Source organism: Dipodomys spectabilis, unplaced genomic scaffold (genome assembly GCF_019054845.1).
Source record: "Dipodomys spectabilis isolate Male_0828 unplaced genomic scaffold, ASM1905484v1 ptg000018l, whole genome shotgun sequence".
Classification (NCBI taxonomy): domain Eukaryota; kingdom Metazoa; phylum Chordata; class Mammalia; order Rodentia; family Heteromyidae; genus Dipodomys; species Dipodomys spectabilis.
In genome coordinates this window covers 5,199,042-5,320,351 of record NW_024870695.1, presented here as the reverse complement: position 1 = coordinate 5,320,351, position 121,310 = coordinate 5,199,042, and the positions used below count along the sequence as shown (strand labels likewise).

General features: G+C 43.0%; 3 protein-coding genes across 3 annotated transcripts; 2 read left to right on the top strand and 1 right to left on the bottom strand.

The window, feature by feature from the left end:
• Positions 1-8,481: 8,481 nt before the first annotated feature.
• On the bottom strand, positions 8,482-9,009 carry Rprml (reprimo like). The gene has a single exon (XM_042674127.1). It carries the CDS (start codon positions 8,864-8,866, stop codon positions 8,504-8,506), a length of 363 nt encoding a protein of 120 aa, XP_042530061.1. The 5' UTR covers positions 8,867-9,009; the 3' UTR covers positions 8,482-8,503.
• A 17,023-nt stretch (positions 9,010-26,032) lies between these two features.
• Positions 26,033-29,556, top strand: Lyzl6 (lysozyme like 6). The gene is made up of 4 exons (XM_042674192.1): positions 26,033-26,168; positions 26,741-26,899; positions 27,918-27,996; positions 29,381-29,556. The coding sequence occupies exons 1-4, from the start codon at positions 26,033-26,035 to the stop codon at positions 29,448-29,450; spliced, it is 444 nt and encodes a 147-aa protein (XP_042530126.1). The 3' UTR covers positions 29,451-29,556.
• Positions 29,557-44,916: 15,360 nt separating this feature from the next.
• On the top strand, positions 44,917-89,138 carry LOC122103566 (leucine-rich repeat-containing protein 37B-like). The gene is made up of 16 exons (XM_042674172.1): positions 44,917-46,800; positions 47,698-48,080; positions 52,930-53,001; positions 55,657-55,728; positions 61,309-61,380; positions 62,728-62,808; positions 69,048-69,119; positions 70,853-70,927; positions 76,272-76,390; positions 79,836-80,113; positions 80,375-81,628; positions 82,389-82,493; positions 86,662-86,708; positions 88,623-88,671; positions 88,757-88,899; positions 89,007-89,138. The coding sequence occupies exons 1-16, from the start codon at positions 44,917-44,919 to the stop codon at positions 89,077-89,079; spliced, it is 4,779 nt and encodes a 1,592-aa protein (XP_042530106.1). The 3' UTR covers positions 89,080-89,138.
• The last annotated feature ends 32,172 nt before the right edge of the window (positions 89,139-121,310 follow it).

Below are 121,310 nucleotides of genomic sequence, written 5' to 3'. Positions count from 1 at the left end.
GCAGAACTACCCACTCATGTCCACCCCACCTACAGCATCATGAGAGATAATAAAAATGATTATTCTGAACCACAAAGCCTGAGGAGAGGTGGTTATATACCTGTAAGTAATCAAACAATCACTTTGAAGATGTGCTTGGTTTTTGCCTGTTAGTCATTTTTCTAAGTAATACTATTTAGTCCGACCATACTTAAAAGTATGTGTAACTAACTCCCATTTTACAAATCCAGGCTAATCTTGGAAAGAATGTCACATTGCTGTAAGGAATAAAAGCAGGGCTTGAGTAAAAGTCTTCTTTATTTTGTGGCACTAACTTTTGAATTTAGGGATTTGGGCTTGATAGGCAGGTGCTTTTCTCTAGGAGCTATGCCTCTAGCCCTTTTTGCTTTTGTTATTTTTTCAAATAGGGTATTGCATTTGTGCCCAGCTGATGTGGCCTGCAATCTTCCTAATTCTCATTTTCATTTAGCTAGGGGCTGGGATGATAGGCATACACTATAATGTCCAGTTGTTTATTGAATAAAAACTGTTTTTTGCCCAGACTGGCCTTGAACCATAATCTTCTTGATCTCCACCTCACAAGTAGGTAAGATTACAGACATGAGCCATCATGCCTAGCAAGTCAAGAGTTTTGATTTTGAACTCTACTCCATGCTTCCAGCTATTGCATTAACTGGCCAAGTTAGGGCTTTGACGGGCAAAATACACACATGTCAAAGCAAATCACCATGTCTGTGTCCCTTCTACTTTGAGCTTCCTTTAAATTTTACCCCTCTTCTTTTTTCATCCTGAGGGGGGAAGTGGATTCTGGAAGAGATGATCAGATAAGTAGGTGGATGACACAGTTGGGAATCTGATTATAATTTTATCACATTTCACAAGTTCTAATCATCCTTGGTGTTAATTTCTCATTTGAGAACATGTAAGTGATGCATCTGCTCCTCCCTCTCCTTTCTTCTAGAAAGCATGAACACATGTTCCTAACAAGAAAGTGTGCCTTGTTAACCACCAGTATTCGCCACAAAAGAAGCTAAGCTTCAGGAGGGGTGAGGAAAGGGCTGAGTTTTTATGGGCTGTCCTATCCTTAGCCAGCTTCCGGGTCCATCAAGCATCAAATGATTATCCAGTCCCTGTTTCACAAGTGAAGAACCAAAGGTCCACAGTGGAGGAATGGCTTCACCAAAAGCTTGACATGTCTTCCAATTCCTCCTCTAGAGTTTGGAACTTCAGGTTCCTCTGGAGTTTTTCTCTCCAGCTTCAAATAGGTTACTGGGCTTCTTGCAGTGCTGGGAATTGAATCCATGGCTTTACATACTCTAGGCAAGCACAGGACTACTGAGTACTGTACTTGAGCACAGTACATCCCCAGGAACCCCCAAGGTTCCTGGGATTTGCATGGGGGATGTTCTGAGTCAAGCAGGCTCTGAGAATGCCAAGATCTGTTGAGAACAGAACATGACCCAGGAGCACTACATTCAGGCATTCAGCACCATGGACAATTCACTGTCCTCCTGCGAGGGAACCAGAGATGGGAAGGAATAATCATAGAGAACACCTAGTTCAGTTTCCTTTGTTTGCATGAGACAAATCCCTGGAAATCACATATCTAGGGTCACAGATGCCTGGCCTCTGGCTTGAGTAGAAGTCTCCAAAATCAAAACCTCATGCTGTCCTCATGATGAGGAAAAGACAAGGCAAAGGAGAAACTGAAAGACAGCTAGGTGCTGGTGGCTCACACCTGTAAATCCTAGCTACTCAGGAGATTGAGATCTGAGGATCACAGTTCAAAGCTAGCCTGGACAGAAAGAAATCTAAGAGCCTCTTATTCCCAATTAACCAGCAAAATATTGGAAGTGGAGGTGTGGCTTAAGGGGTAGTGCACCAGCTATGAGTGCAAAAGCTAAGGGGCAGCTTCTAGGCCCTGCGTTGAAGCCCCAGTACAGTTAAACAAAACAAAACAATACCCAAGAAATGGAAAGAGCATCCAACCCTGATGGAAAGGTCTGTGGTTTGGCCTCTTACTACAAACACTTGACTAGAGCTTCCTACTTTCCCAAGGTGACTTGGCCTTTCAGAGATACTTACATTGCCATAGTAACCTCATCCTCATTTTTATCTCCATGGCAATTCATTAGAGTTTTTCACCCTCTGGTACATACATATGAGTGCTCATATACACATCCCAGAAAAAAAAAAAAAACTCATGTGAAATCACATTTTTGAAGTAGCATGTCTCATCCAAGACTACAGCCAGACTAAGATAGACAGGATCCAGGGCCTAAAGAAAGAATGCAAGTGGTCTTTGGGGCAGCTTTGCCTTTTTGTTAGAAAACTTCTAGTCTTTGCAGCTTAATACACTTTAAATTCACCATGGGCACAAATAACTCCACCTTTCCTGTGACAACTCATTCCCCTAGGAACTTACCCGTAACAAAGGCTCAGTGTTGCTTATGCTAGGGAGACGTACTGGACAATGAGAGAGATTAGTCCTTCTGAATGGAAGCTCCCCGTTACCTTAAGGGTGCTGGGGTAGGGTAGAGGGTGGAGGGAGGCAGAAGGAGAGAGCTGGTGTTAGAGAAGGATGTCCAGGAGGGTTGGGAAAGGTTGTTACCTAACACCACTGGTCCATGGTGTCCAAACTACTGAGAAAGCAGATCAGGATTGTGAATTTGAAGCCAGCTGAGACAAAGTTAGTGAGACTCTGTCTCAAATATAAAATAGAAGGGGTGCCAGTGGCTCATGCCTACAATCCTAGCTACTCAGAAGGCTGAGATCTGAGGATCACAGTTTGAAGCCAGCCTGGGCAGGAAAGTCTATGAGACTCTTATCTCCAATTATCACAAAAAAGTCAGAAATAGTGCTGTGGCTCAAGTGGTAGAGTGCTAATCTTGAGCAAAAGGAGCTTAGCACTCAGGCCTAAAGTTCAAGCCCCAGAATTGGCTGAATACATAAATAAATAAAATAAGAAGAGACACAAAGACTAGAGAATGTGGCTTGTGTGGTAGAATACATGCCTAGCATGTATGAGGCCTTAGGATCAATCCCCAGTACTGCAATATAAACAATATATTCACTGCATTGCCAGACATTTTCTCTTTTAACTTCCCAACTGCCCAGAGTTTAGTGACTGTACTTCATTTTATAGGTGAGGAAACTGAGGCTTAGAGAGGGTGGGTGACTTTCCCTGACAGCTAGGAAGTGTAGGAGTGAGGTCCTGAGCCAGGAGGCATGCACGCGTCCACCCGTCCTTTGCCTGCTCATCCAGCCTTTGTTGAGCTCACTTACTCTAAGGCTGGGCACACCCCAGGGTGCCTTCTCTCCTCCACTGAGGGTGAAGCTTTAGGAAGCAGCAGGGTGAGAGGGTCAGGACCCAGGGCTTTGAAGAATTGCTCTTATGGTGAGGTGGCCTGGGATTGGTAGGGTAGGAAGAAGACACAGACCCTGTGAGGAAGGGGCAGGACTATCCCTGGGCAGGCTTATTAACCTCAGTGTGGCTGCTTCCTGTTGAGACACAACAATGGCTGTGATTGGACCTGGCTGTGTGTTGACAGAACCCAGGGCCTAATGCAGAACCACAGGCTCCTCTGGGCCTTCTGCTTTGCTTCGCCATCATCTTCTTCCTCCTCTTTTGCCTTCTCTTCTATCTTCTCTCTTCCTCCACATTCTTCCTGTCTCCTTTCCTCCCCCTAAAAATGTAAATGTAAAGATATTCTTGCACACAGAGTCTGGCTCTTGGGCCAAGACCAGAGATGCTAGGAGAGGAGAGGACTCCAATAAGAGGGTGAGGGTTGCAGGATCCCTGGAGTCCTTGTTGAGCTTTATCTTTGGAGCAAAAGATGGAGTTCATGGCTGCCAACCCCACTCAGCAGAGCACCAGAAGTCTGTGTAGTTTGGAACATGTGACAGATGTTGGCCTCTACCCATCTGGCTGTGTTGTGTCACTGTCATCCTTTAGCATCCATGTCCTAGGGTTTCTGCCACGCATCTCCCTGCAAAGCAAGCCCCAGGGGAGAGCCAGGATTTCAGCTGGCCTGCAGCCTCCTATCAAATTCCACCCCCCACTGGCTGGCGCTGGTTATAGACCACTCCTCAAATTGTGGAGGTACAAAAGGTGACCTGGCTAGGTCTCTATGTGCAGTCATCTTTACAATAGAGACAAAGCTACCTCCATCTTACTAACCACCTGGGCACCAGTTCCAGGAGTGAGCCATAGACATGCCTAGAAATTACTGCCACTGGCTGGAGAATTAGTAAAACTCAGGATTATATGTCAACCTCTGCCACCTGTTAGCTCTGAGCATGATTTGCGTGACAATCTTAGGAGAGCTGAGTGACTGAATATGTTCCCCATGGATTGGAAGTGCACCTATCACAATGTCAAGTTCAGGCAGCATAGCTATTCCTGTAAGGAGAAGCAGGTGCTGCTCCCATAGGAGCAGCCTCCCCTGCCTGAGCTCGCATTTGACCAAGTACAGTATAATGGACTTGGTGTGATCTTGATTGACAAGAAATTGCCAGCTAGCATCAAGGCAGGCTACTCAGAAATCCCACCCTCCAGTCCTTTGTGTGTGCATGTGTGTTATTCACAAATGTGCACATGTATGCCTTTTCTCTCAAATCAGAATTCTGGCTGCACAGCGTTTCTATTGGAACTCAGCACTTCTCACACTTAATTCATTCCCTTTGAATCCATCACTAGTACTCAAAACTGCTCCTGAGCCATTGCTGATTTGAGGTCTGGAGACATGGCTCCCAGCAGCCACAACCATGCACTCCTCCGTGTGAACTTGGATTGGACAAGCAAATGTAAGAGCAAGAGCAAGTGGATGTTGTGATCTAGACCCTTTTCCTGTTCCACAAGTTCAACCCTGACCCAGAAGGACAGGACAGGACTAAGCTTGAATTAGTTCCAGCTACCCCACCCCAGGGCCTAGTGCCCAAGGCTTCAGAGGCTTCAGGCTGGGACCAGACTCCTGCTCTCTCTTGGCACAGTACAAAGGCAAAGAAGAATTTAGGCCAATCCGTTAAAGGAAGCTTTTCCTATAATCAGGAAACTTCTGAAACTGTCTACTTATCTGACTCACCAAGGTCCGAGCTGCATGATCTCAGGCTATCTCTCTGGGCCTCAGTTTCTGCATCCATCATACAAGAGTAGTAATGAAAGCTTTCTCACTAGGGTAAGAAGTCAGTGTGAAAAATTGAGCACTTGATACATCTCTCCATCCTGTTTATAAAAAATGCTTTAAAATAGAACTACTAGAATGAGTGAAGAAAAATTATTTTTCTGTGTAGGGGTCCTATTTCAGTGAAACATATTTTTACTGGGAAAAGGTCCATACAACAAACAGAGCTAACAATAATCTTAGTGATTATCTTTGGATGTCTATTAAATGCCAGACTCTGCGCTGGCTACTTTGCATGCATTGTGTTATATGTCATGGGAGCTATAGGCCCTACATATCCCATTTTGTGGATGAGGAAAGTGAGGCACAGAGGGGTTGAGCTACTTCTCCAAAGCCACAGAGCTAGGAAGCATAGCAGCTAGGATTTCAGAGGTCAATATCTTGGCCTCTCTCTTCTGAATCCAGAATTGTCTGAGATTTGGTCTCTGTATTGTGGACAGGTCTTGTAGGAAGAGTTTATGTTGTGCAGAGGTGAGAGATGGGGGTCAGAGGCAGGCTTTTTTTTTTTTTTTGCCAGTAGTGGGGTTTAAACTCAGGGCCTGGCCACTGTCTCCTAGATTTTTTTTTTTCGCTAAGGCTAGCACTCTACCATTTGAGCCAAAGCTCTATTTCTAGTCTTTTGGTGATTAATTGGAAATGGGAATCTCATGGACTTTCCTTGCCCAGGCTGGCTGTGACTCTCAAACCTCACATCTCAGCCTTCTGAGTAGCTAGGACGATATACATAAACCACCAGTGCTCAGCCAATGGAGGGATTTTGACAATCAAGCTCCACTTTCTCTCTTGCCTAAGGCTCAGGATTCTATTAGTTGTCCCTTCTTTGGAGCACCCTGCCTCACTGGCTATGACATAATGCAGTGTTCCCAAACCTGTTGGAGGTTCACATAAGGTAGCTCAGTAGACTGCAAGTCTCCAGACGACTGGGAGAACTAAAAAGGGATACAAGTATGATTTCTCTACTTCCTCCTCACCCCAGGACACTGTTCCTGCCATTTCCTTTTCTAGGCCTTTCCATATGCCTGCCTGTGTAAGCATACTGACAGACACATCAGTGGATGTGTGCTTATGAATGCATGCTGTACATCACGGGACAGAGTATCAAACACAATGGTACTACAGGCAGTGTGTGTGTGTGTGTATTGGCACTGGGTCTTGAACTCAGGGCTTCCTACTCTCACTTGGCTCTCTCCCTCAAGACTGGTGGTCTACTACTTACTCCACACCTCCATTTCTGACTTTCTGATGGTTAACTGGAGGTAAGAGTCTCAAATTTGTCTGTCTGCACTAGCTTTAAACTGTGATCCTCAGATCTCATATATATATGTGCATATGTGTATATATATATATATATATGTATATGTGTGTGTGTATATATATCAGTGAAAAATCCTGCAAAACTTCCCCACTAAGGCTTTCCTCTGGCAGCAAATTCAGGAAACTCAACTTTCAACCACCTCCCTCTAGCCCCAGCCACATTTAGTAGCAGATGATTTTATTACAGGAAGTTCTCAGAATGTTCACTGTAACCTGGCCAGGCAGAAAGGTGAAATCCTCATTTGTAGTCATTTGGGCTTTGATACGATTGCCTTATCAGCGTCCTGGCCACTGACTGGGTTGCTCAGACTCCAGGCACCTGTGCTACTTGGAGCCAGAGGCCTAGGGTGCTCACATTGTCAAGGCTGCTCCCCTCTGCCCCCCATCAGGTGGGCTACTACAACAATCACAGGAACAGTCTCCACAGTGTGTGTGTGTGGGGGGGGGAGGGCGGGGAGGGGAGGAGGTATTTAACAAGGAGTTTCAGGCCCCTGGCCTCATTTTACTGAATGGCAGGATGAAGCAGAGGAGGGCATACCCCAACATTATGCAGGATTCCTCAGTGCAAGGAAGATTCCAAATCCTTCAGATTCAGTGGCATCTATATTGTTGAGTAAGTATTTCTATTACCACCTCCTCCCTTATTAAACTGGTGACAAAGGCAGGAGAAGGTTCCTTTTGTCCTAAAGTCAGTGTAGGCTTCAGCCATCTTCCTTCTTATTCTCCTCCATTTCTATCCATGGTGAAAGAAGAGCAGGGGAAAGCCATTAGAGCATGCCCACTCCACTCCCCAAAAAAATCTTTAAGATACCAGGGGCTGGCACTGTGCGCATAGGTCACAAAGCGCAGATTTCTCTCAGGTCATCCCAGAGTCCAGATCTCCTGGAAAGCAGCCCTGTACAAACGACCCTCTTGCCACCTTGGCCAGGGAGGCAAGCAAGGTACTTCTGGCTCCAGGGGAAGAGGGTCCCGCAGGAGGTGCTGGCTTTCAGAGCAGCTGGGAACAATTTCCTAAGGAGAGGTCAAGTCCCTGAAATACAACTGCAGCTGGGGGGACTGTTTCTCCATTTTAAATATCCTGGGTCTCTCCCCACACCACCATCACCACTCCCCTAACACAGCTAGGTGTTTTCTATAGAGTTCACCTCCTACTTCTCTTAATGGGGAGGGCAAAGTAAGACCTTGGGTTGGCTTTAGGCCTCATCAAAAATTTTAATATAGCTTTTTCTCCACCCCAATTGAATTTTATTTGTTCACTAGCCTGACACATTAATTTTAGTTTTTCCTTCCTGGACTCAATTCACCCATATATCTACATAGATAGATAGATAGAGACAGACAGACAGACAGACAGACAGACAGTGTTTCATCTCACACAAGAGGCTCAAATTCCCGATGATTTAATTGATCATGCCAATAGTCTGGCTGCCTGGAAGAATCTACATCCTCCATTGTCCAAGTAGAAATAGAAACCTTTCCCTTGTCCTCCTCCAGGAGTCCTACCCTCTACAAGGGTCTTAAAGCAAGCAAGCAAGCGCAAGCGTGCACACACACACACACACACGCACACACACACAAAGGCACAGATGGGAAGTTGCTGGAAGCCCAACGGCTTTTTTTTTTTATTCAAAAATTCGTTTCAGATGCAAAATCAGGTGGGCAAGTCTTCCGCCACCACTGCTGCTTCTTCAACCGTCCTCCCACTACCCGCCCCCGCCAACACACACAAAATTCCTCTGCGAGCCAGCTCAGCCCCGGAGTCCCCAACTCAGTAAAACAAGACCTGTTAAGAACCCTCCTGCTCTCCACTCCACCGTGAAGCGCACCCTGGACCCAGCTGGTCTTGGCAGTCCCATCTCGCCACTGCCGCGAGTCCCAGGATGTCCCGGTCCGGGCTGCTCGGAGGCACGTCGGCGGTGGGGTGGGGGTCTCGCGCGCAGTGCCCCGAGTGGCCGGCGGCCACCCGCCCCTGTGGCAGGGCCGGCGAGGGCGGCGGGGCGCGGCGCTCAGTACAGCCCCAGGATGGCGGCGCCCACGTCCTTGGAGGGCCGGCGTTCCTGCACCAGAAAGTTGATCATGCTTTCGGACTTGATGAGCAGATTGCAGCCCAAGAAGAAAACGCCGAAGACCACGGTAAGCGACAGCACACAGAGCACGGCGATCTGCGCCACGCGCGACACCCACAAGCTGCGCTCGTCGGGCGCCAGCCCCGCGGGGACCCCGTCGCTGGCGGCCAGCGGCGCGCCCCCGGGACAGCAGTCCAGCCACGTGCCCAGGCCGTGGCTGCGGTTCCCCAGCGCGCCCCCCGCGCCGCTGCCCGCGCCGCCCACCTCTTCCAAGCCGCTGTGGTTGAGGAAGGTCGCGTTCATCGCCGCTCGGCGCCCGGGGTCTCGGCGCGCGGTCCGGGGGGCGCACGCGGGGAGGCTCACGGCGTTCGCGCGCTCGCGGGAACGCTTCGGGCCCTCGGATCGCTCGTGCGCGGGGAGGAGAGGGAGGCGGGAGGCTGCCCACGCGCGGGCACTCTCTTGGATCGTCTAGCTCTGGGCACCTGGACGAGAAGCGCTGGCCTTGGAGGAGCGAGCAACAGGCGGCGGCGCGAGAGCGGGAGCGCCAGGCGAGAGCGGGGCGCGCCTAGCCGTCGCCCACGGAGCTCCGAGCTTGCCGGACTGCCCCGCCCCTTGGCAACGGCCCCGCCCCGCCCCGCCGAGCCCGGTGGCGACGGGGAGGAGTGTGGGGGAGAAGGAGGGAGGGCGGGAATCCCGCCGGGATTGCAGCCTTTGCCGAGAACCCACGGGTGGAAAGGGGCTGGAAGGGGTCGGGAAATCCCGACAGCTCCTCCTCCCTCTAGCCCAGCGACTGTCTGTTTTGGGCATGAAAATCTTCCCAAGGTGTCCATTCCAGTATTTGGTGCTCTTAGAGGTTAAGTTCTTCGGGAAATCTGATCTAAACCTCTTCTCTCTTTACTTAAGGTTGGGTGAGCTTTAGGTTGCTGCTGTGTCCTGTGATGTTGCCCCTGCGCTGAGCCCCGAGGGGGGCGCATGGGGAGCTGGCCGCGTTTCTGCTCAATGACAAGTGTTCTCTGCCCCATCACCACATCCCATCCCTGCCCCTCCATCCCACCCTTATTTAATTTTTAAAAATGTTTTGTTATTATAAAGGTGATGTACAGAGGGGTTAACATTTAATTGGGGGGAGGAAGGGGGTTGGTCGTGGGGCTTGAACTTTGGGCCTGGGCGCTGTCCCTCAGCTCTTCAGCTCAAGACTAATGCTCCTCCACTTGAGCCACAGTGCCACTTCCAGTTTTCTGGTGGTTAATTGGAGGTAAGAGTTTCATGGACTTTCCTGCCTGGGCTGGCTTTGAACTGCAGTCCTCAGATCTCCCCATGAGTAGCTAGGATTACAGACATGAGCCACCGGCGCCCAGCTCTTATTTAATTTTTTTGGGGAGGGGGGGCCTGAACTCTGGGCCTGGGCGCTGTCCCTTAGCTCTTCAGCTCAAGGCTAGCGCTCTACCACTTGAGCCACAGCACCACTTCCGGCTTTTTTCTTTTTGCTTATATGGTGCTGAGGAATCGAACCCAGGGCCTCATGCATGCAAGGCAAGCACTCTACCACTGAGCCATCTTCCCAGCCCCTCTTATTTAATTTTTAATGAAACAAACTTACAGAAAAATTTGGTAAACTAGTTTAAAAGCATGGGGTTGCAAATTTTTTTTTAAAAAAACTAAAATTTCATAATTCTACCATCTAGCAAGGATCAATGTTATCACCTAGGTACACATTCTTCCCAGTCTTTTCTGTTTATGCGGGCCCATGTTCATGCCTATGGTAATTGTGCATGCTAGTTTTTAAAAAAATTATCTTTAAGTAGCTGTATAAAAGAGTTGCCATTTAACAAAGCAGTTTGATCTTGATAGTTGGTCTTCTGCTTTTGACTAATTTGATTTCTTTAGCAAAGTGTTCAGTTCTAGATTTTCCCCATTTTCTGACTTCGATGGACCCTGGACTTGGAGCCCATGCCCTTGACTGAATTAAGCTGAAAATGGATGTATGTGCAAAGAAAGGAGGTAGTTGTTGGGCACTGGTGGCTCATGCCTATAATCCTAGCTACTCAGAAGGCTGAGATAATGAGAATCACAGTTCAAAGCCAACCTGGGCAGGAAAGCCTGTGAAACTCTTACCTGCAGTTAACCAGCAAAAAGCCAGAAGTGGAGGTTTGGCTCTAGTGGTAAAGTACCAACCTTGTGGGGAAAAGGCCAAAAAGATGGCACCCAGGTCCTGAGTTCAAGCCCTAGTACTAGGGGATGCATGCACGCACGCGTGCGCACGCACACACACACACACACATGCACACAGTTGACATGTTTACTTCTTCCAGTTTTGTTTTACTTTGTAATTAGGGACAAAATAAAAGAAGCTAACTGATCAAGTCCTGGCTATTTCGGGCTGGTGGCTTTAGGAGCAGCTATTTGGCTTCCTGGGCTATTGTAGCAGGTTTTTGGTCAGAGCTCTATTTGTACACATACTGTGGCCACTTCTGTGTATAGATATCCTGTAAGTCAGGAGTAGGGATCCTGCGTGGCCTGAACACAGCCAGCTGTTCCTGCCCAGTGCTCCCTCTTTCTTTTTCTCCCTTCTGTCCTTTCCAGGGCCACTGGTCCCAGTCTATTTCGTTGCTATGGGTGTGCATTAACTCTTCAGTATTGTGTTAACCATGGAAGGCAAAGGTCCTTGATTGCTGGTTTACAAATCCCACACATTGAGCAAATTCCTTCTCTTATTCTTTCTCACAGTTTCTAAGAGCCAGGAATCTGGAAGCAACTTAGTTGGTTGTTGGTTCTGGTTCTGAATTCCTCATGAAGCTGTGGTCAAGATGTTAGCCAGGCCACAGCCTTCCTCAAAGCTGGACTGAGGGTAGCAGGTGGACCCCCAATACCACCCTTTCAGTAAGAGGATGTCAGTAAGAGGCCTCCACATTTTGCTAGTTCTTGGCTGGGAGATCTTAGTCTCCTGCCATTGGCTACTGGTTTCTCTGTGGGGCTGCTTCAGGGACTTCATGTCACAGCAGCTGCCTTGTCTCAGAATCATTCTTTCTTTTGTCATTAGTCCTGGGGCTTGAATTCAGGCCTGGATGCTGTGTCTTGGCTTTCTCACTCAAGGCTGGTGCTCTATCACTTGAGCCACAGCTCTATTCTGGCATTATTATTTTATTTTTTGGTGGTGGTGGTTAAAGATAACAGTCTTATGGACTTTTCTGCACTGGCTAGCTTCAAACTGCAATCTTCAGATCTGTTTCCTGAGTAGCTAGGATTATAGGTGTGAGCCACTGAGACCCAGCTCTCAGAGCCCTTTTGAAGAATATGCCAGAAGGTGAACCACTGGAAGGGGAACAGAATGAGGTATTCACTCTCATTGTTGTTTATCCAGTAAGCTTTGTGGAAGGTCACTAACTCCTATTGACAGATGAGAAAATGAAGACTCAGAAAGGAGAAAAATCTTGCTTGAGGCCACATAGCTGGAAATGGGTACTGCTAGGGTTTAAACCCTTTTAGTTATCTTACAAATGAGCCCAAACATGTGCCAACATTTGCTAGGCATGAGCGGGGATGTGTGAGAAATATTTGGCTGTCAGGGAAACACTGGAAGTCTAAGGCCTAAGGAGGAGTTGGGTGCCAATCAGATTGTCTCCCCTTCTCTGGAAAAGCAAGGGCCTTTGGGCCTAGCTGCCACCCACATAGGACTATTTTTGCCCTCTCCCTCAGTGACAGCCTCATCTCCCAGCTCTGGAAGGGCCATGTGGGCAGTCTGGCTTCCCAGGAGAGGATCTAATGTCCTGTTGTCCCTGCAGCTGGTTCTGAATGAACTGGACCCTAGGGCATGGCTGGCTGGTGAGGGTCAGTATGAAGTACCCTTCCCCACACCCAGAGATTGAGAAGACCTCCCTAATTAATGCTATTGACTGGTTAGGTCTGTGGGAACTGAAATGTCTGCTTTGGAGGCTATTGTTAAACATTCATATCTTAAACAAGGTTAATAAAGTACTCCCCACCATGCCCAAGCCATTGTAAGGAAGAAGTATAAATGATTTAATTTGCATATTTAACTATACCCCCCTTCTGCTTAGAAAAATGCAAATAGATATCTGACAAGACAATGTACTTCCAGAAAGCCTGCCTTGAGAGCCCTTGAACAGAATTAATTTGGGGAAGTCATTTTCAAACAGCATCCCCTTGGATCTGTTTATGCTATTCTTTTTTTCCTCTCTCTCTATTTCTTTCTCTCTCTCTTTCTTTCTTTCTTTCTCTCTCCCTCCCTCCCTTCCTCCTTTCCTCCCTCCCTTCTTCCTCTCTTCCTTTCTTCCTTCCTCCCCCCTCTCTTTCTTCCTTCCTCCCTCCCTCTCTCTTTCTTTCTTTTCCTTCCTTCCTTCCTTCCTTCCTTCCTTCCTTCCTTCCTTCCTTCCTTCCTTCCTTCCTTTCTTTCTTTCTTTCTTTCTTTCTTTTGGCAAACTCTTCCTGGAGCAGGCAAAGGTTGCTTTCTACCTAGTTCCTTTCCAAACAGACTCACATTTCACTTTGGCAGAGGGATGCTACTGACATTTTACTACATCTGGTACAAAATTCAAATAAAGCCAGGCATAGGTGGCTAACGCCTGTAATATTAGCTACTCAGGAGGCTGAGATCTGAAGATCGAGGTTGAAAGCCAGTCCTAGCATGAAACTCCATGAGAATCTTCTCTCCAATAAACCACTCAGGAAACCAGAAGTGGCGCTGTGGCTCAAATGATGGAGCACTCACCTTGAGCTGAGGAGCTGAGGAACAGTGCCCAGGCCCAGAGTTCAAGCCCCAAGACCGACAAAAAAATAAAAATAAAATAAAATTCAAATAAACATAGCTTGTCCTGTGAGTGAGCCCCTGCCTTGCTTAACAGAAGTGAGTGGGTGAAAGCAGAGAGAGGGAGACCCACTGGTGTTCAGGTCACAGTGGTTTTACGCAAAGCAGTGAGCAGTGGCTTTGAGGTCTCTGCAGCTGTGGAAAGGGGCAGTGCAGGTATCAGTGCCACCCAATGGGGAGAAGAGGCTTCATGGCCCCCTACCTCCTGCCATTTTCTGCCTTTGGTCCTATCTGTCTATCTGTCTGTCTATATATCATCTGTCTGTCAGCCTGCCTGCCTGCTCACCTGTCCATCTGTCTGTCTGGCAGTGGAGTTTGTACTCAGGGCCTGCTGTTGGTGCCCTAACACCTGAGCCATGCCTTTAGCTTCTTTTCCTTTTAGTTATTTTCAGGTCAAGTTTTGAGACAGCCTCATCATACCTCAGTCTCCCTAGCTGTGCCTCCCTCCTTGCTAGAAGGACAGACCATATACAAGGCTGTTGTTAATTCTTTTTTGGGGTGGGGTAGGGGGATGGGGTGGGGAGGTAGAGGAGGTAGGGTGTGGGGGTGGTGGCATGGGCTGACCTCAAACCTCTACCCTCCAGATCTCTGCCTCCTGAGTACTTAGGATTACTTAGTCCTTATCTGTCTGGCTATCTATTTAGACAGAGTATCACTATGTATCCAGACTTACCTTAAACTTTCAATCTTCCTGCCTCAGTCTCTCCAGTGCTGGGATTATAAGCATACACTGCCATATCCAGCTATTTATTTATTCTTTTGTCAGGGTCTTGCTATATAACCCAGGCTGCCAGGAGTTTTAACTCCCAGTCCTCCTACCTCAGCCTCCTAATTGCTGGGATTACATACCTGCCTGATTTATGGCAAATATGTGGATTTTAGAGATCTAGGATCTATTTTCTGTAATCTTGGACAACCATCTTCTCTAGGCTTTGACTGGCTCATCCACTAATCAAGGAAGTTTGCTCAGACAATCTTCAATAAAACTTTATGTCTGCATTATAAACTGCTTTGTTAAGTGGCAACTCCTTTGTACAACTACCTAATAAGAAAAAGAAAAATATAAGAGAACTAGATTCATGGGCCAGATGGACCACTGTCTACCTTCCTCTGTGCTGTACATGGTGTCCTAGGTCTGTGCCTGGTCAGCTCCTGAAATTATGCCTGGGCCTCATTACTGTATAGGTAAGTTGAGTGGAGCTGGCTGTTATCTACATTCTCCACACCAAGCTCTGAGCTATAGTTCTGTGAAGCTTACAACAGAAGAGATACTGACTTAAATAGGTTTGTTACAAGATTTCTCAGGGTCTTTAGTTCATGGGTGTGGCCCATGAATTCTCTATGGGGAAGGATTCAGAATGCAGTTTCTGACAATGGAATTGTGTGGGTTTTTTTTTTTTAAACCAACCCAGATGTATATCATGTCCCACTGTGTACCATTCAGCATAGTCCTGGAAATCCACCTGAGCCACCATAGCCTCGCTCAGCCTCAGTTTCTTGACACTGATGGGAAGGTTAAATAAGGTCATGCCTAGAAACAAGTTTGGCACAGTGCCTAGCACAGAGTAAGTGTTCAATAAATGCTGGTAGCTATTATTTATAACAAAGTCCTTCCTTTTCAAGCTCTGACATTCTGTGCTTCCAACTGTAGCGTGTAATTAAGCTGCAGAGCATCTGGCTTCCTGAGCAGAAAGAACAAGCCTGGAGGAAGGAACAAGAGTGAAGGAGCCTTCTGGGTTGCCCATTTGTGTACCAGCCTCACTGCCTGCCATTACAACAGGGACAACAGGGGAATGTAGCAAGATGTCAGCCCCTAATGATAGGGCTCAACAAGCCTGTGTCTCCCTCCGAGCTGCTCAGAGACTTGGGGAGAATTTGATCCACAGAGAGGTTTGGGTAAAGTCAGGATTGCTTTATGGTTGCTGTGGTTTGGAAGAGGTTGGAATGTTCTCCAAGGGACCATGTGTTACAGGCTTGAAGTAGTGGAAGCTGGTAGAACCTTTTAAGAAGTGTGTGTTCCCAGTGGGGATCCTTGGGTGACTGGGGCCATAGGTCTACTTGGTGGTCCTGTGTGTGTGTTTGTGTGTGTGAGTCCTGGGGCTTGAATTTAGGGCCTGGGCACTGCCCCTAACTTTTTGTGCTCAAGGCTAACATGCTACCAATTGAGCCAGAGCTTCACTTCTGGCTTTTCTGGTAGTTAACTGAACATAAGGGTCTTATGGACTTTCCTGAGTTGGCTGGCTTCAAACCACAAACTGCAGAGCTCAACTCCTGAGTAGCTAGCTGGATTGCAGGTGTGAACCACTGGTACCCAGTTGTGGTGGTTCTTTTGACAGGGTGCTTATCTAAGGAAGCAAGCCCGGCCCTCCCCCCTACTTCCTGGTTGGAGATATATCTGCTTGCTCCTCTACATATTCACAGCATGGTGAGATACCACCTATCACTCTTGCCAGAGGCCAAACAATGGGACTACTCCACTTTGAAACCTGAATCTCCAAAACTGAGCTAAAAAAAAAAATCTCCTTACTTGTAAGTTAGCCTGTCTCAGGTTATTTCCTTATAGTGGCAAAGGCTAATATGATGGTCAGGCAGGAGAATGAGTTCTAGACACAAGGATCCTGGTCTGTGTGATGTGCTGGGGATTAGGGGAGACAGTTCCAGGGAGTGCTGAACTAAAGAAACTAAGGTGGCCAGATAGATAGGAAAGGCTAGCCCAAGTTCTTGGCTGCAGCAATTTCACTTCCAGAGCAGTGATTATCATGAGGATTCATTTTTATGATCAACTTGTACGGATTAAGAAATGCTTAGGAGATTAGTAAAGCATACCCTTGGGCAAGCCGGTGAGAGTGTTTCCAGAGATGATTAGCATAGGAGAGTTCTCCAATCTAAAGAATGAAGTAATTCCCTAGATGTATTCATAATATGATGGCATTAGTGGGCTGTGACAAAAGATAGTAAGTGAGGCCTTAGATGGAGGCTGTCGGTCATGGGGGTGTGTCTTTGGGGCTACCTCTGGCCTTGGCCCTTTCCTGTTAGGGTTCTTTTCTGTTTCCTGTCAGCCATGATGCAAACTTCTCTCTGTTTCCTGTTCTACCTCACCCCGGGTCCCAAAACAGAGTCAAGTAATGATGAACTGAACCCTCTGAAACTGGGCCAAAATAAACAATTCTTCCCTTTGTTATTTATGTTGGGTATTTTATCACAGTGATGCAAAAATCTAACAAATACTGCTGTCAAATTATGTTCTTTGTGGGACGCTGGAGTTCCTGTAGGAAGTATTTGTTGGGTTTTGAAAAATTATTTGAATGTTACCAGTGTTTGAGCAGATGGAAAAACAATAACAACAAACAAACACAGTCATTACCTATATCCTCTAACTGACATTCTAATCATTATCATTTGCCAGTGTAAAATAAAGGGATGAGGATGTGGCTCAAGTGGTAAGGCACCTGCCTGGCAAGTATAAGGCCCAGAATTCAAACCACAGTACTTCAAAAAAAATAGTCATAGTAGAGCACCTGACTAAATTTATAAAATATTTATGCTAACAGAATGATTCTCTTTTTGTTTATATGAGTTTTATAACATTTCATTTGAAAAAGGACTCTATTTGTAAAAATATAGAGTATAAAACTGTTGTCACAAGAAAATGATTATTTCCTACCAGAAAGTTTAACTTCACTGAAACTCACTACACATTGTTTGTAACAGGGGTTAGAAAATTGTGACTGAGAAGCCATTACCTGTTTTTGTAAATAAAACTGTGTAGATACACAGTATCATTCATTTATGCATTGCTTGTGGTTCCTTTTGTACCACAATGCCATGATTAAATAATTGTGATAGAGACCTTAGGACCTGCAGAGGATAAACTAGATGCTAGCTAGTCCTTTACAGAAAAAGTTTGCTATCTCTTGGTTTATAATAACATAAAAATTTGAATCATGGGCTGAGAAGGTAGCTCAGTGGTAGAGTGTCCTGGGTTCGATTCCTCAACACCACATAAGCAGAAAAAGCTGGAAGTGGCACTATGGCTCAAGTGGTAGAGTGCTAGCCTTGAGCTGAAGAGCTGAGGGATAGTTCCCAGGCCCAGAGATCAGGCTCCGCAACCGACATAATAAAAATAAAAAAATTGAAAAAAAAATCGAACCAGCCTAAATATGAAAGAAGAGGATATTAACCAAATTATGCCAAATTATTAAATTGACTCTGGAGTTTTTTGGGTTTTTGGGTTTTTTTTTTTGGGTCAGTCATGGGGCCTGAACTCTGGGCCTGGGTGCTATCCCTCAGTTCTTCAGCTCAAGGCTAGCACTCTACCACTTGAGCCACAGTACCACTTCCAGCTTTTTTTTTTTTCTGCTTATGTGGTGCTGAAGAATTGAACCCAGGGTCTTAAGCATGCAAGGCAAGTGCTCTACTACTGAGCCACCTTCCCAGCCCCTAACTCTGGAGTTTTAAAAGTTATCCTGGGTATTTTTATGCAGAGCCACTGTTGTATATGAATGTCCAGTGAGAAAGAAAGATGGCTGCTGTATTTCACTTGTGCTGGTTAATCTTTTTTTTTTTTTTTTTGGTCAGTTGTGGGGTCTGAACTCGACCTGGGTGCTGTCCCTGAGCTTCAGCTCAAGGTTAGCACTCTATCACTTGAGCCACAGAACCACTTCCAGCTTTTTCTGCTTATGTGGTGCTTAGGAATTGAACCCAGGGCCTCATGCATGCAAGGCAAGCGCTCTACCACTGAGCCACCTTCCCAGCCCTATGCTGGTTAATCTTCATGGTCAACTTGATTGAATTGAGAGATGCCTGGGAGATTATATTTGAACACTGACTATGTGATATTCTTCATTGGCTGAGTTCCCTCTCTTGCCCAGATTTTCATCTTTCCATCTGTGTAATGACTTTTGCAAGGGCCTGCTTGACTATGACCTTTTACCTTATCCGGCAGCCTGGTAGCCTTTACTCAATGCCCTTAACAAAACACCATGTGTCCACAGAGTTTCAAGTGAGGAGAAGAGGATATGGTGGGTACCAGTGCACAGCCATGGTGATCTTATAATTACACTCTTCCATCTTGGCTTCTGCAGGACCCAGAACAGGAGAGGACATCTCTATGGGACATCCCACCAGGAGAGTCAAACTGCTCACTTCAGGCAGGCCAGGACAAAGTCAAGGAAAGGAGAGAAATTCCTAGTAGACTTTACCTCTGACTCTGAGACTAAGTCATCTACTCATCAGAATTTTTCACTTTGCTCTGATCCCTGAGGCCTTCCGGGGAATGCCTTGAGTCCGGTCTGGTCACCTGATCAGGGCTCCAACTTGAGCTGTCTTTTGTTATTGTTGGTGGTGGTCATAGGGCTTGTACTCTGGGCCTGGGTACTGACCTTGAGCTCTTCAGCTTAAGGTGAACACTCCACCACTTGAGCCACAGTACCACTTCTGGTTTTTGGTGGTTAATTGGAGATAAGAGTCTCACAGTCTTTCCTGCCCAGGCTGGCTTTGAACTGAGATCCTCAGATCTCAGCCTCCTGAGTAGCTAAGATTTCAGGTGTGAGGGCCTGGCTTGAGCTGCTTTTGATAGACTCCTATGAGCAAATAATGTCACCATCCCTATGGGTCACCTGGCCCTCAATTCTTTGTCACTAGCTTCAGCCCACCTGCCCTTAAAATATTACCACTGTTATTTCAACCTTTGCACTGAACCTGGTACCTTGTACAAAAGGGTAAGGAGTTGAGAAGAGGAACCTTGTTCCTGGACCCTCACAAGGGCTTACCTTTCTCTTCAAATGTTTACAAGCCTTAGCTCCAGAAAGCTGAACTAAAATACACACCATCTGCCACCAACTCCAATCAATTTAACACATGAACTGAAGAATGGTGAAAGACAATTCTGTTTGAGTACTGTAGAACCAGAGATGTGGTGTTGACTCTGGATTCAAATCCTTGTTTTTGCCTCTACCAGATGTGTGACTTTGGGTGATTGTTTAACCTCTCTGCAGCCTTGAAGCTGAAGCTATCCTAGCATTTGGTACTGGGCAGCAGACCCACACTGACAGGACACCCTCAGTTCCTGAAGATGTTGGAGTCCTGCAATTCCTATTTCCTGTACACGAGCCACTTCTGCTCTCTAATGGCTGCTGTGAGAATTGCACAAGAATATTGGAAGAAATGAGACCCCCTTTCTACCACCTCTAAATAACCCTGATAAGAGAGCTCTCAACTATGTCCTGTCCTAACACCTTTCCCCAAAATTTATTTTGTATAATGATAGTAATTTTTAAAATATTTAAGTCCCCCTTTTGAGGTGCTGACATATAATAAACTGCATGTATACGCGTGAAATGATCACAATCAAGGTAGTAAATCTCACCGTTACCTCCAAGTTTTCCTTGATGATACTTCTCCTAGATTTTCTACTTTTCAATTCCCAGGAAACCACTGATATATTTATTCTCTGTCATGATAGATCAGATCAATTTGAATTTTCTAGTTTTCTATGAATGGAATAAAATAGAATTGAGTTAGCCTTACATTACTATAACTAATCCCCAAGATCATTAATTATAAAGAGAAAAGGGAGTTGAGTTCCTCTTTCTTTTTCTTCTTTCTTTTCTTTCTACTTCCTTTTTCTCTTTCTTTTCTTCCTTCCTTCCTTCCATTTTCTTCTGTCCTTTCTCTTTCCTTCCTTTCTCTCTTTATTTCTCTCTCTCTTTCTTCCTTTCATTCTTTGTCTTGACAAGGTCTTATTATTTAGCCAAGGCTATCCTTGAACTCACAATCCTCCTACTTCATTTTGCTGAGAGGTTCAGTCCATGTTCAGTTGGCATTATTGCTTTTGAGCCTGTGGTGAGGTAGCACATTGCTGCAAGAGGACATGGTAGAGCAAAAATGCTTACCTCTTAGAGAGCAGGAGAGAAAAAAGAGACCAGGGTCCTGCAAGCCCCTTTATGGAGAGGCTCCCAATAACCTAAAGACCTCCCACTAGACTCCACTTTTTTTTGGAGGGGGGATCCGGTTGTGAGGCCTGAACTCTGGGCCTGGGCGCTGTCCCTCAGCTCTTCAGTTCAAGGCTAGCACTCTACCACTTGAGCCACAGCACCACTTCCGGCTTTTTTTTTTTTTTTTGCTTATGTGGTGCTGAGGAATCGAACCCAGGGCTCATGCATACAAGGCAAGTGCTCTACCACTGAACCACCTTCCCAGCGCTAGACTCCACCTTTTAAAGTTTCTACCAGCTCCCAATATTACCAAACTGGGAACCAAGCCTTTAAGACATGGGCCCTCAGGAAACTGATAAGATCCAGACCTTAGCAAGGGGCTTCTGCATATCTTGTCCTGTCTCTGGTAAGAAACAAACAAAAAACACAACCTCACAGAAAGGTTTAACAGAGGCCTTGGTAGTCACTGTTTTGGAGCGCAAAGAGGCTATGAGCAGAAAAAAAACTTAGATAAAAGACAAATTAACAGGTTAGACTTTACTTCTCAGCATGAATGCCATAGATTCGAGCACTGTGAAATACTCTTTTCTAATAGTGCTTAAGCATACAATTTTTTCCCTGTTTTTGTATACCTGTTCATGTCCTGAAGCTACCCTCAATTTAGGATGGTGTTTCCCTCAGTCTTTGTAAATGGAAGGCTGAGGGAAAGGTTGCAACACTAAGGAAATCATATTACACATATATCCAGCCCTCACATGTGCCATGATGAGATTCTTTACATTTGCTACTTGGCCACTGAGTGCTAGAATTATGAAGTTTTATTTTAAAGTTAAAGCTAACAAAATTTATTGTTTCCAAAAATGGAATAAGATGTTTGGATTTATTGAAATCATTTTGATGAAAAATTTGGTATCTATTAATTTTTATTTGTATCTTGCTTTTTATGTTATAGATATGTATGTGTGACTGAGAATTGAACTCAGGGATTTTTGTTTGCTAGGCAAGTGAGCTACCATTAGAACCATAACTCCAATCCTCATACATACTGTGTGTGTGTGTGTGTGTGTGTGTGTGTGTGTGTGTGTGTGTGTGCTGGTACTGGGACTTAAACTTAGGGCTTCACACTTTTTTAAAAATTTGGCCTCAGACTCTTGCAGTTTTTTTCTGCTTATGAATGGCATTCTACAACATGAGCCACATCTCCACTTCTGCATTTTGCTGGCTAATTAAATATGAATCTTGGAAGTGGCGCTGGGCTCAAATGGTAGAGTGCTAGCCTTGAGCTGAAGAGCTGAGGGACAGTGCCCAGGCCCAGAGTTCAAGTCCCACGACTGGCCAAAAACAAATATGAGTCTTGGGGCTGGGAAGGTGGTTCAGTGGTATGGTGTTTGCCTTGCATGCATGAGGCCCTGGGTTCGATTCCTCAGCACCACATAAGCAGAAAAAGCCAGAAGTGGTACTGTGGCTCAAGTGGTAGAGCGCTAGCCTTGAGCTGAAGAGCTGAGGCACAGCACCCAGGCCCAGAGTTCAGGCCCATGACTAATCCTCCTGCCCCACCTCCCTCTGCTCCAAACATATATGAGTCTGTCAGATTTGTCTGCCCAGATAAAGCTGCTTTTTCTTCTCTTCTCTTCCTCCCTCCCTTCCTCTCTTCTTCCCTTCTTCTTTTTTAACATTTCACTAATACTGAAGTTTATGAGGGAGTATAAGGCTTAAATCAAAGAAGATAGTGCTTATGTGCTTCTAATCAAAACACTAATTATACTTTGTGTCTCTCTGAATTCCTGACTGTTGTTTCCTGTACTCATTTTTCCTGACCTACCCCGTCTCAACCTCACCTTCCAAAACCATCAGCCATTTCTGCCTGAAACTTGACTAATTTGTGTAGTTTGAACCAGCACATTTCCCGGGCAGCAATGACATCACAGAATCTGTGTTCTGGAAGGTTGCAGTGGCTGGGCAGTCCTGCCTTCTTCAGGAGAGTCATTAGCCAGGTGGGACCGGATTGTGGCTGGTGAGGAAGAGGATTCTGGGTTGCCTGTCCTTGAAGAAGACCCTGGGCCAGCTGGAGTTTAAGGTAAGAGAAAGATGGGACAGAGGAAAGCTTGAGAAGGGGCGTGGCACCATGTGCTGGAGGGACACACTGTCTATCCCAAGGTGACCCTTGAGGAGCTTAGTGGGCAGAAGCAAAGTGGTCTGCTTCCTGGGTTCTGAGACACCTGTCTCCCAGGAGCCTCCTAAGGCAGAATCAGAATGTGAGGTTGCCAGAGATATCCAGCCACTACACAGCTTTTTGCTATTTTATTTGCCAAATCTCCCAGTTCTAGGGTAGGGGGCCATGAATGTAGCAAAAGCATGTCCCCAGCTCAGGCTAATGTGGTGTGAGAAGATAGACCGAGAGAACAGGAGGCAAGTGAGCCCACCAGAGGCCACCTTGTCCCCCTAAAGCTGCCTGCCTTCTGAATGGCAGCTGGAGGAACTTAGGCCTTTGTCCATAGCAAAGCACCATATACCTAGCTTAAAGGGGAAAGAAACACTGACGTGTGTGTGTGTGTGTGTGTGTGTGTGTATACAAGTGCTGGGACTTGAACAGGCCCCCACACATGCAAGGTATTGTTTCTTTCTAAGGCAAGTCACCCCTTCTAGTGGCATTCAATGGAAACCATTGAAATGGCCCATTTAGCCATCTCAACTTAGCTTTATGATTCTATAGAACCTTGGCTTTCAAGTAGCAATTAGATGCAGAGAACATTTGCAGGAGGTACCTGTTGCTTTTTCAATGAAAGGGTTATTTGCATATTTAATTTTCACAGCAAATGTTATCCCCAAAGAGGAATGAGACAACCTGGCATGTACAGAAAGTAATGTCTCGGATTCTATTTTCCCAATTTGTACCCCAGAGCCTAGATTACAGCTCACCATTGAGTCTGTCTCAATATCTTCAACATAGCAACAGGGGTGTTGCTCATTAACATCACTTTAGAATTTAGAACTGAACAACTCACTACAGTATCCATCAGGAAGTCAATTATTTTCCCACTGTTAGTTGTGCTTGGGGCTCCTGGTGTTGATTTTCATGGATTCCACAAGTATGGATCCAAACCCAAGGTTTTGTCTGTGGCCTTAGAGGTCATCAGACCATTTGAAGGTGTTTTTGTTTGTCTCATTGATTAGTTTGTCTTGTCTAATTTTTCTTTTTGTTGTTGTTGTTTTAAGATTTCTATTCTTTGGGGCTGCACCAAGGACATAAATTGTTTGTTTTTTGTTTTTTTCTGTAGGTCATGGGGCTTGAACTTGGGGTCTAAGTGCTGTCCCTGATATCTTTTTGCTCAAGGTTAATTAATATTCTACCACTTTGAGCCACAGCACTGCTTCTGGTTTTCTGGTGGTTTATTGGAGAGAAGAGTCTCACAGACTTCCCTGTCTGGACTGGCTTTGAATCATGATCCTCAGATCTAAGCCTTGTGAATAACTAGGGTGACAGGCATGAGCTACCTGTGCCCAGCTCATAAACTGGTTTTTCTTTGTGTTTTTCTCTAGCATTATCAACTTTATAAAAAGTGTCAACAATTTGTGAGGGACATTTATACCAAATGCTCCCCTCTATCTGTTAAGATTTTCTAATGCTGTCAGTGCATTCCCATACATAATAGTCATAATAATCATAGTATCTCAGGTTCTCCAGGCCAAAGTCTGTGCATTTCCTGTAGGCCTGACAAATCCATCTTAAAATTTAGAAATTTCCACTTTTGCCGTGTATTTTGACACTTGAATTTTTTGGGGGGTGGGGGTGGGTGGGTGTCTGTCAATGGGGCTTAAACTCAGGGCCTGGGCATTGTCCTGAACTCTTTTGCTCAAGGCTAGTGCTCTACCACTTTGAACTACAGCACCACTTCCCATTTTTGAGTGGCTAACTAGAGGTAAGAATCTCAAGGGGACTTTTCTACCCAGGCTGGCTTCAAACTATGATCCTTAGATCTTAGCCCCATGAGTAGCTCAGATTATAGGCATGAGCCACCAGAGCCCGCTAACACTTGAATCTTAACTAGGCTTCTCTCTTTGGGTACAATGCTGCAGAGTCTTTCCATCATTCTTATGCTGATAATGAATAATTTTGACATTGCATGCAACTGTATTAGGGTTTCAAACTTGTTTCACCCTTGGTGTGGCATCATCAGGGAAGGGGACCTCATTAGAACCCTCATCATAGAGGTTGTGCTTTGTCTTTTCTTTTTCTTTCTTTTTTTTTTTTTCTGTCGGTCGTGGGGCTTGAACTCTGGGTCTGGCCGCTGTCCCTCAGCATTTCAGCTCAAGGCTAGTGCTCTACCACTTGAGATACAGCCCCACTTCCGGCTTTTTTTGCTTATATGGTGCTGAGGAATCAAACCCAGAGCCTCATGCATGCAAGGCAAGCACTCTACCAGCCCCTGTCTTTGTCTCATCTATTACACATGGGTGCTCATCTGCCATATTCAACATATTAGACAAAGCTTGTATATCTTGCCAAAGTACAGGACTGGCTAGAAAAAAAGTGGTGGCAAACAATTCATTCATTTTTGAATATAATCTTTTTAGATAGAGTTTGAGATTTCTTTTTTATTTTTGGTACTGGTATTCGGGGTTTTTGTTTGTCAGTCATGGGCTTGAATTCTGGGCTTGAGCGCTGTCCCTGTGCTCTTCAGCTCAAGGCCAGAGCTCTACCGCTTGAGCTACAGCGCCGCTTCTGGTTTTCTAGTGGTTTATTGGAGATGAATCTCATGGACTTTCCTGCCCAGGCTGGCTTTGAACTGCGATCCTCAGATCTCAGCCTCCTGAGTAGCTAGGATTGCAAGCATGAACCACTGGCGCCCAGCTATGGTATTAGGGTTTGAACTCAAGGCCTTGTGCTTTTGCTTGGCTTTTTCCCTCAAGGCTGGCAATCTACCATTTGGGTCACACCTCCACTCCTGGCTCTTTTCTGGTTAATTGAAGAGTTTCACTCATCTCCAGTCTTTTCTTCCCACGCTGGCTTTAAATCTTGATCTTCAAATCTCAGCCTCCTGAGTAGGATTACAGGTGTGAGCCACTGACGCCTATGTGAATTTTAAACACTGCCATTTGTTTGTTCATTGCCAGTACTGGAACTTGAACTCAGAGCTTCACACTCAGCTTTTTCACTTACCTGGCGCTCTATCACTTGAGCCACCCCTCTACTTCCAGAGTTTTACTGGTTAATTGGAGATGTGAATCTTGTGTTTTTTTCTGAATAAGAAATGAATACAAATAACTATCAGGAAGCTGAGAGGTGTTTTTGCCAGAGGTCTAGGGGAGGCAAGAGGCAGATAAATGGAGAGAAGAAGGATGAGTGGATACAGTCAAAATAGGTAACAAATATATGTGAAAATGGACCAGGAGATGTGTGGGAGATGGGACAGAAGGGGAAGAATGACGAAAAAGGTGACGTTGGTTAAGAAATCTATCTATCTATCTATCTATCTATCTATCAATCAATTGACATGTTGACTTGAAACCTCTTAGTACTACTACTTAGAGGTAATTAAATATATATAATAATGATAAATGCAAGGAAAGAGACTAGATACAGTGTGGAGACAAGGACATTTCATTTGGCTGCTCTCTCCAGACTCCTCTGACTGTGAGAGAAAACTATCAGGAAGCTTGTGAGACAGGACCCCATATGTTCTGCCTGGCTCCTCCTCCCTTCCCAGGATGAAGACAGCACTGCTCATCTCGTTGGCCAGCTGCCTCCTTGTCCTGAATGGACAGGTCATCGGTCGCTGTGAATTAGCCAAGATATTGCACAAGGAACATTTGGATGGGTTTGAAGGCTACACCTTGAATGAATGTGAGTGCCACTGCCTTGGCCCCTGCAGGCCATTTCTTATCTTCTTTTAGTCATGTCCATCACCCAAATCCTCTCCCATTTATCTTTTCCAAGTCAAGTTCAAATTGTTGCTGCCTTCCATAAACCTTGAGCACTTAACAAAAAACAAATTTAGCATCTGAGGCTGTAAAGTTTATTTCCTTATAATGCTCACATTGAAGTAAATGGGTGTATGGATGGATGGATAGAGAGATGGATAGAAGGGTGGGTGGAGGGGTGAGTTGGTGGATGGATGGATGTATAGACAACTGTATGTATGTATGAATGTATGGACAGATGAATGGATGGATAAAAGGTTAATTAGTGGGTGGACAAATGGATGGACAATTGTATGTATGTATGCGTGGATGGATGGATAGGATGGATGGACAGAAGAACATGACAAATCGTGGATACTTCTGGCCTTCCAACTCTATCTTGCCTTTTTAGCCTCGTTTCTCCTTTCTGAGTCTTTGCCTCCCTTTCCCTGCCATCTCTCTTTCTCACTCAGCTTGGTCCTTCCTGAACCCTGGCCCTCTTTTCTCCACTCTAAGGGCTCTGCCTGGCTTTTGTGGAAAGCAACTTCAATATATCAAAGGTACAGGAGAATGCAGATGGCAGCTATGACTATGGCATCTTCCAGATCAACAGCCATTACTGGTGCAACGACTACAAGAGCCACTCAGAAAACTTCTGCCATATGGACTGTAAAGGTGTGGCTAGGGTCCTAGGCTGGGGAAAGCGAGATGGGAGACCAGCTTTTACTCACAGGAGATTGCTTCCCACCCAGCCTGGGCATATCCTCTGAGGGATGGATCAAAGAGTCAAGGAATGCCTTGACTGAGCAGAGGCTTTGCCTAGTGTCCCTATTGTAGGTCCAGTTAGGAGATTCTGTAGATCTATTCAGAAGGATCCAGTAAGGCTCTGAACAGCTCGGGATAGTACAGCAGGCCCAGCAACCAACATTGGTTAACAACATATTATATACTAAGTACTTTATGCACATTGCTCATTTTGCCCAGCTGCCCATGCAGTAGAAACTGTTATTGATCCTGCTTTAAAGATGCACAGACTGAGGCTCAGAGAGATGTGATCCTGACATTTTGTCTAGTGCTTGTAGTACCATGTACTTGGGAGGCTGAGAAGAGGGATAGCTTGAGCTCAGTAGTTCAAGACCAAAGAGAAAGAAAGAATTAGCACCATAAGTAACTTGTAGCCTCAAAGGCTCAGATAAAACTCACATCTGTGTAATACAAAATTTGCTGATCAAAGTTCAAACTCCTTACCTTGGAGCTGATCTAGGAGACTAGTCAGGGCCTGTAACTCTGTTCCTCACTTCCACATTTCTCCTTCCTGCCCTGGCTATTGTCTCCTACCCTTTAACTTAAGAGTTTCCCTCACTTGGTAGAAATTTACTTTGGTCTGTTTTGGCCTTTCTTCTCATAGAAACACTACAAAGTTTAGATGAACCCCTATCTACCCTGGCTAGGAAAAATAGTAGTGAAGGGGTCCAAATCTCAGGCCTCCTACCTCCCTCCCCCAACCTTTCCTACTCATGATATCTAGCAGCCATTATGTGGTATCTAATTGGACCCCGGGAGGGAAGCACTGCCTAATCTGGAAGTGCTCATTAATTGGGTGGCAGGCATGGGTAGGAAGGCCAGTGTTCTAAGCTGTATTTGGGGTCCTTCTCTGTGAATATCTTACAGGGGAACTCTTCCTCCATTTCAGATATTCTGGAACCCAACCTTATCTCAGCCATGCAATGTGCAAAAAAGATTGTGTCTGGATCAAGTGGGATGAAGAACTGGTGAGGAGGACACAGTGGGACAAAGTTAGTGGGGAGATCCCCAAGAAGGAGGACATGACAGAAAGAAACCACAGGCAGGACTTCTTAGACACTCCAGTTGTAGCTGTCTAGAGAAATGTGGAAGAGTGGATGGGCTTGGAACTCTTGAGTTAGAAGATCTGGTTTTTATTCTTTCTCTGATGTTGGATTAAACAGAAGTGTTTGTATGCAGTAACAGGAAACAACTTGAGCCAGCTGAGGATAATTTAATTTTCAGTCTTGGAGGCATTTCAGTCAACCCTGGAAACCAGGCTGTTCAAATGCTTGCCATGGCAGGTTTCTGGTTCTGTTGGTGCATTCATGTCACTATTCTCTCTGCAAGCCAGCTTCCTCTACTCCCCAGTCCACAGAGAACAGGTGTCCAGTTTTGTTTTGTTTTAATCAAAAAATGCTTAAACAACAGTAGAGTCTGGCTAAGCTCAGTCCTGCCCAAGATCCTGAGATAGAGATTCTGATTGGACAAGCTTGGTGCATGTGTTCCCACTTGGCCCAATGATCTGTAAGCATGGGAGAGGTTAAGTATGACAACATGGGTGCCCCAGGAGACTTTCTCACAGAAATGTGGTACTCCAAGCTGTCAGTTCTTCAACAAAGGATGCTCTTATGGCCACTTGCTGTTTTTGTAAATTCAAACTATATGTGTAAATAACATAAATGGCTGCATCTACAAGCAGCTATGAGAAGGGAAGGAGTTATGTCCCTTGCAGACTCAAAATGCCATATAGAAATACTCATTGGTGATTATTAGGACAGATATTTTCCAAAGGGAGAGTCAATGGTTGTACCTGGGATTTTTTTTTTTCTCGAATATCTCTCAGTCCTGTAGAACAGTACTGCCCACTTTCAGAAGGAAAAGAGGGTTTGAAAATATGGATACATGCTAAGGGGAAGAGAGAAGCACCCAAGAATAAGGGGGATTTAAAGGAAGAATGAGAGGGTCCCAATAGATGACAGGCCAGACAGCTAGTGCTGAAGGGAAATCTTGGCATTGCTCTGCAGGGAAAATTCTCCAGGAACTGGGTCAAGTATATGGCCAGGAAGCTATTAGGCTGGGTGCTGGTGGCTCATGCCTGTAGTCCTATCTACTCAGGAGGTTGAGATTTGAGGATCATGGTTCAAAGCTAGTGTAGGCAGACAAATCTTTTGAGACTTAATCCACAAAAGCCAGAAGTGGAGGTGTGGCTCAAGTGATATGATAGCATGTCAGTTTTGAGTGAAAAAAACAAGCAAGAGTACAAGGCTCTGAGTTAAACCCTGGTAATGATACACACACACACACACAAATAAGTTAATTTTTTTAAAAAGCTAATGATAGAAAATAAGAACCATGTTCTTTCCCCTACAGGGTACAATGGATATTGCACTGTTCAGGACGGCCACTCTCCCACTGGATGACAGGATGCAAAGTGCAATGAAATAGGTGCTGCGGCCACTACTGTTGCCCCAGGGAGTCATACTAGAACTCCTGAAGTCTTGGAGAATCTTCACTACTTCCTATTGGCTCCACTTCGTGATTCTTTCTTCTTCCTTCCCATTCATAAGTAAAACTGACTAGAGTGCAAGAATAAATATTTTAAAGACTTCCTCAGTATGTCAGTCCAATCCCAATTCCCTTGTTCCTATCATCTTCAAGCCAAGAGAACCACAATACACAAGTCTCTGGATTTTTTTTTTGATTTATTAAAATACTACTTGTGCAGAACATATATTAATTTAGTCATTATTAACTCCATGTAAATTTGAATATCCACCTGAGTAGGAATGTGTTAGGTACTCAACATACTATTGCCTTGCAGGCATTCATAATCAAAGTGGAGAACAGAGACATCCATAAGCATTAGAATGGTTAATGAGTATATGGTGAAACTTATCATTATTGGTTAGAAAGACTATCAAGAGCTAGTGATTAGCCCAAAGACAACTATTTTGGCAGTAAAAGAGAAAGTTCAGAAACAGGTAAAGAGGATGGAGACTGTGGCTCAATTATTAGAGTCCTCGCCTGGCAAGCATGAGGCCTTAAATTCAACTGCCAAACATATACCACCACCATCAATTAAAAAAAAAAAACAACCCAAGAAGTTGGTAAAAGATCTGGGGTAGTGGTAGAGTGCTTGCCTAGCATGCCCATGATCTGGGCTGGATATCCAACAATGACACCCCACTCCCCCAAAAAGGTAGGTAGTCTGGGTGTCTAAGATTGAGGTGGAGAGAGAAATGCTGGGCTGGAGAAATGGTGCTTTATTTCAATCTTTTTTATTATTGTTTTAGGAAGATGAAATAGAATCTAGATAATAAAAATGTTCCATACAGCCATTAGAAAGAATAATAATGTGATTTGAAGGGAAATGGGTTGAACTAGAACAAATCATGTTAAATGAGGTAAGCCAAGATCAGAGAGAGAAACAGGACATGTTCTCTCTGATATGTGGAAGTTACATCTAAAACTGGGATATGACAAATTACACTGGATTTTAGATACTCACATACAGGGAGACCAAAAGAAGACAGTCTTAGGAGAGAATCACAAGATGCCTAAGTGCTTCTTTATATAAGTTAATATACATACCGAAACAAACGTTAAGATATGGAAATAAGACTTTCTAAAATTGATTTTTTCTTTTTCTGATGATTGTGCATTCTTTATATACAGTGTATTGATATGTATATCTGCAGGTGGATGATGGGAGGGCACAGAACTTGAGGGCATTGGTAGCTCAGACCTGTAATGCTAGCTACTCAGGAGGCTGAGATCTGAGGATCATGGAAGTCAGCCCTGGCAGGAAAGTCCAGGAGACTCTTCTAATCAGCCACCAGAAAACCGGAAGTGGCGCTGTAGCTCAAGTGGTAGAGCGCTCGCCTTGAGCTGAAGAGCTGAGGGACAACGCCCAGGCCCAGAGTTCAAGCCCCACGACCAACCAAAAAAAAAAAAAAAAGAACAGGACAAGGTAGAAAAAGATGAAGGAATGTCTGACACATGGCTACCATGAAGACTGAGCAATTGGGGTTGTTACCTTCGTCTGCCTCTGAGCTTAACTATATTAGCTACAAAACAAATAGACTTGGATAGTCAGTCATTTCCGGATTTTTGTATTTCATAGAACACTAAAATATCAAAAATATCAGGAACATAAAACAAGATTTCCAATATTAATCCTCAACAGAGTATTAAAACAACTATCCTTTATTTCAGCATCTTCTCATAAAATATTTTTAGCATAAAAAATGTAAGGAAGTCATACATAAGACTGGAACAGAATATTTTACATTGAGAAATTTACAGTGTTATATTGTCCCTTGCTCATTTTGCTGATCTGGTGAGAACATCATATACAGGAGCAGGGATGTGAGGGCTGGTATTTAGAAACCCAGGAGTCTTATTCTGCAGAACCCCTTCTGGGTTTGAATCCTAGGGTTACAATAAAGACCTGGGAACTCACTGTTCTTATCAGTGTTACTCCAACAAATAGCTGACTGTTCTACCCAGCACACCCCTTCTAGCCATCAGTTCCATGTATGGCTTATTTGAACCCAATCTGATGTCCTTCTCACTTTATCCCACAGCTTCCCACAGCATAGAGCACAGAATCACTAGGACAACCAGAATTCCCTTTTAAGATTTCATGCTAGACGGCTAGTGGCTGAGTTCTCTGACTTGTCTATTTAAAACTCCTGAAAACACTCTTAAGACAAAGGAGTACATCTTCAAGATCATTTCCCACCAGCTAAGCACCTAGAATCTCAGTCTCCAAAGCGAAGCTGAAGCCAGCTGCATAAAGCTGTCTGTCAGTGACTTTAGGACTAACCTATAAACACTGAAAGCCCACTATCAGAACTGCCCTAGAAATACACTTGCAGAGAAGCTCTAGACTGTAGGCAGGGACTCCGGGTGGCTGAAAAAAGGAATTAGACTCAAGGATGGGCCTCGAGGGAGGGGCGGAGGAGCTGTGCCGAGTCCGCACCACCACTGCTTTCGCTTGGCCCCGCCCCTCCCCGCCCCCAGCCCGCGCGTGGCCCCGCCCCTCCAAGGCCCCGCCCCCTAGCTCCCTTTGGAACTCGCGGGGGCACTTTGCGCAGGCGCAATACCGCTCAGCCCTGGCGGCTCCTGTGAGGTACCTGTGGGACGGCGGAGGTGGTTTCTTCTGCGGTTCCCACCGAGAGCGCTGAGCCCCGGCCCCGCGGCCCAGGCCTTGCAAGTGAGCCGGCCCGGGTGGAGGGAGGAGTGAGAACCGCCCCGCGGCTGCCTGGGGGTCGCAGTCCTCCCTCAGCACCCGGTGCCTCTGCGCCTCCACCAGAGGCCCTGGGAGCGGGGGGACCCCGGCAGGCCACGACCCCGAGGCCTCTGCGGACACCCCAAGTCGTGGCCCGTGCTGCTTCTCGGCCAAAGGTTGCCCTGTAGTAAGAGGTCAAGTCGCTCCTGAGGGGAGAAGTGTTTGGCGTGGCTCCCGCGGTGGCCGGGGACTTGGGGGAGGGGGGAGGGGGTTTTGAGGTGGGGGTGAGAGGTCACGTGCTAACTGGGTGTGGGGACCCCTCCTCCCAGCATTCTCTGTTCCTAGTGTTGTCCCAGGTTGGCTTTCTGTATTCAGTGCGGGTCTTCCTAAACGCTGCAGTGGCCTCTCCTGGGCTCTCCGCCATCAAGTTTCATTCAGCCAGAGAGGCCCAAAATACCCCAAAGGCCTGTGATGGGAAGCTGCTTTTTCCGGCCTCTCCAGTGAAGGTGGGTCAGATCTCATGTGTACACATGGGTTTGAACCCAGGGCCTATTCCTTGCTAACTCTACCACTTGGGCTGTGCCCCCAACCAAGGTGAGTTTAACTGTAGAATCCTAACTCCACAGGAATGAAGTATGAATCCAGTAATAAGTAGGCATTTTTGTGGCCTTCTGCTCTGCAGAATGCTTCCATTTGCAGTCACCCCACACGGATCCTGTATTCTCAAGTGGTGCTGTTTGAGGTTTTATTATCTTTAAGTAGTTGTACAAAGGGTTTCAATTCAACATGTGGTGAATGCATCGTAATCAATGTCATCCTTTCCCTGCCCCAACCTGCCCCTCAAGTTTCCTGGTCCCACTGTCACACATGGACACTGTGTTTGCCAACCTTCCTCTCTCCATTTTGTCTCCTCCCTTTTGGCTTTGTCCTGGTATTCATTTCATTAAACTGTTTTTTTCTCAGGGGAAGAAACACAAAACTCAGGATGGTTAAGTGACTTTGTTCCAAACTTACTGTTGAAAAGTCCTATGACACTTTATATTACCTTTTATTAAAAAAAGAATTTCTTTAGCCAGTGCTGGGGCTTGAACTCAGGGCCTGGGCACTGACCCCGAGCTTCTTTTGTTCAAGCACTCTACCACTTAAGACACACAGTACCACTTCCACCTTTTCTGTTTAATGGACTGAGGAATCAAACCCAGGTCTTCCTGCGTGCTAGACAAGTACTCTACCTCTAAGCCGCATTCCCAGCCTCTATATTGCTTTAATATAGGAAATCATCAGAAGTGTTCTGCTTTGATTTATTTTATGTGGTGCTAATGTATGAGATTGAGAAACTGTTGTTGGTTAGAACATAAAGGATGCTTTTCATCATTTTACCAAAAACTACCTGTTAGAACTCCCTTCAGTACCCCAAAACCTCCTTTAATGCATTGTAGAAATCCTTGTTAGTATGCCAGATGGCTCTGTTTCCCAGAGTTCCAGAAAAACATCTCATGTACCCCAGTGCAACTTCCATTTCCTTTTCAGAGATCATTTTAATATCTGAATAACTACTTGGTACTAACCTTGCTATCTCTCTGATTTAACTTTAACTGAATCTGAAAACTACTCAATAGTGACTCTAAGGATACTTCCTTCATTGCTTTAGACTGTTCAACACCCTTTTCAATCCTTGATCAACTAATGAATGAAGTATTATTCATCAGATTTTCTGTACTGTGAGCTGCCTGTTTCTAACCTGTGACCATGTCTCATAACCACTTAGATATACAGATGGTACCAAAAACATTACAGAACAGTTTAAACAGTAGTGCATTTTTAGTGTTCTTTGGCTACTGAAACTATGTCATATGCTTTAGGTTTTGAGAAATTTACAGGTAATTACCAACACTGCTATAGTGATGACGTGTTCAGCAAGACGAGTATGTAGCTAAAAGGAGAAGGCATTCACATCAGATCATTTATTTAACTCAGGCAGTGGGTTACTGTTTCACATTTTTATCTAGCTTTATTAGTATTTTTTTATTCTTGGCAAGTATAGTTTCTTTTCTGTCTTTCAACCTTTAACAAGAATGTTGTACAATAAAATCAAAGAATGACCTAAGACACCTTGAGAGGGCCTCCCTACATCCTCCATGGCATGAAAGAAAATGATCAGCAAGGACTTTGGCAAGGTGACAGTGTATCTTGTATATATTAATATACCACCAAGAGTTTTTATTCCTTTCTGATAATCTCGAAAAGCTTGTCTATGACTTACCATACAGGTCAGCCTTGCAACAGCACTAGACATTTAAAAAGTAGCCACAGTTTTCTCTTTCACAACAGGCAGCTTCAGTTGGAGAAAGGAATTTCATTTTTTTAGGAATTTCATTTTTTGTTTACATATTCTTCATCCATTAACCCAATCAACACATTACCATCCTCTTGTCAGATGCCAAGAACTGTGCTTGGTTCTTAGAATGATCAAAGGGTAGGATATTGGTTCCTTAGGTACTTTGGGAGCTTAGAAAACAGTGATAGAGGAGGGCAATTCACAAATCAATGAGGACTTAATGCTGTGATGTTGTGTTGCTTAAATTTTTATACACATTAAAAATTAGGCTCAAGTGGTAGGACCTCATCCTTGAGTTAAGAGAGAGCACAAAGCCTTGAGTTCAAGCCCCAGTAATGGCACACACACACACACACACACACACACACACACACACACACACTCTCTCTCTCACACTCATACACACACAAAAGACATTTAAGAAAGAACTGGTGCTGGGCACTGGTGGCTTATGCCTGAATCCTGACTACTCAGGAGGCTGAGATCTGAGGATCATGGTTCAAACCAGCCCAGGCAGGAAAGTTCATGATACTCTTATCTCCAGTTAGGTAGCAGAAAACTGGAAGTGGAGTTGTGGCTCAAAGTGGTAGAGTGTTAGCCTTGAGCAGAAGAGCTTAGGGAGCGCCCCTAGACCCTGAGTTCAAGCCCCATAACTGACAAAAGAGAGAGAGAGAGAAAGAAAGGAAGGAAGGAAGGAAGGAAGGAAGGAAGGAAAGAAAGAAAGAAAGAAAGAGAAAGAAAGAAAGAAGAAAGCAATAGTTCAGGATAGTGTGGGATGTTGGTGGCTCATACCTATACTGCTCAGGAGGCTGAGATCTGAGGATTGTGGGCAGGAAAGTCCATGAGACTTTTTTTTTTTGGTCAGTCATGGAGCTTTAACTCTGGGCCTGGGTGCTGTTCCTCAGCTCTTCAGCTCAAGGAGAGTGTCTACCATTTGAGCCAGAGCTACACTTCCAGTTTTCTAGTGGTTAATTGGAGATAAGAGTATCACAGACTTTCCTGTCCCTGCCCTGGCTGGCTTTGAACCGTGATCCTCAGTTCTCAGGTTCCTGAGTAGCTAAGATTATAGGCATGAGCCATTGGCACCTAGCTCATGAGACTCTTATCTCCAATTAACCACCAGAAGATCAAAAGTGGAACTGTGGCCCAAAGTGGTAGAGCGCTAGCCTTGTGCAAAAAAGCTCAGAGACAGAGCTCAGGTCCTGAGTTTAAGCCCCATGACTGACAAAACAAACAAAAACTGGTAAGGTAAGAAATCTGTAGTGATGTATAAAATATTTAGAGAGCTTAAACTTAAAAGAAATTTGCATTCTCAAAGGAAGTTGTTAGTAGTTTTAGTTGTATGTAGAAATTTCAAAGGTATATGTGTTCCTTCCTCTTTCAGGGATTAGTAATGTAGAGAAGGGGTGGTAGGTGGCAAAAACAATTTTCCTCAAAGGTATGGACAATCCAAGGTACCTTGACCAATCCAATTTTAGGACACATAACACCACCTTTGGCTTCTACAAACCCATAGCCATCCCCATGCACAGGCTATGCCCCTGTCATCCTGGAGTGCTTCTGCTAGCCAATCCATGTGGTTTGTGATATTACACATGACTTGTGTAGTACAGTCCCTTATTTTAGGCATCCATGAGAATCATTTAGCTTTTCAATGCACCACACTACTATTGCTCCTAGCCAAACTTTTTCTGCCATTAGCCACTCAACTCCATCATATATCTCATTGCCCATACCAAGAATGGCATTGACTGTCACACACTAAAGCAAACTTACACTGCTTAGTTTCAGATGCTAATAAAGAATATCACAGGGTTCTCTTTCTTAGAGGAAAGAAGGAGATATTCTTCCACATTCTCAGACCACTTGGGCAGTTTTTTGCCATGTAGATAGATTAGCTGGATGAATTTTCCAAGTTATCTCTTCAGTGGTAGAGAAAGGATTTCTCCATGTGCTCAACAGTCTTTCAATGGACCCGAAAAACTATAAGAATGCAACTTGCAAACAGATTAGACTACACACAGCTTGAAGTAAGGAAAAGGTATAAACAGCAGAGCAATCTAATTCATGATCATTTAAGGCAACTTGCCTGAAACTCGATTTTTGAAGATGTGTTCGAGGTCTTCCAGGGATGTTGCAATCCAGTGGGGTGACTGTTAATCCTGTGAAGGTTCAGGAGGGTCATTTTCTGGTTTAAGAAACTTGAGAAGGGGCAAGGAAGGTGGCTCAGTGGTAGAGCGCTTGCCTTGCATGCATGAGGCCCTGGGTTCGGTTCCTCAGCACCACATAAGCAAAAAGAAAAAAGCTGGAAGTGGTGCTGTGGCTCAAGTGGTAGAGTGCTAGCCTTGAGCTGAAGAGCTGAGGGACAGCGCCCAGGCCCAGAGTTGAGGCCCTATGACCGGACTCCCCCCCCCCCCCCCCAAAAAAGAAAGAAACTTGAGAAAATGTTGCAAGCCAACTGGGAATAAGTAGTGTATGACACTGGTACTGGAGCAGGAAAGACAGACCAAGAATCCAGATAAAGATGGTATTGAAATCTGAAGAACAAATGAACCATTCAAAAATAATTATTTGCAAGCAACTAGATGTTCATAGAAGAGAAAAGGGACTCCCCACCTCAACCTTACTAAAAACAAAACTAGTGAAACAAATTCCAGAAGGATTAAAAAATATAAATAACAGTACAACTTTAGAAAAGTACTGGAAGTATCAGAGACCAGCATTATCTCAGAAAGTAACTGAGTGCCTTTCTAATAAGAGTACATCCCATGAGCCACCAGGTGGGGAAGGCAGGTGTGATGCAGGCCACTAGAAAAACGCCCTCTCTTCCCAGCCCTCACCTCAACTCATGACACTGAGTTGTTTGATTTTACTTCTTTTATAGTTGGTGAATGTAGTAGCTAAAGCCTAAAAGTTGTCCTACTTGGGTGGAGATCCGGTGATCCTATTTTGAGGTCAGCCCAGGCAAAAAGAAGTTCATGAAGATCCGTCTCAAAAGAATGGCTAGGTGCAGTGGTGCACTCTGGTTATCCCAGCAACTGGGGAAGCACAGTGTGCAGGGATGAATGGCTGTCATCCCCAGCAACATGGGGAAACACAAGTCAGAATGTTACAGCTGAGGCCAGCCCGAGCATAAAGAATTGTACTCATAAATTAACATGTTGAATTGAAACTTCGTTGTACGTGTATATAAAGATACTTTAAAAAAATACTTCAGAAGTAACCAATGCAAAAAGGACTTGAAAGTATACATTCAGTGGTAGAGAGCTTGCCTACAAAATAGAATGCCTAGAATTCAGTCCCCAGAACATATGCATACATGCACACACACGCGCACACACACACACACACACATTCTTTTTTTTTTTTTTTTGTCGGTCATGGGGCTTGAACTCTGGGCCTGGGCGCTGTCCCTCAGCTCTTCAGCTCAAGGCGAGCGCTCTACCACTTGAGCTACAGCGCCACTTCCAGTTTTCTGGTGGTTTATTGGAGATAGGAGTCTCACAGTCTCTCCTGCCCGGGCTGGCTTTGAACCACGATCCTCAGATCTCAGCCTCCTGAGTAGCTAGGATTACAGGCGTGAGCCACCAGCGCCCGGCACACACACATTCTTTTTACTAAATATATATTAGTCATTTCAGTGGATTCTAATGATTTTCATTGATTGGCAAAGCTCCCAATATTTCTCAGCATTATATAAGGAGGCAAACAAGAACACAGTTAATGATTGCAGACTTTATTGTCTAGGAAGTTAGTGTTTCTGTCCTTGGGTTTTTTTGTTTGTTTTGTTTGCCAGTCCTGGGGCTTGAATTCTGGGTCTGGGCACTATCCCTGAGCTTTTGTGCAAGAATAAAACCTAAGTTCACTTACCCTAGAAATGAGATTACTTGAGAACTAATGTCTAAAACACTAGCTTAGAATCTGTAAATGATTAGAAAGCAAATTACCAAGGGGCTGGGAAGGTGGCTCAGTGGTAAAGCGCTTGCCTTGCATGCTTGAAACCCTGGGTTCAATTCCTCAGCACCCATAAGCAAAAAAAAAAGCCGGAAGTGGTGCTGTGGCTCAAGTGGTAGAGCGCTAGCCTTGAGCTGAAGAGCTGAGGGGCAGCACCCAGGCTCAGAGTTCAGGCTCCACGACCAGACCCAAAATAAAAAAAACAAAACAAAGCAAATTACCAAGCAGAGAGCAGAGTATACAGAGTATGGACACTGATATTTTCCTTTCTTCCATTCCCTCCTCTTGTGCGTATAAACAGTTTATTACTGAATTATCCAATAACAGCTGAGAACCTGACTTTCAACAAGGGAGTAATTCAGAAATTTTAGGAGTTTAACTCTAGAGTTAACAACTAGAGTTTAACTCTAGATGAATGAATAAAAATGAAGCAATTATGGATATGTATTTGTATATCCATATTCTTATTCATGTTCTTATCCACATATTGGTATATTTATATATCCATATATTTATATGTATTTTACATATTCATATATTTTAATATGTCTGTATGATATATGAATATGTTATATATTATATAATATACCCATATATGGATATATATCCTTATATATAATATATAAATATATATTTATATATATGGATACATGTGTATATTCATATATGTATATATATATTGTGTGTGTGTATGCATGTATGCGTATATGTGTATATGTGTATGGCAGTCCTAGGGTTTGAACTCAGAACCTGGGTGCTATCCCTGAGCTCTTGTGTTCAAGGCTAATGCTCTACCACTTGAGCCATAACTCTACTTCTGGCTGTTTTGGTAGTTAGTAAGTCTCATAGGCTTTCCTGCCCAGGCTGGCTTCAAACCATGATTTTCAGATCTCAGCCTCTTGAGAAGATAGGATTATAGGCATGAGCCACTGGCACTCAGCACAATTACATTTTTAGTTCAAAATTTATCACTATTTAAAAATAGAAATGAAAATATTTATCATCATGCAACATGTACCTTAACTCTCTTGCAGGTAACCTCAGTGTGATTTTTAAATTGGCAAAGGCAGTCAGCAACATGGTGAGAGCTTAACATCCTGTAGACATTTCAGAAAGGACAAAAGACTGGAAAGTAAGAGACCAGGAAACAGGGCATCTTGCAAAGCAGACAAGATATTATTTTGAGCAGTTTCCTCTTGGCTCCAACTTTCAGTACCTATATACAACTAGTAGAAAAAGGAAGGATATTAAGTGCCAGGCTCAGAGGCAGGACAAGCTTGCCTCAAGCCCCCAATGCTTTGGGTGTGCTAATTATGACCAGAAACATCCTTTTGCCAAGACAAACCAAAAAAAATCCTCCTTCCTTCCCTCCCTCCCTCCCTCCCTCCCTGCCTCCCTTCCTTCTTTCCTTCCTTCCTTCCTTCCTTCCTAAAGGCAAACACCAAAAGAACAGTTTATATGTTTTATCTGTAATCTTCCTGTTCAACTATCAACTGTATAGAACACAGACTCACCTAGCATAAACTTAGAGGAGGGGAAGTTTTCACTCCTGCAGAATTATTGAACTGGCACCTCCAAACAGGTGGGAAAATACCCCTAAAGTTTAATAAATGGAAGCAAGCACTGAGCCCTCAAAATTAGCAGAGCCACAAGGCATATCTCCCTTGCAGAAGCTGAGGAACTCATGACACTGGGGCCCCAGATCAGTGGAGCTTGCATGAAAGAATTGGCCTGTTTGCAGCCATCCAAGATGCCTGTGCTCTGATCTCTTCCCAGTCCTGTGCAAAGGCCTCCACTCAGACCCAAGGCTGCATTTCATCTCGGTACAGGGCCTGCAACTTCTTCCCTGCCCTTCACTGGCTGCTGGGTGCTACTTTTCAGTTTCTTTCTGTGTCCATTTAAAAGCACAATGTCACTGATTCCCTGGAAAAAACAACTAGAGTACAGTAAGAAGAGAGGAAAAGTGATTCCTGGGCTTCCCACTATGAGGGCACAACAAGAGGCTAAGGTGGTACTAAATGGCTGGATACATGCAGGAAAGTGACCAAGGGTTCCCCAGGGTGATCACTTGAGATAGTGTGTGGTCAAACACCTGTTTTTTTTTTTTTGGCTCAAAGCCAGAAGTAGGCTAGAACATGGGCCTGGGTTCTGCACTGGGAGAAGTACATTAATGAAGAATTAAATTGATTCTACTCACAAGTGCAATCTTTGGCCTCAGGTAGGAAGAGACAGTGCCAAAGTCACATAGTTTATCCTGAGGCACATCAGGTCAAAGAACCTGGAAGCCAGGTCTAGGCTGATGCAGACCTGCCCTACCAGATAAAGGCCTTATAGACCCTTTCCAATAGTCTCAGGGGACCTAGTCGCAGTTAACTGGCCTGGCTTCTGTGCCTCTGCTTAACCTTCCTTTGCTCTTCCCCATCACTAGGCTTCAGAAGGCAGTTGGCCCCACCCTTCATCCCTTCCAGGCCCAGAGATTGGTTTCTCTAATTATGGGGTAGGACAGGTTCACCAAAGCAAGGGGAGGTGGTAAGGCACTACAGGGGCAGCAACATGTCAGTCAAGTTGAAGGGCTGTCCTACATCTGTTGGCCCCATACCAGGCTCTACAGCTCTTCCTTGCCTACAGTTGAACTAAATGTGGTCCTATCCTGTCTGAATTGCAGACGGAGGACCTAAGGCAGCAGGGACCTTGACAGCCACAGCCTCACACTTGACTGAGCTATGAATTCTGTTGAACTCTGCCTTGTATCATAATTGAAATCAGTGGTGGTATGTTCTCTTACTGTTCAGTAACATATTTTCCCGTGTGTGTGTGTGTGTGTGTGTGTGTGTGTGTGTGTGTGTGTGTGTGTGTGTGTGTGTGTGTGTGTGTGTGTGTGTGCGCGTGTGCAGGTCCTAGTCCTGGGATTTGAACTCAGGGCTTGGATGCTGTCCCTGAGCTCTTTTGCTCAAGGCTAGTGCTCTATCATAGCCAAAACTCCACTTCTGGCTTTTTGGGTGCTTAATTGGAGATGAGTCTCACAGATTTTTCTTCCCAGGCTGGCTTTGAACTGTGATCCTTAGATCTCAGCCTCCTGAGTAGCTAGAATTACCAGTCAAGTTTTTAAAAGGTTATGTCAGTCACTTTTTTTTTTTTTGGTCAAATGGGTATGTATATGGAGGTTCTAAGTAACTCTCCTTTGTAACTGAGGTCCTAAGCAGTGGACATTTTAAATAGCCACTTTGTAGGAGAGATTTTTTTTTTTCTAAAGGGGAGTCAGTGGTTGCAGTTGGGATTTTATTTTTTAAATAAACCTCAATCTTGTGAAACAGTGCTATCTACTTGCAGAGAGAAATGAGGATTTGAAAGTAGGGATACATGTTAAGGGGAGGAGAGAAACCCTGGGAATGAAGATAATTTAAAGGAAAAATAAGAAGAGCCATTAGATGACAGGCCAGAGAGCTAGTAATGAAGGAGACTCTTACCCTTGTTCTGCAGGGAACTCTCTAGGAACTGGATCAGGTGTGGTGGTCAAGAAGGTATTTCATAGAAAGCAAGAAAAATGTCCTTTCTCTTCATAGTGTGGAAAGGAGATTGCACTGTTCAGGATGGCCACTCTCTTGCTGGGTGACAGGACGCCATGTAGGATGAAAGAGAGACTAGCCTGCTGGGGAATCATTCCAGAATTCTTGTCCTTACTTGGAGAGAGTTCACTATTTCCTCTCAACTCTACTCGTGTTACTTTCCTCTCATTCCATTCTATGATCAGGAATACATGCCTTTTAGTCTTCCTCCCTGTGTCTAATCAGGCACATTACTTAGCTTATTTCAGACTGTCATTTGCAAACCAAAAGGATTATAACAAGGTAAGTTTCTGTACATTTTCATCATTTATTAAAGAACTCTCCAGGCAAAGAATGGTAGGTCATTATTAATTCCATATGAATTTGAGTACCCACTACAGTAGGAATGTGCTGGTACTAATAGGAAGACAAAATATCCATTGCTTTTCAGTTGTTCATTATCAAACTAGAAAAGTATAAATATCCACAATATTATTATGGACAACACATTTATAATGCAGTGTATAGTTAGTTATTGGATAAAAAGAGTATCAAGATGTGAGTAATTTGCACAAAGACAACACTTTTTGAAGTAAAAGAGAAACCTTACTGGTAGGTAAAGTTGCTTGGGATGTAGCCAATTGGGAAAGTACTTGCCCAACATGGTCATGATCTGGGTTTGTTCTCTAGCACTGTCAAAAAGTGAGCTAGGGATTACTAGGCACTGGTAGCTCAAGCCTCTAATCCTAGCCAATCAGGGGGGGTGAGATCTGAGGATCATGGCTCAAAGCTAGCCCAGGCAGAAATGTCTGTGAGACTAATCTCTAACCACCAAAAAAGTCAGAAGTGGAACTGTGGTTCAAAAGTAGTAGCCTTGAGCAAAAAAGCTTAGGGGACAGCACACAGCATTGAATTCAAGGCCCATGTCAGATAAAAGAAGAGCTAGGGAGATAAATGGTTGAAGTTGTAGGTCTGTTCGAGGAGGAGATAAAGTTATGAGATGGAGAAATAGTGCTAGGTTCCTATTATTTTTTGGTTGATTTGGGGAAGCTCCTCTGAGTAGGATCCAATTGACTTGAAGGTTGCTGACATTGAGTAGAACTTGCTTAAAAACAAGGTGAAAGTAGGAAAGGGACAGTTGGGATTAGTGTCTGACCAACTTGGGTGTTACCTTGTGCTGATATCTCTGAACTTTAAGTCCATTAATAAGACATGAGATTTGATATTCAATGGCTTCTAGACTATTGTTTTCCCAGGCCAATAAAATATCAAAAATATTAAAACAAGATCTCCAGCTTAAGTATTAAAGTGACTTTTCTACTTAAGAATCTCTTCATAAAACATTATTTTAGTACCACAGTATAAGGAGAGGCAGAACAAGGTATCTCATGACTGTAATCTTAGCTCCTCATGAGGCAGGATTGAGGAATATCCAGGTTTAAGGCTGGCCCAGCGGAAGAGTTTGCAGGACCAATCTCAACAAGCTAGTCACTGTACAACAATTATATGAAAGTCCATAATCAGTATTAAGTTGGCAAGATAAATTCTAGAGAAAACAGTCTTAATTACTTCCATGTACATAAAATTTTTAAAAAAGAAGGCAAAATTGTGTTTCATGCCAATTGGAACTTAATCTGATAACCCAAATTGTGATACATCTTGTATTGGGAAAGTAGAGAAAATGTCTTCTGAAAACAAGCATTTAAAATTTTTTTCATGTAAAATAATCCAGTTTAATGAGACTTGTTAAGGAAACGTCAGACTTTAAGCAACCTAGCTTCCTGTGAAATGAGAAAGGAAGTTGGCATTGGTTTCAGAAATTTATTACAGATTCAGCCCTAATGGAAATGACTTTTGAAATGTTTCATTTTCAGTACTATGTGCCTGGCCATGTGCACAGCAGGAGGAATAAGAAGATGAAGCCTCTTCTTGGACTTTACATACTAGTGCTGCAGCAGACAATAAATAAACAACAAAGTAAGTTATAAGAAGGACTACTCCATAGGAAATCCAGTGTCTTCCTGTATGCATATGGGGTAGGACCTCTGAAAATGGTGTCCCCTCTGGAGTTGTTGAGACAAGGTGGGGTGAGGACATTTTCCCCAAGTTAATTTCAAGAGCTGTCTCAGAATCAAACCCTCTCTGACTGCATTGTTCACCTCAAAACCCCTCCTGAAGAAATGTCAGTGTCATCACTGACTCTCTGCTAGCCCCAGCTAACCCAGTGGTGGATAATCAGCCAGGGGACCCAGTGTTGAAACTTTAGAGGGAATGAGAACATTGTGGGATACATAATTGCAACGTGTATTCTTCTGCCTAACTGACACCCTCACTGGCTTTCATTTGGCAGGTCATTTGTTTTTCCCCCAGAAGCCAGACTGCCAAGGGGAGGAAGAAAATCTCTCAGATTTCACTTTGGAAGAGGAAGACTTGAGGCTTCCAGGAGTGGACTAGCACTTCTGAATATCTCCAGAGGTCCCGCCCTGTGACTTCCTTGGGAAGTTCTGCTGTGCCCCACCCAATGGGCTGCTGATTTGGGGGGGGGGGGCATCCCTAGGTCTGCAGCCCAAATCCTGCCTAGCTGTGGGGGAGGGGCCCTGCCAGGAGTTGTGGCTCCTCAAGGGGTAGGAAAAGACTCCTCAAAGTAGGAAAAGACTCCCTAGCAGTATAGAACCAAACAGGGTGCAAGCCTAACAAAGGGTTCTGTTTCGTAAACAATGATTTCGGTTTCATAAACAAAGGTGTGGTAAGCTAGGGGCGGGGTTCACACGGTTGCCAGGAAACACCAATGAAGCTGCTGCCTTAAACCCTTTGGCTTGAGGGAGTAGCAGTGGCTATGCGTGTCTTGTCCCCGTTGTATATCATGTCCCGGCTCTGTCTCTGGACCCCAGAGCTTCTCCTCACGACGCTACAGTTGTGGCTATGGGTCCAGGCAGCACCTATTTCGCACTGGGCCCGAAATCGGATCCTGCCAAACCGCGATCCTGCTGAACCCACAGAGCCACTGTCTCCACGCACTTCCTATCTCCCACCTGAACCATCCCATATGCTCAACCACCCCGGGGACCCCGGGGACCCCGGGGACCCTGATGGTTTTGATTACCTGGACTCCTCACCTCGATCTCAGATGTTTGTTGCACCGCAGGAATTGACTGAAAATTTGCTTTCATTCCCCAACACAGATTCTGCTGATCAGCTACCTCCAGAGTCAGATCAGTTTCCTGGGTCTCATCATGATCTGCCAGACAAGTTAATTCCAGAGGAGACACATGTAGAGGCGATCCCAATGGCAGGTGAGGATCACAACCAGTCCCACCCTCTGTCTCATCCACTCAAAAGTACATTTCAGACTATAGGGCTAGATCAGACTGCAGATCACCAGTCATTTGAAATACTTCTTGCACCTATGGATAATCAGAGTTTAACAACAGCACCGTTTGTTTCACAAGAGAACCTAGAGAATGATCTAGCTCAGCATCCGCACCTTGCTACGCTTATCATTGAAACTGCAAACTCATTTACTGAACCCGAGGTTCAGAAACAATCCTTGCAGGATGGTTATCTAGATTCAGATAGGAATATGGTTTATTCTGATAGCCAAACTCTGAAAACCCAAGGGAATGCAGATGAGCCTCCAGAGCCCCTACAGCAAGGTGTACCTTCTAAGTTCCACCTGGAGACCCATACTCAAAATCCAGAGACTCCTGAGGAGATCCAATCCTCTGTCACCCAGAAAGACACCCCAGCTCAACATGAACTTGTTAGGGAGGATGTTGTACCATCAGTGCATCAGGAAGCAAATGTTCCACTCCCAAGTGAAAAAGAAACTCAGCTCTCAACCCTGTCAAATGCCTTGATTAATCTTTTGGATATGGACACCATAACAACTCCCAGGAAACGGCAGACCCCAGCCCGGCCTGTGGGGAGTGTAGAGGAAGAAGCATCTTTGTCTTTCCAAGAAGAGGCACCAGATCAGACTTCAGAGCTCCCCGAGATTGCTGAACCTTCTGGAAGCCAGCTGGAAGTCCCAGGTCAACCTTCAGAGTCTTTTGAAGAGGTTGGATCCCTGTCTATTCAACAGGAAGTTCCAGCTCTAGCACCTATTAGAGATGAGAAGTCTGAGCAGGAGATCCCAACTGACAATATACAGACTGCTCGAGAGGAGGAACCTTCTCCAATCCACTCTGTGGCCCAATCTCAGCTTCCAGAGCCACCTGATGGGAATGTAGCTCAAACTTCAGCGTATTATGCAATGCCAGTTTCAACACCAAGTCAGGACCAAACTAAATATTTAATACTTCCCAATAGCACAGCTCAACTTTTGGGTCTGCAAAGCACAATAACTGAAAATCCCACTACTAAAGCTAAACACTTCCGGAAAAAGACAGACGCTCTTCTAAAACAAGCCCACATTGCAATTCAACTACCTGTGGCTCTCCAACTTACCATGACTGTACAACCTACTGCTGAGTATGAATTTTCTCCAACAGTACAAACTGAACATTCTTTGGCTACTTCTCCAGAGAAGCATGATGTAATGCTTTCACATCTGGACGAGGTTCAGACTTCGAATCCGGTTGTGACTGAAGTCGCAGTTAAACCTTTTGATCTGGAACTTACTTTAACTCCAGGATCCATTATGGAGGCTGAACCTTCTCCAACCATACAGAATACCCTAACTGATCCTCAACAGCTTATATCTCAAGCTCCAGTGTATTATGTGATGACAGTTCCAATGCCAAGTCAGGAACAAATGAATACTCAAACATCACAAGGGGTCACACGACCTCTGGACATAGAGCTTCCCACAAATTCAGAATCCACTACAGAAATGGACTATTCTCCATCCTCCCTGAAGACAACTACAACTTTTTCTCCTCCTCTTCCTACCCTTCCTCTTCTTCCCCTTCCACTTTCTACTCTTCCTCCTCCTCCTCCTCTCCCTCCTCCTCCTCCCACTCTTCCCACCCCTCTCCTTCCCTTTCCCCCTTCCCCTTCCACTCTTCCTCCTCATTCACCTCTAACTGTTTCTCCTTCCACTCCCACTCTTAGTACTCCCAGTCTTCCTCCTCCTCCATCTTTACCTCCCAGTCTTCCTGCTCCCCCTTCTCTTCCTCCCAGTCTTCCTCCTTCTCTTCCTCCCAGTCTTCCTCCTCCTCCTCCTCTTCCTCACAGTCTTCCTCCTCCTCCTCCTCCTCCTAGCCTTCCTCCTCCTCCTCTTTCTCTTCCTCCTCCTTCTCTTCCTCCTCCTCTTCCTCCTCCACCTTTGTTTCCTCCTCCTCCTCCTCTTCCTCCTCCTCCTTCTCTTCCTCCTCTTCCTTCTCTTCCTTCTCCTCCTCCTCCTTCTTCTTCTTCTTCTCCTCCTCCTCTTCCTCCTGCTTCTCCTCTTCCTCTTCTTTCTCCCTCTTCTGCTCTTCCTCTTCTTCCTCCCCCTTCTCCTCCTCCTCCTCTTCTTTCTCCCCCTTCTCCTCCTCTTCTTCCTCCCCCTTCTCTTCTTCCTCCCTCTTCTCCTCTTCCTCCCCCTTCTCCTCCTCTTCCTCCCCTTTCTCCTCCTCTTCCTCTTCTTTCTCCCCCTTCTCCTTTTCCTATTTTTCCTCCCTCTTCGCCACCTGCCCAGGTTCAGGCCCAACAACCAAACCTGACTCCAAAACCTACTACAGAGGTTTCTCCATCCATGCAGTTAACTCCAACTCATCCTCCAATTTTACCAACTGCACAGGCTATATTTTCTACAGCTTCTTTTCCAAACATCCCCATGACTAGAATCACAGTGCAACCTTTGAATCTGGGATTGAACATGACTCAGTTCTCTGCAAATCCTGTCACTGAAAAGGTTTTAACTGTGCAAATTGGACAGATGTCCACTTCAAAAATCAACATATGTGAGCTCTGTACGTGCCAGGAACAGACAATGTTGTGTATTGGTCTCAGCCCAGCACAGAAGCTCCGCCGAGTACCAGTGCCAGATCCCCACACCAAGAAGAAAATCTTTACTGTGTTGTAAGCATCACCTTTCCTCCTTTGTGCTAAGCATTCTTCTCAACATGGCAACTTCTTTTTCTCAAGTTCTTCTCAAGGTCTTCATCTCATCTCTGACTTTCTCCTGTTATCTTTAGCTTGTACTGTATTCTTTCTCCAGGATTTTTATTTTTTTATTTTTTATTTTTTTTGGTCTGGGGCCTGAACTCTGGGCCTGGGCACTGTCCCTCAGCTCTTCAGCTCAAGGCTAGCACTCTACCACTTGAGCCACAGCGCCACTTCCGGCTTTTTTCTTTTTGCTTATGTGGTGCTGAGGAATCGAACCCAGGGCCTCAGGCATGCAAGGCAAGCACTCTACTACTGAGCCACCTTCCCTGCCCCTTCTCCAGGATTTTGTGATTGCTCTCTTTCTCCTTTTTTTTTTTTTTGTTGGTTGTGAGGCTTGAACTCTGGGCTGGGAGCTGTCCCTGAGCTCTTCAGCTCAAGGTCAGTGCTCTACCACTTGAGTCACAGAGCCACTTTTGGTTTTCTGATGATTAATTGGAGATAAGAGTGTCATAGACTTTCCTGCTCAGGCTGCCTTTGAACCTTGATTCTCAGATCTCAGTCTCGTTAGTAGCTAGGGTTACAGGCATGAGCCACCAGTGCCCAGCTTTCCACCTTCTTTTTTTTTTTTTTTTTTTTTGGTCCGGTCGTGGGGCCTGAACTCTGGGCCTGGGTGCTGTCCCTCAGCTCTTCAGCTCAAGGCTAGCGCTCTACCACTTGAGCCACAGCGCCACTTCCGGCTTTTTTTTTTCTTTCTGCTTATGTGGTGCTGAGGAATCGAACCCAGGGCCTTGAGCATGCAAGGCAAGCGCTCTACCACTGAGCCACCTTCCCAGCCCCCTTTCCACCTTCTTTATAACTTGTCTCAGTGATATTAGTGTCATGTTTAAGAGTAGAGTCTGGAAAGAGATTAGCTGGGTTTTGAACTCAGGTCTTTCATTGATTAGTTTTTTAGGCATGACAAATTATTTTAGCTTTGTGACTCAGTTACCTCATCTGTAAAATGGACATTGTGCTAGTTACCATTTCATAGGATGGTTGTCAATTTAAGTGAGTATAAACACGTAATTCTTTTTTTTTTATTCAGAGAATACTTTATTAGTTTCTGTAATCAAACCCACGTAGATAAGACCTTACATATTTAATACAGTGTGTTTACCCCTGTTCAAATGGAAAAAAATTAAGTTTAACATTTCTAGACCAATATGGCTATTAATTTCTGTACAATGCCAACTCAACACGGTAAACTGGGATACTTTTTCCAAAGTAAACATGTAATTCTTATCTCAGTACCTAGAATACATGAATATTAGCTGTTATGTGTTAGTCCCTTGTTTATGTTCAGAATTCATCTGTCTTTATATATAGATTCATTTTGGACCAAACTGAAGACGAAGTCCTGTGGTAGTCTAAGAAGTAGCACAATATGTATAGAACACAAAGCAGTAGATAGGAAGAAATGGAACAAGCATAAAAAGAGAGATGATATATAATGAAGTACTAAAAGAGATGTAGACTAGGTGTTGTCATTCTTCATAATCTATAAACACTTGGTTGTTGAAGTTATTGAAAAAAAAATTACATGGAGCTGGGCGCTGGTGGCTCACATTTGTAATCCTAGCTACTCAGGAGGCTGAGATCTGAGGACTGCAGTTCAAAGCCAGCCTGGGCAAGAAAGTCTATGACACTCTTATCTCCAATTAGCCACCAGAAAACCAGAAGTGGCTCTGTGGCTCAAGTGGTAGCCTTGAGCTGAAGAGCTCAGGGACAGCTCCCAGGCCCAGAGTTCAAGCCTCACAAAAAAAATATATATGTATATATACATAAAGATAGATAGAGGTATAGATATAGATAGATACACAAACACACACACACACACACACACTACATGGATAAGCTAAAACTTTACCTGGAGCTTACAGAGTGTGTTAAGTGGTGAAAAACCAGAAAGTAGAGCCTAGACAAATGCATGGCTACTGTTCCCATCAGGATATATTAGAACAGTCTGTCCGAAAAGAATTGAGGTTGGAAGCAATGAAAGACATAGTTAACATTTTCAATATCAACTCTAGAGGTTTGAAGGTTGTACAATGAGATTTGGAGCCATGGAAACTTTTCAAGCAAGAGAGATAACAAGAGAGGATTTGTTGTTTGCTTTTGTTAGACAGGGTTTTGGTCTAGATAGCCCAGTCTGAACTGTAACTTACTATGCAGGTCTAGTCTGGAATGAAACTCAGTCCTTATATCTCAGTTTCCTGAGTACTGGGAACACAGTCCTGTACCACCCAGATGCTAGAGGAATGTTTTAGGATATATCTATAGAGTGGTCTTAGAAGGGAAAGTTGAATTCAGAAGACCTACTAGAAAGCTCTAGAAAAATCTAGGTGTAAATTGAAAAGTTGTTGAGTCAGAGTGATTGTGATGAAAATGGAAAGAAAACACTGGGATTTCCTATAAGGAAAGACAGACAGGAATTAGTAATGGACTGGGGTATAGTTGGGCCTGGGGTATATAGAAAATAGGACTCCCCCATTCCTGTCCTAGATGAACATGATAGTGATGGTGATGTAATGGAATGGCAGAGCTGTCAGGAAAGATGAGTTTAGTTTTAGGCATTGTCATCAGCAAGCAATCAGAAAGGTTGTACTTGAGTGGAAGGTATTCACTAGATAGATGAGCAGACTTAATTCTTCTCTATTCCACTGCCAGATGAAGTGTATATAAGCTGAGCAGGAAAGTTGCTGCTGAGGGGTAAGGACAGAATTAAAGGTAAAGTTATACAGATTTGAAATGAAACAAAGTATTTAATAGCCCCTTTCATGCATATATGCATATTTTTTTTTTTTTTAAATTCACAAAAGTCAGATTTAGAGGCAGGCATTTATAATTGTAGCACACAGGAGGCTGAGACAGGTTAGATCTGGATTGGTTTGTTGTTGTTGTTTTATTGTTGTGGGACTTGAACTCAGGACCTGGGCACGATCCCTGAGTTTAAGACTAGTGCTCTATCCCTTGGAACCACAGTTCTGGTAGTTACTTGGAGATAGGAGTCTCACAGACTTTTCTGCCTGGGCTGGCTTTGAACCATAATCCTCAAATCTCGGCCTCCTAAGTAGCTAGAATTACAGTTGTGCGCCACCAGCACCTGGCTAGGTCTGGGTTTTGAGGCCAGTCTGAGCTACATAGCAATAGTCTACCTCTTTAAAAAATGACGCCTATAATCCTACTACTCAGGAAGCTGAGAGCTGAGGATCACGGTTCAAAGCCAGCCTGGGCAGGAAAGGCCATGAGACTCTTATCTCCAATTAATCACCAGAAAACTGGAAGTGGTAATGTGGCTCAAGCAGTAGAGCACTAGCCTTAAGCTGAAGAGCTGAGGTATAGTGCCCAGGCCCAGAGATCAAGCCCCACAACTGACAAAAAAAAAATGATGTAGCTCACTGGTAAAGTACTTACCTAGTACACAGTTTCCATTCAATCTTCAGCAACACACACACACACACACACACACACACACACACACACACACACACACACATTCACAGAAGTATATAGGATAAGATGTGAATGTATGCAGCCTCTCTCAACTACTATTACCTCTTTTGCATTATACCACCTATAAGAGAACCCTTTTTACTATTTTAGTATGTTTTCCTCCTTCCAGTTTCTTTCCTGTGCATTTTTTTCTCTGATGTGGTAATACTATACTCCTGTGCTTTTTCCTATGCAACATATGCAAGAGATCTTTCCATACTAGCACAGTAGTTCCTCTAATTTCTAATTCTACTTTCCCTTCCTAGGATGCACTTCCTTCTAAGTGCCCTTACTTAGGCAAACTTTTAGTACTACATGACAGAGGGTTTCTTTGTTCTGTTTGAAATAGTGGTAGATTTTTGCCCCGTTTTTTGTTGAACTATTTATTTCCTTACTGTAGGAATCAGTTTAAAAACAATTGGCAGGGGTGGGGTGGAGAGATACATTCAGAATAACAGGGTGCCATTACATATACAAAAGAGATTGAGTTTCCAGTGAGATATCCCATCTTTTGCACCAATGGCCTGGCATTATGATTATTTTGTTTTGTTTTTTGTTGGTCACATAGTTTGAACTTGGCCTGGGTGCTGTCTCTGAGCTCTTCAGCTCAAGGTGAGTACTCTACCACTTGAGCCACAGTGCCACTTCCAGTTTTCTGGTGGTTAATTGGAGTTAAAAGTTACATAGCCAAGCCGGGCGCTGGTGGCTCACGCCTGTAATCCACGACCGACCAAAAAAAAAAAAAAGTTACATAGCCAGGCTCAAGTTAAAAATCGCATAGCAAGGCTCACGCCTGTAATCCTAGCTACTCAGGAGGCTGAGATCTGAGGATCGAGGTGCAAAACCAGCCCAGGCAGGAAAGGCCGTGAGACTCTTATCTCCAATTAACAACCAGAAAACCAGAAGTGGTGCTATGGCTCAAGTGGTAGAGCACTAGCCTTGAGCTGAAGAGCTGAGTGAGGGACAGCGCCCAGCCTCAGAGTTCAAGCCCCAGGACTGATGGAAAAAAAAAAAAGTGTTTCATGGACCTTCCTGCCCAGGCTGGCTTTGAACTCGATCCTCAGATCTCAGCTTCCTGAATAGTTAAGATTACAGGCGTGAGCCACTGGCACCCAGCTGGCCTGGCATTATTTATTGTAAAAACAAGGAAGTTCAAAGCTTTGGAACATAGAAAGGTGATGGTACTTTTTACTTTACTTGATTATTTTCCACAGGGTTATAGTGATTCTTCAACTTATCCCGATCTTTCTTTTCCTACTTGTTCAAATAAATGAACTGTGTTTCTTCACAGAAATTTCCAAGGAAACTCTATTTCTTACTTGGAAGAAAATGTATGGAAAACATACCGTTGGGTTGGGAAGTTGTAAGTATATTCATCCTAAATATGAACTGTAGGATCCTTCTTGGTCAATACCTCTGAAAAGGAATTTCCTACCACATCTCAAATCAACTTCTATTGATTGAAATTTTGTGGCTATTTTAAATGTTAAATTTCTTGAGGAATGTGGGCATATCTTAGTGGCAGAGCTTGCCTTGCATGCATGAGGCCCTATCTCCATTATGAAAAAAATGATAAAAATTTCAGTCAGATGCCATTGGCTCATAACTGTAATCCTAGCTATACAACTAAGGTGGCTGATATATTGGAAGGACTACAGTTCAAGACTCAAAGTTTACAAAACTCTCTCAACCAAGAGTTAGGTACTGTGGTATGACCTGTCATCCCAAGCTACATGGGAGAATGTCAAGAGGATTGTGCTTCCAGGCTGTTCAGGAAAAAAAGATACTTGATATTCCACTTTTTTCCAGACAGAAATTGGATTCAGTGGTACATACCTCTCATCCCAACAAATACAGAAAGCCTAAAGTAGGTAGACTGCAACTCAGGCACACATCTGAGCAGGAAGTGAGCCCCTATCTTAAAAATAACCAGTGAGGCCTGGTGCCTGTGGCTCACGCTTGTAATCCTAACCACTCTGGAGGCCAAGTTCTGGGGATCGTGGTTCAAAGCCAGCCAGGGGAGGAAAATCCATGAGACTTTTCTCTCTAATAAACTACTCAGAAAAAAGTGGAAGTGGTGCTGTGGCTCAAGTAGTAGAGTGCTAGCATTGAGCACAAACAGGCTCAGGGACAGTGCTCAGGCCCTGAACTCAGGCCCCAAGATTGGCAAAAAAATAATAAAATAACCAGCGAGTTGGGCACTGATGGCTCAAGTCTGTAATCCTAGCTACTCAGGAGGCCTGAGATCTGAGGGTTGCTATTCCAAGCCAGCCTGGGCAGAAAAGCCTATGAGATTCTTATCTCCAGTAAACTACTCAGAAAAAGCCAGAAGTAGTACTGTAGCTCAAGTGGTACAGTGCTAGCTTTGAGCACAAAGCAGCTCAAGGACAGCACCCTGAGTTCAAGCCCCATAACTGACCAAAAACAAACAAAAAACAGTGAAAAACCTGAGTTCAAAACCTCAGAATTGGGCTGGGAAGTTGGCTCAGTGGTAGAGCGCTTGCCTTGCATGCTCGAGGCCCTGGGTTTGATTCCTCAGCACCACATAAGCAAAAAGAAAAAAGCCGGAAGTGGCGCTGTGGCTCAAGTGGTAGAGTGCTAGCCTTGAGCTGAAGAGCTGAGGGACAGCGCCCAGGCCCAGAGTTCAGGCCCCACGACCGGACCCAAAAAAAAAAAAAAAAAAACCTCAGAATTACATAAACAAAGATACATTTTCATGGGCCCTCTTTGAAATATGTTTTCCACTATATATATAGTATATGATTACCTACTTAATGGACAGAGATAAAATAACATATAGTAAAAAAAAAAAACCCATCCTAGTTATTTTCCTATGCATTTGCCTACATACATATTTAAAAACAACAAAAGATATTTGTTATATGGTTTTCTTTTTCTTGTTTTTTTTTTTTTTATTGTTGGTCATGGGGCTCTTATGCACAAGGCTAGCACTCTGTCACTTTGAGCTTTTGAGTGGAGGTAAGAGTCTCACAGGGATTTTACTACCTGGGATGGCTTAGAACCACGATCCTTAACTCTCAGCCTCCTCAGTAACTAGAATTACAGGCATGAGCCACATGTGGCCAGTTGGTTTTCTTTTTCCTTACATAAATGGTAACATCCGATGGGTGCTGGTGGCTCACGTCTGTAATCCTAGCTCAGGAGGTTGAGGTCTGAGGATCATGGTTAAAGCCAGCCTGGGCAGGAAAGCCCCTGAGAATCTTATCTCCAATAAATGAATCAGATAATAGGAAGTGGCACTGTGGCTCAAGTGGTAGAGTGCTAGCCTTGAGCTGAAGAGCTGAGGGTCAAAGCCTAGGCCCGGAGTTCAAGCCCCACAACCAACAAAAATAAATAAATAATAAAAAATAAATGGTAATATCCTGTGACTAGACTTTATGAACCATCACTTTTTTTTTTTGCAGGAGAGGGGGGGTTCGGGTCATGGGGCCTGAACTCTGGGCCTGGGCACTGTCCCTCAGCTCAAGGCTAGCGCTCTACCACTTGAGCCACAGCGCCACTTCCGGCTTTTTTCTTTTTGCTTATGTGGTGCTGAGGAATCAAACCCAGGGCCTCAGGCATGCAAGGCAAGCGCTCTACCACTGAGCCACCCTCCCAGCCCTGAACCATCATTTTTTTTCTTCCCTTGTACATAGAAGGTTATCCTATTCATTTAAATTCCTGCATAACATTCCATAGTATCTTTAGCTCATGGTTTAACCATTTTCCTGTTGTTTAGAACATGTCATTTACTTGTTGCATACATGGCTACCATGAACATCTCTGTATATACTTACTTGGCTGAGTCATTCTGTAGAATAGACATCTAGAAATGGTATTGTTAGGGTGAATAGTACGATGGTATACAGGAATGTTAATTGCCCTAAAAAAATGTGTGCCATTCTACATTCCATGTCACAAAATAAGACAACTTTCAGTTCTCCAAATCTTTCTACCACTTAGTATTCTCCAGCTGCTTGATTTATTTTGATTCAGAAATAACCTTTTTGTTTTCCAGAATTCTCAGTGAAAATCGCCTGACTGAATTACATAAGGATTCATTTGAAGGCCTGCTGTCCCTTGAGTATTTGTAAGTTATTCAGTCCAGCATATTGATTTATGAGTCTATTACATGTGAAATGCACAGGGGTTCAAATTAGATAATTACTAAAATCTAATCCAGCAATAAATTCTGCAGTTAATTCTGTGTACATCTCAGCCCCTCTCTAGCATTAAATACTTTGCATATGTTATCAGCTTAATTTATGTTAATCATTTAAACAGCCCTTACTGAGAAAAATGATGATAAGACCTGTGTAGCTGTCTCATGCCTATAATCCTAACTATGCAGAAGGCTGAGGTCTGGGGATCATCGTACAAGCCAGCCTGAGAAGGACCTACAGAAAAACACCACTGGAAGTAAAGGTTTGGCTCAAGTGGTAGAGTGTTAGCCTTGAGCAGAGAAAGCTAAGGGAAGGCAAGGCTTTCAGTCCTTAGGCAAGGCTCTGAGTTGACGTCCCAGTACTGTCACAACAAGAAGAAAAAAAGAGAAACATACAACATAGATGGACTATAATATACAAAGACTAAAATACTATTTGGCCTTTACAATAAATATTTGAAAAAATAGGATTTGTAGGATAGGATAGAAAGAACCAAAGCTGCTTAAAGGAGAAGGAAATCTAACCACTTACATTAACTTTAGAATATCATAAGCCCAGAGCTTGAACTTGACATCCCTAGGCTTTTGTACTTATGGCTAGCAATCTACCACTTGAGCCACTCCTCCACTCCAACTTTTTTTTGCTGGTTGGTTGAATAATAGAATCTCTTAAGACTTTTTTGCCCAAGCTAGCTTCAAAGTAAGATCTTTAAATCTCAACCTTCTGAGTAGCTAGGATTATAGGTATGAACCACTATTGCCTGGTTGTTTTCACAATTTAATCTGAATTAATATTTAAATATTAAAGAGCTAAACAGATCAGTTACATAAATAATATCAAGATGATTATGCCACAAGGAGGCCAGATTGATAGTAAGGATTTCAGTGAAAGAATTGCTATATGCGTGTTGAAAATAGATATATGAAGCTGGTAGTAGTGATGCAATGCCTAAAATCCCAGCACTCAGCAGATGGGGGCAGGAGAATCAAGAGTAGGCAGCCAGCCTGGGCTATATGGCAAGATTTCTCCCTTAGACGACCACCCACCAAAATAAATAATTGAAGTGATGCTTAAGTAAGTATAGTATATAGAAATGTTATCATAAGTATACCAGAAATTTTCCTAATATTCTTTTTTTTTTTTTTTTTGGCCCAGTCGTGGGGTCTGAACTCTGGGCCTGGGCACTGTCCCTCAGCTCTTCAGCTCAAGGCTAGTGCTCTACCTCTTGAGCCACAGCGCCACTTCCGGCTTTTTTCTTTTTGCTTATGTGGTGCTGAGGAATCGAACCCAGGGCCTCAGGCATGCAAGGCAAGCACTCTACCACTGAGCCACTTTCCCAGCCCCCCTAATATTCTTTTGGAAGGTTTGTGGCCCTAGCTGGCCACAGACTCTAGATCTGCTTTCCTCTAGCTTCCCAGAAGCTGAAATTACAGGTATATTCTCCATGTCTAATGCTCTAACTCTTCACTAATTACAGAAAAAAAAATTCAGTAGTTTTGTTGCTAAGGAAGGAATACTTGAATAGCATTTCTATTTAGAGATTGAGAGTTCTGTATTCTTTCATTAAGCTACTATGTTAGTTAGCTTAGTAATTTAATTAACTTTTTTTTTTCCCCCAAAAATAGAAGTAGAGGGCTGGGAAGGTGGCTCAGTGGTAGAGTGCTTACCTTGCATTCATGAAGCCCTGGGTTTGATTCCTCAGCACTACATAAGCAGAAAAAAGCTGGAAGTGGCGCTGTGGCTCAAGTGGTAAGGGGCTAACCTTGAGCTGAAGAGCTGAGGGACAGTGCCCAGGCCCAGAGTTTAGGCCCCACGACCAGCAAAAAAAAATTTTTTTAATTTTTAAAAAAAAATAGAGGTAAAACCAGTTGCCAATGACTCATACTTGTAATCTTAGTCACTCGCTGAGATCTGAGGATCACAGTTCCTAGTTAAGCCAAGCAGGAAGGAAAGTTCCATGAGATCCTTCTTTTCAATTAACCACCAAAAAAGCTGGAGTTGTGGCTGAAGTGGTAGAGTGCTAGCCTTGAGCAAAAAAGCTCAGGGACAGTGTCCAAGCCTTGAGTTCAAGCCCCAGGACCAGCAAAAAAAAAAAAAGGTAACAGAAAGCAGGATGTAGGACATTGGTAGCTCATACCTATGATCCAGCTACTCAGGAGGCTGAGATCAGAGAATCACAGTTCAAAGCGAGCCTTGGCAGAAAAATCTGAGTCTTATCTCCAAGTAAATAGCAAGTGGAGATGTGGTAGAGCACCAGCCTTGAGCAAGTGAAAAAGTGAGGCCCTGAGTTCGTCAGTACTAACACACACACACACACACACACACACACACACACAACACACGGTAATGGATGAAGGAAGTTGAGTGCTGTCAGAATAGTGTGCCAACTGTGAAAAGGAACAGAGAAACCTGTTGGGGGAAGAGTAGAGAGTAGTGAGAGAGATTGGAATACAGTATGAGCATGTGTGGAAATGTAACAGTCCTCTCATGTAATTAATATAAACTAATAAAAACTGAAAACAGAAGGTAGATTTGGATGCTTGGAGGTAGAAATTGTTTCTAGAGCACAGAGGAAAATACTTCAAACTGTGTCAGGGATAATGTTGCCAGCATGATGCTGTTTGCCCAGGACCTTGAAAGGGACACTGGAAATCATCAGATAGGCAACCTGTGGAGAATATGCTTAACTTGCAAGGAGAATGGGAGAAAAAAAGACATAAAAATATTTGAGGAATGTCAAAACATCTAAAAGAGAGTAAAGAGAGTAGGAGACTGGAGCCAGACCTTCTAGGACTTTGAACGCAAAGCAAAGGAGCCAAGATGGGGAACCTTGTTGATCAGAACTATACTCTAAGACAACTTGAGTCTGCAGCAGCAACATCTGGAGGACTTGATAGAAGTTGGTTCTAGACACCACCCCCACAGTTACTGATTCAGTAAGTCTAAGGTAGGATTGAGAATTTGCATCTTCAAACCTTCCCAGATATCCTATGTGTTAGTTATGTTGAATATGGCCCAGCTCTTAGTAGGCTGAGGCAAGAGGATCTTTGTGTGTACGTGTGCCAGTCCTGAGACGAGAATTCAGAGCCCAGGCTCTGTCCTTTACCTTCTTTCAGTGAAGGCTCATGCTCTACCACTTAAACCTCAGCTCCACTTCCAGCTTTTTTGGTAGTTTAGTGTAGAGATAAGAGTCTCACAGCCTTTCCTGCCCAAGCTAGCTTTGAACCCCAGTCCTCAGACCTCAGCTTCCTGAGTAACTAGGATTACAGGCCTGTGTGTGCTACTAGTGTCTAGTGGGCAGAAGGATCTTGAGCTGCAGGCCAGCTGCTCTATATATTGGAGCACTGTCTCAAAATAGTAATAATGATAATAATAATAAGAAGAAGAAGAAGAAGAGGAAGAAAGCAGTAGCAGCAGCAGCATGGGCATGGGCATGGGCATGGGCATGGTAGGTAAGACCAAGGAAGTCTGAGCAGACTAAAGTAGGAAGATAAAAAATTTAAGGCTTGCCAAGTACTGCTGGCTCATACCTTTAATCCTAGCTACTCAGGAGGCAGAGATCTGAGGATTGTGGTTCGAAGCCAGCCTGGACAGTAAAGTCTATGAGATTCTTATCTCCAATTAATCACAGAAAAATCTGAAAGTCTTGCTGTAGCTCAAATGGCAGAGCAAAAGGAGCTCAGGGACAGTGACCAGGCCCAGAGTTCAAGCCCCAGGACTTCCACAAAAAAAATTTGTTTGAGGTCAACCTGGGCTACATGCCAACCAAGAACCTGTCTCCAAAAAAGCAAAACAACTATTCCTAAGTGATGCTAATCTTTGATAACTACTCCTGGTGACTTTGTTCAAAATTGATTAGAAGGAGTAAGACGAGAGATGGATATTAGTCAGGATACTTACACTCATCCAGAGGAAAAGGGACCAGCTAGAATCAATGAAAAGAAGAGAATTGGTGGTAGTCAAGAATGGATACTTTCAAATAAAAATCTTACTCTGGGATTTTTGCATTTTCACCACAGTACACTGGAGCAACTGCACTCATGGAATTATAAGTTAATATGAACCCCAAATAATATAGAAAGTATAATTCAAAATTAATTCAGTCATATATTAGAGGAGTAAATGCCTTTCAAATAGTATGAAGGAATATTATTTTATTCTGTATTTTTTATATTTTTATTTATTTTTTGGGGGGGTCTGGTCGTAGGGCCTGAACTCTGGGCCTGGGCACTGTCCCTCAGCTCTTCAGCTCAAGGCTAGCGCTCTACCACTTGAGCCACAGCACCACTTCCGGCTTTTTTCTTTTTGCTTATGTAGTGCTGAAGAATCGAACCCAGGGCCTCAGGCATGCAAGGCAAGTGCTCTACCACTGAGCCACCTTCCTAGCCCCATATTCTGTATTTTTTTGTTGTTGTTGTTGGTTGTGGGGCCTGAACTCTGGGCCTGGGCTCTGTCCCTCAGCTCTTCAGCTCAAGGCTAGCACTCTACCACTTGAGTCACAGCACCACTTCCGGCTTTTTCTGCTTATGTGGTGCTGAGGAATCAAACCCAGGATCTCATGCATGCGAGGCAAGCACTCTACCACTGAGCTACCTTCCCACCCCATTTTTTTATTCTGGTATTGAACTGCCTTACAAAAACATAATGAAAGTCTGTCTGTCTGTCTTGTCTACCTCTCTCTCTCTCTCTTTCTCTGTCTATATACACATATATATATATATTGAAAATATATATAAAGAAATTAAATATAGAGCTTAAAACTTTGTTTTTGTTTTGCTTTTTGGGTCCAGTTGTGGGGCCTGAACTCTGGGCCTGGGCGCTGTCCCTTAGCTCTTCAGCTTAAGGCTAGCGCTCTACCACTTGAACCACAGCGCCACTTCCGGCTTTTTTCTTTTTGCTTATGTGGTGCTGAGGAATCAAACCCAGGGCCTCATGCATGCAAGGCAGGCACTCTACCACTGAGCCACCTTCCCAGCCCTAGAGCTTAAAACTTTGAGTTCATAATCTTGAATTTGATCAGAATACAAAAGAGTCACCTAATAATTCTTCTGCTCTCTGGAAAATTAATCAAGATCTATAGTAGTGTGTTTTGTTAATGAAATTCATAAAGGGGACACTATTATGCATGAGCAGGATTAGGAAGGTGAAGGTGAAATACAACTCCAAAGGTTCAGAGCTTAGATAAAGACTATGTGTTTAGGGCTGGGAAGGTGGCTCAGTGGTAGAGCGCTTGCCTTGCATGCATGAGGCTCTGGGTTCGATTCCTTAGCACCACATAAGAAAAAAGCCGGAAGTGGAGCTGTGGTTCAAGTGGTAGAGCGCCAGCCTTGAGCTGAAGAGCTGAGGGACAGCGCCCAGGCCCAGAATTCAGGCCCTATGACCAGATTCCCCCCCCCCCCAAAAAAAAAAGACTATGTGTTTAATCAATTCAAAATTCTTCTATTTACTTGTTTTAATCATATATCTAATAATGAATCAATGTAACATTTTCCTTTTATATTTCCTAGAGATCTGTCATGCAATAAAATACAGTCTATTGAAAGACGCACATTTGAACCACTACCATTTCTGAAGTTTTTGTAAGTTGCAAATGTGACTTTCTCATCTAGAATCTTACTACTCATTTTGAAGTAGAATTAAAAGCTTGCTAGTAGAAACTTACTAAAATTAAGGTGGGCACAGTAACTCAAGCCTATAAATCTGGGCTACTTAAATTGTATGAAATGGGAGATTATGGTTGGAGGCAAACCTGTGCTAAAAAGGCTTGTGAGAATCCATCTCAACCAATGCCTCCATTTCTGTCATTCCAGTTATTTAGGGAAACACAAATAGGAGGATCACAGTCCCAATTGACCCAGATAAAGAGTGAATCCCTATTGCAAAAATAACCATTGCAGCCAAGCATTGGTGGTGCACACCTGTAATCCTAGCTCCTGGGGAGGCTAGGATCTGAGGATCACCATTGGAAGCCAGCCCTAACAAGAAAGTGGAGGGATGGCTCAAGTGGTAGAGTGCTAGCCTTGAGCAAAAAAACTCAGGGATAGTACCAGGCCCTGAGTTCAAGCCCCAGGACTGGCATAAAAAAGAAAAGAATGAGGGGCTAGGAAGGTGGCTCAGTGGTAGAGCGCTTGCCTTGCATGCCTGAGGCCCTGGGTTCGATTCCTCAGTACCACATAAGCAAAAAGAAAAAACCAGAAGTGGTGCTGTGGTTCAAGTGATAAGAGCGCTAGCCTTGAGCTGAAGAGCTGAGGGACAGTGCCCAGGCCCAGAGTTCAGGCCCCACAACTGGACCCCCCCCAAAAAAAAGAAAAAAAAAGAATGAATAAATAAATAATATGAAAGGGCCTGGCATTAAAAGTGAGCGAATGAATGAATAAATAAATAAATAATGCAAAGGACTTGGCAGAGTAGCTTAAGTAGTAGAGTACCTGGCTAGCAAGCACAAGGCCCTAAGTTTGAAACTCCATTATTGAATTAAAAGGTAGTTACAGAGCAGATCTTTTTTGTCTCTGGCAAAAATGAGTGGTTTAATCAGTACAAGTCAGAAAATCATTCCAGAGCAAGTCTGTGATTTTGGACCCAGAGAAGTTGGCAACTGTGGTGGATATCAGATATCAGGACAAACCTCTTCAACAAAGAATTGTCCAACCCAAAATGTCAATATCACTGAAATTAGGATACCCTGTTCTGGAGAAATAAAGTTCATTTGGCATTAAGTGATGATTGAGCATGCACTGTTATGTATCTAATATAATGCACTTGTAAATATGAAAGTCATAATCTGATACCTTCCACAGCAAGATTATTCTACAGAGAAAATACTTAGGTTATGATTTTTCATATGTAAATTAGAATCACTGAAATGACAATTGTTCTGAAAAGAATGTTTCTATTCTTCTCTGGCTTATATCTTTTTTTTTTTTTAGAAACCTTGGTTGCAATTTACTCATAGAACTGAGCTTTGGAACATTTCAGACATGGCATGGATTGCAGTTTTTACACCAGTTGTAAGTGCAATAGAAAGAAGATAAATATGTCAAATAAAACCTTACTTACATGTTACAAACCTCATTCTGTCATCATAGCTGAGTAGGAGGCCAAGATGGAAAGGATGACCATTTCAGACCAGGCTGGGCAGAGTTCATGAGACAAAAATCTCCTGTCATTCCAATTATGATAGGAAACCTAAATAGGTAGATCATAGTCCAGAATAGTGTGCCTAGGAAGAAAGCTAAAGTCTATGTAAAAAATAGCTCATGAGCTGGGAATGTGGCTTATTGGTAGAATGCTTTCCTAGCATGCATGAAACCCTCAGTTTGAGTCCTCTTTACCACATAAACAGAAAAAGCTGGAAGTGGTGCTGTGGCTCAAGTGGTAGAGTGCTAGCCATGAGCAAAAGAAGCTCAGGGACAGTGCCCAGGGCCTGGGTTCAAGCCCCAGGACTGGCGAAAAAAGAAAAAACTTTGTCAAAAAATGGCTGGAGCATAGCCCAGCAGTAGATCATCTGCTAGCAAGGACAAGACCCCAAGTTCAAACTTTTTTGTACTGAAAAAAAGAAAAAGATGAAGATAATTCAGACCGGTCCTTTGGGATGATCCAAGTTAGTGGTTTAATTGCAATAGTTCAAAAACAAACAAAGAAACAAGTGTTCAAAACAACTGTTCTACCTTTTTTCCTGGCTGCATCATATTCTTCCTTCCTATGTAGAAAACATTTTCTCTTCTCTTAGAAGCTTAGTAATGTTCCTCTTCTATAACACTTCTTCAATATTTATTTATTAAGTATTTATTTTACAAAGAGTATTATGCTGAAAGTTCTTTCAAAAAGGTGTTTGGCACATGGCAAATACAATATATTAGTTTCATTTCCCCCCAAACGATTACATTGTTGATAATGTTATCTCCATTTTACAATGAGAAAGTTGAAACTCAGAAGTGGTGAGGAATTTGTAAAGATTCCTGTGGCAGGTTCTTGTCTCCTAAGTGTTAGGAGCTATGCAGATCTTTTGCTATGCAGCTTCTGTTCCCTTGTAATATTACTCACTGATAATTACTTGGCTTTTTTTGTGAACAAATGCTAGAATCCCAGTGTCAGTTGGAGAAAGGCTGCCTCCTAAGAGGAAAGGCTGAAGGCTGGGAATGTGGCTTAGTGGTAGAATGATTGCCTAGCATGTGTGTAGCCCTGGGTTCAATTCCTCAGTACCACATAAACAGAAAAAGCCACAAGTGTGGTGCTGTGGCTCAAGTGGTAGAATCTTAATCTTGACCAAAAGAAGCTCAAGAGCAGTGCCCAGGCCTTGAGTTCAAGCCCCCAAGATTGGGCGGGGGTGGGGGGGTGGCGGACAAAGAGGAAAGGCTGAGATGATGGGCAAGGAGACCATGAGTGAGCTGTTGAGGAGTGAGGTGTTGAAATAATGAACTTTGCTAAGTTGTCCTGGTTTTACAAGCATTCTTGATGGTTTGGAAAAGGGAATGAGTGGCAAGCAGAGGTGGAGAAGCCCACTTGTACTGTCCATTAATACTTAACAGATTTTAATGTTCCATTAGTCCCACAAAGTGATATTTGAAGGCTTAGAGGCATAATGCTTAGTAAGTTATATGCCATTCACATTCTTCCTCTTCATAAACTAATCTTATTGAAGGTACTAAAACATAGTGAAAGGATTCACCAGAACAGAGGGGTTTCCTAGCCAAGAGCAAGCCATCACCCCAACTAGTCCCACCCTTATCACTGATTGGCTTTCTATAAACTGTCAAGAGTTTGAAACTTTGCTCCTCTTTTCCCCATATACTAACACATCTGTATTTATAGCATTTGAAGTGCTATATATTACAACAAAAATTTTTTTAAATTAGGGTAAGAGCCAAGTACTGATGGCTCACATCTATAATCATAGTTACTTAGGAGCATGGGGTCTAGGGATCACAGTTCAAAGTCAAACTAGGCAGAAAAGTCCTGTGAGACTATTATCTCCAATTAATCATCAGAAATTCAGAAGTGGAGCTGTGGTTCAAATGGTAGAGTACTAGCTTTGAGCAAAAAAGCTCAAGGAGAGTGCCCAGACCCTGAGTTCAAGCTCCAGAACCAGCACAAAAAAATTAAGGTATAATCCATATGCAATATTTGAAAGCTGAAATGAGTGCTACTTACTATATTTACAAAGTTGTACAGCAATATTATCTAATTCCAAAAGATTTTCATCACTTCAAAAAGATTATAGCAGTTAGCCATCACTCCCCGTCTCTGTCTCTATCTCTGTCTCTGTCTCTTGACTCTTCCTCTCCCAACCCTGGCAACTTCGAATCTGTTCTGTTCCTTTTTATTTGCTTTCATAGACATGTTATATAAATTAATTTTGCTGGACATAGCATTTTGTGTCTTTCACATAGCATGTTGTTTTCAAAGGTTTATCCATCCTGGAACATGTATCAGGACTTTATTTGTAATGCTAAATTCTGTCCATTGTAGAGAAGAAATAGCAGTTCAGATATTCATTAATTAGTGGACAGTGAGTATTTCCCACTGTTTTCAGTTGTGAACAGTGCATATTCATATAATATGTTCTAATATATAATAATTCATATTTTAGTAATATATTAGTTTAATATATAACACATGTACAAGCTTTTGTGTAAATATGTTTTCAATTCTTTTCTTGTTGTTTTTATGCCAGCCCTGGGACTTGAACCCAAATCCTGGGCACTGTCTAGCATCCAGCTTTGTTTTCAATTCTTTTTTTTCAACTATATTTTTTATTATCCTTACGTAGTTGTACAAAAGAGTTGCCATTTAACAAAGCAGTTTATGAAAGTAATGTGTCTTGATCAGTGTTGTCCCTTCAGCATTCTTATCTGTCCCTCCCAACTCACTCCTTCTCTCCCCTTTCTTAAATTTGAGGGTGTATGTTGAATTCTTGACTGCATTTGTCCCTTTCTCTTCTTCATTCATCTACCCGTCTCTTCTCAATCCCACCTACCCCTTTCAAACACTTGTTTCCTGGTATTTATTTTGTTGAACTCTGACTTTGCTTTTCCAAGTGTTTTCAGTTCTTAAGTGGGCATCTAGGAGTACAGTTTACTCCTAAGTATTTTATTCTTGTCAACGTTTTTATATATAACATTTTTGGTTTTGAGAGAAGATTTCTGTATGTAGCCTAGCCTGTCCTCAAAGTCATATCCTTATATTTTAGCCTCCCAAGTACTGGGATTGCAGGTGTATGCAAATACACACAGCTTCACTTTTTTCATATATATATTATGCTGCTTAATTAGAGACAAAAGTGTCACAGATTTGTCTGTCCTGGCTAGCTTCAAAACTTTGATCCTCTGATCTTAGCCTCTGGAATAACCAGGATTATAAGTATGGGCCACTAGCACCCAGCAGATTGAGCCTTTTATCATTATGTAATTCCCATCTTTGTCTTAATAGCAATTTTTAAGTCCCTATCTTAGGGTTTTTTGTTTTTTGTTTTTGTTTTTTTTTGGTTGGTCATGAGGCTTGAACTCTGGGCCTGGGTGCTGTCCCTGCGCTCTTCAGCTCAAGGCAAGCGCTCTACGGCTTGAGCCACAGCGCGTGGTTTATTGGAGACGAGTCTCATGGACTTTCCCACCCGGGCTGGCTTTGAACCGCGATCCTCAGATCTCAGCCTCCTGAGTAGCTAGGATTACAGGCATGAGCCACCAGCGCCTGGCTGCATCATATATTTTTTTCCATCATTTTACTTTCAACCAATTTGTGTCTTTGAATAAAAGTGGACTTCTTTTTATTTTATTTTATTTTGTACCAGTCTTGGGGCTTAAACTTAGGGGCCTGGGTATTGTCCCTGAACTCTTTTGCTTAGTACTTGCTAGTACTTAGCATATGAGCCACAGCTCCATTTCTACTTTTCTGGTGGTTAATTGTAGATGAAAGTCAAACATGTTAAAGCCTGCCCATACTAGCTTTGAGCCCCAATCCTCAGATCTTAACCTCTCAAGTAAGTATGATTAACAGGTATGCCCAGCCAAAAGGGAATTTGTTGTAGACAGCATTGTAGGATCAAGTTTTTTAAAAGTATCCCTTAGAATGTGGCTTTTTTAAAAAGACTTTTTAAAAAGTCTCCCTGGGAATGTGGCTTTGTGGTAGAGTACTTGCCTAGCTTGCATGAAGCCTAGGGTTGAATTCCTCAGTACCACATAAACAGAAAAAGCTGGAAGTGGCCCTTTGGTTCAAATGGTGGAATGCTGGCCTTGAGCAAAAGAAACTCAGGGACAGTGCCCAGGCCCAGAGTTTGAGCTCCAAGACTACTTTAGGCTGGGCTATATCTCAAGTGGTAGACTGTTTGCCTAACAAATATGAGGCCCTGCATGATTCAGTCATATACACGTGTGCACGCATGCACATATGTGCACGCACACACACACAAAGTACAGTAAAAAATGTAATGTTTTCTGAAGTTTAATTGGAGAGTTGAATCCATTAACATAATCAGTGATGAAGTAGTATTTATTTTGCCATTTTGCTTTGTTTTCTTTATTATATATATATATTTTTTTTTTTCCTCTTCTCATTTCTACCACTGCTACATTCTTTTGAATTAAATATTTTTCAGGGGGCTGGGAAAGTGGATCAGTGGTAGAGCGCTTTCATGAGGCTTGCTTGAGGCCCTGGGTTCGATTCCTCAGTACCACATAAGCAAAAAGAAAAAAGCCGGAAGTGGAGCTATGGCTCAAGAGCTGAAGAGCTGAGGGATGGTGCCCAGGCCCAGAGTTCAGGCCCCATGACCGGACCCAAAAAAAATAAAAAAATAAATATTTTTCAGTATACTTTAATTTCCTTATTTGTTACTATATAATTTAGTTATTTTCTTTGTGATTGACTTAGGGGTTACCATTAAACCTTTAACTGCTAATGCTCAACTTCAGATTAATACAAATTTAATATCAATGATGTGCAAAAATTTGTTCTCTTATATCATTATTTTTTTTCGATACTTAGGTTTGAACTTAAGGGCCTTAAACTTGCAAGACAGGTGCTTTACTACTTAATCCTTTTGAGATGTGGTCTTGCTTTATATCTGGAGGAATCTGAAATTCGAGATTTGTGCTTGCTCATCCTATTGGAATGGGCCACTGAACTCAGCCATGTGTTTCCACTGTAGTTTAGGCTGACAAGCATGCATCAAGAAATCATTGGAGGAGATGGATTCTCATGAACTTTGTTGCCTATGCTAGCCTCAAACCAAAATCCGCATTTCTGCCTCCCCAGTATTATAGGCTTGAGCAAATGTACCTCACAACTTACTTTACAATGTTAGTTATGTATTACATTTTGTGTCCATCAGCATAAAGATTTATAATTTCACTTTAAAATAATTATTTAAAATCATAGGAAAGAAAAAAGGAGTTATAAACAAAAATACATCATTGTTAAACTTATCTATGTCATTTTATGGGTGTTCTTCATTTCAGCCTTTTGGATTAAATGTTATGTCATAAGCAAATTTATGACTGCAGTCCCAGCTACTTGAGAAGCTGATGTAGGAGGAATGCTTCAGCTCAGGAGTTCAGAGTCAGCTGGTGCTAGATAGCAAGGCTCTGTCTCAAAACGGGGATAGATAGGCTGATAATAGAGAAGGACTTAGTCCATTTTACTGATATGCAAACAGAATGATATTTACACAACAAACATTTGTTAAATATTTACAAATTTGAAGCACTGTGCTAGGCACTGGAATGAAAATAAGAAGTGTGGGCCCTGAACTCAAGGAGTTGAAGTCTATGAGGCTGACAAGTGCACAGTGATTGTCTGTAAGGTAATACAAGCTGTGATATGACTGAAGAGTATAAGTGGAAATACGTGCTGGGAGTGCAGCCTATCTAGTTCAAAACCAAGGAAATGGATCTGTTTTCCCCTTAATTCGACCATGAATTATTTTAAATTTCTAAAGACAGTGAATCATTTTAAATTTCTGGAAGATACAGTGAAGGCTCGCTGCCAGTGCAATCACTTCTATAGCTTTTGACTTGAAAGTTTTGGGGCATATTTTTTTCTCTGCTATCCCTTTTCTGTTCCTAGCTCCTAGCTTCTCTACATTATTTTCATCAGACCTGGATGGTTCTCAGAGGAAGTCTGACTTAGGGATGCTAAGTATGACTTAGAAAAGACAGAAAATGATTTTTAAATTAATTCATACCCTCAAATGAGCTTTTCATGCAGTCTTAGGTATATTGAAAATAGTGATAATTTTGATTCCTGCATTTTTCAGGATTCTCAGTCGTAATCCTCTGACAGCAGTTGAAGATTCCTATCTTTTTAAATTGCCAGCATTAAAATATCTGTAAGTATTGAAGTAACATTAAAAGTCTTGAGATGATTTCTGTTCTTTTTTATTACTTTCATCAAAGATTAAGTATTTTATATTGCATCTGATAAAATCCTAATTTTAGTAACTAGGTAATTGAAAACATATTGTTGGCAAAGGAAAGAACTAAGAAAATATGTATAATGCACAAAACAGCCAGATGGAAGAACACATGTAGAACTATTATTTATTACAGAAAGCTAAGAAGAATCAGGTACATTATTTTAAAAGGAACAAACAACCTGAGTGCTGGTGACTCATGCCTGTAATTTTAACTACTAAGGAGGCTGGGATCTAAGAATCGTGGTTTGAAGGCAGCTCAGGCAGGAAACTATGTGAGACTTTCTCATCTCCAATAAGCTACTCAAGCCAGAAGTGGCACTGTGGCTTAAGTGGTAGAGTTTTTGCCTTGAGCAAAAGAAACTCAGGGACAGTGCCCAGGCCCAGAGTGAACAGGCCCAGAGTTCAAGTCCCAGGACTAGCAAAAAAAAAAAAAAAAAAAGAGGAGGAGGAAGAGAAGGAGGAGGAAAAAATCATTTTAGTAAGTAGGTAATTGAAAACATATTGTTGGCAAAGGAAAAAACTAAGGAGAGGAAGAGGGAGGAGGGAAGGAGGAGGAGGAGAAAAGAAAGAAAGAAAGGAAGCACGAAAGAAAGAAAAAGAAAGAAAGGAAATGAGGGCTGGGATGTAGCTCAGTGGCAAAGTGCTTGCCTAGCAAGTGCAACGTCCTGGGTTCGATCCCCAGTACCAAAAAAAAAGCAAAGACAAAAAGAAAGAAAGGAAATGAGAAGCAATATAATGGTTTAAAGAAAAAAGAGGCTTGGGAAGGTGGCTCATTGATAGAGTGTTTGCCTTGCATGCCTGAGGCCCTGGGTTCAATTCCTCAGCACCACATAAGCAGAAAAAGCCAGAAGTGGCACTGTGGCTCAAGTGGTAGAGCACTAGTCTTGAGCTGAAGAGCTGAGGGGACAGTGCCCAGGCCCAGAGTTCAGGCCCCTTGACTAACCAAAAAAAAAAGAAAAAGAAAAAAGATACAAGTTCTATAGAAGGCCAAGTCATTGCTTTGATGATTCAAACACTAAATCTTTTCAGTAACAACTCTTTAAAATTAACTTCCATGGCAAATTCTTGAGAATGGCTTTATAGGGAAGTCAAAAGTGAAATAATCACATGTCCTTGAATTATCTTTTTAAGAATACAGTATTTGGGCTGGGAAGGTGGCTTAGTGGTAGAGTGCTTGCCTTGCATGCTCGAGGCCCTGGATTCAATTCCTCAGCACCACATAAGAAAAAAGAAAAAAGCCGGAAGTGGCGCTGTGGCTCAAGTGGTAGAGTGCTAGCCTTGAGCTGAAGAGCTGAGGGACAGCGCCCAGGCCCAGAGTTCAGGCCCCATGACCGGACCCAAAAAAAAAAAAAAGAATACAGTATTTGGCTGGGCGGTGATGGCTCATGCCTGTAAATTCTAGCTACTCAGGAGGCTGAGATAAAAGCCAGCCTGGGCAGGAAAGTCCAAGAGACTCTTATCTCTAATAAACCACTAGAAAACCGGAAGTGCCACTGTGGCTCAAGCAGTAGTAGAGCACTCACCTTAAGCTGAAGAGCACAGGGACAGCGCCCAAGCTCAGAGTTCAAGCCCCACAAACAACCAAAAAAAAAGAACACAATATTAATATTGGGGTTCATTATAAATGTCTGGCTTTTCTCCTTCAGAGATATGGGAACAACACAAGTGCAACTTACAACAATTGAGAACATCCTCATGTTGACCCTTGAGTTGGAAAAACTGTAAGTTAATTTATTTTTTACTTTTTATTTTTTGGCAGTTGTAAGGCTTGAGCCCAAGGCCTAGGCGCCATCCCTGAGCTCTTCTCCTCAAGGCTAGTGCTCTACCACTTTGAACCACAGCTCCACTTGTGGTTTTTGAGTAGTTAATTAGAGATGAGTCTCATGGGGTCTTTTCTGCCCAGGCTGGCTTTGAACTGTGATCCTTAGATCTCAGTCTCCTGTGTAGGTAAGATTACAGGTGTGAGCCACCAGTGTCCAGCTGTAAGTTAATATTTTTAGATTTCTATCACTTCATTTTTTTTCAGGTTTCTTAAGAAACAAACACCTCTTTTAAGTATACTGTTTGGTGGGTTTGCATAGATAGCCATGTAGCCACTGCCTAGTTCCTAATATTGAACACCTCTGTCACCCACAAAAGGCTACTCAGTCACTACATTCCTCCCATCACCAGCCCCTGGAAACCCCAAACCTATTTCTTTTTCTTTTTGGTCGGTCGTGGGGCCTGAACACTGTCCCTCAGCTCTTCAGCTCAAGGCTAGCGCTCTACCACTTGAGCCATAGCTCCACTTCTGGCTTTTTCTGCTTATGTGGTGCTGAAGAATTGAACTCAGGGTCTCATGCATGCAAGGCAAGCGCTCTGCCACTGAGCCACCTCCCCAGACCCCCCCCAAACCTATTTCTTTTCCTACAGTTCTACCTTTTCTAGAACATCTTATACATGAAATCACAGAGTGTGTAGCCATTTGAGTTTGGCTTCTGTCACTTGGCAGAGCCTTAGGGAGTCCACTGGTGACATATGAGATTGCAATTGCTCCACATCTCCCCGATATTTCTACTTCCATTTTTAAAACTTTTTAGCCTTTTGACTAGTATCTATGTCGTGAGTCTTGTTGTGGTATTCATTTGCTTTTCATTAATAGGTGACAATGTTGAGTGACAATGGACAAATATTCAAATCTGTTCTCATATGTCGATTAGATATTTGTCTTCTCACTAAGTTTTTTTTTTCATCTATTTAATACTGATGGTCTGAGGAAAAGAAGATAAAAGTTAGATGGGCCATACTAAAAATTCTCACTAAGTTTTAAATGTGCTTTATATACTTTGGATACAAGTTCTTCCTCTCAATTTATGTGCTTGTAAAGATCTTTTCTGTGTATGGCTTGCCTTTTCATTCCATGACTTGTCTTTTGAAGAGCAGAAGTTTAAGATTTTTAAATTTTTCTAAACTATTAACTTAGCACAGTTCTCTTGTATGCTTCGTGCTTTTATTGTCTGTTTTACCTAAGAAATCAATCTAAAAATGCACCGTTGTTGAGTATAGTTATATATATCTGTAATCTCAACTATTCCAGAGTCAGAGATCAGGAAAACTGCACTTGAGCCAACCTAGGCCAAAAGTCAGAGAGATCCTCTAGTCCAAGCTATGTGAGAAGCCTAAGAAGAAGGACCTCTGTCAGAGGATGGGCCCAAGCAAAACATGAGACCCTACCAGAAAAAGAAGGGTGGGTTGGGTACTTGGCTCAATGAGCACCTCCTAGCAAGCACAAGGGACTTAATTCAAAACCATACTACTAGCAAAAAAAAATTTTTTTTAAATTGTCTTAACTCAGATTTTTTCCTATATTTTCTTTCAGAAGTTCCATACTTTCAATTAGGCCTAAGATCCATTTTAAGTTAATTTCATATATAGTATATTTTATTTTTTGAAAGTTTAGAAAATATTCCTATAGTGCCCTATCATAAAAGTTGTACCGCCTCAACTACAGTATGGCAAACTATGTAGAACTTACTGTGCTTCCGTACAGATTGTGCCATGTCTGTGTGGAAAGAGGTACTTCATTGCACTCTTCTGTAATCGCTTCCATCAGGTTGCCTCCTTGACTAACTCCCCCGTATTGTCAAATCTGTTGGTTTCTGCTCTAATCTCATCTCCCTCAACTTCTCATAGTACATAGTACCTGAGTCCATCTCTCCCAAGTCAGTCAGGTGTTTTCATCTGGATGGTCGAAGTCCCCAGCCTTCTCACTTGCTCAAGGAACTAGGTCTACCCTCTTTTTGTTTTTGTTTCCTTCCAATTTCTTCTCCTCCCTGCATCTCTCTCTCTCTTTTTTCTTTTTGCTTGTGTTTGAAGATAGGAACACACTATATAGCCCAGGCTGTCCTTAAACTTGCACTCTTCCTGCTTCAGCATCCCAAATGCTGCCTTTTTCTTAGATAGGACAAACAATAATCATTCTCTGTGGCCTTGTTAGTCTTTTTGTTTTGAACAGGACATTAACATATATAATAACTTTTTAATGTGTGTGTCATTCTAACATCTGTTGATGTTCTGGGTTGGTTTTGCTTTGTTGTTTTGTTTTTTTTTCCAACTAATATAGGTATACTTCGTTACTCCTTTGTAGGCTTTGTCATTTTCTTTTTATTCCAGGCATTGTGAATTTTAGTTTATGAGGTACTGTACTTTTTTGATGTTTCTATAAATATATGTGAGCATATTTCAAGTGAGATTATGTTTCTCAAAACCTTTTTTAAAGTCAATTTGGATCTAACTTTTAAGATTTGTAAGGTAGGATTACAAAGGAACCTTTAGTGTAGAGATCATTATTCATAATTATTATGGCAAGACCTTTCTGAGTACCCAGTACCCTGTGAGACATTATATTTTTTCTGTCTGGCTTTCAGGAACAGGCAAAAATCCTAATTCTGTAGCATATTCTGTGATTATATTATATATTACCCAGTCTAGTTCTTTTTTTTTTTTTTTTTTATGAGGAGGGGAGGGGGTCCAGTCGTGGGCCTGAACTCTGGGCCTGGGTGCTGTCCCTCAGCTCTTCAGCTCAAGGCTAGCTTGAGCCACAGCGCCACTTCTGGCTTTTTTTTTTTTTCTGCTTATGTGGTGCTGAGGAATCGAACCCAGGGCCTCATGCATGTAAGGCAAGTGCTCTACCACTGAGCCACCTTCCCAGCCCCCCAGTCTAGTTCTTTTCCTCACACACATGTACTCACTAGTACTTTGCTGGATACTCAAGCCATCCCTTTGCATAGCTCCGGAGTTCTTTCTCTGTGTACTTCTTTCCCCTGTAGCACTCTGTTCTGTGACTGGTAGCCAACTTGTTTGACTTGGACTCTCTGCTCCATTTCCACAAGGAGGGAGTTATACATTCTCTGCCTGCTTTTCCTTCCTTGTACCAACCCTTGGAAATTCTCCCAGAGCAGAAAACTCTTATGGTAGTCAGATTTTCATCCCTGTGACAAATGCCTGAGAAAAACCAAGTAGGAAAGGTTCATTTTGGCTCCCAGTTTCAGAAATTTCAGTCCATAGTCATTGGCTTCATTGCTGTGGGCTTGCGATAAGGCAGCACATCATGGTGGTAGAAGCATGTGGCCAAGGAGGATATAGAAGCAAAAAAGGGTCCAGGGACAAGATGTAGTCTTCAAAGGTATATTCCTAGTGACCTATTTCACCCACATACATAAGACTATGTTGTAACCTGTTCAGCTATGAATTCATCAATGGATTGATTCATTAATGAAGTTAATACTCCCAGGAATCCTCAAAAGCAGCACTAGCTGAGGACCAGACCTTTAACACAGGATCCTGTATGGTCATATTATATCCAAAATGTAACCAGGTAAAGCTATCACAGAAATCTCTTCATTTACATTCCATTTCTTGGTGATGATTTACCTTGATTGTCTGATATCCAATCACTTGAAACTATTGTTAGTTAAATTGGTTTCCATCATTCCATCTTAGCCAGAGGCTAATGATAGTCTTTAAGTATGTTTTGTTTTGTCAGGTTGTAGCTGGGTGCTAGTGGTTCACCTCTGCCATCCTATTTAGGATGCTGAGATCAGGATGATCATAGTTTGAGGCCAGTTGGCCATATATATAGCAGCCCTTCTCAAGTCAAAGCTAGGTACAGTGAGATAGAGATTGTCCTCCTAAACTTCATGAGATTGGATAAATGGAGGTTCCAGGCCAACCAGGACAGAAAGGAGAAATCAGAGATAGATGATATATATCATGACTCAGTTTCCTTTATCCTAAAACAGTTCCCTATTTTTTTTCAGTGTTCATGATATTGGTACTTTAAAAAATTTAAGACAATTTTCTTTTAAATTGTCCCACAAGCTGGCTTTGTCTTTTCCTTATAAGTAACTGCAAGTTAAACATTTGATATAGCATTCCTACTGTACTGTGAAGTAGTCCTTAATGCTGTTTGATCACCGATTAAGGTGATATCTTAGAGAACTTTGAGCTTGTTTTGTGTCTGGTAATTAATAAATATTCTTTGAAGTAGTGATTGGAGATCAGTGAAGATCCTATTATGACACGTCTATCTTCTCACCCAAACTCTCATCAAAAATAGATCATCTTTGTCTGAATCCAATATTACTTAGCAGTCAAAAAATGAGTTTTTTGCCCGGTGCTGGTGGCTCACACCTGTAATCCTAGCTACTCAGGAGGCTGAGATCTGAGGATCGGGGGCAGGAGAGACCGTGAGACTCCTATCTCCAATAAACCACCAGAAAACCGGAAGTGGCGCTGTAGCTCAAGTGGTAGAGCGCTCACCTTGAGCTGAAGAGCTGAAGGACAACGCCCAGGCCCAGAGTTCAAGCCCCACAGCCGACCAAAAAAAAAAAAAGAGTTTTTTAAATCCTACCATTCCTACCACATTGATTTGCTTGCATTGCATTAAATTCATGAGTCTTTTGTACATGATGTTATACTTTATTATAATTTTTATTGGTTTGCTAGCAAAGCCTCACAGCCATGCTAGCCAAGTATTCTATGGAGCTATACTTTTGGTCTCCTTTATTCATGTGTGTGCTCAAATAATCCAGATTTAGCCTTTTGATTTGTTGTTATCCAACCACAAATATGGTTTGAACTATGCAATATTTGTGCCTAGGTAATTTCTAATATTATCTCCAGTATAAGTTGAAAGAGGAATTATGGCCTTTGGAAGCTCTTTGATACTTCTCTAGATCTCTGTCTTCTTCCTGTGCACCCTCAGCCCAGAGACTTTTGAGTTGATACCAGATGCTTCTGAGTTATGCTACAAATCTATATCACTCATTTCTAATCCCCATCACCTTAATTTGAGGAATACCATACACTTTTCCATGTTTCCTCTCCTGTTGCATAGCTCTGTCTTAAATCTTTTTTATTTTCAATATTCAAGAGCAGTGGCTTATCTTTGATAAAAAAAAAAAAGGTTGTCCAGGCCATGTTCCTCAACAACTCCTTTCTGTACAGCAATGATAGTCTTGGCCTATCTTTTCTACCCTGGTAATCCCTTCCCATTAATCTGATTCTCTGTGTTTCCATTTATAGGATCTTACCTCGCCATATGGCCAGCTGCCTCTGCCAATTTAAAAATCATATTGAAGTTATCTGCAAGACAATCAAGTTGATTTGTGAGAATTCATTTGTGACAAACACAACACATTGTCGTGAGTCTGTTGTCTGATAAATGTTTTCACTTTTATTTTTAATTCTTTCTATGCCAGTACTAAGGCTTGAACTCAGCACCTGGACACTGTCCCTTATTCATTTATTTATTTATTTATTTTCACTTAAAGCTGGTGCTCTACTAGTTAAGCCATAGCTCTACTTCCAGCTTTTTGGTGGTTAATTGGAAATAAGAGTCTTCTAGACTTCCCTGCCTGGACTGGCTTCAAGCTGTGATCCTTAGATCTCAGCCTCCTGAGTGGCTAAGATTACAGATGTGAGCCACTGGTTCCTGGCTTTTTTAAAAACCAGTGATGATTTTAAAATAATAATTGCCTTATTTTTATTCTCTAATACAAAGTTAAACTACCAAAATTTCTGAATTGCTCTCTTGCTGAATGGCAGGTTTTTAGTTGCTATTAGACAATAAAATGAAATAACTGCTCATATGCACAAGAACCAAGAGAAGGGAATACAAGAAGGGAGGGGAGCATCAATGGCCACACTATGGACTGTGTTCCCTGCTTGGTGCTTTGCTTCATATGATGCATTGCAGAATCTAAGCTAGTTTGATAAGCAGTAGATCTCAAGTGCTCTCTTACTTCTAAGGTTTTGGTAAACAGCTTTTGTTTTATTTTTGCATTTTTTTTTTTTTTTGGGTCCAGTCATGGGGCCTGAACTCTGGGCCTGGGCACTGTCCCTCAGCTCTTCAGCTCAAGGCTAGTGCTCTACCACTTGAGCCACAGCGCCACTTCCAGCTTTTTTCTGTTTGCTTATGTGGTGCTGAGGAATCGAACCCAGGGCCTCAGGCATGCAAGGCAAGCGCTCTACCACTGAGCCACCTTCCCAGCCCCTATTTTTGCATTTTTTTAAAAGGGCATATATGATTCTATTTTATTTAAAGTCCAAGTTTCCAATTCTGTACCTAGCAATTTTATTACCAGGCTTTCCTAATGGATGGAAGGCCTCCTCCATGCCTAGACTTTCTAATTATGAACTCTTGCCTTTGATATCAGGATTTCTTATCCAGAGATCACTCAGGTATGTGATCACTAAGATCACACAGATCACTCTAAGGCTTTTTTTTTTTCTGGTATGAGGCTTGAACTCAGGGCCTAGGTGCTATCCCTGTGCTGTACCCAGCAGTGCTGTCGTCAGCTCAAGGCTAGCTCTTTACCACTTGAGCCACAGTGCCACTTCTGGTTTTCTGGTGGTTTATTGGAGGTAAGAGTCTCACAGACTTTCCTGCTTGGGCTGGCTTTGCACTGTGGTCCTCAGATCTCAGCCTCCTGAGTAGCTAGGATTATAGGCATGAGTCACCAGTACCCAGACACTAGGGCTTTTTCTGTATATTAAGTTCATTAACACTAACTTCATGGGTCTCTAGATAGCTTGACATATAGAAAGCTTAAATACATAAATAAATAACATCTAGATAGCTTAAATGATGATCTCTATTGGTGATCTTAATGTAAATAATAGTTACATAAACACAGTGTTACTTACTCTTAAAAATTGCTTTTTAAATCAAATAACCTTATTTCCTTCTCCTAGAGGTGGAAAGAGAAAAAAAATGGCATCTCTTTTTACAGTTGAGAAAAAAAATAGAACCAGAAGAGTCAAGAGCTATGTCCAAGTTTTGTCTCCTCCACTGAGTTCTCTACAGATCTAAGTTCCTCAATTCTGACCATCCTTAATTCCTCCCCTGACCCTTAATATAAACAAAAGTAATTCTCTAGGAAAAGAAACCTAGCTATGTCATGAGACACAGACCTTCTTGTATTCAAAGCTTAAGGAGATTCCTAAATAAAGCTGAGGAGTTTGAAATGCAACTAAAGCAGTGTAGAGGGTTGGGAATGTGGCTTAGTGGTAGAGTGCTTGCCTAGCATGCATGAAGCCGTGGGTTCTATTTCTCAGTACCACATAAACAGAAAAGGCTGAAAGTGGTACTGTGGCTTAAGTGGTAGAATGCTAGCCTTGAGTAAAAGACGCTCAGGGACAGTGCCCAGGCCCTAAGTTCAAGCCCCAGAACTGGCAAAAAAGAAAGAAAGAAAGAAAAAGCAGAGTAGATATCTGATAAAAGTAGCTATTTCAGCCTTGTATGGTAGCTCCTTCCTTTAATTCCAACTATACAGGATGTGGGAAGTAGAAAGATTGTGGTTCCAGTCAAGCCTAAGCAAAAGTTAGCAAGACCCAATCTTAGTAAGATGGGCATGGTGGTGCACATTTGTACTGCCACGTAAGTGGGATCTGTAGGTATGAGGCTGCTAACAATGGCCAGCCCAGGCCAAAAAACAAAAACAAAAAACTGAGACCCTTCCAAAAAATAACTAAAAATAACTTAAAAAACAGATGGGATGATAGTTTAAGTGACAAACCACCTAGCCATTGCAAAACTATGGGTTCAACTCCAAGTAATGCCAAAAATGTAGCTTTTCCCTCTTGTATTTTAGGACCTCAAGAAATTATAGATTTATTGGACATTGTATGTAAGGAACATAGGCATACAATCAGGCAATCTTATAATATCTTAACCTATATTCTATTCCCTTCTCTAATAGAAGGAAAGTACCAAAATATTATACTGTTTTTTCTGTGCAGAATCTGTTATTAAAAGAGCTAGAATATATGGGAGCAGAGCCCAAGTGAAGGTACTGGGAAGGTAGGTGTATTAAAAACAAGTCCAGTTGAGGATTTATCAAAAGGAGAGAAACCTCTGAGTTAGCATCTCTGCCCTTGTTATCCTGAGGACCATCCTTTGTCATGGTTTCCAGCGTGGTAGGAAGAAAACAGCACACTCAAGAGGTGGAGAGAAGGGCTGGGAAGGTGGCTCAGTGGTAGAGCGCTTGCCTTGCATGCCTGAGGCCCTGGGTTCAATTCCTCAGCACCACATAAGCAAAAAGAAAAAAAGCCAGAAGTGGCACTGTGGCTCAGTTGATAGAGCGCTAGCCTTGATCTGAAGAGCTGAGGGGTAGTGCCCAGGCCCAGAGTTCAGGCCCCACGATCGGACCCAAAAAAAAAAAAAAAAAAAAAAGAAGTGGAGAGAAAAATCCTGTGCACCTTCTACAGCTGTGGCAGGACAGGATATGGGGCATGTGAATGTGGAGAGGCATGGCTCTTCTGCAGAGAAGCTACTCAGGGAATGGGTATTTGTTTTGAGTACTAGGCAGTTGGGATGTTCATTTCTAACACAGTTCCTATATTTCACACAAAATTATGTACTCAGATGTTCTGAGTAGGTAACTACTTTGTCAAGGCACACCCATTTTCTCTTTTTGTTGCTGCCATTTCATATGCCTAAGTTTAGGTTTATTTTTCTCCCCACTATATGGCATTCAAATCTTCTCTGACCTCTAATGTATTTGATTAGTATGTGTGGCAGTGCATTAAAAATAAAATACCTTTCCCCAATGATCCCTTACAAAGCAGTTTCTTCCTTTCTGACAGTTGAAGAAGCAACAATAGGAAACCCAGATGGAGCATTCATGAAGGTGTTAAAGTCCCGGAAGAAGAATACCAGCACTGAGCTGACTATTGAACCAGAAAGAGAATATTCAGGAAAAAATGATGCTAGCTACTCAGGCTTCTTGAACGAGCAGTTAGATTTTAATGATGAAAGTGATATTATTAGTGCATTGAACTATATATTGCCGTATTTCTCACAGGGAAATCTAGATGATGTAGAATTGACATTGTTACCATTTATTAAACTGCTTTTTACAAATGTGCAGGGAGATAGCTCTCAGAATAACATAAAACCCAACAAAAAGAGTCCCGTTCTTAAACCTGTTCCCAATAACTCAGTTTACAAAAATAAATTGAAGAAGCTTTATTTTCTGGAAAATCTGTTAGATGCAGAAATTCAGGAAAAAATTGATGAGGTTAAAAATAAAGAGAAAACGGCTATGGTTATGCAGTCCAACCTTTTAGGTCCCAAATTTAAGCGCCAAATTGTCCAAAAGAAATTGCAGAATGTCCATGAACAGGAAAACACCTGGGCAGAGATGGAGAGTGCAGAGGAAAGACTGCAGAGGTTCAACAGAGTCCTCAAGGGGCCAAAAAGCATGCAGAAAAGGCACTTCAAAGAAGTGAGCAAACAAAGGAAACAGAGTGGTTGGCCTCTTGTGAAGAATATTGCTACAGAAAAAAGATATAGGAGACTACCCCTAAGGGAGCTAGAGCAGCTTCATGTGTTTCAGGAGCCGAGGAAATTGGTGGGAAATGCCTTGCCTACACAGCCCTCTTTCATAAAGAAACATAAGGCAATAGCCTCTTCTTTCCAGAAACAAGACTCAGCCAGCAAGGCCTCCTTGTCAACCATTGTAAAATCCCTACATGAGGTCAGAAATAAAGACAAAGACTTAGCTTATAGCATGTTTATTTTAGAAGAAGCAAATTCTAGAGTTAAAAGCATGGAGGCTTCTAATCCAATCATCTATTCCCAGAAAAATTACCAATTTCATAAGACTGGCTCTCCTGTGGCACACAAAATACCCAAGGCCAAACTGAGCCGAAAGTTCAGAAAGAAAACTTCACGCTTTAGGCCAATGCTTGGCAACAGGCCTCCATTTTTTCCAGTAAGGAGCCTCATAGATTCCCCTTCAGGAGGGGACTTTTCATCTTTGAGAGAGTTGAATTCTCCAGAGAACCCTTTCCCAGAATTCTATGCTCTTTTAGATCCATCTCTAGACAGGACTTCTGTAGGAAACCAGACTGCAACAACTGCTTTAAAACAAAGTGTTCCTGTGGGAAAAACTACTGTACCAAAACAAAATCACCATAAAAGCATCATTCAGGAAAAGGATGCTACTGAAGATTCCACTGTGACTGAGTTCAACGTAATGCCAACTATTAAAAAGATCAGTGAGACGCAATGGGAATACCCCAGTGTAGGCACTGACTCACCTGTCAAGCCCACAGACTCCTCTTCCCCATTCTTATCGTATGCTGATCATTTTGAACTACAGGTAAACCAGCAGTTGAAGTCCCTCATTCCCAGTAATGATGTGAGAAAGCTCCTGTCTTATCTTATCCGGACCTTACATTTTGACTGTACTGAAACCATAGTACAGGAAGTCTGTTCTAAGCTCATCTCCAGAATCGGCCTCTTGATGAAGTTTCTTAGCAAACAGCAAGAAGTCAAGGTGTCCAAGGCTGACTGGGATACAGATCAGTGGAAAACAGAGAACTACATCAATGAAAGCACTGAAGGCCAAGGTGAACAGAAAGAGTTAAGTCAGGTGAGGACAACTATAGAACAAGAGATTCCAACTTCTCCATCATTAAAGATATACCTTTAAAGTGGAAACCTAGGGGCTCTAGTAAAGTTCAAAGTCATGTGACCAAAACAATGTTTCCTACTTTCCTCCTTTATGGAGAGTGAAGTGGACCTAAAACACATACAAGTGATAATAGAGAAAATGCAAATTAACTAGGCTTGTAACACATTAAATTTATTTTATTGTAAAGGTGATGTACAGAGGGGTTACGGTTACATAAGTAAAGTAATAAGTACATTTCTTGTCAAACATTGTTACCTCCTCCCTCATTTTTCTCCCATTTTCCCTCCCTAACACATTAAATTAAGATGCTCTTTTAAGAATTTGCAAATTACTTACATGGAAGAATGGGGTTTTGAATAGTTTTCTTCCTTACAATCTCTGTTGTTTTTTCCTGATGAACAACTTTTATTAAATATCACAATCATGTAATTAATAAAACTTCAGAAAGCCTTTTAGTTCCCCAAACAAAATTAGGAATTGGAAGGTCAACTTCAACCCTGTATCTTTTCCTGTTCTCCTATATTGCTTGCTTTAATTTTATTTTTTTTTATTATTATAAAGGTGATATAAAGAGGGGTTATAGTTATGTAATTCAGGTAATGAGTACATTTCTTTTTGGACTGTGTCACCCTTTCGCTCGAACTCTCCCAGTTTTTCCCTCCCATCTTCATCAATCTCTTTTTTTGTTGTTTTTAACAAATTATCCTTTTTTTTTAAGCTTGTACAAGAAGTTCCGGGATATGGCTATAACAACAAACTCATCTTGGCAATATCTGTGACTGTAGTAGTAATGATCTTGATTGTAATTTTCTGTCTCATTGAGGTAAGGACCACAATTCATTCAGATTTCCAGATTGTATCCTGTCTTTGTAATAGATTTAGAACTCACAACTTGAAAACCAGAGCCATTTTACCACTCTTCAGAAGATAACTTGTGGATAGTATAGACAATTTTCTGTTTATGGAACGGTATTTCTCAATGTACTTCTCTGATATGGTGAGATTACTCCTAAAGGAAGCAGGAGTCTAATTTTGTATCTAGGAGTCAAGGCATGGGGGTCACTTTACAAGACCTCTTAGAAGTCATCACTGGCCTCTGCTTATGACTCCTGGCCTTCCTTGATATCTCTACAAACTCCAGGACTGCTTTTCATTTCTTTGCACAGAGTTTAACCTTGTATCTGTACTTTATACTCCCATGTTTTCCTCTGCTTTGTCAAATGGTAAGCTCTGTGAAGACAGGAAGCAGTCTTTTACCTGCAGTTGATAATTATTTCCTTTCTGCTATGAGAAGTAAAACAATCCAACATTTGTTTAAATAAATAGAGCTGGGCAGTGGTGGCTCACACCCGTAATCCTACCTACTCAAGAGGTTGAGATCTGAGGACTGCTGTTTATAGCCAGCCCATGCAGGAAAGTCTGTGAGACTCAACCACCAGAAAACTGGAAGTGGCACTGCGACCAAGGTACTAGCCTTCAGTAAAAGAGTTCAGGAACAGTACCAGGCCCTGAGTTCAAACCCCATAACCAAAAACAGGGAAAAAAAAAAAAGAAGAAGAAATAGGGATCAGCAATCAATATGTCAGGTGTTCCTAAGTTGTGTGGCTTTGTGAGTTGCACATGTGACATTAACCCCAGATCCTTGCACATTTTGAGCATAACTCTACTACTGAGGTACAGTTTAGTTGCACACTGAGTTTAATGTCACCTTTCTAGTCATCCATAGGAAATGAACAGATTGTAATACAGTAGCTCCTTAAGTATTTTGTCAGGGCAAGTAACAAAAGATTCTTCTCACCTTAAGCAAATATATTTTGGTAAATGTTTAAAAAGAAGAAGAAATTGTAAAAGTATTAGAAGAAAATAGAAGTGATTTTTTTTTTAGGATTTAAAAAAAATTAGCGTACATTACTTTTACAATGGGGGCTTTATTGGGATTTTTTTGTTGTTGCTGTTATTGTGCTATACTGGGGCTTAACCTCAGGGCCTTGTGCTCCCTTTCATCTTAAGTGGCCAGAGCCATGCCTCCACTTAATGCTTTTTTCTAGTTAATTGGAGATGAGTCTTAAGAATTTGTGCTGGCTTTGAACCTTGATCCTTAGATCTCAGCCTCCTGAGCAGCTGGGATCACAGATATGAGCCACTGTTGCCTAGCACTTTTCTTATAGTGTTCATGAGGAGGTTTATTAATGTCTGTACCTGTATATGAATTATCTCAACCAACCTCACTCAATCACTCTCCCTTATCCACTTCCCTTCTTTTTTCTTTTCTTTCCTTTTCTTTTCTTTTCATTTTTTTTTTTTTTTTGGTGCTGGTGTGAACTCAGGGCCTGGGTGCTATCCCTGAGCTCCTTTTATTCAAGGATAGTACTCGGTCACTTGAGCCACAATGCCACTTTCCAGTTTTTTCTGTGATTTAATTAGAGATAAGAGGGGCTGGGAAGATGGCTCAGTGGTAGAGCACTTGCCTTGCATGCATGAGGCCCTGGGTTCAATTCCTCAGCACCACATAAGCAAAAAGAAAAAAGCTGGAAGTGGCACTGTGGCTCAAGTGGTAGAGCACTAGCCTTGAGCTGAAGAGTTGAGGGACAGTGCCCAGGCCCAGAGTTTAGGCCCCACGACCAGACCCTCCCCCCCCCCCAAAAAAAATAGAGATAAGAGTCTCACAGACTTTCCTGCCTGGACTTTGATCCTCGATCCTCAGATCTCAGCCTTCTGAGTAGCTAGAGAATAACAGGTATGATTCATCAGTGTCCAGCTTACCTCCCAATTTTTGTTTTTGCTGTCCCTGAGCTCCTTTTATTCAAGGATAGTACTCGGTCACTTGAGCCACAATGCCACTTTCCAGTTTTTTCTGTGATTTAATTAGAGATAAGAGGGGCTGGGAAGGTGGCTCAGTGGTAGAGCGCTTGCCTTGCATGCCTGAGGTCCTGGGTTCGATTCCTCAGCACCACATAAGCAAAAAAAAAGAAAAAAGCTGGAAGTGGCGTTGTGGCTCAAGTGGTAGAGTGCTAGCCTTGAGCTGAAGAGCTGAGGTACAGTGCCCAGGCCCAGTGTTCAGGCCCCATGACCGGACCCTCCAAAAAAAAAAAAACCTCCCAATTTTTGTAATGGGCTTTTTTTGTTCTATTTTCTTATACACAAGTAAACTACTTTAACATAGTCAACCTCTTTTACCCTCCTGTTTAGCACAGTCCCCTCCTGCAGGTGCTTTTCCCAACAAAGCCTTGTTTCCTGCCATTCATTTCCCTTTATCAGAGAGTATTAAAATTGCATCAAGGGATTTCATCATGGTATTTCAGACATGTATATAATTCTGTTTTGCCCAGATTAACCCTATTGCCTTCTGATTGTCTACCCTCCCAAACACCTATCAAGTAACATCTTTCACTGAGACACTCTATGCCATCTTCATACACAGTAACACTGTACTTCAAAATTATTCATCCTCATTTTTTTCCATCTCTCTTTCATTGTCCTAAATAATCCCATAGTTAGAATTTATGTTCTATCTGCATACACACCTATGCACATATATGTATATATGTACATGTCCACAAATATGTATGTTTTTAGGTTTAGCTTTCACATATGAGTAAACACATTTGGCTTTTTGAGCTTGCCTTAACTCATGTAACATTAATATATATACCCCAAATAGCTTGCACCCTAGTTCATTGTGATATGTCTCTCCATGTATATACTCAATCTCATCCTCTCTATGACTTTCTTTTTTTGGGGGGGGGAGGGGTCCGGTCCTGGGTCCTGAATTCTGGGCCTGTGCGCTGTCCCTCAGCTCTTCAGCTCAAGGCTAGCACTCTACCACTTGAGCCACAACGCCACTTCGGCTTTTTTCTTTTTGCTTATGTGGTGCTGAGGAATTGAACCCAGGGCCTCATGCATGCAAGGCAAGTGCTCTACCACTGAGCCACCTTCCCAGCCCTCTTTGACTTTCTTTTATCTCCCTTCTTTTTTGTGTCAGTATGTATATATATATACACATATATATATATATATATACATATATATATATATATATATCACATATATATATGTGTGCATGTATACAAACACACACACATACATATATATTTATGTACTGTGGAACAAAGAAAGATCTATTAATAGAGTAGAATACTTGAGCTCAGAAAAGTTAGTTCAGGGGCTGGGAAGGTGGCTCAGTGGTGGAGTGCTTGCCTTGCATGCATGAGGCCCTGGGTTCGATTCCTCAGCACCACATAAGCAGAAAAAGCTGGAAGTGGTGCTGTGGCTCAAGTGGTAGAGCATTAGCCTTGAGCTGAAGAGCTGAGGGACAGTTTCCAGGCCCAGAATTCAGGCACCATGACTGGCAAAAAAAAGAAAAAAAAGAAAAGTTAATTCAAAGCTGGTGGCTCATACCTGTAATCAGGAAGGAGGCTGATATCTGAATATTGGAGTTCCAGCTGGGGCAGGAAAGATTCTTTTTTTTTTTTTTCTCAGTCATGGGGGCTTGAACTTGGCCTGAGTGCTGTTCCTCAGCTCTTCAGCTCAAGGCAAGCACTCTGCCACTTGAGCCAAAGCACTACTTCGGGTTTTCTGGTGGTTTATTGTAGATAAGAGTTTCATGGCCTTTCCTGCCCGGGCTGGCTTTGAACCATGATCCTCAGATCTCAGCCTCCTGAACAGCTAGGATTATAGGCATGAGCTACCATCACCCAGCTACCAGTGAGACTTATCTCTAATTACTTTTTTTTTTTTTAAGCCAGAAGTGGAGCTGTGGCTTAAGTGGTGTAGAGCACTAGCCTTGAGTAAAAGAAGTTCAGGGATAATTTCCAGGCCCTGAGTTCAAGCCTTAGGGCAGGCGCACACACACACACACACACACACACACACACAAACACACACACACACACACACACACACACACACAAATTAGATAAGACTTAAATAATGGATAGTTGGACAGTAGTTATGATGGTGGATAATCATGATTGTGCTTTCTTCCAAAACAGATTTATTCCCACAGAACAGCAACAGAGGAAGAGAATGGGTCCTCAAGGTACATAGGAGTCTGGAAATCTTTCAATGAGGATCTAAAAACTAGAGGACAGCCTAGAACTCATTTATTTCCATATCCAACCTTATAATGAAGAAACTACACAAGATAAGAAGGATATTTACTTCCCATAGGGTCTTGCATGGTTCCAGCAAAAGCAGTTCCTCGGCAGAGGCAGTCTGTGCTAGCGTGGGTCCCTCAGGGAGAGTGGAGGGTGAGAGGATTGGGCTGTGCCTGGTTTTATTAGTGAAGGACATAAGGCTCAACCAGACATTTCCTTAGAAGCCTTGGAGATAGGATAGAAAAGTACTGAAGTGTTAGGGTTTAGAGCTGGTGGAAGGTAGAGTAGATGAGTACTTTCTGTAAAGTGCTGGGGAAAACTGTATTCTCATCCTACTGTTTACTTTCTCATCCCCACTTTTTAAAAATCAGAAACCTCAGAATTTTATAGTTAATTGAGACCTTAGACATTGGTTCACCTTTTCATTTGATGATAAGAAATGGAGGAGAAAGTACCACACTGTTAATGGGTGTCAGAAGAAGATGGTTCTGCCAGGAGCCGTGGCTCAGCCTGTAATCTTAGCTACTCAGTAGGCTGAGATCTGAGGATCAGGATTCAAAGCCAGCCCGAGCAGGAAAGGCCATGAGATTCTTATCTACAATAAACCACAGAAAACCGGAAGTGGTGCTATGGCTCAAGTGGTAGAGTGCTAGCCTTGAGCTGAAGAGTTGAGGGACAGTGCTCAGGCCCAGAGTTCAAACCCTATGAGAAGAAGAAGAAGAAGAAAAATAAGAGGAGGAGGAGGAGGAGAAGAAGAAGAAGGAGAAGAAGAAGAAGAAGAAGGAGGAGGAGGAAGAGGAGGAGAAGGGGAGGGGAAGGAGAGGGAGAGGGAGAAGGAGAAGGAGAAGAAGGTTCCTTCTCCTTAATTACTCTGTGGTTGGACTGTGGTTACATTTTCATATAACAAGTCAGTACACAAATACTGCAGAGAGGGCTGGGAAGGTGGCTCAGTGGTAGAGCGCTTGCCTTGATTGCCTGAGGCCCTGGGTTCGATTCCTAAGCACCACATAAGCAAAAAGAAAAAAGCCAGAAGTGGCGCTGTGGCTTAAGTGGTAGAGCACTAGCCTTGAGCTGAAGAGCTGAGGACAGCGCCCAGGCCCAGAGTTCAGGCCCCATGACCGGACCCCCCCAAAAAAACAACAAATGCTGCAGAGACATCCACAGATCATTTGTGTTTGTGCTTGTGCTAATCATGTTTCATTTATCATGGAAGCCTTTTAGAGAAGAAAATCTCTGAATGACACACAACTCAAGAAGTTTGACTCAGACATTAGTTTGGTGTGATTCTTCTTGTAAAATTAAGTGGCTAAGAGAACAAGGGCACCTTTCTCCTCTCCCATCCCCCTTTCCTCACCCCAGCAAATGGCACAGGAAAGGCTAAGTCCAAAGAGGACTGAAGTGAAAGCCTCTGGAAAGAGTAAATGCTTCTGACAAGTATAGTGGTACAGTTGTTTATGCACAGGGGTTTTTGACAGGATAAGTGGGTCTGACAATCCTAGCTCTGCTACAGGCCAGGTTACATACAAAGTTCTCCCTAGACGCATTGTAGAGACTTTTGGGACAGGCATGGAGAGCTCCTGCCAGCCCTGCCTGTATACATGGAATTGTTTTCAGGCATCCAGTAATGGGACCCTTTGTACATTGTGATTGTGGACCAAAGCACAAGTGTTTCTCTCAATAATACCTGAAATGTTGGCTGGGATGTAGCTCAGTGGCAAAGCACTTGGCTAGCAAGTGCAGCGTCCTGGGTTTGATCCCCAGTACCAAAAAAAGAAAAAGAAGACTTGAGATGTACATTGTGAGAGACACAGAAAATAGCATGACTCACTAATTCTGCATGTGTTTTTTCCAAAAAGCTTTTTTGGATTTCTGCAAAGGAGATGCTCATCAGAAAATGAAAGTCAGGCAAGTTAAGTTGAGGAGGACATGGTGCCATGGCCAGAAAAGGCAAGCAAAAGTATAATTAATATACTTCCCTCATCTTTCCTAGGAGGGCTTCTTTTCGTTAAAGCGGCCACTTTGGCTGAGGGATATGTACAGACCTCTCAATGCCACACGCAAGAAAAACATGGCCAAGAAGCTACATGACCTGGAGTCTTCTGATGAGGATGAGGTTTTAAAGAAGAAAAAAGGGTAAAGCCTGGGAATGATTTAAGAATCCTAGCTAACAAGGGGAGGAAATGAGAAAGTCCAGTTGCTCCCTTGAAGTCTAAATGCTTAGCATATTGTTCTTCTGCCAGGAATCCAAGTGAAGTCATCATAGAGATCCCAACAGATTCTGCCCCTGAAGGTGAAGAGAGTGAAGCAGTTTAGGAAGTAACGGTGTAATCCTTCCTGCCTCAGCAACCTGAAACTTATATTCTGACACTGGCCTCTCAGCACTGCTTATTAACTATTTTTCTAATATTAAAATTTCATATTAAATTAAAATATTAGTAATAAATATGAAAATTTCTAACTAATTCCACCTATGTGGTAAGAAATTCAGACTTAAGTAAATACATACGTATGTGTGAATAACAAGGGCATAGGTGGGATTAGCAGGGTTGCTGCTGGACTCCTTTGTGGCTTCTAGAAGTGGCTGTGTAGGTGGCCACCAAAGAGGACATCCTGCCCTCAGCTTCTGGGAGCCAGAAAACTTACCTTGAATATGTCTGGATTTTTAAGCCAAATCCCATTTTTTCTGGCTTATCAAAACTAGTCCTTCCCTGCTGAGCACAGAGTGGCTTAGGTCTGTAATCCTAGCTACTTGGGAGCTAGAGATCAAGGGATTATGGTTCAAGGCCAGGTTGGGCATAAAAATTTTCAGATTCCATTTCACCCAATTGCTGGGTGAAGTGGTACTCACTTGTGATGCCTAGGGAAACAGGGAAGCACAAATAGAATCCAAGCCTAGACTAGTCCATGCACTAAGCAAGACCATACCTCAAAAATAAATGGAAAAAGGAGCTGGAGTTGTAGCTCAAATAGTAGGCCCTGAGTTCAATCTCTAATACATCAAAAAAGAATCAGTAATTTTTATGAACTTCCCAAGGGATCATCCATCTTTAAGCCACATTGACTGCTTTAGATCTCTGGATCCTATTGCACCGTGGAAGTAAGTATTGTCTTTTTTCCCAAGCCATCAAACTCACAAGAAAATATGTGCCATGACTCAAGTGGTTCCTCCACCCAGATGAGCTGCTGGAAATTTGTGTTTTTTGGTTAGGGTTTTAGGGTTTGTTTGTTTTTGCTGGGCCTTGAACTCAGGGCCTGGACACTGTCCCTGAGCTTTTTTGCTCAAAGCTAGTGTTCTACCTACCACTTGAGCCACAGTTCCACTTCAGTTTTGTTTGGATTTTGTTTTTGTTTTTTGATGGTTAATTGGAGATAAGGGTTTCCTTGGCTTTCCTGCTGGGACTGGCTTCAAACCTAGATACTTAGATCTCAGCCTCCTGAGTAGCTAGGATTACAGGTGTAAGGGATAGAGTAAGGAGAAAGTGCAGGGACAACAGTTTCGCAAGTTTACCTTCTGCAGGCATTTAATACTAGAACATATTTGTGGGGCCATCTCTCCATTCACAAGGACTGTTTCAGCCTCCTCTGATCCCACCAATCTCACGTGTGCTGCTCAGTTCTCTCCAGTTCCACCCAACTCCACATCTATGTACTTCTGCCCTGCCCAACACAGAGATAGCTGCGTGCTTCCAGCTGGTAATTTTCAGAGGATGCAAGGGTTCTTCCACTCCACGTTCAAAGATGAAGTCAGTAGTCATTTTGTATGTGACATATGTATGTTTTTCATAAGAAAAACAAAATGAACAAGTATGGAAATCCTACCTACTGACTACTAAAAAGTATAATCTTATAGAGGCTTTGTTAAGCAAGAACCAATGAGCAGGGCTAGGAAGGTGGCTCAGTGGTAGAGTGCTTGCCTTGCATACATGAGGCCCTGGGTTCGATTCCTCAGCACCACATAGGCAGGAAAAGCCAGAAGAGGTGCTGTGGCTCAAGTGGTAGAGTGCTAGCCTTGAGCTGAGGGACAGTACCCAGGCCCAGAGTTCAGGCCCTACAACCAACTAAAATAAAAATAAATAAATGAGCACAAAGGGAAAGTTAGGGCTTTCTTTGCTATTAAGATCATCTTCCCAAACAGCAGCATTTCTGTTAGTGGCATAGATGGTTACTATGGGCGTCTGAACATGTATTCCAATACTGGCTCCCTCCCTACAGAAAAATGCCTTAGTATCCACAGTTCTGGTAAGTCTTGCATGACTCATGTTCCCCGAAAACCTGGAAGACTAAACACCTGCCAGTGAGCCTCCATTTATAGTATTTGTTGCCAGTGTCCCCTTTATTTGATAATAGGCAGGGATTTTGTGCACAGGAATATCCTGTGACGAGAAGCTTAGGGTCCTCAATGTGACTCAACCCCTGCATCAGATAGTATATCAATTATCTGATGCACTGAAACAGATCACCCCCAAACAATGGCTTAAAACAACAAACATCCATTCTACACCATTTCTATAAGACAGTAATTTAGTAGTTTTAGCCATTCCAGCTTTGATTTTCTTGGTCACCTGAAGGCTTGACTGAAGCTGTAGGATCCACCTGTGAAGTGGCCTGTTCCTTTATACAGTTGGGAAAACCTGCTGGTTGTAAGTGGGAGGATTCAAGTCCTCCTCATATAAGCCCATCCAAATTCTATTTAACTGAATCTCCTCACAATATGATGCCTAGCCTCCTCCAGAGACACATACAGAGACTCTCTGTGTGTGTGTGTGTGTGTGTGTGTGTGTGTGTGTGTGTGTGTGCAAGGGGGGGGGGGGTCATGAGGCTTGAACTCAGGGCCTTGGGACTGTCCTTGAGCCTTTTTTGCTAAAGGCTAGTGCTCTACCACTTGAGCTACAGCTTCACTTCTGGCTTTTTGGCTAAGTAGAAATGAGTGTCTCATGTATTTTCCTATCCAGGCTGGCTTTGAACCATAATCTTCAGATCTCAGCCTCCTAAGTAGCTAGGATAAAAGGTGCCTAGAAAGAGAGACTTTGTTGTAACCTGGTCTAAGGAAGGCACATGGCAACCCTTCTACCATTCAACACGAACAGAATCCACTCACTAAATCAAGTCCAAATCAAAGAGTGAAGGATTTATTTTTGTGCTGGTCCTGGGGCTTGAACTGCATTCTCACTTTTTGGTTAGTCTGGTACCCTAATGATTGAGCCATACCTCCCTTACCCAGGGAGGGTTTAAATTATTGTTATTTTTTGTCAGTCCTGGGGCTTGAGCTCTGGAGCTTGAGCTCTGGGCCTGGGTGCTGTCCTTTTGAGCTGCTTTGTGCTCAAGGTTAGAACTCTATCAATTGAGCCACAGTGCCACTTCCATAAATTATGCCTTTTGAAAAAAGAAGGTTCAGAGAATATGTGGACATATTTTTAAAGTACTTGCATATAAAAAAAAAAACACCTTTTTTATACTTTTTTTTTGGGGGGGTGTCCGGTCGTGGGGCCTGAACTCTGGGCCTGGGCGCTGTCCCTCAGCTCTTCAGCTCAAGGCTAGCGCTCTACTACTTGAGCCACAGCGCCACTTTCGTTTTTTTTTCTTTTTTTTTTTATGTGGTGCTGAGGAATCGAACCCAGGGCCTCATGCATGCAAGGCAAGCGCTCTACCACTGAGCCCTTTTTTATACTTCTAATATCAGATTGGACTGATGGCATGACCAACACCAAGCAATTTGCCAATTCTCTGGATATTAGATAGGTTTCCTATAACTCAATTTTGCTTTTAACTGTAGTTAGTTTCAGACTACTCAGACAAACAGCTAAGTTTTACAAAACTGCTCCTATGTCAGATACCAGTCACAAATGCCCTTTATCACACATGCTTCTGACTCTCTGGTTACATATCAAATTCAGGTTCACTCATTTATCATGAAGACTCCAGGAGCTCATGAAAGTCAGCTTCTAAGTCACTGTAGCCACATTTCAAGTGCAGCATAGCAACATGTCACTAGCTAATGGCTACCATATTAGCATAGCAGACCATTTTCATGGTTCTGGTCTATTGACAGTGCTGCTGTAGAATACCTATGGAAAGACAAACAGACACTGGCAATGGTGATTGCCTTTAAGGAGGACTACTGGGAGACTGCAGCACCATATACACTTTTATGACTTGATAACATGCCTTTGCATTAAATATTTAAAAATTATTTGAAAAATAATACAACAATACAAACTCCAGATTAGGGATCTCTATAAGGAGGTAACTGGACTGGGACAATGATTTCCAGGATATTTTCAATTTAAGTAATATGCAATAAGCAAATAGATATTATGAGTTCACATTTAATTTTTTTGTGTGTGTGCCAGTCCTGGGGCTTGAACTCAAGACCTAGGTGCTGTCCCTGAGATATTTTTGTTCAAAGCTAGTGCTCTACGCTTGAACCACAGCTCTACTTCCAGCTTTTTGGTGGTTACTTGGAGATAGGAGTCTTACATACTTTCCTTCCCAGGCTGACTTTGGCCCATGATTCTCAGATCTCAGCCTGATGGGTAGCTAGGATTATAGGTATGAGCTACCAGTACCTGACTCACATTTAATAGCTTGAACATTTTTTTTTGCCAGTCCTGAGACTTGAACTCTGGGCCTGGGCACTGTCCCTGAGCTGCTTTTGCTCAAGGCTAGCACTCTACCATTTGATCACAGTACCACTTCCAGTTTTTTCTGTGTATGTGATATTGAGGAATCAAACCCAGGGCTCCATGTATGCTAGGCAAACACTTCACCACTAAGCCACATTCCCAGCCCTGAACATTTTTTTTTAATCTCCTGTCAGTCTTGGATCTTCAGAGCTTAGACAACAAAGTAAATTGATAAACAGACAGGTGATAACCAGTTTTCATATAATGCTTGGCATCTTTATTTTTCCTCTTAGAGAAGTTTGTGGGTCTTTCTGATTGTATTCTGCATAGATAATTGGCAGCCATAGTTTTGTTGGTAATGCTGTTCTATGACAGAAATAAATGTCTTGTGGTACAAACACATGCTTCTAACTCCATGACTCATAAGCAAGATTGAGAATGAGTGAAATAGGGGATGGGTACAATGGTTGGAATCAACCCATGTTAAGGCCATAAAGGTAGGAATGGTGGACTGTGAGACATCAGACTATGGTCTTAGCAAAATAACGCACAAACACAGAGGAGCACAAGTTGTCCTGCTCAAGAAGTGATCTCTGGAGCAATGATTTCAGGTCTACAACTGCAGAACCTCAGAGAGCCACTCACAACAAGTGGCCCCTGAAAGCATGTGTTCCCCAAGTACTGTTTTCAGAGAATAGCAACCCTGTATTGAATGTGTATGCATGTTATTTAAAGCTTACAAGCTACATGAGAGGTCAGTTTTATTCTCCCCAAATAATATGAGGAAACTGAGGCTAGGAGACCATAACTTGCCTAACTTCAAGAAGATGATAAATTACTTAGGACTATTTTTATGTGAGAGAAATCCAGTTAAAATATGCTTTTAAAATGACAACCAGCTGTAGTAGTAGTAGTAGTAGTAATAGTAGTGCACACCCATCATCTCAGCACTTGGAAGAGGAAAGGAAGGAGGACCATGAGTGTAGGCCATCCTGCACTCCATACTGGTATCCTGTCTCAAAAAAAAAAAGAAGGCATATTTTATCAGTTCACATCTGGGAGAACACTAGAGCTTTGGAATAGCTGCTTGTATCCTCTCCCTGTTTGTCACCCAGATTACACTGTGAAGGCAATGACCTTGGCTCCACATCTGCAAAGATGGTAATTTCATCTTTACACTGATGGTCAAGGAATAAGAAAAGCTTCCCTTAAATACATCTGGTTTGTTTGCTAGAACTTGGTCAGGGAAGATGATGCTCTCATTACCTGGCCATGGTGTGTGCACACTTTGCAGTAAGAACATTAAATCAGTAACTCAAACCCAAGACAATCAGAGTACAAGAAGCATATCACCAAAGCAGAGCAAAAGGGTGGTTTTACTACCAGAAGATAAAGGGATAGGATAAGAAAGAATCAAAGATTGAAGTTTGAGTTAGCCCCATATCAGTTCTTCACATGTTCACAGATGACATAAATCTAAATACCATTAGCTAGGGGCTGGGAAGGTGGCTCGGTGGTAGAGCACTTGCCTTGCATGCCTGAGGCCCTGGGTTCGATTCCTCAGCACCACATAAGCAAAAAGAAAAAAAGCCGGAAGTGGCGCTGTGGCTCAAGTGGTAGAGCGCTAGCCTTGAGCTGAAGAGCTGAGGGACAGCGCCCAGGCCCAGAGTTCAGGCCCCACGACCAGACCCAAGAATAAAATAAAATAAATAAATAAATACCATTAGCTCACTTCGCTAGTCCATAGCACTTTGCAGGTGCCTTCATGTTAAGTCTCATGGTAATGTGAGCCTGTTGCTGTTTTTCACCTACAGTCTGTTAGGTGAGATCATGGTGTATGTATGACTCTTGTGGATGTATGAAATGTAACTGTGCACTTGTACAAATCTCTCATTTCCTATTCCTTCACTCCACTTCAAGACCCTTGTCTTTAGGGAGCATGCAGAACAAGACAAGAGTTAAACATACAAGATTTTTTTCAGGAAGGTCAGGAGTCTGGAAAGCAAGAGACCAGAGGAAAGGGCATCCTGCAAAGCAGACAAGGGTTTAATTTGAGGAGTTCCTCACAGCTCTAGCTTTCAGTACCTATATACAACTTCAATGGAAATATTAAGTGCTAGATTTGGAGATAGAATAAGCTTGTGGGAGCCACCAGTGTTCTAGCTGTACCATTTATGACCAGAAACACTATCCTTTTGCTAAGATGTCCCTAGAACATTCCTTCTTTCCCACCTTGTTTAAAATGGGGTTGACACCAAGAATGTATGTTCTTATCTATAATCTTCCTGTTCAATATCTACTGTGTAGAACACAGGTTCACCTAGGCTAAAACTTAGGAGGGGAGGTTCTCATTTCTGCAGAAGTACTAGCAGCCCCCAAACAGGGAGGGGACACGTGACTAACAGCTAATGGACACTGGACACTGGGGCTCCAGGTCAATGGGGTTTGCATCAAAGAAATTGTGCTTGATCTCTTCCCAGTCCAGTGCAGCAGCCTCAACTCAGGCCCTAGGCTGTATTTGACCTCAGCACAGGGCCTGCACCTCTTGTCCAGCCCTTCGCTGGCTACATGGCGATGCTGTCCAGTTTCTTTCTGCACGGGAAGGAAATGTGGTCAGAAGAGGAGCGGAGGTCCCTGGGCTCTGTGCCCTAAGGGGCTGAGGAGGGGCAGCCCGGCCGGGAGCACACGGGAGGGTGTGTTAGGCCCAGGGGAGCCTCAGGGCCATCTTATCTGGGATAAGGTGAGGATGAAGCAGGTGTTTTTCAGACCCCGGAGAACCCAGCCAGGAGAGGCTGGGACTTGGGCCTCGGTTCTGCCCACGGGGCGGCGCTGTGGCCCTCGGGGAGGCGGTCAGAGGAGGGTTGGTCCTTGGCTCCAACTCTGGGCCGAGGGGGCGGCGTGGCAGCCCCCAGATCGCATAGTTGTTGCTGAGGTCCTGCAAAATGAAAGTCTAAAAGACGTCGGGATCTCGGCTGATGCAGACCAGTGGGAGACCGATATTAGGCCCATGTTCTGTCGGACATTTAATTGGCTGGCCTCTGGGAAATTCCCACCCAGCTCTTCAGGCTGTGGCTCCAGAGGTAGTCACGCCTCCAAACCCCTCGGGCCAATCTCAGAAGACAGGCTTCCTGTTCAGGGGCGGGGCCAGAGGCTGGAGCCAATGAGAGTGGTCGCCGCGGCCTCAACGGCCTTTTTGCAGAGGCTGAAGGACTAACCTCAACCTGGAGAATCTCATTCCTGCACACAGCATCCTTTGGTGAGTTAGGTTTCAGGTCCTGGAGGGCCGCGTATGGGCAGCGGGGCCCATACAACGATGAGAATGGACGGTTGCGCTCCAACCTTCCCAGAACTCTCCCATCTTTGGATGCCTTGAGACAGACTTCCCGAACCCGCAGTCCTCCCCAGCAAGCACCCGTCTCCAACTGTTGCCTTAGTTGCGTGCACCCACGGCAGATGGTCTTCTCCATCCTCTCTGGTTGTCACCCTACTTTAACCTCATCTCCTTACCACTGCTTTCAAGACACCCTCGCTTGTGACCCCTCTTGAGCCTGGTTGTAACACCAAGTAGCTCTCAATTTGGTATCTATACTTTTCCCAGGTATAGGGACTGCTGGGAATTGAGAAACAATTTGCCCTGGAAGGTATGGTCAACTCCCAGTGCACTGAATAATCCAGCTATAGGACAAGTTAGTCCATAATACCCCTTGGCACGAGCTATGTCCTCATTTTCCTGGAGTCACTCTGTCAACCAAGCCACATGAGGCCACTAGGTAATCACATTATTCATCTCTGGTGGGGAACCCATTATTTGGAAAGTCCCATAAAAATCATTAACTTTTCAATGCACAGGGCTATTATTCCTCCTAGCTGAACTCATTCCGCTGTTATTCCATTGCCTATAGCAGGATGGAATTAACCTGAAGCTTTGTTTCATTTGCTGATAACATCCCAAGGTCCTCTTTTTTAGAGGAAAAGAAAAAGCGCACATAACAGCACATGCTAGTTGGTACAGTGAATTAGTTACTAGACTAAAACTACAACTGTTGGTATATTTAGTGTCTATTCCTGTTTTATAAATTATTGAATTTTCTTTAATGTTATAGTATTCCTTGTGTAAACTTAAATATTCTTAGACTAAAAGCTAAAATAGCTCTAGTTTACTTTGAGGAAAGTTATATTGCATGTAAGTTACATACTGCAATTGTTGTTGATAAATGCTTTCAATGCTTTTTCAAAGGTTTGCTCATTGAATCTGGGGAATTTTGAATCATGGGGAGTAGGAAAAAGCTCCTCATATCTACTGAGAAGTACCTGTCTACTAGTCCAGAAATCAAGTATGAACTCACTTTAATCCTCATCTAATGGCTTAGGATTCAACCATTTAAATACTTTTGTTTCAAATCTTGATATCATTATTCTTTTTTTTTTTTTTTTGGTCGGCCGTGGGGCTTGAACTCTGGGCCTGGGCGCTGTCCCTCAGCTCTTCAGCTCAAGGTGAGCGCTCTACCACTTGAGCTACAGCACCACTTCTGGTTTTTCTGGTGGTTATTGGAGATAGGAGTCTCACGGTCTCTCCTGCCCAGGCTGGCTTTGAACCGCAATCCTCAGATCTCAGCCTCCTGAGTAGCTAGGATTACAGGCGTGAGCCACCAGCGCCCAGCTGATATCATTATTCTTTAGTTCCTAAAGTTACAAAATTCTTTTTTTTTTTTTTTTTGTCAGTCGTGGGCCTTGAACTCTGGGCTTGGGCGCTGTCCCTCAGCTCTTCAGCTCAAGGCTAGCACTCTACCACTTGAGCCACAGTGCCACTTCCGGCTTTTTTTTTCCTGCTTATGTGGTGCTGAGGAATCGAACCCAGGGCCTCATGCATGCAAGGCAAACACTCTACCACTGAGCCACCTTCCCAGCCCCCGCCAAGGTTTCTTGCCAGTCACAAAACCCTACTTGCAAGTCAGACACAAAACACTTAACATAAAGCAGCTGCACTCTACTTACTGGCCGGCTAGACAACTCGCTGATCAGGTGTCTGAGTGGGCTTCTGGGGGGCATCCTGGACGAGCCCCCATTTGAAGTACCCCATTTTCGGATGCCCCTCACAGACCACCAGAGACTACGATCAATGCAAACAGCAAAGAGTCGCTTATTGCAAGCTTGAGCTTGGTCCTCCACGCACTGGGTAACGGGTGACACTAAGAGGCCCCGAGCATAGAATCAGCACAGTTCTTATAGTATTGAACAAACAACTTTAAGGAACTTTTACATAAGAAATTACATGATTGGGGCTGGGAAGGTGGCTCAGTGGTAGAGCGTTTGCCTTGCATGCCTGAGGCCCTGGGTTCGATTCCTCAGCACCACATAAGCAAAAAGAAAAAAGCCAGAAGTGGCGCCTTGGCTCAAGTGGTAGAGCACTAGCCTTGAGTTGAAGAGCTGAGGGACAGTGCCCAGGCCCAGAGTTTAGGCCCCACGACCGGACCCCCCCAAAAAAAAAAATAAATAAATAAATTAAAAAAAAAAAAGTGAGGACATTTCTAGGAAATGCTTTCAGAAATCAAAAGGCTTGGGGCTGGGAAGTTGGCTCAGTGGGAAAGAGCTTTCCTTGTATGCCTTGAGCTGAAGAACTGGACAGTGCCCAGGCACAGAGTTCAAGCCCCACGACCAACAGAAAAAAAAAGAAAAGAAAAGTAAAGTAAAGAAATCAAAAGACTGTCTCATCCGGGCATTGGTGGCTCAAGCCTGTAATCCTATCTACTCAGGAGGCCGAGATCTGAGGATCACAGTTCAAAGCCAGCCAAAGCAAGAAAGTCTGTGAGACTCTTATCCCCAATAAGCCACCAGAAAACTGCAAGTGGCACTATGGCTCAAGTGGTAGAGTGCTAGCCTTAAGCTGAAGAGCTGAGGGACAGCACCCAGGCCCAGAGTTCAAGCCCCATGACCCAAAAAAAAAAAAAAAAAAAGACTGTCTCATAATGGGTGTCATTGTTTAAGCCTGTCCAGTACTCAGGAGGCTGAGAATGGAGGTTTCTGAATTCAAGGCCAGCATGAGCTATACAATAAGACCTTGTATCAAAAACAAAACAACAACAAAAAAAGAAAACCCAACCCTGTCTCATTATTGAGTGCTACCATCTTATGCAGGAAGTTTTAAAACAAGAAACATTCTGAATTGATCTTCACTAAATTTATTTCACAAAGTGGCAAAATAGATGTGTAGTATGGACCAAAAGACAAAGATAGTAGATGTCTAAAGAGCTATGTGATTTAATTCAAAGTACATAGAGATGATTGAATGCTTAAGGGATTCATAGTGATTATAACCATGATTCAAAATAAGTACCAAAATCTGGAAGACTTCAGCAGGTATGGTTCTTAGGAAGATGGGAGGCTCTGAAATGGCTTTTGATAACACAGAATTCCTGGGGTGTTGCCTAAATGCACAAGAGTAACTTGAGCTCTTTGTTTGAAGACTGGTGAGCAGAACTTAGTGAGAAACCTAAGCAACTCCATTTTTATTTAACACTCCATCTCAGTTCTGCGACTTAACTCGTGACCCACTTTAGCCCCAATGCCAGGAATTTATGACAGAAAGCCATGCACAAACAATTCTTGGAGCCATAGATGGCGTTTGCTTAAGGCAGGTGTTTACCCCTGAGTAACTAAGGGCTAAGAGTTTCAGTTAAAACCATATAATGTCCCAACCAAGTTCTTCAGAGCTCAGGGTGAAACATGCCATGCATACTGTTGGTCCATGTGTGACTCATAACCATTTGTGGTCAAGCTATGGAGCAAGGATATTTTTCTGTAAAGGTCAACCAATCATATTTGCCCAGCTTAGCTTGCTTTAAATGTTAACCAATCATGTAATTTCTCTTTTTTTTGGGGGGGGGTCTGGTCTGAACTCTGGGCCTGGGCACTTTCCCTCAGCTCTTCAGCTCAGGGCTAACACTATCACTTGAGCCACAGCGCCACTTCCAGCTTTTTTTCTTTTTTGCTTATGTGGTGCTGAGGAATCGAACCCAGGGCCTCATGCATGCAAGGCAAGTGCTCTACCACTGAGCCACCTTCCCAGCCCCAATCATGTAATTTCTTATGTAAAAGTTCCTTAAAGTTGTTTGTTCAATACTATAAGAACTGTGCTGATTCTATGCTCGGGGCCTCTTAGTGTCACCCGTTACCCAGTGCGTGGAGGACCAAGCTCAAGCTTGCAATAAGCGACTCTTTGCTGTTTGCATTGATCGTAGTCTCTGGTGGTCTGTGAGGGGCATCCGAAAATGGGGTACTTCAAATGGGGGCTCGTCCGGGATGCCCCCCAGAAGCCCACTCAGACACCTGATCAGCGAGTTGTCTAGCCGGCCAGTAAGTAGAGTGCAGCTGCTTTATGTTAAGTGTTTTGTGTCTGACTTGCAAGTAGGGTTTTGTGACTGGCAAGAAACCTTGGCGGGGGCTGGGAAGGTGGCTCAGTGGTAGAGTGTTTGCCTTGCATGCATGAGGCCCTGGGTTCGATTCCTCAGCACCACATAAGCAGGAAAAAAAAAGCCGGAAGTGGCACTGTGGCTCAAGTGGTAGAGTGCTAGCCTTGAGCTGAAGAGCTGAGGGACAGTGCCCAGGCCCAGAGTTCAGGCCCCACGATCGGACCAAAAAAAAAAAGAAACCTTGGGCTGGGAAGGTGGCTCAGTGGTAGAGCGCTTGCCTTATATGCCTGAGGCCCTGGGTTTGATTCCTCAGCACCAAATAAGCAAAAAAAAAACAGCCGGAAGTGGCGCTGTGCCTCAAGTGGTAGAGCACTAGCCTTGAGCTGAAGAGCTGAGGGACAGTGCCCAAGCCCAGAGTTCAAGCCCCACGACCGGACCCCCCCCCAAAAAAAGAAAAAAGAAACCTTGGCGGATGCTCTATAAGGTAGCCAGTGGGGCTGGTGGGAGACATCCCCGGATCCCCAGTGGGAGTAAACTATCAAGGAAGGGGTTCGAGTCCCCAGATAGTTTACAGGGTAGACTGTTTTAGCAGGGGTTCAAGTCCCCAGTCTGGCACTTTTGAAGGGGTTCGAGTCCCCTGGTGTGTCCAGCACTGTCCATCTAACAGCCTACAATGCGCATGCTGTCCTTGTCTTGTCTGTATTTGTCGTTTTAATTTGGTGCCTCTTTTTCTTGTTCATTTTAAAACTGCCACTGACCACCTGCAAGTGGCTCCAGCAAGATGTTAGCCTCAGCCCTTGGCCCAGGAGGGTCTGAGCATGGGGGAGAACCTGTCAGTCTGAGGGGACGGCCACTAGGAATATTTTTCCCTTGCCTCAAGATGACTGGGAATTTTCCTCCGCCTTGGAAGGCCCCTGGGTCAACATTTGCAGGAATCTAAAAGAAAAATCCTCGGGAATGAGCAGAGGGGGGTTGAGTCCCCTGGTAAGTGATTTTGAGATGTCGCCCCACTCACTGAGACCTGATTTCGTCTTTGTGGCCACTTGTCTGTCTTGTTTACTTCGGTGTGTTTTCTGTTGTGTTTTCTGAGGTAGGGAAGTTCTGGGTGAGGATGGCAGGCTCACTCAGCAGACTCTGGATTCAGCTTGCTGAATGAGAACGGTGCAGAGTTCTGGTAGGGATGAACTGGGGGCCCAATAGTCCCCAACTCAGCCTTCTGTTGTTGTCCTGTCTAGTTCTGTTTTAAAGTTAGTACCAGTTTTAAGTGTGGGTCCTTGGTTTTTGTGTTTGTGTTTTTGTTATTTATTTGAACATCTCTGGGGGAATAAAAGTTCTAGTCTCTGGCTGGGCTCCGTCACAGACCTGCTATGTCCCCCTCCCTGTGAGGCGTGGAAGGTTGCTGGACTAGTTTGGTTCCCTTCAAGCCTCAGGCTGCATTTTCTTGCTGTGGAGTTCTGCTGGCGGGGAGGGTGAAGAAGGCTGTGTGCCTGGGGACTTTTCAGCTAGTCCTAACAATGTAAAATTTGATAAAAAATCAGGCCAGTTAGTTTCAGGTGACCTCCTGCCCCAGCCCTCCTCCAACAGAAGGGATTCAAAAGACCCATTGGTGAATTGCCTTGTGAAACAGGCAAGCTCTGGGAAAATGAAGCTCAACAAAGGTACTTAATTTAAAAGAAATACTGTCTTAAATTTTTGTTTTAAAACTTTAAAAAAAATGTATGTACAACTGATTTTGATTTTTGCGCACTTTAGTATCTGTGTGGGTTTTGTATATGTTTGTGGACATGTTTAACATAAGAATTGTCAGCATGCTGTAACAATTGGGTAAGTGTAAGTTTAAAATGTAAAAGGTTATGAGTTTTGGACATTACCAAAAATTTTAAAGAACTTTTACATTGTTTTAAATGGCTTTTTAAAGGATTCTTTAACTTAAAAATTAGAAAATCTGGTATTTAAAAATCTAATATTTTATTTTATTTTTGGGTCCGGTTGTGGGGCCTGAACCCTGGGCCTGGGCGCTGTCCCCCAGTTCTTCAGCTCAAGGCCAGCACTCTACCACTTGAGCCACAGCGCCACTTCCGGTTTTTTTCTGCTTATGTGGTGCTGAGGAATCAAACCCAGCGTCTCATGCATGCAAGGCAAGCACTCTACCACTGAGCCACCTTCCCAGCCCTCTAATATTTTAAAATGCATTGGCAGTTTGGGATTTAGTTCCCTTGGCTAAAATTTGGGGATAAATATTAGAAATTTAAATATAAAGGTTAGTTTAACACTGTCAAAAACATTACCTGTTTTGTTTGTCTAAAACTGTATATTTTATTCAAGAACAACAAAAAAAAAAGGTAAGGGAAAAACTTAAAAGCCAACAGATGATCTATCTTTAGGGGTGAGGGGTGAGCAGGCAGAAGTGCAGTTCAGCTGGTCATGCATGGAGGGACAGACCCTGGGGGAGCCCACCCATAGTGGGATGGGCCCTGGGAGGAGTCCACGCATGGTAAAAGAGGGCAAGCTGGCACAAACGCAGTTCATTTAACTCTAAAGAGTCAGATTGGGTGCGTGCCCATTCCATAGGAGGGGCCAAGTGGCCTATTCTGTCCCTTTTCCCTGCAGATAGACACTGGAAACATGATGGTAAAAATTAGTGATGTGGTGATCTGATTAGTATTGTTAAAATGACCGGACCCAAAAAAAAAAAAAGAGGGATAAAAAGTTATTTGTATAATGTGACTTGCTTTCAATGATGTTCTACAATTAGTATGTTTCTAAAAGTCATAAAGGTATTAAGTTTAGCTTCTTGGTACAGTGATAGGGACTGTAATTTTTGCATTAAGGAAAAATTGTTTAAAAATTTTTAATGTGTATCTGTTTTAAAACAAGCAGCCAAGAGACAATGAGTGACACTTGGCCTCAAGATTTTAAGGGATTTTTTTTTTGGGGGGGGGGTCTGGTTGTGGGGTCTGAACTCTGGACCTGGGTGCCATCCCTCAGCTCTTCAGCTCAAGGCTAGCACTCTACCATTTGAGCCACAGCGCCACTTCTGGCTTTTTTTCTTTTTTCTTATGTGGTGCTGAGGAATCGAAACCAGGGCCTCAGGCATGCAAGGCAAGCGCTCTACCACTGAGCCACCTTCCCAGCCCCTAAGAGATTTTTTTTTTAAATGCAACTAAAAACTAAAGTATATAATATTAAAAAGAAGATTAATAGGAGACTTAAAAAATAAGGAATGGATTTTTGGATATTAAGTTTAAAAGTAAAATTATTTTTAACATTTGCCTCAAAGTGCACAGAGGAAAAATTAGGATTATCAAAATAATTGCTATTTCAGTTTGCTCTTGTAGGTTTTTTAACAGTTTCCAGCAAGCCCAGAGCAAAGCACAGGGAATTCTTACAAGTTTGTCAGATGTAACCCTGGCTCTTTTTTTATTATTATTATTGTGAAAATACTGTACAGAGGGGTTACAATTACATGGGCAAGATAAAAACCCTGGCTCTTAATAAGTTTCAGGTAAGAGCATGCTTAAAAGCTACTTTTATGTTGACCACCTTGTTGCTTTTAATTGGAGTAAAGTGGCCTTTTATAAGACTCATTGATCTGAAACTGGTTCAAAGCCAACCGGGGCAGAAAAAGGTCCCTGTGAGATTGTCACCTCTACTCAGCCAGCAGAGTTCTGAAAGAGCAAGCAAAGTTGCTTTAGGACTCAAAGTGGCAGAGTGCTAGCCTTGAGCTGGAGAGCTGAGGGACAACACTCAGGCCCCAAGTTCAAGTCCAGTGACCAACTAAGGGAAATGCCAATGAGGCATTTATCCCAGTGTGGAGAAGACACTCCTGGGACAAGAGCAATGGAGGAGCATCCAGAGGCAGTAAGCCACTGCTTGGATGGAAGAAATGTCAGATCCTAGAGTCATTTGTGTGTGGCCCTTCAAAACTGGTCAGAGCCAGGAGGTCATGGGAAGAGTTTGTAAGCATGCCTAATGTTCATGACTACCTTGTAAGGGACAGGAACTTGTCTTAAATCCCAACCCCTGTATGTGCCAAAAGCTCTAATTGTCAGTAACTTTTGAGCTGATACCAGTTACATGAAATTCATCTACTCAGAAAAAGTTTGTAAACCTGAAATGTGTTTCTATTGACATCTGTCTGAAGGCCTGCACAGGTAATTTAGGCATTGTTAGAGTCACTAGAGATCACATGCCTAAGCCATCTAGAAAGATGCTTTTGCAAACCAGAGTGCTAAACAAGCTACACTGCTGTAGCTGGAGTAAAGGTCTGTGCAGTTGTCAAAGGTTAAAATATTGTTCTTAATGACATCTAACCCTGATAGCCTCTTCGTAAAATAGGCTAAGGTTATAGGTTCCTGGCTAGGTAGGATCAATGCTCCTAAAATCAACTTGAAGAAGTTACAGAAGATGGACCTTCGCCCATCAACTCCCTTTTAAGATCAAGGGTCCAGAGTCAGTTTTGAAAAAATGAGGCAAAATAGATAAAATAATTTTTTTAAAAGGCATAAAGAATAGTGTTAACAGGTGTGCAAGTGTGGAGACTGCATCTGTCAGAGATAGTTACAAGACTAGGCCTTCTGTGTCTATTTACAAAAATATCTGGTTAGTAAAAAGTTATCCTTTTAGTAAATTGTCCAGGGCTAGTGTTTAAACAGTCTTAAAAATCAATGGGGCCACAGCCTGCCAAGCCTATGTAATGTACCCTTAACCAATCTTTGTAGAAATTTGCCGCCCAGCACTAGGTGTGAAAGTCCCTTGGAGCCACAGACGCTGCTGCTGCTGCTGCACACCTTAATGGGTAAAGTTCGATGACAGCCTGACAGTCACCTGGAGGAAATCTACGTCGTCACACAGACCACCTCCACCATGGTAAAAGTAGACTGAACTCCTGCCTCATTCCATTACCTAAGATCGCTTTCCGGTTGAAGGTTTCTAAAACTAAGATCCTGTGTGACATTCTTTTGGGTGATATCCAGAAATCCTCTCTATTCCCACAGTGGATATTGGGGGCAAGGATATCACTGGCTTGCTTGCCTTAGGCACTTCAGTGCATAGTGACTGGAAATCCACTCTTATAGTCACAGCCTAGTTTGGCTCTGGTATGGTAATAACCTGCTGCGTGTGTTATCAATACAGGTAGTGAAAGGAATGAGACCCAGCCCTGCTCTTAGCCTTAAAATCTAGCAAGCTTCTGCAACCCAGTGGTACCTTGAGGCTGTTCTGAGATAACTTGATTCCACAAGCCACAGGAAAAAAATGGGCAGTTTTAAACTCTAGCCACAAAAAAGCTCAAGGAATTGTAAAGAAGAGGAGAAAGCCTTGGGAAAGGAATTGGGGGGGAAAAAAAGTAAGAGCCTTTGGTACTGTTAATTTTGTTACTCACAATCGGACCTTTTAAAAAGAGATCAGTGCAGTCCATCTATTAGTTCTAAGATCCCAATACCAAACTGTAAATATAAAAGACTGTGCCAATTAAGGGACCATGACTGGTCCCTGATGCTCTAGAAGGGGAGAGAATGAGAAACCTAAGCAACTTCATTTTTATTTAACACTCCATCTCAGTTCTGCGACTTAACTCGTGACCCACTTTAGCCCCAATGCCAGGAATTTATGACAGAAAGCCATGCACAAACAATTCTTGGAGCCATAGATGGCGTTTGCTTAAGGCAGGTGTTTACCCCTGAGTGACTAAGGGCTAAGAGTTTCAGTTAAAACCATATAATGTCCCAACCAAGTTCTTCAGAGCTCAGGGTGAAACATGCCATGCATACTGTTGGTCCATGTGTGACTCATAACCATTTGTGGTAAAGCTATGGACCAAGGATAGTTTTCTGTAAAGGTCAACCAATCATATTTGCCCAGCTTAGCTTGCTTTAAATGTTAACCAATCATGTAATTTCTTATGTAAAAGTTCCTTAAAGTTGTTTGTTCAATACTATTAAAACTGTGCTGATTCCATGCTTGGGGCCTCTTAGCGTCACTGGTTACCCAGTGTGCGGAGGACCAAGCTCGAGCTTACAATAAATGACTCTTTGTTGTTTGCATTGATTGTAGTCTCTGGTGGTCTGTGAGGGGGCATCCAAAAATGGGGTACTTCACTGAGGAGACCCTCAGAGTACAACATTATGGACCTAAGAGAGGTGTTCTGTAATCTCTATAGGAGTTAAGGAAACTGGGATACTGCAGGGCTCAAGTAGGATCACAGGGATTTGAGCTTCTACTTCAATGCTTTTTTTTTTTTTTGGTCAGTCATGGGGCTTGAACTCTGGACCTGAGTACTGTCCTCTTCAGCTCAAGGTTAGCACTCTACCACTTGCGCTACAGTGCCACTTCCGGTTTTCTGGTAGTTTATTGGAGATAAGAGTTTCACGGACTTTCCTGCCCTGGCTGGCTTTGAACTGTGATCCTCAGATATCAGCCTCCTGAGTAGCTAGGATTACAGGCCTGAGCCATCAGGGCCCATCTGCTTCAATACTTTATGCATATAGTTTATTATGTAAACCTCAGCACCTCCCAAGACTTAAATAGACTACCAAAGAACCTCTGTATTCATTAATTATTTGAAAGGCCTTAACCAGGGATTAAGTTACCAAACATCATTTCTAGGAGAAAGTAGTCATTATTTACTATCTATAGAATGTTTTAAAAAGGGGAGAGGTAAAATGTGTTTCCTGCCACTGGGAACTTGAGGATTTTTCATTATTTAACTTAGCCCACATCGTGACACCTGTTATAACAAAAAGGTAGAGGAAGTGGTTGCCTTCTGAAAAAACATTAAATGTTTTTCCCAAGGAAAATAATTATTTTTGTTCAGTTTAAATAAAATCAGTCAATCGACACTGGAGGCTCATGCTTATAATCCTAGCTACTCAGGAGGCTGAAATCTGAGAACCATGGTTCAAATCTAGCCTGGGCAGGAAAGTCCATGAAACTCTTATCTCCAATTAACCACCAAAAAACTAGAAGTGCTGCTGTTGCTCAAAGTGTTAGAGCACTAGCTTGAAGCAAAAGAGCTCAGGGATAGTGCCTAGGCCTTGAGTTCAAGCCCCACAACCAAGAAATTATTATTATTATGGATATGAATAAATAAAACCAGTCAAGAAAATGTCAGACTTTAACAAATCCAGCTTCCTGTGAAATGAGAAAGAAGTCTGCATTGATTTCAGAAATCTGATTATAAAAGATTAAGCCTAACAGTGGTGACTTTGGGAATCAGTTCCATTTTCAAATCATTACCATGTCTGCCGGGCGCTGGTGGCTCACACCTGTAATCCTAGCTACTCAGGAGGCTGAGATCTGAGGATCGCGGTTCAAAGCCAGCCCAGGCAGGAGAGACTGTGAGACTCCTATCTCCAATAAACCACCAGAAAACCGGAAGTGGCACTGTAGCTCAAGTGGTAGAGTGCTCGCCTTGAGCTGAAGAGCTGAGGGACAGCGCCCAGGCCCAGAGTTCAAGCCCCATGACCGACAAAAAAAAAATCATTACCATGTCCCCAGCCATATGCACAGCAGAAAGAATAAGATGAAGCCTCTTCTTAGACTTTTCAGGTTAGGGATGTAGCAAACAATAAACTTATACCAGAGTTAAATTATTAGAAGTTCTCTGAAGGGGAAAAAAAATCTATATGTGCTCATGAGGTAGTAAGATAGGAATAAAATATAACCCTATGGTCACAAAATGTCATAAGATTTTGTTTGTTTTAGTACTCCAAGCAAAAAAAATTGATGATAGTCTATTCCACTTAACTAATAGTTTAAAAGCAGAAGATATTTACTACCCAGGTCAGTAAAACCACAAGTCTAGATAGAGGTCAACTGTTAATTCAGTAAACCTCACCAACCCTTGAGACAAAGAACTACTCCAAGGCTGTTTCTGGGAAAGGACTTAATAGAATTCACTTTACAGCCTTGTGAAATCTTGAATGGGTTGGGCCACAGACCACCAGTCAGGCTGTAAAGACTCTATTTGTAAGGCCCAAACTGACCAATCCTGAGACAATAAACTATCAGGATTATGGGGCACTACCTCAGAACAGCTTGCGATTTAGACTGTTTACCATGCATACCTTCTCACATCCTGCCTCTAATTCTCCCTATTTAACCAAGGTCAATATACCTCTCAAGATGGAGAAGGATGGCTGGAGATGGGCTGAAATGCTGTCTTCCTGTGGCATATCTACACTACATAATCTTTTTCTTCCTTATTTGTGGCCTAATACACTTTCCTATCACTTTTGCTATGTTCCCATCTTGCCAGGGTTCTTCTTATGGCAGATCTAAGAACCAAGGTAGATTGAGTTTTCTTTAACAGTAGACCCTCTGAAAATGGTGTGTTGAGACAATATGGGGTGAGGACGTTTTCCCCAAGTCAATGTCAAGAGCTGTCTCAGAATCAAACCCTCTCCTGCAGAAATGTCAGTGTCATCACTGACTCTCTGCTAGCCCCAGCTAACCCAGTGGTGGATAATCAGCCAGGGGACCCAGTGTTGAAACTTTAGAGGGAATGAGAACATTGTGGGATACATAATTGCAACGTGTATTCTTCTGCCTAACTGACGCCCTCACTGACTTTCATTTGGCAGGTCAGTTGCTTTTCCCCAGAAGCCAGACTGCCAAGGGGAGGAAGAAAATCTCTCAGATTTCACTTTGGAAGAGGAAGACTTGAGGCTTCCAGGAGTGGACTAGCACTTCTGAATATCTCCAGAGGCCCCGCCCTGTGACTTTCTTGGGAAGTTCTGCTGTGCCCCACCCAATGGGCTGCTGATTTGGGGGGAGGGGGGCAACGACCCCCAGGTCTGCAGCCCAAATCCTGCCTAGCTGTGGGGGAGAGGCCTAGTGGGGAGGGACTCTGCGGGACTCGGAGGGACTCTCCTGTAAGGGCAGAGGGTTCCAGCCCCAGCATAGTCAGAAAAGACTTCCTGTACCTGTGGAACACAACTGAGCCTTGCCTTATAAAGGGCTCTGTTTCATAAACAAACGTCATAAACAAGGGGCGGGGCAAGGCAGGTCACCGGGGGGTCACGGGGTCAAGACCCTGGCAAAATGCTTTGGCTCCTGTGACTGGCGTTGGCTCGCGATTGGCAGTGAATGCGCCTGTCATGTTTTTGTTGCCTATAATGTCCCCGGTCTGTCTTTGGGCCCTAAGGCTCCTTCTCCTGTCGCAACAGTTGTGGCTTTTGGTCCAGCCGGCTCCAATTGCTCATTGGGCTAGGAATTCAGTCCAGCTGACCTCTGACTCTCACCCTTCTTACCTCCCAACTGAATCTCCCAACATCCTGACACCACCAGCCGACTCCAGAGACCCCTATAACCTTGGGTCTTCTGTCCCTTCTAAGATATCTGCACCATCTCAGGAGCTGACCGATAGTTTGCTTCCATTCCTAGACAAAGATTCTGGACAGCCCTCTCCAAAATCAAAACAGGTTCTAGATCCTCAACAAGATCTGCCAGACAAGTTAATTGTACAGGAGAGGCTCCCAGAGGCGGTGCCAGTTGGAGGTGGAGATTACAATGAGGCTGAGACTCACCCTCATCCACTCAAAAGTAAGTTTCAGACCATTGATCTAACTCAGGCTTCAGATCACCAATCATTTGAAATACTTCTTGCTCCTGAACATAATCAGAGTTCAAGAACAACACCGTTAAAGGTTTCACCAGGGAACCTGGAGAATGATATTGCTCAGCATTCTCGACTTGCTACATTTATTGTTGGAACTGAAAAACAATTTGCAGAACCTCATCCTCAGAAACAACCTTTGCAGAATGATTATTCAAATCTAAGTACAGATATGGTTTATGCTGATAACCTACCCCATAAATCCCAAGAGAATCCAAGGGTACCTGTAGAGCCCCTCCAGCTGGAGACCCAAACTCTGGAGACTCCTGAGAAGGCTCCATTCTCTGCACCCGAGAGAGATACTCCAGCTCAATCTCAGCTTGAGAGGGTTGTGCCATCCGTACATCCTGGGATCAAGTTTTCATTTCCAAATACAAAAGAAGCTCAATATTCAACCTTGGAAAATTCCTTGATTAATCCTCTGGATATAGAGGATACTACTCCCAAAAAACAGCAGACCTATGCACAGGCTCCAGAGAGTGCTGAAGAGGAAAAATACACATCTACCCAAAAACAGGAGCCAGCTCAGCCTTCAGAGCTCCATGAGGGCAGAGAAAATGATGAAAACCAGATGGAAGTCCCAGCTTATCCTGAAAAGACTTCTGAGGAAGTCATACCCTCAGTTCAGCAAGAGGTTCCAGTTCAAGTTCCAGAGTCCCTTATGGAGAAAATAGTTGAAACTTTACCCTATCATGAGGTGACAGTTCAACCTCTAGGTCCTGATCAAGATTACCATGACTACTTCCCCAATGTTACAGTTAAGCAACTTGATACGGAAGGTAGCATAAATTCAGAGCCTACCAAGAAGGCTGAATATTCCCCAGACCAGCATGAAGTCCCAAGTCAACCTCTAGGACTTCCTGTGGTGGCTGAAACCCCTTCCCACCTCGAGGAGCAAACGGCTCAGCCATCTCAGTCTCCTAGGGAGGGTGAAACTTCTGGAAGCTATCTGGTGTCCTCAATTCAGCCTCCAGAGTTCAATGAGGATCTTCAGGATGGCCCATATCAGACTTCTGGCCCTATTTTGCTGAATAAACCTCATCCCAGTGAGCAAGAGCAGGTAACTCACTATTCTGAATCTCCTGAAGAAGTAGAATCCTTTGGAAGCCACCTGGAAAACCATGCTGAGGCTGAGAAGTCTCTGGAGGAATTCACACATCCAGCTGAGCCTGAGGCTCCAAGTCATGCTCCAGAGTTCCATATGAATATAGCAAAAACTCCAGTAGCGGTGACAAAATATCCAGGTCAGATTCAAGCTCTCCATGACAACTTGGCTGGTATTAAAGTTAAGCCTGAAGATAAGGAAGTTGCTATTCCTTCAGAGACTACCAAGGAGATGGAAACTTCTGTAGTTGAGCATGATTCCTCCATTAAGCCAGATGGTCTTCCTATGGAGGAAGAATACCCTCCCAGAAAGGAGGAGCAGCCATCTCAGCCTTCTGAATCTCCTGGGGAGGCTGAAACTTCTGGAAGCAATCTGGAATCCTCCGCTCACCCTTCAAAGGTTTCTGAGGAGTTACGACCTTCCTTAGTCCAGGTGGTGGTCCCACCTCAGACTTCAGCAACTGAAACTTCTCTCGGTGAGCAAGAGCATTCAGTTCAACAATCTGAGTCTTCTCAAAAGGTAGAACACCCTGGAAGCCGCTTGGAAAATGAAGCTCTTCCTGAAAAGGATCCTGAGGAAGCCACACCTCCAGTCAAGCAAAAGGCTCCAATTCATGCTCCAGAATCCCCTGTGGAGAGTGTAGCTGAAACACTACCACCTGACAAGGCAACAGTTCAACCCCTAGATCAAGATCAAGACTACCTCGACTATTTCTCCAGTGTCAAAGTTAAGCCTGAAAATTCCCAGGATAACTTGGCTGATTTTAAAGTTAAGCCTGAAGATTCCCGTGATAACTTAGCTGACTTTAAAATTAAGCCTGAAGATTCCCGTGATAACTTGTCAGATTTTAAAGTTAATCCTGAAAATTACCAAGATAACTTGGCCAATTTTAAAGTTAAGCCTGAAAATTACCGTGATAACTTGGCTGATTTTAAAGTTAAGCCTGAAAGTGACGATAACTTGGCTGATTTTAAAGTTAATCCCGAGGATTACCATGATAACTTGGCCAATTTAAAAGTTAAGCCCGAAGATTACCAAGATAATTTAGTTGATTCTAAAGGTAAGCCTGAAGATTACCATGATAACTTGGCCAATTTTAAAGTTAAGCCTGAAAATTACCAAGATAACTTTAAAGTTAAACCTGAAGATAAGGAAGTTACTGTATATTCAGAGCCTATCAAGGAATTTGAAACTGCTCTAGCCCAGCAAGAGGCCCCAGTTTGGCCTACAGTATATGCACAAGAGGTAGAACCTGTTCTCAATGAGCAGGAGCAAACCGCTCACCGTTCTGAGTATCCTAAGAAGGAGCATCCTTCTGAAATTTATCCAGAAGCCCCAGCTCAGGACTCAGCGCCTACTGAGGAATTTGAACCTTTGATCCAACAGGGACAACCAGGTCCATTTTCTGAGCATCATGAATTGATTGCTTCACTTCCATATCAGCATGAAGCTCAATATTCAAACTTCCTCAGTATGACTGTTGAACCTCCGCATGTGGGGCTTCCCATAAAACCAGAACCCACTACAGAAAGGGATATTTCTTCAATCTACTATGAGGTTCCAGTTTATTATTTAGTTCCCATGAATGACAAATCTTCTAAAGCCCAGCAACATAAGGCTCTACCTCTGCCTCCAGAGCTTTCGGAAGAGGTTGAACCAATACCAATCAATCAGAACACTCCAGCTCTAGAAGAAACTGAAAGTGAAATTCTTTCTACCCAACAGGAAGCCACAGCAGGCAATGAGCACAATGAAGAAGTTGAAATTCCTGCCATCATGCAGGAAGCCCCAATTCAGCTTCCAAAGTTTCCTATGGAGATAGAACTACATGAGGACATAGGTTCAGCTCAGCTTCCAAAGCCACATAAAACTATAGTTCATGCTCCAGTGCATTTTAAGATAGTATCAGGCCATGATCAAGCTCAGCATTCAGCATTGCCCAAAGCCACAGTTCCACACTTGGATGTGGAAATTAACATAACTCCAGAACCCACCAGAGAGTCTAAACACTCTTCAACTCTGAAGAAGCCAACAGTTTCTTTAATGAACCCTGAGAAATCACGTCCAAATCCACACCAGCCTCCAGCTCAGTATCCCCACCCAACTCAAGTCACAGTTCAGCCTTTTGATCTGGACCTTACCTTAACTCCAGGATCCAGTGTGGAGATTGAACCTGTTCCAACCAAACAGGAGACCAAACCAAAACTTTCAACGCCACCTAAGGGGCTTATGTCTCAAGCTGTAGTGTTCTATGTGATGCCCGTTTCAATGCCAGGCCATGATCGAATTCAGCCTACAGAACCACCCAATGTACCTGTTTCATCTCTGGATGTAGGGCTTCCCTCACCTCCAGAACCCACAGGAGGGGCTGAATATTCTCCAGTCCTGAAGACTACAGCTATGCCTCCAACTCAGCCTAAATTGACATTTCAAACTCCAGTCACAGCTCACCCTTTGAATGTGGAATTTACCATAACTCAGCATTCTGTAAATCTTGCGACAGAAAATGCTTTAGCTGTGCACATGGAACAGATTGCCTTTCCCAGCACCAACATATGTGAGCTCTGTACTTGCCAGTTTCAGGCACTGGTGTGTGTTGGTCTTCACCCAAAGCAGAGGCTCCACCAAGTGCCCGTGCCAGATCCTACTGCCAAGATGAAAATCTTCACTACTTTGTAAGAATCATCTTTTCTTCTTTGTGCTGGGAATTCTGCTTGACATAGCCTTTAAATTTTTCATTACTTTTTTTTTTAAGTTACACTTCATTCTAAGTGTTCTTCCTAGGAGCACTTAGGCTTTGGTGCTACCTGACAGAAGGTTTTTAAAAACGATTTCTATTTGCTAACAATAATAATAATAAATATCTAACCCTTTTTCTGTTAACATTTTCTTATTGATTTGTAGGAGTCAGTTTAAACAAAAAGAGGATTTGGGGAAAAATACATCCAAAATAATTAACTGTCATTACATATGCAAGAGATTGAACAGATAGGAAATTAAACTTCTATTATGAGGCCTCATTATTTGTGTCAGTGACCCAGGGTTATTTCTTTATTATGCAAACTGTGGAAAACTCATAGCTGTAGACAATAAAGGTGTTTTGTTTTTTGTTTTGTTTTGTTTTTCTATATTTGACTATCCCCCCAGGAGGTTGCAATGACTTTTTCTTGTCTTGACTTTTCTTTTCCTACTTAATATAAACTGTGCTTCCCATAGAAATTTCCACGGGAATGCTATTTCTTATACTGATGAAAATACATGGAGAGAGTACCCTTGGACTGAGAAACTGTGAGTATATTCTTCCCAAGTGTGAATATAAAACTGTATTCTTGGGGAGCTGAGGGTTTAGCTCAGTGGTAGAGCGCCTGCCTGGTGAGTGCAAGGCCCTGAGTTCGGTCCTCAGCTCTGGGGAAAAAAGAAAAAAAAAAGCTATAAAAGACCAAAAAATAAAAAATAAATAAGGCAACTATTGGACCCTTCTTGGTCCAGAATTCTGAAGAGAATACTCCTGATAAAATCATGTCTCCTCCACATCCTAAGCAATCTCTACTGATTGAAAGTTTAAAATATTAAATATTCTGGGCAATGAGGATATAGTTAAGTGGCAGAATGCTTGTTTTATATACACTGTGAGAACTTATAGCCATAATGCTAAATAGTTCCATGGACCTTCTTTGAATTAACCAGGGCAATTTCAATTTATTTTCTGCTGTATAAATAATACATGAACTATATTCTTTGTGTGTGTGTGTGTGTGTGTGTGTGTGTGTGTGTGTGTGTGTGTGTGGCAGTTACAGCCTGGGCACTGTTCCTAAACTGCTTTTGCTCTAGGCTAGGGCTCCACCACTTGAGCCACAGCTACACTTTCAGCTCTTTTGGTGATTAATTTGAGATAAGCCCCTTTTTGCCAGCCTGGCTTTGAACCATGATCCATAAATTTCAGCCTCCTAAGTATCTAGGATTATAAGCATGAGCTACTAGCTCCTGACTTAGGTGATTATTTTCTTAATAAATAAAAATGAAATGGTAGATAATATGGAAACTATTCTTGAGTATGGTTGAGGGGTTGGAGGCATGGCTCAGTTGGTACTGCACTAGTGAATGAGCAATAGCAGCAGGCACTGAGCTCAAGTCCTAGTGTCAGTCCTAAAAAAAGGAAGGAAGAGAGGAAGGGAGGGAGGGAGGGAGGGAGGGAGGGAGGGAGGGAGGGAGGAAGGAAGGAAGGAAGGAAGGAAGGAAGGAAGGAAGGAAGGAAGGAAGGAAGGAAGGAAGGAAGGAAGGGAAAAAATATAGTGGAAAGATCTATCATCCCAAATCCTTTCTCATGCAGTTGCTTTACATACAGAAAAATGGTTTGTGGTCTCATTCTCTCTCTCTCTCTCTCTCTCTCTGTCTCTCTCTCTGTCTTTCTCTGTCTCTCTCCCTTCTCTCTCTGTCTCTCTCTTTTTTGTGCTGTTTCTAGAATTCAAGGCATTCACTCCCTTCCTTCCTTCCTTCCTTCCTTCCTTCCTTCCTTCCTTCCTTTTTCTTTTTTTGTGTTGGTTCTAGAATTCAAGGCCAAGCATTATCCCTGAGTCTTGAGTCACAGCACCACTTCTGGTTTTTTGGAGTGTGGTTAATTTGGAATAAGAATCTCATGGACTTGGGCTGGGAAGGTGGCTCAGTAGCAGAGTACTTGCCTCACATGCATGAGGCCCTGGGTTCAATCCCTCAATACCACATAAGCAGAAAAAACTGGAAGTGGTAGAGTGCTAGCCTTGAGCTGAAGAGCTGAGGGACAGCGCCCAGGCCCAGAGTTCAGGCCTCACAACCAACAACAACAACAAAAAAAGAATCTCATGGGCTTCCTGCCAGGGCTGGATTTGAACCATGTTTCTGAGTAGCTAGGATTGTGAGCCACTTGTGCTCAGGAGGCTGAGATCTAAAGATCATTGTTCAGAGACAGAGGCAGACCAAGCAGGAGAGTTTATGAGACTAACTCCAATTAAACAACCCCTCCCTTTCCCCTCTCCACACACACACATCTATCCAGAAGTATAGCTGTGGCTCAAGTGGTAGAGTGCTAGCCTTGAGTGCAAAAGTAAAGGGACAGTATCCAGGCCCTGAGTTCAAGACCCAGAACTAGCACCAAAAAATAAATATAAAATAAAAAGATAACATTTTGTTTTTTTTTTTTTTTGGGTCCAGTCATGGGGCCTGAACTCTGGGCCTGTGTGCTGTCCCTCAGCTCTTCAGCTCAAGGCTAGTGCTCTACCACTTGAGCCACAGCGCCACCTCCGGCTTTTTTCTTTTTGCTTATGTGGTGCTGGGAATCGAACCCAGGGCCTCAGGCATGCAAGGCAAGCGCTCTACCACTGAGCCATCTTCCCAGCCCAAAGATAACATTTTGTAACTTGATTCTTTCACTACATATGTGTCATGTTTCTTTTCTATACATGGAGGGTTACCCTAATTCCACTACTGTTTTTTTTTTTTTTTTTTTTTTTGTCGGTCGTGGGGCTTGAACTCTGGGCCTGGGCGCTGTCCCTCAGCTCTTCAGCTCAAGGCGAGTGCTCTACCACTTGAGCTACAGCGCCACTTCCGGTTTTCTGGTGGTTTATTGGAGATAGGAGTCTCACGGTCTCTCCTGCCCGGGCTGGCTTTGAACCGCGATCCTCAGATCTCAGCCTCCTGAGTAGCTAGGATTACAGGCGTGAGCCACCAGCGCCCGGCTTCCACTACTGTTTTTAAGGCATGTCTGGTTTCCTTGTTGACTATAATGAACATGAGTGAAGATACGTCTTTGTGAATCTGGGAAAATATTTCTGTGGAATACGAATCTAGAAGTAGACATGAATATTTAATTGTCCTCAAAAAATTGTGGTTGGCAACAGAAAATCATAACCTTCATTTCTTCATATTTCATTACTTGATAGGCTCTACTTGATGCATTTTGATGCAGGAATAATTTTTTCATCTTTCAGAATCCTCAGTGAAAATCATCTGACTGAATTGCGTAAGGATTCTTTTGAAGGCCTGCTATCTGTCATGGTCTTGTAAGTTCACCTATTTGTAAGTTATCTATGAAATGAATAAGTCATTCAAATTAGATCATTATTAAAATGTCTTCCAGCAATAAAATTCTACAGTTTTGTCAATCACTGTATATATCAGCCATCTCCAGCATTACTTAATGCATGTCAATCATTTAATGAGGAAAAAACCCATGCCTTTTACTGAGAAAAAATGGTAATAAGCCTGCTGCTGCACCAATGAACCCTGTTTTAAAGAATGTTCATGTTCCATCTACTTGTATTTGTATTCAGTCTACAGCGTGGGTATTGAACCCAATCCAGTCAGTTTTTGTATAGCCCATAAATTAAGAAAGGTTTTTACTCTTTTTTTATATGTGTGTACTGGTCTTGGGGCAGGGCTTGGGCATTGTCCCTGAGCTTCTTTTGTTCAAGGCTAGCACTCTACCACTTGAGCCTCAATTCCACTTGCAGGTTTTGGATTTTTTTTATGGTTTATTAGAGAGAGTTTTACTGATTTCCTGCCTGCACTTGCTTCAAACTGCAGTCCTTAGATCTCAGCCTTCTGAGTAGCTAGGATTCAGGCATGAGCTATCAGTGCCCTGCTCAGGTTTTTACTTTTTTATTTTATTTTATTTTTATTGTGAAAATACTGTACAGAGGGGTTACAATTACATGGGCAAGATAATGAGTACATTTCTTTTTTTTTTTTTGGTTCCGGTCGTGGGGTCTGAACTCTGGGCCTGGGCGTTGTCCCTCAGCTCTTCAGCTCAAGGCTAGCGCTCTACCACTTGAGCCATAGCGCCATTTCTGGCTTTTTTCATTTTGCTTATGTGGTGCTGAGGAATCGAACCCAGGGCCTCAGGCATGCAAGGCAAGCACTCTACCACTGAGCCACCTTCCCAGCCCCAATGAGTACATTTCTTATCAAGCATTGTAGCCTCCTCCTTTGTTTCCCCTTCCCATCCCTTCCCATCCTCCCCCCCCACCCCCCCTACCCAAACCTCCTCCCACTCCCCCCCTACCAAAGTTGCAAAGTTCGTTTTTGACATAACAACTTGTACATCTCATTGTTGCAATGGGTCCACCTGTATCCCTATTTAAACGATTTTTTTTAATTTTTATTTATTTTTTATTGTGAAAATACTGTACAGAGGGGTTACAATTATATGGGCAAGATAATGAGTACATTATTTATCAAGCATTGTAGCCTCCTCCTTTGTTTCCCCTTCCCATCCCTTCCCAGCCTCCACCTGCCCCCCTTAAATGATTTGTTTTTCCCCTTCCCCTCCACAAATTATATCGACATCAAATACAGTGAAAGCAGGGGTTATGCTGTGCGGGAGGGAGGTTTTTACTTTTTTAAAGTGCTTGTATCAGTCGCTTTTTTTTTTTTTTGCCATTGGGACAAAAATACCTCATAAAGGAAGGCAAACCGATTTTCTCTCCCAGTTCAAAGATTTCAGTCCATGCTAGCTGCTCCATTGTTTCTGGGACTGTCATGAGGTAGTACAACATTGGTGCAAGGATGTCATAGACTACAGGTGCTAATCTCATGGCAGTTTGGAGAGAAAGAAGGGGAGAGGAGACAGGAGAAGGGGAGGGGAGGGAAAGGGAGCAGGAGGAGAGGAGAAAAAGGGAGGGGTGAAAAAAGGAGAGGATAAGGGAAGAGAGAGAGGAGAGGAGAGAGAGAAAGTGGGGAGGGGAAAAGAGGAGAGGGTAAGAAACAGAAGGAGAGGAGAGGAAGAGGAGAGGAGGGGAAAGAAGGGCAGAGAACAGCAGGGGAGAAGAGAGGGGAGGTCTCTGGGTAAGATACACCTACTAAAGCACACTCCCAACCTGCTGCCTCTAACTGGTCCCTCTTCAGCTATGAAACCATTAGTTGGTTAATCCAGTAATGAAGTTAGGGCTCTCATATGTTATTTGTCATCTCTCAATAACCATACTACCTGTAGAACAAGCCTTCAATACATGAGCATTTTTCCGAGGGTACTATAAAAAGCTAGGTGAAAAAAAAGAGAAAAGAAACATAAAGAGATGTAACACACTATATATGACATGCAAAGCTGAATATATTTATAAATAAATATATTTATTTATAAATAAATATATTTTATAAATAAGTTAGTAGGATAGAAAGAGCTAGAGTTGCCAAAAGGAGAAGGAAATATAGGCACCTACATTAACTTGAATGTCATAGCCAATTATGTTTTGACAAGTTATTTGAACTAAATTAACATTTAAATATTAAATAAATTATTTATATAAATAATACTATCAAGATGGTTATAATGGACAGACTAGTATTGACTATTTCAATGTGAGAATTGTTATGCCCATGTTAAAAATTGGTGTTTTAAGCTAGCCTTGGTGGTTTATACCTGTAATCCCAACCTTCAGCTGGTAGAGGCAAGAGTATTGTTTGAGAACAGCCAGGGCTACATAGTAACTCTTTCTTCAAACATGGTTTCAAAGGGCTGAGAAAGTGGCTTAGTGGTAGAGTGCTTGCCTAGCATGTATGAAGTCCTGGGTTCAATTCCTCAGTACATATAAACAAGTGGTAGAGTGCTACCCTTGAGCCAAAGAAGCTTAGGGACAGTGCCCAGGCCTGAGTTCAAGCCCTAGGACTGGCAAAACAAACAACAACAACAAAAACTCAAAACATTTGAAGTGATACTTGTGTTGTATCTGTAGAAATGTTAATAAATACATATATCAGAAATGTCCCTAGCACAAACTCAAAAATATTTCTTCTAACTTCCAAGTTGTTGGCAGTCATGTTCCACTGTTACTCAGCTGCCCCTCACAGCTTTGTTGCCAAGGAGAGAATATTTACACAGTATCTGTTTAGATAAGGAAGTATTATGTTCTTTACTTCTGTACCTCCAGAGCGTCTAAATGTGTATATATATATATATATATATATATATATATACACACACACACATATATATGCATATATGTATATATATATACATATATATATATACCAGTCATTAAGGTTTATAGAAACTGCCTTACTAAGCTAGTAAGATATTTTTTTTCAAATCTGCTTTCAAAATTAGAAGGCTAGCTGGGCTACAGCTCAGTGCTAGAGCACTGGCTTAGCTTGCTGGGGTCTATTCCCAAAGAAAGAGAGAGAAAGAGAGAGAGAGAGAGAGAGAGAGAGAGAGAGAGAGAGAGTCTAAGTCCTTACAAATGATAAAAAGAAGAAGGAGGAGGAGGAGGAGGAGGAGGAGGAGGAGGCTTTTGGGAATGAGTAAAAGAAATCTCACATGGCTCAAAAAGTAGTCCTTAGAAGCATTAAACTTTCCAGGTCCAAAGGAGATGACTGCTTTTGTATTGGTTTATTGGCATACCTCTGCCATGAGGACTCCCAAACCTTACATAGTTTGGAGAAATACAAATGAGGTAACTGCTCAGTGGAGTCAACCTGTTGTTAGTCCTACAGTGAGAAATACATTGAAAGCTATTTACATCACATTAGCTTTTGTATCATTCATTTTTTAAAAATGCCTACCAATGAAAAAGACCTAAAGTAGACTATGTCAAGCACTGTGCCTAGACAGGAGCTCAAAGATGAGTAAGGCAGGGTCCTAACTTCTAAGAAAGCGTGGTCTTGCAAGACAAATGCATGAACACAAACTACAATACAGCAGAGATGCAGAAAAAGGTCAGTCATGAAGTAATGTCCTGCATTCTTCTGAGTCATCAATTTCTTTGACTCTCTTCCCTGTGATTTGCTCAGACATTTGTATCTGTCTCAAACATGGTGGACAA

Bases quoted from the DNA above. Each gene is read 5' to 3' on its own strand.
- Rprml (XM_042674127.1), bottom strand. From the start codon at position 8,866: ATGAACGCGACCTTCCTCAACCACAGCGGCTTGGAAGAGGTGGGCGGC.
- Lyzl6 (XM_042674192.1), top strand. From the start codon at position 26,033: ATGAAGACAGCACTGCTCATCTCGTTGGCCAGCTGCCTCCTTGTCCTG. The intron at 26,169-26,740 runs GTGAGTGCCACT...CTCCACTCTAAG, and splicing joins AGGCTACACCTTGAATGAAT to GGCTCTGCCTGGCTTTTGTG. The intron at 27,997-29,380 runs GTGAGGAGGACA...TTTCCCCTACAG, and splicing joins TCAAGTGGGATGAAGAACTG to GGTACAATGGATATTGCACT.
- LOC122103566 (XM_042674172.1), top strand. From the start codon at position 44,917: ATGCGTGTCTTGTCCCCGTTGTATATCATGTCCCGGCTCTGTCTCTGG. The intron at 76,391-79,835 runs GTGAGTCTGTTG...CCTTTCTGACAG, and splicing joins GACAAACACAACACATTGTC to TTGAAGAAGCAACAATAGGA. The intron at 88,672-88,756 runs GCAAGTTAAGTT...CATCTTTCCTAG, and splicing joins CATCAGAAAATGAAAGTCAG to GAGGGCTTCTTTTCGTTAAA.